Raw genomic sequence first — 101,101 nt, forward strand, 5'->3', positions numbered from 1 at the left:
GTCTCCTATTAATGAGCACTGAGTAACTCACTGTTTTGACACAACTCATAACCAAGTCTGTCCACTTTTTGCAAAAACCCAGTTTTATCATAACTTCCTCCAAGTAAATCCATTCAATTCTGTCATAAGCCTTCGACATGTCGAGCTTGATAGCCATACTCCCTTTTCTACATTTCTGCCTTGCCTTCATCGTATGCAACACCTCATAAGCCACCATTATATTATCAGTAATTAACCTCCCTGGGACAAAGGCACTCTGGTTTGGAGACACCAAGTGATCCAGAACTTTCTTTAATCTGTTTGCTAGGACTTTAGACATTATCTTATAAGCCACGTTACATAAGCTTATAGGTCTAAAATCACTAGCAAATTTAGGCTCTTTCACCTTGGGAATAAGAGCAATATAAGTGTAGTTCACCAGAGAGCTCAAGGAATTACCATTCAGCCATGTTAAAACAGATTTACTCACCTCATCTCCCACTATGTGCCAATGTTTTTGATAGAAGCAAGCACCAAATCCGTCTGGGCCAGGAGATTTAAGAGGAGCCATTTGTTTTATTACTTACTCAACCTCAACTCTTGTAAAAGGTCTTGTTAGATTTAGATTCATCACATCAGAAACTCTTGGAGTCAAGTTCTTTAAACAATCTGTGACCTCTGCCTTACTAGGTCCTGAAGAAGTAAACAGTTTTTGAAAATATCCATTGAAAACCCCTTCCATTTCAGTTGGGCTCGATAAACCTCTATCCTCCTCATCAAAGATAATTTTTATGGCATTCCTTCTTCTCCTTTGGTTAGCACAGCTATGAAAAAACTTTGTATTTCTGTCACCTAGCTGATACCAGTTCAGTTTTGCTCTTTGTTTCCATTTCAAATCATCTTTCTCAAACATCTCTCCAATCTCTCCTTGTAACATTTTAATCTCTTCTATAGAATGCATCCCTTCCATTTCTTGTAAACTTTTTAATCTCTCTGATTTTTCTCTTATGGACTTCCCCTCCTCCCTATCTACCTGTTTGCTCCACCTCATCAATGCTCCATTGCTTTCTTCCAACAAACAATTCAGCCTCTTGTCATTGCCCCTCTGCCATACCTTTTTAATTACTTCCTCACATTCCTCTTCCAGAGCCCATTTTGCTTCATATCTGAAAGTCCTCTGCCTCATCTTTCTTCTCTAACTGGTTCATTGTTAGCAGTAAAGGTCGATGGTCAGAGCTTCTATCTACAAGAACTTCAACCCAACCTTCCTTAAAAATTTCTTTCCAAGCTGAGTTAACTACTGCTCTATCCAACCTTTCTTTAGTGAATGTCTCATCCTCATGTTTATTACTCCACGTATATTTGTCCCCTCTCCACCCTAAATCAAATAAACCTCCTTCCTCTAACACTTCTCTAAACCTTGACATTTGTTTTTCAGGTCTTGATCTACCTCCCCATTTTTCATCATGAGTTAGTATTTCATTAAAATCTCCTATTACACACCACCCGCAGCTAGCTAAAGGCTTCAAAAAACCCAAAAGTTGCCAAGCTTCTTCTCTCATACTGGTCTCTGGATTCCCATAGAAACCAGTTAGTAACCATCTCTCATTTTTACCTTCCTCACTAGTAATCCAAGCACTTATATGTCTTTGGGAATAATTCAGGATTTCGACCTCCATTGAATAATCCCAAAGAAGCATTAAACCCCCCTTCCTTCCTACTGGTTCAACCACAAAGCAACCATCACAATTCAATCTTCTTTTTATCCTTTCACTCTTACCACTCCTCATTTTTGTTTCTATCAGAAAAATCACATTGGGTCTCTTATCCTTCACCAATAGGCAAAGGTCTTGAACTGTCCGAGGGTTCCCAAGCCCTCGGCAGTTCCAGCTTAAGGTTTTCATAAGGATTGGTGGGGCTGCTTGGCAGCCTCCACCTCAATAATAGAGTTCACACCCTCCTCATCTTTGCTATTACCTCTTGCTTTCTTAAAAAATTCCACCATCTCTTCCTCCCCATTCTCCTCTCTCTCATTTCTTTTTGCCAAACAACTCGACACTTTCAATCTGCCCCCAACTCCTTTCTCTCTAGCCCTTCTCTTCCAAGCCCCACTCAATTTCCTTTCACTCAGTGACACTACCTCACCACCCCTCTCACTATCCACCTTCTCTAATACTTTAACTTTCCCTATATTTTCCCCTTTTTTATTACCCTCAACCTCTTTTACCATCTCTTCTTTTTCCCTCTCATCTTCTCCTCCTCTCCCACTTTCCACCACCTTCTCACTATTTTCCCCCTCCTGCACTGTTATCTCAGGATCCCTTTGTTCCTCTCTAATCTCTTGTCTTGTGATAATTTTTAAAGAATTCTCCCTCCCTTCTCCATCTGTATTTTCCATCTCTTTCCCCTGAAAAACAAAAGAATGAAACCCTCCCTCTCTCTTTTTTCCTTTAAACCCTGCTCTCATCCAAACACCATATTGTGCCTCCCTCTCACCATTCCCTTTACACCCTTGATCCCCGTGTAGGATACACCCACATCTAAAGCAGATATGAGGCAACTTTTCATATTTAAACTGAGTCCAAAAATTCTTACCTCTAACTGTAATAGATCTCCCCCTCGCCAATGGCTTCTCTAAATCAACTTCAATCAAAACCCTTAGGTATTCCCCCCAACCACATCCATCCTCTTGAGCATCCACTTCCTTGACTCTACCAACCGTGCCTCCTATGATCTCCCCTCTCACCTTATTCATGCAAACCAATGGGAGCTCGTGCATCTGGATCCAGAAGCACTCACTCTTAAAATTTATTTTTGAAGGAGGAGTTAAGCCATCGTACTGCTTTATCACAAACAGTTGATTGTCAAAAAGCCAAGGTCTCCCCTCCATTATACGCTGCTTGTCTGCATGGTTTACAAAAACCATCACATAGACATTGTCTCCTACCCCCTTGAACTTGGCTCGTTTACTGATTCTCCACACCTTTGCCATGGTTGATTCAACCACAGCTTGGTTAATGCTCCTTCCTGTCCATATCTTCCCTACCAAACTTAGTTCTTCCTTCCAGTGCAACCTTTCCAAGCTTTCGTCACCATTATCATCCCCAAAATCAATGTTCAAGGCTTCTTCCTCCGTCAATCTGAGCTTTTCCCATTTGTTTTCCAAATCTTCCATTCTTTTTCACCACCGTAGTATCTCTCTCCTGCCGTGTTTTCCATCTGAAACCACCACGCTTCTGTACCAGCCACTACAACAAACGCTTTCCACACCGTACCACCACCTCCAAAATTCAGTTAGAATCTAGGTGGACCCCACATCACCTCATTTCTCTAGAGAGAAAATGAGAGACGACTCATAACTAGACGTTAATCCTTTTGTATTTCAATTTCCTGTGATGCTCATCCTTGATACTATCACGTACAGGGTAATTTAAATTACCTACGTAAATGCAGTATCATCATTCCATGATAAATACGGTAACCACCAGTACTCTGATTCATGCAAGTCTTGGATTTAACTTCGCCGATTCATTGAATTTTCTATTGAGATTAGGCACTAACTTAAAAGAAGTGCCTACGACTTTCTCCTGTCTAGGCCTCTCTTGTCAAATTCCGAATAAGATTAGGTGCTTTTAAGAGCGGAGAGCACTCTAAATAGTTTATGTATTCTATCCTTTAAAATACATTATTAAAACTCACTTTTTTTATTTTATATATTGACTTTTACAATATATCATACATCAATTTATCTATTTTTTCTTTACATCATTTAAATGTTATATTATTTAATAGTCTGTTGGAAAAAAAAGCATAAGGAGAGAAACTATTGTGGGAGAAAGTACATGAAAAGAGAGAATAAATAAAATATTTTTACATTTATGTACATTTCATGCTCCATGTAGCTAAACATTGTAGCAAAATGAAAAATAGATTTGAAAATACATAATCCATTGGAAGCAGTTTTGAGCTACTTTTCTTCAAATTTTACATAAAAATGCCACATCCAGTTGCCACTCCTATAAACCCCCCCCCCCCCCCAAAAAAAAAAAAGGATAAATAATGTGTACATGCCCATGAGACTACCTTACAAATTACTTGGAATTCTGTTGAGGCAGTTTCTAATTTATTTATTTTCCTAATGCCGTACAAACTCGAGAGAGGATTCACTATTAGGGGTGTACAAAAACCATTAAAACCAGTCAGGACCGATGCGGACCGGCCGTTAGAGTACGAAACCGACCAAAACTAACAGAGAACCAGTTAGCCGATAGTAGAAATAGGTTGCAACTGACATTGGTTGGTTCGGTTTCGATTTGAACCTAGTTCAAACCAATGAACCGGCCGATTATATAAATATACATTTTTATATTATACGTGTATAAAACAATGTTGTTTCACTTAGTGAAATGGCATCTTTTTAAACCCGAGATTTTGAAAAAAAAAATATATGGAACGATACCATTTGGTTTAATACACCAAACGACGCCATTTTAGATTAGGGCTTCAACCCCAATCCCAACTCCCTTCCCCTCTCATTTTCATGTCGTTTCCCTCTCATCTCTCTCTCCCTCTCAGCACTCTCACCTCTCTCTCTCTCTCATCTCCTTTTCAGCATAGGACAACACAGGCACAGAAAGAAAGCCAATGAAGCGCTACCTCACTCTCTGATTCATTTTTGAATTTTTCTATTTTTTGTTGTGAGATTTGCTAATATTTGTTGTGAGATCTCATATTTGTGAAATTCTTTTATGAGTGAAACTGACAAGGTCACCGATGAACCAAGAGTAACCGACTGAAACTACGCCGGTCGGTTTTATCCCCCTTCATCAGCCGGTTTTGGTCGGTATCACCCCTAAAAAACATGTCGGCGCGTGGTCAATTTTCACCCCTACTATCGGATATACAACCCCAACCGCCAAAATCGTTCAACAGAAAACTCCAAATATGTCCAAGTCTATTATAGCTCATCCTGAATCACCTTTAACTAGAGTATGCTCCTGATTTATTCATCCATTTGCACAATAGAAGCCTTCATTTTGGTAAATTCACTCCCAGCCTCGTAATAATTACAAGTAAACTGTAAACCTCCCACCGAGAGAGAGAACTGGCAAAGTTCCCCCCATCAACGACAAACAATCAAGCAAAAAGGACAAAAAAAAACAAAAAAACAAATTCTTGGCCTCAGGAGATCAATCGACAGCAGTTATAACTCCCTCAATGGCCCAATCATTATCTGATCTACTGTATGTACACAATAACCTAATAAATGAATTGGCGATTAATGTGAGAACATAGTTCTAGTAGTCCCTACAATCATTTTGGGTGACTAAACATGTTAGTCATTTGCTACAACAGATGAGGAAAAATAGAACCAATATACACAAAATCCCCTTTCTCAATCTATTCTTCCTAAAACCTGGAAAATCTAATTCGAGCTAATCATTAAAAAAAAAAAAAAACCCTCAAACAAAAGAAATTATAGTAATGTGTACAACCTGAGATATCCAATGCGCCGTAGAAACTGAGAAACAACCTATTTAGAAGTCTTGCACATAACTAATAATCATAATATACCATTCTAATGATACAAAAAAGTCCATTCTTAGCAACTTTTACCCTGCATCAAAGATGAAAATAAATATAAAATTGCGATACAATTGCCTAACAAGTAAGTCACAATGACAATAAAACGCATAATACACACACAATGACAACTTTCAGAGTAATTTTGCAAAACTTAAAGAGAGATGAATGTAAATTTCTCCCAAAAAATGAAATGAGAACCTCCCTCCATACACAGATACATATTTATAAAGTTATTAGCATATGAGGGGCTGCTGCAATGCCCAGACAATGCTTTTGAATCCAGGCTATATTCTAAATGACTAACAGATGGCCATAGACGGATTATAGCTGGGGCTAGAGCTAGTTACAATAGAGAAGGCTAGGGAGTAAGATCAATCCAAAGTAATTTGGTTGATTTCATGGCTTACTTTCATCAATGAAACATAAAGTTGGTGTAATATACTGTCAAGAAAATGAGGTATATGATTGTTGCAAGTATGCTTCTGAGCAAGGATTGGCTTGAATGAATATTTAAAGTTATGGCATGGTATTTACCTCAAGCAATTTGACGAGTAAAAGCCCCCTCCAAACTCTTACAACAACAACCATTTGAGAATAATAACCCAATCATTGTAGGCCACCTTTTCAGCCGGCAACCTTTATCGCACCCATGTCATCAATTTTTGAACTCTTATGCTGCAATAAATTGGGGTGATACAGAGAGTTATGTATAGATGAAGAAACAATGGAAAAACTTATGCAATCCATTTAAGAAACAGTGAGTTAGGATTAGAATAAAACAAAATCGAAATTTTTCAAATGCTTCTTGTTTATATATTACCTTACTTTTTTTGTGTCGGTGAATGTCATTAATATCTTCATCGCCATCATGCTTCCTTTTCTGAAAATAAATAAAGTACAAATACTCATGATTCGAATGCATTAGAAAATTTAATTACATGGCCAAATTGCACCTATGAATCCTAAATATGGAGTTAACTCCGTTTTTCCTCTTAATTAAACTGCAACTATGATACACCATAATTGAGGTAAATTTATAATGTCTACAGCACCATTCAGATTGGAGCAAAATCAATAGATTAGTTGTAGGAGGACTGCACTAATCTGTCAAAATTGAGAGCTTAAAGCACATTAATTTGCAATCCACTCCAACCTACTCTTTTATTGATAATTTTAACATTGATTGGACATGCGACAGCATCATGTTTTAGAGTGGATAGTTGCAGTCAACCTTAATTATATAAAACAAAAACAAAGCCAAACAATTTGTTACAAATTAAAGGATTATCTCAAAGGAATGGACAATAGAAGTCTACACCTCACCCTACCAATTGTTTAATTTCCATGGTTCAAGAAGAAATGGTGTAGGAATGTCAGAAACAAAATCATTGATTATATTTACCAAGCAAAAGGGCATCAAGAATAAATCTAGCATTTTCATAATATTGCCAATATCCTCAAAGCTACCCAAGTTCCCCAAAGAAGAAGCAGTTATACGAGAGTGTGCCAACCTTTTCATGGTGTTTCTTTGATTGATCAGCATTAGAATCATGATGTCCGCTTCTATCCTTCTTCTTCTCCTTGTCTTTATCTTTACTTCGGTCCTTATGGCGGTGCTTGTGCTTTTTGTGCTCTTTATCATTATCCTTATCTCTGTCTTTGTGCTTTTTATGCTTCCTCTCCTTGTCCTTGGACTCACCTTTTGACTTCCCTGCAACAGTAGGGATCCCCTTCTCCGCCTATAGAGTAAATGAATAAAATCAGCAGTTAATAGAGAGGGAGGGAGACAAGGAGAAATATAAGAAAATGGAAATGATAGGGATCCTGTTGGGGGAATCCCGTTCATTTATTCCGCTCCAATTTTTATTTTTATTTTTTAATTAAGAGAATGTTGTTTAATAATATTGTGAATTTTTTTTCTTTTTTAAAAAAATATTTAAATGTGTTAAAAAAATGATGTGAAAAAAATATTTAAAATTTTTTTTTTTCACATCATTTTTTAACACTTTTAAATATTTAAAAAAAAATTCACAATATTATTAAACAACATTTTCTTAATCACTACGTAAAAAAAAAAAAAAAAGGAAGTGGAATGCTTGAATGGGATCCCCCAGCGGGATCCCTAGCATTGCCCTAAGAAAATATTTTGAAGCAACAGAAACATTTCAAAAAAAGTAGATATCTTACGAGGGGCAAATCAACAGGAGCAGTTTCCCTTAACTGAAAGGCTTCTCTTAGAATATCTAGGTCAAACGGTTGAATTCGTGCATTTGGTTCTCTGGAATAGGATGTGTTCTGAATAAGCTGATCCAGTTGCATCCCTTCTCCTTTTCTAATTTCTGTGTCTCCAACAACATTGTGAAGATAATGTGTGTCTGAAATTGACAAAGGAAGTGATCTCTTGCAGAAAAACTCATGATGTGGCAACAACTTGTAGTGACTTATGAGATCTACAGCACCAGTCAGTTCCCTTGGTCCTAAAGTTCAAATAGCATTTTTTTCAGTAAAAATGAATTGTGATATAAATAGGCATAGCCCAAGTAGACATAAAAAGCACAGTATATCATTGACCAAAACAAAAGAGAAAAAAAAGGTACAATGAACAACCAAGTAGCAGAAAGGGCAAAGAAACTAAAAGAAAAGGACAAAAGCAACTGAAAACAGAATCAGATGATAATAAAATGTTGCCATAAGATAAGGAAAATAACGATGCATTGAGGCTGCGTTTGTTTTGACATAAAATGGGGAAAACAAAGAACACTTCAGTCAAATATATTTTCAGAGAATCTGACCTTTTACCTATTAAAAGCTATATTTTCAGAGAAACCAATTGTTTTCTATCATTTAGTAGGGATTCAAAAATGTTCCATAACCATTCCTGAGCGTTAAATTGCTATGTGAATTATTTACAGACCATCGTTGTAATGCCCCAATGGAAGGCCCAAACCACATGGCCTATACTCCAAAAGGACTAGTCAATGATACAATTGGAACCCCATTGAAACCTTATAAAGAGCAAGAACTTCTCATTCCCAAGCAATGTGGGGATCACATACACCACTTACTCTTACCCTTGTCATATGGGATATCACAATCTACCCCTCTTAAATTCTCGACGTCCTTGTCGGGCCTGTCTGTTGTAGGTAGCATAGCTCAAGTCCCACATTTCTGATTAGGATAGGCTCTGATACCATTTGTAACGCCCCAATGGAAGACCCAAACCACATGGCCTATACTCTAAAAGGACTAGTCAATGATACAATTGGAGCCACATTGGAACCTTATAAAGAGCAAAAACTTATCATTCTCAAGCAATGTGGGATCACATATACCACTTACCATTACCTTTATCATATGGGAAATTACAATCGTCAAAAACCATTGCACCGCCCATTTTCTAGTTTTGCAACCACCACAAAACTGTCCAAAACCGCTTCAATCTCAACCGCCACCATCAATTCTTGAACCCCCAATCCCAATATAAGCAAAGTAACTATCAAGGCAGGATCTAAGTTGACTCGAATTAGTGGGGGATTCTGTAATCAAGTTGGAGTCGACCAATTCAATGGAATGGGGTGGTAGATACAAAACAAATGGTTGGTAAGTGGGCCGGTGGTAGAGGACTTTGTAGGTGGGAGTTGTGGCAGGTGGTAAGGGGTTGCATAGTTGTAGGAATCAAGAAGCCTAGTTGTAGGATTTGTGTATGGGAAGAGAGGGTAAGACAACAGTCTGGAAAATGGCTTACACCTCTTAAGATGGGTAAGCCATTTTACTCCCTAAATGCCTACATTATGTTTCTCAACAAAAAATTTCATTTTCTTCAACTTTCAAAATGAACATGTTTTAAATCCTAAAATAATCTTTCACCCCCAACACAAATTTCATCTAATCATGAGTGGACCCACCACTTTCACAAAAATCCAAAAACTTCAAAACCACTTTTAGAAAAAACACGCATAAAACTTTGATAAGTCAAGTAGACCCCACCGCTTTCACAAATACAAAAAACTCTCAAAGATTTTTTTCTTTTCTTTTCAATGGGCCCACCACTTTACAAACACAAACATAAATCACCTTTCAAAAATTTTCTACGAGTCTGTTACGCAAACATGATCTTAATTTTATTAGAAATTGCAACTTCTATGAAAATCCATTTAATACAAATTATAAGTCCAACACTGGGTGCAATATCACATAAGAGACATTGGGTCAGAAAGTAATCACTGCAATTGCACCACCTACAGAATGTTTTGCTCTATACAACACATCATTAACAATCTAGCAAATCAGCCAGACACATGGTATGAGGAAAAACACAAGGAGAGACACGTAACAAAGGAAGCTCTCTACCTCTTCCAAACTTCTTTCCTTCAGGATCCATATGTCATTGTTTTACAAAACGGTGGACCATTATCAACTGCAATTTATACAACCATAAAATATCGATAAAATCTTGATCATATAAATTGAAGAAAAACATAAATTTGTTTCTACAATAATATAGCAGAAAAATAGCTTATACATAAATTGGTCTAAATTGAATAATAGGGCAACGCAAAAGTTACCTTGTGTTAGACATGAGATTTTCAGTGTACAGGTCCAAAGTCATTTATTATTCAAGTACTATTAGACATTCGCTTATCATATAAAAATAAATACATCAAATTTAGAAATTACTGCTAACAAACTACAGCACTGGCCTTATCAACAAAAACAAAACAAAAAAACAAATTATAAAAAAGCATGTTCTCCAAATGGATAAAAATATCCATTATTTCAGATCATCCCATTACATAATTGCCTAATCCTTAGGAGAGACGGAAACTTTAATAGTCCACACTTGCCTTCTCCACCGACTCCAGTGCTAGAATTCATACAATGGCTGCTGGAGCGAGCACCATATTAACTAATATTTCTATTGCTAAAGCTACTTATTCAAGGTGATGTAGGACAACTTATCCCAAATTCGTGTTATATCACGGCTATGGTTTAGTTACGTAGTCATTCATTACTTTCAAGGTTTTAGTAATTATATTTGTTTAAGGTTTTCAGACTATAAATTCGTAAGGTTAGAGATAGCCTCCATATCATTACATAGCATTTATTCCAATAAAATTTAGATTTTATTTATCGTTTATATTCCTTCCTTATGAGCTTAAGGAACTCAAAAGAGAAGATAACAAAAGAGAAAAAGTGTGTTCTCTCCTCCTCTTTTATCATCAAAAGAATTTGGATTTCATTGGACAACCAAAAAAATGGTCCATCTAGGAGCCCTTCGATGGCTCCGCTAAAATAGCCTTTAAAGAGGTATTATCTTCCTTAAACCACCACGAATTTAACTACACATACATCCAAATTCAAAATTTATAGCACGAGTACAAAATACCTCCCAAAATAAAAAAAACCCTAACTTTCAAAATGCGGGGCACCTTCGGACCTACCAACCTCTGCACATAAATCCGAAACTCCCGGCCCCTCTTCAAGCCACTTCCACAAAAAAATCAAGTATAGTAACAGCCGAAGTATTTAAAATCAAGAAACTAAGAAAAAAAAAGGTCAAAGAAACAATTTACCTCGATTACCAATGGGTGCCGAGACTTCAATTTCCCGGCGAGCGGACCGGAAAATATTGCCGGAAAGAAGCTGGTGGTAGCTGGAAGTGACGACCGGACAAGAGACCGAGAGATAGAATCGAAAGATCGGGATGCCTAAAAACCGAGAGCAGTGTGGGTGAGTAAGGGCCGGTCCAAGCTCGACTAGCCCGCGGAAAAGCAAAGAAGGAGACGAATATTATCGGTGGCCGGTGGCGGCGGTGGTTTAGAGGGAGAAGGGTAAAATTTCCGGTAGAGGGAGTAGAAAGGGAGAACAGTGAGATCGGGGGAGAAAGAGAAGCACGAGAGAGAAAGAGAAGAAAAGGTAAGGAAGTAATAGAAAATAAAGAAGTGGACGCCCCCTAACCGTTTAGATCTCTCTCCAATTTGTCAATGCCTCCGGTTGGCTGTTACCAATATAAACAAAGGCGGCCCCTTCCTTATACCCAAAACAAAATACATCTTTTTTTTCTCTTTAGACGGCAGTTTGTATTGGGGCTGAAGCTTGTATCTTATGATAACGTTCTTAGATTGAGATTTTCGTCATCTTTTCCTATCAACAATTAGGTGAATTTCTCTAAGTCTCTTGTGTTTGTGGTGCATTTGGGATTTATGTTACAATTAATGTTACAAATGTAATTTTTTTACAGCTCTTTTTATAATCATATTTTAAATTGAGAATATTTTTATAAAACGATGTCATTTATATAAGTTATATTATAAAAAATACTCATCATTTAAAATATAAATAGTTAAAGGATTGTGAAAATATTTGTACGTATATAGTTCTCCTCGTATCACTTTTAAAACTTCGAATAAGGGTAAGTTTGGAGGGTGAGATAAAATACAAAATTTTCATCTCATCTCATCTCATCTCATCATTACATTTTTTTCAAATCTTCGTACAAAATATAATAAACAATTCAACTTTTTCAAATCTCAATACATATTTTTCAAATTTTAAAACAATAATAATATTAAAATATAATATTTTAAACTTCAAAACAAAACATAAAATTTTCATCTCACCACCTAAACCTGCCTTAAGATTTCACTTATTATTATCTGTCAATCTCAATTGCTATTCTTCTAAGCTCACGACCACAGAGAATTTATTTTCTAAGATATCATGATGGTAGGATTGTAAATATATGGTCATCATATGCTGATGTTCTTTTCTCAACCTCCAAGTTTTCAAAACATGTTCAAACTAAGACAAATGAAATGAGAGTGACACTAGTAAATGCATAATTATTTTAAAATAAATAAATAAATATAAAATTTATATAAAAAAAAATTTTTCACTATTTTTCAAAACGACTACACGACATTTACATACTCCACGACTGCATATAACATTACTCTCAAACTAATTACTTCAATATTTACAACCACTTTCCTAAAAGTAACCTTACTCAATATAGCCAAACACGCCGCTATTTTCCTTTTTTGGTTCATCCGATGATCAACAAATGGTAATACAAAAATGGCATAATCCACAGAGTTCAACCGCCAGCTCGCTAAAAGCGAAATAATTTTCTGGAAATGCATCATCTGGTGACCTTTTTTGCATACACTAGGCTAAAATTTGCTACGAGGAACCCAACTTTCAGATTTCATTGCCAAAGATGCAACATCCAATTGCAAGGATTCTTTCCCTTTTTCCGTGAGCAATTTCTAAGGGCTTGTTCAAACAGTCACATACACTAACATATTCATCAGTACATGGAAGGTAACATAGTGCGGCGAAACATTAAATGGCAAAACAACAAAGAAATTAACTTCTAAAAATCACTCGTTTTGTACGAAAATATTTTCTTATTTTCCTTCTCTTACATCAAAACAAACGCAGCCAAATTTCTCTGACTTTTCCTTGTTCCAAGGCAGCAAGACATTAATAAGACAGGCAAGTCGAGATTTGTGGATCATCTAGAGTATCTTGAGATTTCTGTTAAAATAAATCCACAACTAATTATAAGAAACCCAACAATCGAGTCATCCTAGTAGATAATAAATCTTATTTAGTCGTCCTCTTTTCCTTGTCTGAAATATGGATCTTTGCTTGAAATAGAGCTAGCCTTCCGCCTGCCAAAAAGGGTAAATTGCAATCATTAGAACACTTCTACACATCAATGAATGATGAACAAAGTAGATAAAAAGAAAGAAGAGAGCAGAAGCACGTTCATTTTCCTCTCTAAGTGCCAGAGTAGTCAAGTAGCCCAAACAAATGTTTTATGTGCCAACTGATGGCCTTATTCATCAGATCAAATCCCAAAAAACCTTCATTGCTGTTGTCATTGCCACCCCCCATACCCAAATAAGCTGCTAGCTGGAGAATATGCACTATTTTGCCATGAACTCCCCATCCCGGGAGACAGCTTGTAGCACCATGTCAAAAATTTAAGAGAAAAAAATCTGTTTATTGAAGTAGGAAAGCAGCAGAGAAAGAACTTTAGGCCTGCTAGGATTTATTTGGCAGCAGAGGTTCGTGGGTTTTGGGATAGTTAGTGCTAGGTTTTGGTGGCAAAAGGCCTAGAAGGTAAGGAGTAATGCAATTCTGATTATGCAAGGAAAGTTTAAGATTTGGAAGTCAAACAAAGAGAAACTTATGGTTTGGATACCCAATTCCTTCAGTGAACAATAAACCGAAAATTATATTTAATATTTTGTCTGGTTTAGGGTTTCAAATATGATAAAATATACCAACAACACCTGTGGTTTGGGTTGATTCTGTTGGCACGCCTTGGTACTCAATTTTTCCAATCACACCGCATGGTGAACTCGTAATCATTGACTCCACTTCCTACCAACATTGATCAATTTCACATCTCCGAATCATGTAAAACCTAGTTTAACTACCAACTGTATAAGGATTCCCCCGGTACAGAGTCCCCAAGGATAGATTATAGAATGCCTTCGCCACCAGATCGGAGAACGTTGCCAAGGCATTATGAATCTCGATGAAAAGCCATTCAATTTCCACTTGTACACCCTGTCATTGCAAATCTTGGCCAGCCTCAAGTATATCATCTTGATCTCTAGTAATAATGCCATCCACTTGGCTTAGAGGAACTCATACAAACTTGTCGGCCCTACAACTCAGTCATTGGCTTGAACTTAGTGAAAATCCATGACAGCAGGAAACCCAATTGGAGTATTGTGGTTTTGCAGCCAATTGGTGACAGGTAAGCAGATTTAAATACCAATTGGATTCTTCTAGAGTTGTTGAAAGGACTTGCTTGGTGGCTTAGGGGTGGTCATGAATTGGCGGTTTTGGATGCTGGGTATGCTGATTCTTTGGATTATGTGCATGGACTGGTCGTAACCATGAGCAGCTGAGTTTCTGTTTCAGGTGTTCTTTCTGTGCAGTCAAGCACATGATGGCAGTGCCTAATCTAGCCAGATTTAAAGGACCGCGGCAAATTTTGTGGTGGCACCACTTTGGATGAAGAGGAATGCACATTTAAACTTTTGCACGTATTTTGTTTAGGTATATTTCGTTTAGGTATGGACCTAAATGGGGTAATTAAAAATGTTGGTGATTTAAAGAGAAATGGAAGTGGTTGATTACAACAAAATGGTACTTGGGTTTCAGGAAAATAAAATGTACAAATTCAAATCAGTCTTGAATAGCATTTGATATGAAAATTGCTGGAAAACTCTAAAGAACAGTGAGGAGAACGGATATATAAACATGCATCTAAGGTTTCTTGACACCATACCTTGGATAGAAATATCTTACACAGTTCTAAAGTGACATTATGATTAACTCTGGAATTGATTGCAAAAGTTGACAATGTCAAGGTCCCAAGATGTTCGACTAAGGAGAAGAACATGAATCTGAAACTCGAGCTCCAGGCCACTAAAAAATTCTAAAAAAATTGTTTCCTTCAATTCATAGAATTATATTCATATTCATAAGCAAACATTACTCCAACTAAAGTTGACTTGGAAAACTTGACCCAAATTAAAAGAAGGTAAAAAGAATCAAATAACAAGATACGATCAAAATAGACACCAGCCCGTAGCTATAGTGCTCCAACTCTACTCATCACCCCAAAAAAAAAAAAAAAGAACAGAAGGGAAAAAGACCAATTTCAAACTTCAAACAACCATTTGTAGATAATATCTGTGTTTAAGTTTGCTTGTCCCGAAGCTTCTCGCGAGTCACGCCGGGAAATATACTTTTTTTTTGTTTCCGAGCATCAGGAATCGTAATTCGGTCTAGAGAAAAACTAAAGATAGAGTTTACAATCATCTAAAAGTTTCAGCTCACGAAGATGGAGTTAGACCAGTCAAAGTGAGCAATTACCTGACCGGAATCCGATTTCGGATTAGAGATAGTTGCCTCGAGGTTCAACAGTCTGGCTTCCAAAGCATCAAATTTCTGCTTCGTCTGCAAGAGAAGAACGAAGCTATTTAAAGTCACAATATATACTCGAAGCTTTTGGAGCTGAGAAACTGGGAATATACAAATATGTTCGTTTCAAAGAGGTCACTAACATCGGAAAAGAGAGCGTGTCGATCGGTCCACGAATCTCTCCAGATTAATTGGGCAATCGCAGCTCCTACCACAGAAAACCCTACGCCGAACCATAGCACTCGAGTCCTTAACATCATCTCCTCACTCTTCCCCCCTCTCTCTCGTTTTTTTTTTTCTCTAGAGCTTCGAGTTCTAAAGTAATGCAATCAAATTAATAGCTTAATATATTTTGAGAGTTGAGGGACACCAACTTCATTTTTATCTTCCAAACTTCATTTAAATCTGTAAACTAACTTTAGAAAAATTAGATGTTATAATTTTTAAAATTTATTGCATACCTCTATATATGGTATAATTTAATTTAAAAAATAAATTTTAAAATTTAAATCTCACATATTTTATATACCAACTATAAGATGTTAACATATATTTTGTTGTAGTCATACCAAGGTATAGACATAATTATAATAAAATCAATTAGCAATTTCTAAGGGCTTGTTCAAACAGTCACGTACACTAACATATTCATCGGTACATGGAAAGTAAACATAGTGCGACGAAACATATAATGGCAAAACAACAAAGAAATTAACTTCTAAAAATCACTCGTTTTGTACGAAAATATTTTCTTATTTTCCTTCTCTTACATCAAAACAAACGCAGCCAAATTTCTCTGACTTTTCCTTGTTCCAAGGCAGCAAGACATTATTAATAAGACAGGCAAGTCGAGAGTTGTGCATCATCTAGAGTATCTTGAGATTTCTGTATAAAAAATTCCACAACTAATTATAAGAAACCCAACAATCGAGTCATCCAAGTTGATAATAAATCTTGTTTAGTCGTCCTCTTTTCCTTGTCTGAAATATGGATCTTTGCTTGAAATAGAGCTAGCCTTCCGCCTGCCAAAAAGGGTAAATTGCAATCATTAGAACACTTCTACACATCAATGAATGATGAACATAGTAGATAAAACGAAAGAAGAGAGCAGAAGCACGTTCATTTTCCTAAGTGCCAGAGTAGTCAAGTAGCCCAAACAAATGTTTTATGTGCCAACTGATGACCTTATTCATCAGGATCAAATCCCAAAAAACCTTCATTGCTGTTGTCATTGCCACCCCCCATACCCAAATAAGCTGCTAGCTGGAGAATACGCACTATTTTGCCATGAACTCCCCATCCTGGGAGACAGCTTGTAGCACCATGCCAAAAATTTAAGAAAAAAAAAAAACATCTGTTTATTGAAGTAGGAAAGCAGCAGAGAAAGAACTTCAGGCCTGCTAGGATTTATTTGGCAGCAGAGGTTTGCAGCGTTTTGGGATAGTTAGTGCTAGGTTTTGGTGGCAAAAGGCCTAGAAGATAAGGAGTAATGCAATTCTGATTATGCAAGGAAAGTTTAAGATTTGGAAGTCAAACAAAGAGAAAACTTATGGTTTGGATACCCAATTCCTTCAGCGAACAATAAACCGAAAATACTATTTTAGTATTTTGTCTGGTTTAGGGTTTCAAATATGATAAAATATACCAACAACACCTGTGGTTTGGGTCAATTCTGTTGGCACGCCTTGGTACTCAATTTTTCCAATCAAACCCTGTGGTGAACTCGTAATCATTAACCCCACTTTATCAGAATAGGAAGAAAAGAGAAGAATTGTAGGAAAAACAGAGAAAATATTGGAGAGAAAATGATGAACTTGTATCGTATATTTCTTGATCTCTTTTACATGAATCAGACCTCTATTTATACACATACATTGATAGCTAACTATCATAACAAACTAACTAACATATAACAGACTAGCTAACTAACATAACTGATTTGTACACATGTGACTTTACTGAATTTTGACTTATAATTTAATACTCCCCCTCAAGATGGAGTGTACATGTTAATAACACCCATCTTGGAAAGAATATTAGAGAAGAGATTGTAGCCAAGAGGCTTAGTCAAAATATATGCCAGCTGACCAATTGAGGAAACATGTAGTGTTTTCATAGTTCCTGCCAACAGTTTTTCCCTAACAATATGACAATCTATATCAATACGTTTTGTACGCTTATGAAAAACTGGATTGGCTGCTATGCGCATGGCAGCCTCATTGTCACAAAAAAGCACAGCTGGTTTGGACTGTGGTGCAAATAAGTCTCTCAACAAGTGTTGCAGCCAAGTAATTTCACATGTTGTTGTTGCCATTGCACGGTATTCAGCCTCTGCTATAGACCTAGATATTGTATTTTGCTTCTTGGATTTCCATGAAATGAGTGATTGTCCAAGAAATACACAAAAACCAGTAATAGATTTTCTAGTATCTCTGCATGCAGCCCAATCTGCATCACATAATGCCTTTAGTTGTAGATCCTTTGCTGATGGGAAGAATAAGCCTTGGTCAGGGTTGCTTTTGATGTATCTCAAGACACGATGAGCAATTGCCAAATGAACTTCAGTGGGATTTGCAACATACTGACTTAATATTTGAACAGAAAATGATAAAGCAGGCCTTGTAATGGTTAAGTAGAGAAGTCTATCCACTAATCTCCTGTAACAAAGTGGATCTAAGAGAGGCTTTCCTTCTGTTTTTGATAATCTCAAATTCTGGTCCATAGAGAATGAGGCTGGTTTACATGCCAAATAACCTAAATCAGACAATATTTCAAGAGCATACTTTCTCTGTGAAACTATAATGTCTTTGGTGGAACGAGCAATCTCAAGACCAAGGAAGTATTTCAAAGGCTGAAGATCTTTGAGCTTAAACTGGGAATGAAGATATTTCTTTAAATGATCTACAGCAGCATCCTCATTACTGGTAATGATTACATCATCTACATAAACTAGTAATGCAATGAATGAGTTATTTTCTGTCGAGTGAATAAAGTGTGATCAGCTGAAGATTGGATAAAACCATGGGCTATCAAAGCAGAGGAAAACTTTGAGAACCGCTGTCTTGATGCCTGCTTAAGGCCATATAAAGACTTATTCAGTCTGCATACAAACTGAGAGCTAGTGAAATTAGCTTGTGCAGAAGGTAGAGACTCCCCCTGAGCAAATGATCCCTTCGAATTGCAATGAAATCCAGGAGGTAAAGACATGTACACCTCCTCTTCTTAGTCTCCATGCAATAATGCATTGTTGACATCCAGTTGGTGCAAATACCAGTTTTTGGATGCAGCTGTGGCTAAGAGAACTCGTACAATGACTAACTTGGCAACTGGTGAAAATGTTTCCAAGAAGTCCAATCCTTCTTGTTGTATATAGCCCTTAGCAACTAATCGGGCTTTGTATCTTTCCGCAGAACCATTTGACTTATATTTGATCTTGTAAACCCACTTACATCCAACAGCTTGCTTGTTGGGAGGTAAGTGAGTTATAGTCCAAGTTTTATTATCTTCCAAGGCTTTAATTTCATCAGCCATGGCATCACACCACTGAGTATGTTGAATGGCTTGTCTAAAAGATGTTGGATCTTTTTAAGAAGAAATGGAAAGTGTGAATGCTTTATGAGAACAAGAAAAATTAGAATATGATAAAAAAAATAAGATATTGGATATTGAGTACCTGAGATAGAACCTTTACTCAAAGAATCAGGTGATGAAGTGGCCTTTGCAACATTAGCTAAGTTGCAAGGATAATCTGCAAGATATGATGGATTTTTGTGAACTCTAGTGGATTTTCTAATTTTAGGCTGTGGATTAACAGAATCAGAATTTTCTCGAGAAACAGTTGGAACTAGTATGTGAGTTGGAACTGTATTATTTATGGGTTCATTCATGGAGTTGGAAAGAGTATCTTGAGCAATCTGAGTTGTAGGAGATGTGAATGTATCAATAGGAATAAGATCATATGTTTGAGGAACTGGTATGATTATTGACTGAGTGGAAAGATCATGACCAGTTTTGAATGGGAATACAGATTCTCGAAAAATGACATCTCTAGATAAGAAGATGGCATTAGTCACTAAATCATAGAGTTTGTATCCCTTGGTGCCATATGGATATCCAAGAAAAACACAAGGATGAGCTCTAGGTGCAAATTTAGAACTATTATGAGATAAGGTTGATGCAAAGCAGAGACAACCAAATACTCTAAGATGAGAAAAATTTGGTGGTTTTGAGAATAATATCTCATATAGTGTTTTATTAGATAGCAGAGGAGAGGGTGTTCTATTGATTAAGTAAGCTGCTGTGAGAACACATTCACTCAAGAAAACAAGGGGTAAATTGGCATGGAATCTAAGAGATCTTGCCACATTTAAGAGATGTTGGTGTTTACGCTCAACTACACCATTTTGTTCAGGGAAATAAAATGTACAAATTCAAATCAGTCTTGAATAGCATTTGATATGAAAATTGCTGGAAAACTCTAAAGAACAGTGAGGAGAATGGATAGATAAACATGCATCTAAGATTTCTTGACAACATACCTTGGATAGAAATATCTTACAGAGCTCTCAAAGTGACATTATGATTAACTCTGAAATTGATTGCAAAAGTTGACAATGTCAAGGTCCCAAGATGTTGGACTAAGGAGAAGAACATGAATCAGAGCCCACATTATTTGCTGGAAATCTAAGAAAAAAAATAAGCCTACGCATCACAACAAAATCGATAAAAACTGCATCCCACTGTTCTGAAACTCGAGCTCCAGGCCACTAAAAAATTCTATAAAAATTGTTCACTTCAATTCATAGAATTATATTCATATTCATAAGCAAACATTACTCCAACTGAAGTTGACTTGGAAAACTTGACCCAAATTAAAGAAGCTAGAAAGAGTCTAATAACAAGATACGATCAAAATAGACACCAGCCCATAGCTATGGTGCTCCAACTCTACCCCTCCCCCCCCAACCAAAAAAAAAAACAAAAGGGAAAAAGACCAATTTCAAACTTCAAACAACCATTTGTAGATAATATCTGTGCTTAAGTTTGCTTGTCCAGCAGCTTCTCGCGAGTCACGCCGGGTAATATACTTTTTCTTTTTGTTTCCGAGCATCAGGAATCGTAATTCGGTCTGGAGAAAAACTAAAGATAGAGTTTACAACTGTCTAAAAGTTTCAGCTCATGAAGATGGAGTTAGACCAGTCAAAGTGAGCAATTACCTGACCGGAATCCGATTTCGGATTAGAGATAGATGCCTCGAGGTTCAACATTCCGGCTTCCAAAGCAGCAAATTTCTGCTTCGTCTGGAAGAGAAGAACTAAGCAATTTAGAGTCACAATATATACTCGAAGAATTTGGAGTTGAGAAAATGGGAATATGCTAATATGTTCGTTTCAAAGAGGTCACTGACATCGGAAAAGAGAACGTGTCGATCGGTCCACGAATCTCTCACAGCTCCTACCACATAAAACCCTGCGCCGAACCATAGCATCGCGTCCTTAACATCATCTCCTCACTCTTCCCCACTCTCTCTCGTTTTTTTTTTCCAGAGCTTCGAGTTCTAATTTCTAAAGTAATACGATCAAATTAATAGCTTAATGTATTTTAAGAGTTAGTGAGGTACACTAACTTCATTTTTATCTTCCAAACTTCATTTAAATCTGTAAACTAACTTTAGAACAATTAGATGTTATAATTTTTAAAATTTATAGCATGCGGTATAATTTAAATTAAAAAATAAATTTTAAAATTTAAACTTTATTATTTAAATGATATATTTTTATATACCGACATGATAATAGAATAATTCTTTAAGATATAATATCATATTAATATAAATTTTGTTGTAGTCATATGAAGGCATAGATATAATTATAATAAAATCAATTATCAAAGATCACTCTCTTGTTTTTTTTAATCTATATATCTACTTATATATAAAGTGCGAATAAAGTGTGAACAGTATTTTCGTCTAATAATTTTTCTTCCCATTTTGTCCTTGTTTTATTTCCAAATTTCCATTTTGCCTCTCGTTTCTCCCGCATGCAAGCCCCTACTTTCCTCTCTTTGTCCGTTTTCGTCTCCTAGAGTGCGCCGCCGCACGCCGGCATGACCGACACCTCGCCGAGCTCCGGCCATTCTCTTCCCCTATGGCCGGCATCCCTTCCCTTCCAATTTCAACGCTTCTCGTGCCGCTGTTAGTCACCACAAGGGAATCTAAGTTGCGGCCCGTCCTTTTCTTCGTCCCCTCCAGTGTGCCGCCGCACACCGGTGTAGCCAACATCACCTTATTAATTCTCTTCCTTTTCAACCGGCGTCATTTCCCTTCCAATCTTAATCTTTGTCGTGCCGCTGTTAACCGGGATTGCCTATAAATGTTTGGAATGTGTTCCCACGCGCTTCATATCAGCAAGGGTTACTTTTGTTTGAAGTGGTCGTTGAGATTACTAGAAGGTACCTATGGTGGCAACCAAATTACTCAAGTAAGTCCACGGCTTCAATGATTAGAGATATTTGGCACTTTATTGTCAGAATTAGAAGAACGGTTAGCCTTTTGTCTTCGACACAAGGTAAAGTGAGATGCAACCAATTCCACCGTTCGGTAGAAAATCAAACTTTTTTTTGTCTTTTCCGTATTAATACTATGGGATGTATTTAATTAGTTTTATTTATTTATTTAAATAACTAAAAGAATAAATTATTTAAATTATAATAAATTAATTAGAAGTGATTAAATATAATAAATTAAATAGATAATTAGCATTTCTCTCTTGTTCAACTCCAAGAATCTGGTGGACTAAAATGGAAAATGGACACACCTACCAAAAATAATTAGCAATTGACTTGAAATCTCACGTCCATTAATACCGTTTAATAGCACTCCCAAATTTTGTAAAACTCATTTTTATGTAAAATTTAAAGAAAATTAGTTTAAAATTACCTCTGATTATGTATTTTTAAATCTATTTTTTATTTTGCTATAATATTAAGATACATGTAGTGTGAATTGTATACAAATGTAAAAATATTTTATTTATTTTTTCTCTTTTCGTATACTTTTTTTCCTACAATAGTTTATCTATCTTTGTATGTGTTTTTCCAACAAACTATTAAATAATATAACATTTAAATGATGTAAAGAAAAAATAAATAAACTAATCGATGTATGGTATATTATAAAAGTTAGTATGTAAAAAATAAAAAATAGATTTTAGTGATGTTTTTTTTTTTTTTTAAATAAGAGTTAGGGCCACATGTCCATGAGCAACAATTCCCTAAGTTTATTAAAATACCCTCACTTATGGGGAAAGAATACCGTAATTACAACCAAACATCTAGGAATTTACAAAAAAAACCTCCCAGACACAAAACAAGCAACGTCATCCACAAAGCCAAAAGCAGCAAATACAAACCAGGACTAAAAAGGACCAAACTCTAAACATGCCTAAAGAATACCCATATAAACAAGCATAAAGACCACCTAATACAAATAATTTTAGTGATGTACTTTAAAGGATGTGATACGTAAACTATTAGGAGTGCTCTAAAATCGAAAATAAAAACTAAAAAATAAAAAAATAAAACAAGAATGACACGAATGATAGGAACCTTGAATTTTTTTAACTTCAAAGGAAAGAAATTGGGGTTTTGTGAGGAATCATATATATGCATGAGCGTATAGGTCATTATTTATATGCATTTATGAAAATAAAATTGATTTATACAAAAATTTTATAAAAAAAACTATAAATTGATGTACTTTGATATAATTGGTTAGATTATAAAATATTTTAATTTTATAAAAATTATGACTGACATATCAAATTATGCCGTGCACCTGGACATAAAGACCCTATGAAGCTTCACTGTTTTCTGGGGCTTTGGGCCTTTTTTGCGCAGCTTAGGTGGAGGGTGAAAAAGGCCTCCTTCCGGGGCGTCTAAGTCGTCAGTGAGATAACACTCTAGAAGAGCTAAAATTCTAATTTTGTGTTAGGACCTACGCCAAAGGACAGTCTCAGGTAGACAGTCTCTATGGGGCGTAGGCCTCCCAAAAGGTAACGGAGGCGTGCAAAAGTGATTTTTGTAAATTATTGCATTATAGTTATAAATATTATGCAGATTATATGTATAATGTGTTCTAAATAGGAAAAATGTTCTAAAAATATAGACAAAATTATATCTGTTTATACGTAACAAATTTGAAACATGACAAAATTGGTCAACTAGGCAAACATGCAGAGCACGTTGCCCTTGCTAGTATATATATATATATATCTATCATTTTATGACAAAACATGGATGGATGCACTAATAAAAATCACATAGATTCCTTACAATAGAAAATCCCACTAACAATAATTCCACCCACAAGGTATTGTTACATACCCCACTCCTACTATGGTCAAAATAATTCGGCAGAAAAATAAAATTGTTAAAAACAAAAGAAACATGATCAAATACATATAAGCATGAGTCAAAGGTATAAGTTCAAGAGTAATGCTATATAATAGGGGTGGGCGATAGGGTCGTCTGCTAGCCCTCCCCCCATCCGGCCCCACTTGGCAAGAGGGGGGGCCTAGGCCGCCAGATGCGGGTTGCAAGGCATCTACCCACGTGTTAAATACATGCTCAGACGGCACCCAGAGTAGGCCTTGGCCTTTGTTCGACCCACATCTTATATACATATAATAGATTTGTAATGAAAGAAATGACTTTATTTTGAATATCTCAAAATAATATCATATCTAAACATAACCCTATCTATAAATGGGAAATCCTTTCTCTCACCTCTTATTTCTCTAATTTATTCTTCTTGGCCGCCATCTCCTCTTCTCCCATTCTCCTTTTATCTCTTGCTCTACTCTCCCATCCCCCCCTCCCATCCTATGCTCCCAGCGATCGCCATCTTCTCTCTCATCTCTCTTATCCTCCTCCTACTTACAAAGAATTTTATCTCAGTTGTTGTGGGTTAGGCTAGCGTTAGAACTCCATGGGAGTTTTGACTTTTGTGATTGTCGGCTGTGATTGTGGGTGACAATGTGACGAGTCTGCGAGTTTAATGACCCACGATCGCGATCATGCCCACCATGGGCCGTATAGATCTGCCCACATATCTTTGAAGATTTGTGCACATATCTAAATGAGCCATGATTGCGGTCGCGGCCGATTGATCTATGCATTTATTTTATATTTTTGAAGGTTTGTTTGTTTCTTTGGTTTTTGTTAGATTTTTGTGATCCGTAAGTTTATTTGCTTTTAGTTTGGATTTGTAATGCTTTCTATGATTTTTCTAAAATTTGTTTGTAAGATATGTATTTTGAAATATGTAATGCAATATTGGACGGGAAAGCTGACAAACTAGGGAGTCAATCTGCCTCTTGACATTCGGACGGGTGCACTCGCCCATAGGGGGCATTGCCAAGGTTTGGAGGCACAAATTATCACCCTCCCCCTGGCCATAAGGGGGTGGAGGCCCAAAGGCGAGACATGGGTACTGTCCAAAGATGCAAGTAGCATTCCTACTGGATAAAGTCTTAGAATATATAAGTCTCACATATTTCTTTTAAACATAGAACAAGGTCTACCATTAAAAAAATAAAATTTTTATAGAGGTCACAAATTTAATTTTTCTTTTTAAAAAAAAAAAATTGCAGAATTTGCATACTCTAAATACCAATTTTCTAAGTTGAAACATGAAAAGACTCCAAGGACTCGTTGCCAAAATGAACAAGCTGGCAAGCAACTGGATTGAAAAGGACAGCCTGTTTTCAAGATCCTTCATTTTCTCTTTAAACTCAAACCATAAGATGGGGTTGTGAGAGTAAAGAACGTGGTATGGATAGGTCGTAATTATACTTTATTGTAAGATTTAATTTATGGTACGATATTATTTTATGATAGAAAGCCAGATTCTCGTTATTATAATTTACAAGTATTTAACAAATTTTCTAAATTAGTCTCGCAGTGGCATAATCGCATTCACCCCTCACCCAATAGATGGGCTGACTGGGTTGGCAATTCTTCCCCTCTCCAACTATTTTTTTAATTTTTAATTATTAACTATTTAAATAATTATAAATTTATAAATATTTTAAAATTATTTCATCTGTTTTTTTTATTTTTATTTTATAATTTTAAACAGCAATTATGATATCCGAGGTGTCTCTAAAATATCTGATACATCTGGCCAAAACAGAGAAGGAAAAAAGTAACAAATCTCACATATATCTCTGTCTCTGTCTCTCTCTCATTACTGTACAAATATATTAAAAACTAATATTTCTTTTACAAAGTGGACTCTATCGTCTCATCCGCTTCCTCGCTTCTCCACCACCTCTCCTTTACTTCGCTTGTGAAAGCTTCGCCGGAAACCATCTGTCACCCGGCGGAGCAATTCGATCGACCTCGGAAACCACCACCCATGTCCACTTCTTCAGTGTCCTCAATTCCGTTACTCTCGCTCTCGCTCTCGCTCCCTTCCAAGCCAAAACTGCCACTCCTTGTTTCGTTAAGACCAACCTCTGCCTCTTCTGCTTTTACTTCATTTTGTTGCTCTTCGATTCCCAAGAGTCCCAATGGGTTCAGAAACAGGACGGCGAAGCTTTCTATATTCGCGTGCTCGACGTCGCCGTTTATAGGAAGAGTGGGGCTGCAGAGACGAGAGGGGAACGTGTCGTTGCTGTCGTTTGGGATAAACCCGAATGCAATAGCGGAAGTTGGGAAGAAGAGCGATTCTTCGCAGGCTCTGTCTGCAATGCTTCCCTTTGTGGTCGCTGCCACTGCGATTGCCGCTCTTGCTCAGCCTTCCACTTTTACTTGGTGGGTCTTTTGGGTTTATGAAGTTTCCAAATTCTGCATGTGGCTTTGTGATTATGCTTCCTTAGTTTCTTTTCTGTATTTTCCCCAATAGAGATTCTCTAAAATAATAATACTATATAAAGTCATGGAGTATTTTAATTACTTGGAAAAATTCTCCTCCCCGAGATTTTTATTTTAATTGTTCATTTGTTTTTGTTTTTTTTTTCCCCTTCTCTTTAATGTATGAAAGTTTACTTTCAGCATGAACTACTTAAATTAATTGCGTCGAATATTTCTGACACGTATTTAATTATTAGTTATGTCTTTGTATTACCTCATAAGTCATTGAATAAAGAAAAAGGCATTACTTCATAATATTTTCTCCTGATCTTCTTATTATCAGCCTTTTTACTTTTTCTTATCTTTTTTTGGAAAAAGAAAGAGGCGGCGATTGCTTCTCAAAGCTGAAAATACCAATTAGTTGTAATCCTGTAGATAGAAGACCGTGGAAACTGCATACCAGAATTTGGGATTGCATATGTTTGATTTAAGGTTTATTAGGAGTATTCTTACTTCGCAAATCTTCTAGTTTCTTGCCGGCACATGTTATGGCCAAACAGGCCGTGCTTTGGTCAAGATTTCCATGAAGAACGTGTAATCCTGCCCAAATTATAATTGTATTTAGATGCTTTTTAACAACTAAAGGAACTTGGAACTCTGAACTTCTGCAGGGTATCTAAGGAACTCTATGCTCCTGCTCTTGGTGGGATCATGTTATCTATTGGAATCCGACTTTCCATCAATGATTTTGCTCTTGCATTTAAAAGGTACAATCTTGTTTTAACGTTCTTATTTACACACACACACACACACACACACACACGTATCTGAAATGAAGGTATTCCAATACTTTTTGAGATTTTGAATTTGCTTCCAATGTCCTTCAGTTTTATTCCGTTGCAGGCCTTTACCATTGTCTATTGGGTTCATTGCACAGTATGTGCTGAAGCCAGCACTTGGAGTGTTAATTGCAAGAGCGTTTGGCATGCCTCGGATGTTCTATGCAGGTTTTGTCCTCATGTCTTGTGTTGCAGGGGCTCAGCTGTCTAGCTATGCCAGTTTTTTGAGCAAAGGGGATGTGGCCTTGAGCATTCTCCTAACCAGCTCTACCACCATTGCATCAGTGCTTGTTACACCTTTGCTAACCGGCCTTCTACTTGGATCTGTTGTTCCGGTTGATGCTGTAGCCATGTCAAAGTCAATATTGCAGGTAAGAAGAACACTGCATTAAGTGAGCAAAAGTGGATTCAGAGACATAATAACCCATTTGATTCTGGTAATAATTTTTTTTGGCAATTTTCATCAGGTTGTTCTTGTTCCTGTCACTCTTGGCCTTCTGCTCAATACTTATGCAAAACCAGTTGTGAATGTCCTTGGACCATTGATGCCATTTGTTGCGATGATTTGCACTTCCATATGCATCGGCAGCCCCCTTGCTATAAACCGGAGCCAAATTCTGTCAACGGAGGGTCTCCGATTAGTTTTACCAGTATTGACATTTCATGCCGTGGCCTTTACTGTGGGATATTTGGTTTCCAGAATTCCTGCTTTGAGGTAAATTCATCCTACCTCAAAGATCTTCTTGCTTTGATGTTGATGCATCCCAAAGTTCATTCTCAAATTGGTTACTCTCATAGGAGCAAACATCACAAGAGTTAACGTTGAAAGGGCAATGTTGTGAATATTGGAGATTTAAAAAGCCAACCCCCTTCCTTGCTCTTGTATTTGTGCTTGTGCATCTCCATCATTGAATATTTTTTCATAAGCAATTAAAATGATCACATAGAGGATCGATTGGTTAGAATCAAATATCTGAGTAACTAAAGTATATATCTACACTAAAACCCATTGCAGGCACCTACTAAAGAACACGTATATTGGCTGTGCACAGTAACAGAAACAAGGCTTGCTTTAAGCATGTGGAGAATATTATAGGAACATATTTGAAGTTCCCCTCCTCCTGATCATGCTTTTTTTTTTTGCACTTCATAACATGAATTGTTGTCTGAATCATTGGAATATAATAGTGTATAAGTTCTGGGGTCTTGATTTTCTGAGTTTGAAAAGTGATAAAGTTATGTTTCCTTATTCTTTCTATCTTTGCTACTTGTGATGTCCATCAGTCACTTCTCATCATATTTTCTTTCAAATTACCTCCCTATCTCCCTTTCTCATTTTTTCCACCTGTTGTTTCTTTCTTTTTTTCTTTTTCTGTAAACTTCCAATACCGCTAAAAGTCATTATCTTTGAAAGATTTTTAGGTTTGTAATCATAGCCTCAGTCTTTTCGAACCTTGCATGCATTCGTAGTTCTTTAATGTGATATTTGTGGTTCTTGAGCCTCCACTCTGTTAGTGAACCTTGCGTGCTTTTGTAGTTATTTAAAGTCTTACATTTATGGCCCATCTAAGTTTTCAGTCATTTAAAAAGCAATCCAAAATTGCTTTATTATTGTTTTTGTAATGAAGTACGATGCCAAAGCCAGTTGTTAAAAGATAGCAAGTATTGATATTATACCATGAAATCTTCTTATATTTCGTAAGATATATTGTGGAACTCTTCCTCATTTCAAGGAGATGCAGACCTCAAAACATTTCTGGCAGTTGGGCTTGGAACCCTTCCTGAAAACTTCTATTCATGTTGATCTTGCATCGGTTTACAGCTTAGGTGTAGAAGTTAAGTTGGACAATAGCATTCATACTACCTTTTGAAAGCTAATTCAACGAGGAACCCTTATTGTCATTGGCTGTCACTGCCTCTCTCACCTTTCATGACTTTGAAACACCCTCTGAAAGGGTGGTAGGGTGGAAGTACTAGATATAATCCCATGTCAAACTCGATGGAGAGACCGACTTTGCTAACATCTCCTAAATGCCATTGCAGCCCCTGTTTTTTTTTTTATACTTTTTGCTTGTCCAATCAAAAGAATTATTGTTTTTTTTTAACTCTTGGCAAACTGTTCTATTCCTCGACATGAGATAAAACTCTCCCTCCCATATCACATCTGACTTTTGTAAATGCTTGAATGGAAAGTGACCTGGCACACAGGCTTGCATCTTGACTCTAGGACTATTTCACTTTCAGACAATAACATTACGTTTTTTGTCACAGGCAAGAAGAAGAAGTCAGCAGGACAATTTCATTATGCACCGGAATGCAAAGTTCCACCCTGGCAGGGCTCCTTGCAACCCAATTCCTTGGGAGCAGTCAAGCAGTTCCACCAGCATGTTCGGTAGTTGCCATGGCTATAATGGGCCTTTGTCTTGCCTCTTTCTGGGGCAGTGGATCTCGAATCAGAGACCTACCTTCCAAGCTAATGCCACAAGGTGGTTCTACTGTTGAGGCGTAATGACACAACTGGTCAGAGCAACTTTGAGGTATAGATGGAACTAACCTCAAAGCATGCAGGTGGTCAGGGGTACTGATGGATGGTTCTTCAACAATCCAAAGTGCAAAAGAAGGGCTTGTGATGTCATGTTTGAACATCAGAAGCAGGATTAGGAGCTATATGTTTTCATCTCAATAGCGGGAACCATGGTGGCGTATAGTTGTAAGGTTAGAAGAGCCCCTTCTACTAGCTCCAACTAATAGATGTTGCTGTACATAAACCCTATAAAATATAATTGAGAAAAGATATAGTTGATGCAAATGGTCAAATGAAGTATCCTACAGATTTTCTCTCTCTCTCTCTCACACACACACAAGCGCGCACGGTTGAGCTCGATGAGTCTCGCTGGAGCGTCACCGTGTGCGAGTGTGTATGCGTGTATGCTCGTTTAAGGTTAACTTGGACTTCATAGCAAGAACATAAAAGGAAGAGATGTTTTTAAACAAGAGCCTTTAGTTCAACTTAAGGTCACGTTTGTTTTTATAACTCGGCTTATCTCATCTAATTATTATAAATTTTTTAAATTTTTACATAAAATAAAATAAAAAATTTTATTTTTTAAATTTTTAAATAAAAAAAATATTTTAATAATATTTTATTCAATTGTTATCTTATCTTATTTGTAAAAATAAATAAGACCTAAATTAATTTATATATGGACCTTAGGAGTTATCAAATCTTATATTTTAATTGAGGCGGTGTTCACATCTAATAGATTTGAAAAGATTATGCAATCAAATTTATATATTAAAAAATCATAAATAAGTTCCTTCCATCAATTTATAGGTGGTCGGTCGGTGGAAATCTCAAATCGCCATGGAACACGAAGTCGCGAGTTTGACTGAACTGGATAGGTAATTAAAAATTATATAAAAAAGTGTAAAAACTCGATCAATATTAAAAAGAAGCATGGAAACATTCCTCTATTCATCTCACATTTATTTATTCTAGATGGCGTTGGAATATTTTTTTCACGCATTTCAGAAAGAAAAAATCTAAATCACACTCTACTGTTTGTAGAGTCCCCAGCACACTCAACGTGCTGGGGTGAAAAAAAAAAAAAAAAAAATTCTTCACAGTGTGTTGCAGCTTCCGACTGCTCCCAAACATTTCTCTTTCAGAAAATGCCTTTATTATAATTTTTTTCACCTATTAAGAACTCGTGACTTAAAATTATATATTTAGAGATACAAATTTTACCTAATTAGTATATAATTTATTTAAGTGGCACTTTAATAGTTATAAAGTACTAATTTTTTTTCTATAATTATTATATAAAATATGTTTCCATGTATTGAGGTTTGGAGTTTCATATATTAATAATACAAGTACTAAATGCACAAATTTCACGCATGATTTTTATAAAAAAAAAATAATAATTTACTTTTATAAAAAAACGAATTCATCATAAAAAAAAATTCTTAATAGAATTTACTTTTTTTACAAAAAAAAAAAAAAGAAAAGAAAAGAAAAGAGAATTGATACAAAAATTATGAATTTAAAACTTATACCTTTTCGTATATTAAGATAAGCTTTGAATAAAAAACATGTGTAGCAAGTTTCCGCTGCCTTGACAAAACGAAAGTTTCCCCTTAAAACACCAACAAAAGCGTAAGAATGTCGCTTTATCCTGCTGTCTCAGTCAAGACTTTTTTCTTCCCATCTGCCGTCCAACAATCCTAAATAAACAACAGCAACCTCCACTCAACAATATTTCTCTCTGTCTCCCATCACAGAAAAACATAAACCCTAACAAGCAACGTTAATAACAACAGCACTTCCAAGATTTACCCATGGACGAGTATTTCTTTATTCTTTCTTCCTCTTAAGTTTGATTCTGTTTAGACCCATATCTGCAATTTCGTTCTGATTTGAACCCATTATAAAATTTCTACTTCCCTCGTCTCTAAAATTAAAACCCACCAAACCCGTATTTTCAACTGTGTTTTGATTTTCCTGGATTCGTTTTGCAGATCTGAGTGGTCATACCCGAGAGACAGCAGCGTCCAGAGAGCGATATCAACCTCTACGGCGACGGCTACGACTACGACTACGAGCGTGCACGTGACCGCCCTGGACGGCCTTGTCAACGTGAACTCCCTCTTCACCATCGCTGTCTTCGTGGGGCTCTCCCTCACCACTCCTGACCAGCACAGCCTCGAGAACAAAGCGGCCTGCGACGCCGGTATCGACGTTGCCAGGAAGCTCCTCGTCTTCGAGGTCCTCTCCTTCAGCTTCTTCCTCTTCTCTTCCCTCGTCGCCCAGGGCCTCAAGCTTGCCATCAACCTGCTCAACAGCAAAGACGTCAACGAGGCTTTCCGCGCCCACATCAACTACAAGATCCTCAGGTTTGGAATGATGGGCTCCGCCGTGGGCTCCGTCATGGGCTGCTTGTTCCTCATGCTCTCCATGGTCAATGTTATCCAGATCCGACTGGGGATGTTGTCGTGCGGGAGTAAATCCACTGTCCATGCCGTCGCCGTGTTGCTCATCTTGGTTTCCTCTGCTCTTTTGGTTTATATTTCTACTGCCATATATGCCTTTATGCAGTAATTTTGGTTGTAAAAAAAAAAAAACTATACGTAAGAGTTGTACTTTTTCTTTTCATCAATCTGCACGTTGCAACCTTGCTCGATGTTAAAGAGTAATTCCTCATTGATTAATGAAAGGAATACGTTTTGTCTAATACAGAAGAATGTTTGCCTGAGTTGGGTTCTTAATTGGGTAATGAGTTGTGGTTTGGGATTTTCATCTAATTGAGCTTCTTTTGAAATTCCCATTATCTTGATTTGGTGCAATTAGCTAACTGATCAATGTTTGTTGTCACCCATGGCCAATTTGAGATTTGGTTGAATTCTGAATTAATATGAGAAGTTCAGAGGAAAATCAGCTGAAATCAATTCTTTAGTCTTTCCCTCATCGATTTGAGAGGGATTGGTTTTAGATGAAATTAATTTTTTTGTCTCTAGTGTAGGATTTAGGAATCTCTAGGTTGAATTCTGAATCAATGTGAAGTTCAGAGGAAAATCAGCTTGCAATCACGTTTGGTTACACAGATGAGACGAGAAATTTGTGAATAGCAATGAGATAATTTGTAAATAATAGTGAAATAGTCTGAGTTAAGATGTTTTATGAGGTTTTGGAAAATGAGAGAAAAAAACTTGAATAACAAAAATTATAAAATTAAAATAGGGTTATAATATAATTTTTTAATATTATTTTTATTTTGAGATTTGAAAAAATTGATTTTTTTTTTTTTAAAGTTTGAAAAAATTATAATGATTAGATAATGATTAAATAAAAAAATTGAAAAATGTGTGTTTAAATGATGTTTAGATGTTGAGATGAGGTGAGATGGTTTCAAAAATTTGTGAAACCAAACCAGAGCTAAAGAGTTTCCCTCATCATTCATCAATTTGAGAGGGATTGGTTTTAGATGAAACTTTTTTTGTCTCTAGTGTAGGATTTAGGAATCTCTTGGTTTATTTGGATATCAGCTAACTTCCTTATGTTTAGAGCTGCCTTGTGGTTTGGAGCATAACAATGTAGGCTCTGCTCAATCATCATGTGCTTAACCCAATGGATGAGGTTTAGTTCAAGTTTTGCTGTAACTTGGGGATAAATGTCGCAGCTTGAGCCAAAATATTAGGAATTTAGGCCATTGGATAGTTGGCTGACAAAATTTGGTTGAAACGTTTAGGCTGCGTTTGGATATTGAGCTGAGTTGAACTCTTTATGAATAGTAGTGAATTAAGATGGTAGAGTGAGTTTTGTGAGGTCTATTTAAGATGAATTTAGATATATTTATGGAAAATTAAAAAAGGTTGTAAATCTCACGTGTAAAAAAGTGTTAAATTGAAAAAGGTTATGGGTCTTACGTGTAAAGAGGTTTTGAGTTGAGATGAGTTTAGTAATTTGAGAATTGAGTATTTAGATGTTAGACTTAACTTAAAATTAGACTAAACTAAATTGAATTCAGATAAGTTTAACAACCAAATGGGACTTAATGTTTTTACAAATCTGATAGTTAGCACCTTGAAGTAGTGAAAGACTAGATGGTTGGTTTGCACTTTGAAGTAGTCATTGAACATTAACCATACAACACCACATCTTCATCTGGTGTCCCTTTCAACCTCAAGCTATTGGACATGTAGTTGAGCTGCTGAAGTTAACCAGATGGTACAGATGATTTTTTCTCTGCAAAACCGTTCCCATTGGCCTTTTCAATTGAAGCAAGGGGAGGTTTTCCTTAACCCTCAATTCGTTACAGCTTCACAAGATTACTGGAATTGGCGACACTGCATTCTTGCCAGGTAGAAGAGTTGTTTCGTTTGCTTTTATTGTCCACTATATAATAATTTTATGGAATTCACTTTACCAGGACATGGGTGATGTGGCAGTAGCTGTGGCTTGAAAGAAGCCATATCAATGGGAGGGCATAAAGCCTGGAAGCAAAGAATGGGGTGGTTTACACTTGAATCCAAAGTGAAAAACAAGCTGCAGAAGGGTCAAGGCAACTCCAGGAGACCAGGGATGGTGTTTTTGTGGATAGAATTCAATGGCTTTGGGTAATAAAAGGGTGTGCGTCCCTTAACCTTAGACAAACCAGTCGGTAGGGTCAAGGTGGAGGATGCCCACCAAGCCTTTAACCAAGGATCGATGAAGGGTTATATAAATCTGAAACTTAGAAAGGGACCAAAAATAATCTCCAAGTTGTAATTTCTATATCCGTAAATAGTATGCAAAAATATCTATATCCGTTAATCGACATGTCCATGTCTATTTAGTCAGGACATGGAAGAATATACACAAAGGCTGCTGATTCCACATCTGCTCCGAGAAGATGAACAGTTTTAATTCTTCCAACAGCTTAAAATGAAAATTAAAATTGGAGTTCTGGTCCTGAATTTCTTTTCTTTTTTGATCAGTGAACAATATTTTTATTAGAAAAATTCTAAACATAAGCTGAAATATGAAGGTAAAATGATAAAATCACATATTCTTAAGTAGTGTGCAGAAGTGTGGGGCTTCTATGTAGCACGCCTTATTAATGATATAGATAAGTATAGCCTAAGTAAATAAGTGTCCAGTGATACAAGAAAATCATGGATATTCAATCCATTAAAATCTATTAAGAACTCTCCAGGCTTTCATCTCCATGTTTGCTGAAGAATAAATCTCCTGGCTCTATCCTCTATGTTACAGGAATTGTGAAAATACAAATGGAAACTCAATAAAAGCTCACACTGGTTAGCACACTTAATTGGATTGCTTCGGTTCAAATCTTCCCTATTTAAATAATAAAAAACCAACAAAAGAAATAAAAACAACCCTACACAAACTCATCAGTTAAATATGTTCAAAACACCTAACTAATTTTAAACATCTAATCCATGCAAATACAAGATAATCCAGCTCAACCTCCATCGCCAGGCCAAAAAGAAAAACCTACAACTACAAGTTATATCTGAAAATAAACATTGACGTTCAAACAAATTGTACAAAGACAAATCAAACTGGACAATCTTCTGCAGCCACTAGCTACGTCAAAGTTCCTAACCTCTTTGATTCAATTTCCCTCACACTTTGAACTATGTCATCAATGTTTCTTGATAGGTGATGGGAATGGTCCTCCATATCTCTTAGAACCATATCAAGCTGTTCCTGAAAAGCAGCAGATCGCTTTCGCTCACGCTGTAACTCAGCAGTCAATTCTCGAATCTTTACATCTTTCTCATCCTGGAAAATTCGTAAAACCACTAATACATAAATTACCTTTGTAGAAGAAATTTAACCTTCCAATGACAGATCAATTCTCATTCTTTAATTTCTTTCATCTCTTTAAGATGCAAAGCAAATGCACACAATCTACTTGCTCCATCAAATGCATGCTTAGGATTTTTTTTTTATCAGTAAACAAGATTTAGGCCTCGTTTGTTTTTAGAAAACATCTCATTTCATCTTATCTAATCATTACAACTTTCCTAACTTACAATACAAAATAAAATAAACAATTCAACTTTTTCAAATCACAAAACAAAAATAATATTAAAAAATATATTATAACATTACTTTATTCAACTTTCTAATTTTAATCTCAACTCATCTCATCTGTGAAAACAAATGAGTCCTAATTGATCATAAGAATAGCCAAGAGCGCAAGTACATGGGACATATATAAGGGTATACTGGAAAATTGGAGAACTAGGATTACTAAGCCTAAGACATCAATAGATTTTCACCCTGATGACTATAAGGGCTTCCAGACACATCTGAAGATGCCAAATCAGTGAAACGATAAGAGGATGCACAACTAATTCAGCTGCAGTTCATGTTTCCTCTACACAAATTCCATTTAAGAACAAATCGAACATAACGCTTAAAGAAGATAAAGAAGTAACATAATAAGATCTAATTCGCTCCGCAACGGATGGCTTTTTATACCAGTAGAAACAGTTCAACAAACAGGTTTTCCAGATCTCCTCAGAGTCCTGCCTATATTTTTTGCTAATTCTGAGAACAATACCAACCTCCCACAACTCAAAAATAAAAACCAAGTATCGTAAGAAAAGGTTATGTAACGCTAGATTGGAAACTTAATCATAGTTTGAATTCAAGAAGGAAAAAAAACTAAATTCAGTTGCAAAGTTGGAACATAAGTTGAGCATTGGAAGTAAAGAAACATGGTCCTTTCCTTTTTCTTCTTCTTCTTCCCCTTAGATGGACATTTCCTCTTTTATATTTCCTGTGTACTTGGAAATTGGAATGTGCCCATTGCACTTCAAATAAGATTGCTTTACTTAAAAAAAGAAAAAAAAGAAAAACGAAGAGAAAAAGTAAAGAAACATGAGCAGGTAAGAAAGATGTTTTACCACAGGATATCAAGAGCTGTTTTTTCTTTCAATTTCAGGATGGGGAGATTAAGATTCTAAAGAATCATGGAGAAATGTGGATTTACCAATGACTAACAAAAAATAAGACTGCAGCAGTATAATCTTTCTAAACACAAACAATCTGGCAATCTGCAGCAGTATAATCTTTCTAAACACAAACAATCTGGCAATTTCATTAGTGATCTGGTTCTCCACCTATATAGTTTCATCTTGTAAGCTTTCCAACAATTAAAAGCTTCAAATAATCTAAAACTAGCTCAAGTTTTTATGCATAACTACAATTTATGACACATTTTACAGGGGAAATATCACAAATGCATCCAAAGAACTTATTTGACCAGATCCTAAATCCAGATGGTAATGAAGAATTCTATCCAGAAAATGGGCGAGTAACAGATTTGAATTTAATGGAAATAGAGACATACCCAAAAACAGCACTTTTATGGGAAGCTACTTATTTTTTTAATTCTTTAGGACCGATAAAAAAATCTTTTTATTTCTCTAGGATGTCCATAAATTACTACAGTTAGGAGCTAGATCACAACACTTTTTAACGTTTGGAAGTAGAAAAGATAAGGTAATTAGTAGGATTGTTTGTTAGAGGAACTGATAAAAAAAAGGATTGTTTGTCAGAGAAGAAATTCTAATGCAATAAACTAGAATGGAATGCAACCTTTCTACGCATAGAAGATTTGGTAACTCTTTTTCCTTAATGTGATTCACCTTTTACATTATAACAGAACTTAAGTAACATTCTTGCCAGAAAGTATAGAATTATACTTTATACCCTTTTTTTTTTTTTATCAGTAACTTTATACCAATTCTTAACGAGACTATACATCCAGATGACCCAAATTTGGTAACAGAAAAGGAAATTCTGACAACTAGTACTTTTGTGCAAGCTAATTGAGCACTCACTGGTGTTTGAGATAGAAGCACACTTCTTCTCCCATTAGCAGGTGTAGCTACCAGTGGATGATTATGCTCCTTTACAAATCTCGTTACAAGCCATTTTCCAGTTTTCTCTTTCTTCACCACTATCATTGCCTTACACCCTTCCCTTGTGATTGCCCGAGGCTTTCTATTTTCACTTCTTTTAGGCCTCAACTTACGGAAACCCTCTTTATTACACACAAGTCGACGCCAAACAACCTTTCCATCACGCATTGATCGGCGAAATGCGTCAACACGCATGATGAATCCCAATCGCGTGGCATATGCATCATAAAACACCTTAGCTGCTTCTTCAGATTCGAATTCCATACCCACATATGGTTCAATATCAGAACTTCCATCAGTCGTAAGCAACTCTTTTCCATTAGAACTCTCTATCATATCCCCATCCTCACTCATAGACGGGTGTTCATCCACTGCCAGGAAACATTGTGCACCTCTCATAACAGTCAATCTCCAAATAAAATGCAATAACAAAACTCAGGTCTAGGCCACCACCGACTAATCATTCTATAGAAAGCTCATTTCTTAAAAGACCACCACAATAATTAAAAAAAGAAAAAAAGTAAAAAAAAAAAAAAGCAGATTATCAAAGTTAATGGTTACATAATCTCGATTAAGCGGATTTTGAGGAATGGGTAGTTTATAGAATATCTATGAAGACGACCCCGAAAGAAGTAGTGAATATTTTATTGGAAGAAGAATGACCCAAATACTCTCACGACAAGTAGCAATTGGAGTTACCATTGAAATTTTTTTCCCACTTCCAATTTCTTGTCATTCCCAAAATTTTCCGGGAAACCAAACATAAAGCATGTAAGCTCGCCAAATCATCAATTATCCACAAATGCACGTACAAATTTAAATCCCAATTTAATGCAAAACGAGACAAGGAAAAAGTGACTCACTGGATTGAGAGATCCAAATCCGAAGAAGAGAGAGAGAATCTGGGTCCAAAAGATCGTCTCTGTTGTGGGCACGCAGACTTTTTTACCTTCGGAAACTCAAACGATGCTTGCTCGGTACCGTATTGCGGTTGTTGAAGTCATGCCACCTCTGTTTTTGAAGGGTTTGGACTTTGTACTTTGATCTTTGAAGTACCTCCTCACTTGAGAGAACGCCCACGTTCATTTTATCTTGGAAACCAAATTCCATCCGAAATTTATATAAATGGGTGAGGGTTTATTCTTGGATTGATTATTAATCCATCCTAAACAAATATTTCTGTTTCTCTTGTATTTTTTATCTTAATTTTTTTAATAATTCTTCTGTTTCTTTTGTATTTTTTATCTTAATTTTTTTAATAATTCTTACACCACACCTGCTAAAACAAAATAAGTATATAGTGTATAAATGATGAATAAAATTTTTTATATTTTAATATATTCATCATGAATAAAAAATGGTCACGTTGACAATTCCGTCCATAAATTAATGGAAACTAAAGTTGAAATCTTCAAAAAAAAAAAATTATTTAGAAGTTAGTGTGTATAATACTTCTAGTAAAGTGTCAATATGATACAATTTAATTTAGAAAATAATTTTAAAATTAAATTTTATAAATTATACTATTGAAATGATGTGAATATTATGTTCTTCACACCAATTTAAAAATAAAATAAGTCTCAAAGAAAATATTATTAAAACTCCTTTAAATGTAACATTTTTATTTTCAAAATTTTTAAAATTTAATAATTCTAGTAGGAATTATCTTTATTTATACAAGAAAAGAAAAGGAGAAATTTTGTTCATCATGCGTTATTGAAATCATAAAAATAAATAAATATCAAATCAACATATTAAAACCCGCCCGGACCGGATCGGGCCGGCCCCGCCCGTGAGCTAAGCCGCCAAAGCTTAGGATCCGAGTAGTTTGCTCAGAAACTGTCCCATCTAAATTCCTTAAGAAATTTTGATTCTCTTCCGAACCCCAAAGTCCAAACCCAGGCCGCGCCACAACACTCTGAATCTACTTTCCTTCAATTCGACCTTTGTAGTAGTTTTAGTTGCGCTTACTCAGTCCATGAAAGCCGAAGCTTGTCTCTCTCAGGCTCTGGACCCTCGCATACAGATCTCCGTTCTCATACAGTAAGTCCCTCTTTCTTTCTTCCCCCTCCCCCTTCTTTTCTAAATTTTCACGCTTTTACCGCTCTTTCATTACCAGATTATGTTGTCGTTCTTTTCGAATATCTGTAACTACAAGCCCTATTCTTAATTTTTCTGTTGATGAGAAAATGTGGGAAAGTAACTATATGGCTTTAGTGAGTTGGAATTGTTCAATCTTAACCATAAAAAGTAATTTACTGATTATCTCGGTTTTTTATGAACCAAACAAAGTATATGGGGCCGTTTGTCTTGTTCTACCTTTAGTTTTTCGTTTGAAGTTTCCTTTGGGAGCCTATATTCCGATGATATTCTGCTGAAAAGACAAGGAAGGAAAGCTTACAATGATCTATTCGGTTCAAGTTTTGCTATTTATATTTCTTCTTTACCTATTGAGTTAATTTGTTTCTCAAGAAAATGTTTATCGTTTTTTCTTTTGATAAGCATAGGATGTGCACACTACATCCGTCCAAGAAATTACAAACGAAAATTTAATTTAACAATGAAATCCAAAAATAATCTAAACGAACAGTGCCCAAAGCGGGCAACCAGTCAAACAAAGACTATGGGAGGATGGTTTTGAGCCCTTTGGATTCATCTAGGGTGTGCTTTGTTATTCACCCCCCGTACGGTGGGTTCTGGGTTTTGCTTGGGTTCTCTATCTTCCTTTGTGCTGCTGACCTGTCTACTGGAGTTTTTGTTGGCATTTTTTGCTATTGCGCAAGATTCATTTATTTTCTACCTTAAAAACAGGCCCTGCCTACAATGCAGTTTGATTAATACTTTTATTTATGTTCTGAAACTGTGTTATCAAGCTTGGAACGCTTCTTGAGTTTAATTAGTTGTGCAATAATACTTTGCAATTGAGCTTGAAAAGATGACCTTCTCAAATTCACACCATATTGCCTCTTTGCAGAGAATGTCATTATAACACTTTTCATAATAACTTTGAATGAAAAAAAAAAAAAAACGATTTGCTGGGTGAATATTGCCCCCCTTTCCCCAGTATGCTGGGTGGATAATGCCATTACTCATAGAATAAAGAAAGTAGATTTTCTTCACTTCGTATATCTCAACAACATATTTGAGGATATATTTATGGAAATTTGTGGCAGTGGATTTGGAGAAGGGAGTTGAAGCAGTAAACAACTCTCTTGTAGTGAACACAGGCTCGTTAGAAGGAGGTGCAGTTCCAGAACCATATGTGGGTATGGAATTCGATTCCGAAGATGATGCAAGGAAATTCTATATTGAATATGCTAGACGGGTGGGATTTATTGTGCGAATAATGCAACGTCGCCGCTCCGGCATTGATGGGAGAACTCTTGCCCGTCGACTTGGGTGTAACAAACAAGGTTTCTCTCCTAATCACAGAGGCATGATTGGACAGGAGAAAAAGCCACGACCAAGTGCACGGGAAGGATGCAAGGCGACTATTTTGGTGAAGATGGAAAAGTCTGGGAAATGGGTTGTTACAAGATTTGAAAAGGATCATAATCATCCTCTGGTTGTTACTGCCAATGGATTCAGCACAGCGGTGAGTTCCCACTTGAGTAATGAGTTTAATTAACTTCAAACTTGTTCAATATACCTTAGCTCAAATTTTCAGATAATTTTGCTGATTGAGGGTTTCCTGTTTTTGCAAGGTTGTTAAAAGTCAAAGAGAAGCTTGTTTCATTCTATATCATCAATTTTGTCACAGATCCTGACATATTTTGTGCTTGCTAAATTTAGGTCAACATTTGTTATTTACAAGGCACCAGTTTAGATCAATTATATCATAGTCATTTACTCTTGGTCCATTTTTAATCTTTACATGCCAATGCAATACCTATTAATTGCATGAGTAACATACCAATAAAATAGTATTTTAAGAGAAAAGACCTTCATTATGGTACTTATCAAAAGGAACAAAGGGTCAAAGAAAATGGGGGAAGAAAGATAAAACGAATGATAGCCAACCAACAATTGTCCTAGTGGATGCGAAGAATACTTTGAATCTAGGGACTGTAGTGTTATATGCTGAATGCATAACCATCAACTTATGTTGTATGAGCAACAATTGTTTTGTTTTTTCTTTTCAGTTACTTCCTAACTGGTGTGTGAATTAGTTCATAATACTCATTCATACTTGCAGGGTGATAAGGATAAGAAAATTGAAGAGCTTACGGTGGAGTTGGAGCGACAGGAGCTGTTGTGCGCTGCATACCGAGAAAAATTACTTTGTTTTATGAATAATGTTGAAGAGCAAACAGAAGAACTATCCTCCAAAATCCAAGTTATAGTTGACAATGTGAGGAAAGTTGAATCAGAAGTGCAAAGACTTTCCAGCCATAGATAGTCTTGGCTTCTAACCCGAGTATATATATCTGATGAGACCATGTATCATTATACATATCGAATGTCATGAATCATTTCAGCATTGTATAGGGCTTACTAAGATCATTTTTGTTTTTCAAAGACCCCATCTTAACATTCAAAATTATGCTACGGGCTTTTAGGAGAAACGCAGCGTTGGAAATGTTAACATCTTTATGACAACTTTAGGTATTGAACGAGAAATGTACACCTTGAACGATTACAATATAAATGATGTTTTTCATCAATGCCTAGTGTTACTAACTTAATTATATAATTTTATGTTACTATTTTTCATCATATATTTTGTAAAGTGGATTACATTCCGTAAGTCTGTTCATCATAAATGATCAAAACATGGGTCTGCCACTTGATAAAAAGTAATTCTACATATAATCGTGAAATACGTAAACGTCGTATAAAAATAATTCTACATACAATCGTAAAGTACGTAGACATCGTGTTAGATTCTACATATAACCGTAAAGTACATAAATGCCGCGTAATCGCTTTGAAAATATTGGTACTTTCTCGTTTTAATAAAACCTATTTACCATCTATCTCAACCATCTATGTATACAGGTACTGCTGTATCTTAAGTAACATTATTCCACAAGAACTACAAGATGAATCCTGCTGTACATAGACTTGATACGAGGCTTTTTTGAGTTTTAAAGACTGTTTATTGGGTAGATGAACAAAGCAAGACTATTCGATGAAGCACATCAGACATTTGAATTAAGCACACGTAGAGTTTATCCAGCCAAGCATACATTCATCAGAAACTATACAGCATAAATACTCACTCCTTCCAGGTTATTCACTTTGTGAAAGCTTTTGGACTTCGGTCTCGACTCTCAAGTTCTCTTACATCATTGACTACAACCTCTACTTTTCTTGACAAAAGTTCTGTTTGCTCCTCAACATTTTCCAAAAATGAAAGTAGCAGTTCCCTATATAGTTCACATAGTCGATCTTGACGCTGCAGCTCCATGGTGAGTTCTTGAATCCTCCTTTCTCTTGAATCCTGAGAATGTAAATTCATAAACGAATCAACTTTAAATACTTGCAAGGGATGCACACATGGCTAAAAATATCTATAGAAGTTCAGAATCATGTTTCCTAGACCAGCGAGACACGTTATATTCTCTCCTCCTTTCACCCCATAACCTCATTTTTCCTCTCTTTGAACCTATTTATCTTTCTGTATCTTGGTTTTCCCTAGTCATTTATCTTTCTACTGATGTAAGATAAGTAATGAAAACGTCATGTTAAACCAAAAAGAAACTATAGTCAGATACAGTGGCTAGCTAAAATTCTGTGATCGATTAAGATAAAACTCACCAAAGAACCCCGTGAAGGATGACCAGAAACAACCAAAGGATGACCATGATCCTTTACAATACTCGTAACAATCCATTTTCCAGATTTATGAACTTCCACTAACATCATTGCTTTGCAACCTTCTCCCATGCTAGGCTGTGGTTTCTGAATCCGCCTCGATTCATCTCTAGCTTTTACATAAAATCCCTGCTTATTACAAGAGAATCGACGGGAAATAATTCTTTTGTCAACCCCTGAACGACGACACTCATCTACCCGCATAACGAACCCTATGCATCTCGCATAGTCATCATAAAACTCCTTGGCAGCCTCTTCTGACTCGAACTCCATCCCAACATATGGTTCTACAGCTGGACCCTTTCCACACACAACCAAGTCCCCCTCATCAGAACTTCCAACTGAGTCCACTCCCATGCCCAAGTTCACTGTCAAAGGCCATCACGTTCTATCATTAAAGAGTTACTTGTGCTTTAACACACAAAATGTATCAGATATTGAGCAAGAAAATGAATTAAATGACCAGTTTGAAAAGCACAAAGAATACACTCTTTCTTCAGTGTATTTCATAGAGGTCGGAAGAAGTAACAACCATGTTCAGAATCACATCTTTTCACCAAGTTAGTCTTGAGTCCACAAGGGAAGGTTGAATTTAGTTGTCTATTTGTGATAATAAAAACTGCCACGCCACCTCATAAACAGATGCAAAAGAGAAATAAAACCACCTCAGAAACAGATTTACACTCCATGGGACCCAAATCACAAGGGTGTGATTTAGGAAAATTCAAAACAAAGTGTAGCTGAAATACTTTCAGCATGCATATCTGAGATTACTCATAACTGATGACTGTCATTCAAAAACTTAATCTGTAGATGCTGAAACCAACTATAGAATCAGAAGATATATATAATTGCTCCAAATTCTAATTCAAATCCAACTCCTTTTTCATCCAAAACCTGCACTTCATTTGGTTACCAGAGAAAAAAAATGAAGAAGTTCTGTGAACTTAAAACCTGGGGTTGACAAAATATTTGCATTACAGTTCTGACATCTGTATACCATATTCAGAAATGATGTTCAATAATTGGTAATATATGCAGAAATGATGTTAACCATTTTTTTTTTTTATCAGGATGTTAACCAAATTTAATATCTTTACAGACCAATTCTGTGATTGAGGTCAATGTATCCAAGATTGGCCCTCCCATCAGCCTCTCTACACATCAACTCAGGTGCTGCCTTAGGCTTGATTCCAGAAGTGTGTGTTAAATCAATTGTAAAATCTTGGACACCAGACATATTTCGATCCAATTGCCCCATATTTTCTGGAGGGCAAAGAATATGATTATGTTCAAGAACAAAATCATACACTTTGTACTTTCTGGTTTCTCGATCTAAATTAACAGACAACCGTACAGAACAATTGGTCCTTGTTTCCTCTCGATGGGTCTGATAGTTCCGTTTATCTGTTTGGCGAACACCCTCTTTAGAACATACAAATCCTCTTGACGTTATTTCTCCATCTATCTTACTTTTATTGGCAAAATGCTTCCTAACATTGAAACCCATGTGCTTTCCATATTTTTCCCAATGTTTCCATGCCTCTTCCAACGTATCAAACTCCATACCCATTTTCGGTATCCAATCAATTCTAGTATCCATGTTTTGGGAAGTATCACCCAACATAGACTCATGTGTTTCCTTAGGCAAGATTCTAGAAGCATATGCTAAATTTCTCGGAAAAGCTTGACCGCTTGACCCTTTTTGTTTTGATTGCATCTTATAAGTAGTTTCTGGAAGATGAAGAATATGGTTATGTTCATAGACAAAATCATACACTCCATACTTTCCGGTCTCACGATCTAAATTAATGCACAACCGTACAGGACAATTCGTCCTTGTTTCCTCCCGATGCGTCCGAACATTCCGTTTGTCTATTTGACGAACACCCTCTTTGGAGCATACAAATCCTCTGGACGTTATTTCTCCATCTAACTTACTTTTATTTGCAAAATGCTTCCTAACACCGAAACCCATTTGCTTTCCGTAGTTTACCCAATGCTTCCATGCCTCTTCTAACGTATTAAATTCCATACCAATCTCAGGTGTCCAATTAATTCCACTATCCATGTTATGGAAAGTCTTTTCCATCACACCCTTTGGACTTTATATTAAGAACCCAATTCAAAAAGCTCGGAATATCCAACCTACACTGAAGAATTTGAAAGAAATAAGCTACAAAAATTGCCACTATCATTAAAGGAAAAATTGACATATATAGGTATTTGATTGAATAACTCCACACAAGTAGACAAATGAAACAATATGTTGTTGGATGACCACTTCAACGGTCCCAGTTGCTCACATGTAAAGTGCAAATTTGATTATTTATTTTTTTAAGGAAAAAGCAGAAGGGAAAAAAACTAGACTTAAAAAGAGGATCAAATTGCATTTTTTAATACTTACGAACCAACACACATTGAATTACCAACTCTAAGTAAAATAGAGGTAGAAAGATCATAAAGTTCTCTTTTCACAAGACCACAAACCCTCTGTCACAAAGACAAAGATGTAAAAAGAAAAGCTTAATAACATAATAAGAAAAAAAATTAAAACTTTGGAACATCCATCAGGAAAATTCTTTAGAAAGATATATCGGCATTATATTGCCAATCAACACCTAGAAGGTGTGGTGGAAAATTGAGTTGTCCTTTTTTTTTTTTTTTCCAAAGCAAATTAGCAAACTACAGGTATCAGTTAGCAGTGAAACAAACATGTGAGAGCACAACTTATAAGGCACTTGAAATCTAAAAAAATCACATACCGAGAGGACATTTTGAAGCAACTCCCGAAGCCATCGGCATACTTCCCTCTCTGCGAATATCAAATTACACCACCATAAAAGCCACGCAAAAAAAGTGTTCGACCATTCTGGGAAGTTCTGTTTGTATGAGTATAAAGAGCAATAGGGGGGTTCAAGGTCGTAGAAACTTCAAATTCTCCATTGTTAAAGAGGAGAATGCTAACCAGAAATCCATGTGGGTGGGCTCGGTGTGGATGAATTGAAACATAATAATTGCGATTGATTGAATGAGAAGAGGAAGGGCGTCACTTTGTCGAAGCAGCAGAAACGAAAGAGAAACCGGCGACGGCAAGCAGGGGACAGCCGTCCGGTGACGGTCGTGAGCTAAATCTTTTTGCTTAGGGCTGAGTGATTGTGTTTCCGGTTTCTACGGATAACGCTGAGCGGCAAAATTTTTGTAGTCCGACAGCACGAAGGTATTACAATGAGGTTGCTTACGAGGCAATATCTCCACCGTCCATTTCGAGTTGAAGGGTCAGGGTTAAAACAAACTTGCCTCATAAAATTCCTCGATAGTTCCAGGAGATGTCGTCGTTGATTTTCTATGATCGTCCCTTATAAATTTCCCTTTTTAGAATTTGTCGTAAAAAATGCTTAATTTTTATTTCTGAATTTCCCTTTTTAGAATTTCCCTTATCATTCATAAATACTTATTTTTTTGTTAATTAAATTTATTAAAATTATAAAATTTATTTTATGTGTATCTTTTTTTCAATTTTCATTCCTGTTTGGATATAGAGCAGATGAAATTGATCTTATATCATCTCATTTAATTTTAACTAATAATTTTATTACTATTTACAAATCATTTTAACTTATTTTATCTCATCTTACTATCCAAACGAACATAAATGAAACTTTGATAACTTATAACTTTGTAAGAATATTTTTATAACATAATTATAATTATATTTTTCCTATCATTTTACTGAAATTTATCTTACCAAGAACTTGATATTATTGTAGAAAGGATATGGGCTTATTCTCTCATTTCATAATCTAATTCAACTTCTTTTAAAAAAAAGAAGAGAAGAAGATGACAATTAATTAAATTTATTAAAATTATAAAATTTATTTTATATATCTACATTTCTTTTCAATCTTAAATAATAATTTGAAAAAATATTAATAATAAACTTCAATTCCTGTAACAAGTCTTTTTTATATATACTATAGAAAGATTAATTAATAGATTAACGAAATTCCATGTACTGGACTTTAGCAAAGACAATACTAAAATATAAATGATAATTCCCAGATTCATCGGCAGCACACACTCTTTAAATTACTATAATTTTATCTAAACTGAATAAAATTTATTCTACATTTCTAAGATCGATTATATATTTTCTTTTAAAAATTAAAATAAAAAACAAGAAGTTAATTACTATTCCATAATATTGAGTTTAGACTTTAGATTACATGGCCGCTCAGTGCACGGGCAGAGCTAACGAAGCCAAACCCAGCTTCAGTTTGTATTTTTTTCAGCTTCTTGTCATCACCGTCAGAAGCAAATAGTTGTTTTAGAACACCGATCATACCCCAATTTTCGTTCTCTTTTTAAATATTTCGACCCTCCGTTTGGTTGCCTGGAAAACCTGGGAAAACATACAAGTTTCAATTTTTGTTTTGTTTCGTGGGTTAGAAATTTCCTGACTTTTTTTTGTAAAGAACAGGATTATAACAACGGCTTCTGATAGGCTCTGATTTCTTGTTGTTTACCTTCGCTTTACTCAGCTAGAATGACTCGAACGACATGGTCCGACAAAATCAGGTACGGACCCAATGCTCTTCATTGTACATTTTTGTTGGATTTTGGGAATTATGACGGAGATTTGAGATTTCTACTGTCCTCAGAATGTGGGCTCAATAAGTTGGTATTCCATAAGTTGTTCTTGAATCCCTCAGATTTTCAATTTTGGAATTCGAATGTAATTAGAAGCTTCTCAATGATCTGAGACCTGAGTCTGAAATTATGCCAAAATGTTGACAGCTAACAGTACGAGCCAGGCCTGTTTAAATAGGATCTTATGTCCATGTCATATCATCAATTTCCGTTCTCGAGGAAAAGTTTCTGTATCTCAAGTTCAAATTTTGGTGGTGAAATCGATTTAATTGAATTTTAAAGATCGCAAGGACCGTGAGTTTGTTACAAAATAAGAACATTATAGCCTTTGATAAGTTATATAATTGTTCATACGCATTATGCATCGATATGCTCATGTTTAAAACATTAGAAGACTCGCTGAACACTCGTTTTCTAGAGCTGATATGCAGTGCAGATAGGAAAGACATCAGGTTTTGGCTAGCAGACTGAGCCCAAGCATTCATGTCTCAGGATGTAAAGCGAACCCAAGATTGATCTCTGACTGAGTATTTTTTGTCTACTACTGATCACAAAGAGTATTTTTTTGTCCCTTACTCAAGTTTCTTATAAGCATTTTGGGAGGGGGTCGGCACTGAACGGAGTAAAATTTGAGCATGATCCTTTTGTTTTAAGCACTAGAATGGGACAATTTAGGTCAAATAGTGGTCCGCACTCCGCAGTCTTTAAAAAAAAATTAAAATGCATTCTTATCTGCCATAGGAGAGATGTTTTAACACTAGCTCGCAATAGTTTGTCTATTCTCAAATGCAGGGTGCTGCTTCTTTTATGTTTATGCTTTCATTCATTATGTGCTTGTACCATCTTTGCTTTTTAGTTTTAGGCTACTTTGTGCTTTCCAAAACCAAAAAAAAAAAACAATACACAAAAACAAAACAGAACAAAGTTTTAGCCTACTTTTCATTATCTTTGTGAAGAAACTTGAAAGAGAGTTGATTTAGTATCGCCTCCTGCTTGCAGCTTCATGATGGATTAGCACCCAGTATAAACCTGTTCTAGGAGGATAATGGAAAACCACTGTGGCCAAGCATTTGATTCAGATGAGAGTGAAAAGTGTCTGCAAATTGAAAGTTATGTCGAGCATGAATTTGGCGATGATGACCTTTCCAAAAATGCTGATCTATGTATGGGTAAAGTTGATAAGATTATAGAACAGCCGCATGAAAGTTCATCCTTAATAGACAATGTCTTAGAACCATATGTTGGCATGGAGTTCAATTCCAGAGATGATGCTCGAGAATTTTATATAGCTTATGGCAGGCGTACTGGGTTTACTGTACGCATTCATCATAATCGGCGGTCACGAATAAATAACGTGGTTATTGGTCAAGATTTTGTTTGTTCAAAAGAAGGTTTTCGTGAAAAGAAGTATGTGTACAGGAAAGATAGAGTTCTTCCTCCACCGCCTATCACCAGAGAAGGCTGTGCTGCGATGCTGAGGCTAGCTTTAAGGGATGGAGAAAAGTGGGTCGTCACAAAATTTGTAAAGGAACACAATCACACATTATTATCTCCAAGTAAAGTTCCATGGCGAGGATCTGGAAAAAATATGATAAGTGAGGTATGTCTTTTTTGAAATTCTTTATGATAATGACAGGATTGTAGGATTATTGCGAAGTCATGTATGGATTTAATTGATTTTGGAAAGCCTTATGTTGCTGGGTGGCGACCTGCTTGGCTCAAGTCAGCTTACTTTATCCTGTAAAGAGCAGTGCAATTCAGTGGCAAATTTGCCACAAAACCTTGTTCACTGGTTAGATCTTGGATTTGAAGTTAAAGCCGCTGCCCTGTGGAGCTCTTCCAAATATATCAATTGAAAAAAAAAAAAAAAGCCTCTGTAAAATTGATTGAATATAGAAGTTTTGATGGCATCTGTAAAACATATCTGAAGCCTTAGTAATATAGGTCCTACTTGCATTAGTATGTATATTAAGCAAAAGAAAAAATTACTTTTTCCAATGCCAAAGGTTAATTCATCTGACTGCAACCCTGCAAGTGGAAATATTCTTTCTGAGAAGGTACTCATTAAGGAGGAATAAAGGACTAAATTATGGCACTCAGAAATATTCGTTATGTTGTAGAAACTATAGCTGAAAGTTTCAAGTCCATTGGCAAAGTGATATTTTTCACCTTCCTGTTATGACAATGTGAATGTAGAATTGTATGAGCGAGATACCAAATTTCAGCTATTATCCATAGGAAGAGGTAGTGCAAATATTTGTTATTTATAATAGAGACATGAAAAAATCTAAATGCTTCCCTTTCTGGTGAAGTTGTCTCTATAATCTTTTCATTTCTTTTACGTTGTGGTTGTTACTTGCAGGATGAGAAGGACCAAAGAATTCGAGAGCTGACCCTTGAACTTAGCAATGAGAGGCAACGATGTAAACGTTTGTGTGCGGCTTATCAGGAACAGTTACATATGGTGTTGAAATATATTGAGGAGCACACCGACCACATGGAAAGAAGAGTGCAAGATATAGTTCAGAACGTGAGGGAAATTGAGAATGAGCAGCAGGGGGACTCAACTTTTTTATAGAATTTAGAATTTGTACATGTGTCCTTTTGAATTCGATTGACCCTGATATCACCAATTTCAAGTACATTTACTTTAGGCTATTCCATGTAGACTTTGATGAACACTCGAGGATGAATGATGTCCATCCGGTGATGGTTTTTATCTCCTGTTTATGATGATCACACTGCACACATGTCAAGGTATGGAGATTTCTTTCTTATGACATGCTGCTGCAGTTTTACTTACCCAAAAATGGGGGGGGAATAAACATGGTTCTGCAGTTAGCTACTGATTGTATTGTGGAAAATACGATTGTTGTCTCAAGTGCAGATTCCATGGCACTTTTGGTTTGGGGGGTGAGATTTGGACGTATCCATTCTTATGAACAGGAAGTCTTTTGGTTACCTAAAGGATTCTTTTGCCTACTTCCAACCCCTATATTGGTTCCCCTACAAAAAAAGGTGCAATCCTAACAGAGATAAGTCAATCGCTATATGCACTCCTTGCACTCTCATACCTCTGAGGCTGTGTTGAAACAAATCGTATGCTTTATTTGGTCATTGGATATAAATGAAAGTAGCATATCTCTTTTACCACAAGTGAACAACCCAACAGGCAAATTGTCTTTAGTCCTTCATTTTTCCAGCAAGAATGATTCAAGAGAAATCTTTGCTAGGAGCCTGTGGCTCTTCTAAATTGGAGGGAGCAAAACAAGTCTTGTCTCCATTCCAGGGTGTTTGGAAGGGAAGAAAATTTATCTCAAGCCGAAGAGATTAAATCTGCGGTATCCAAAAAATTGAATTTGTGGGGAATGGAAGGGTTCTTTCCTTCCCAAGAGACATCAGAACAACAGAAAATACAATTACCTCCTTTAAATACCATTTGTTTCTACATCATTAGCCCATTACATCTTGTACCCCTGCTTCTTCTTTCTCCACTTAGTCTATTTTCTTAGCCGCCTCCTCTTCAATTTGCCGTATTAACTGATCCACACCATCTATAAAAGTAGAAGGTATTGCAAGGAATGTTACTATTGCGAGGAGGATGAACCCTCAAGAAGCTGCCAAGAAAGTAGCTGTCCCAAAGACACAAGGACCTTCCTAAAAAGAAAAGACAAAGCTAAGCTACAGTTTTTTCGATGAATATGTTCTTTGATTTCTGAAAACCAATTACAAAGCCCAAACAAACCCAACAAGCGTGAGTGTGCACGAGCATCTTAGAAATCCCAAGTGCATTATCTGCCTTCATATAATTGGTTTTGAATGTTTAAGAAAGCACCAAAGAAAATTTTCCTTGCAACCATTACCTTTAAGGAGTAGATAAACATCTAATCAACCACATCAGTCTCAATCTGTACCTATTTTGTTAACGTCCTACCGTCTCTTTTTCTTCAAAAGTGAAGCAGCATGCATAAATATCCGATCAACCTCATCAAAATTTGTCGAGTCCGAGTCTTTTTTCACTGATTTGGCGCTTTTAGATTCCATAGATATTTGACGTAGGTGCATCCCAAAATCTTCAGGTTCTCTATCACTTTCAACTGGAAACTTTTCGAACGCATCCAAATAAAGAGGTCGGTCCACCTTATCTTCAGTCTCTGTTTCAGATTCAGTCTCGAAAATATCCGACAGATCTTCAGAATCTGATGCCATACCTGTATCCATTATAGGATCATCCCCAGAGCATTCCTTGTTTCCATCCAGAGTTTCTCTCAGCTTATCAGAAATCTTTGATTTGAAGTTTGAACTGCCTTTGGAGTCAATACTTCCAATTTCAGTTCCTTCAATCCCCTCAACAGCATCAGTTTTATTTTCAGTGACACTTTTACCCTGTGTTTGAAGCAACTTAAGGTCCTGTTCGAGTTTTGGAATATATTTTCTTACAGCTCGAAGGCCATCCCTATATATAGATTTGTCCAAAGCCTGCATGGGAGATTAGAGGTTGGAGAGCTTTAAAATACAGATATGTGAAATCCATAAACACAAGACAGTAGAATTAACAATGCAACTGTAACATAATGAGGTGCAAAAAGGGGGTTTGACCCTGCACATATGCAGGGTAAATAAACTTGCCAAAAATAAAAATAAAAAAGAAAGAGAGAAGAAATGTGGGTAAGGTTAATAACTTAATCTGTTATTTTGTTTTGGGGGGGGGGGGGGGGGGGGGAGAGGGGACAATATTTCATCATATAACGAAAACCACACTGCTCATATAACGAAAACCACACTGCCGATTTTGAGATATCCAAACTCTACATAACGAGGAGCACCCATTCATGCATGTAATAAATAACAGGATCTGATAATTTCATGAATTTTGGGAAGAAAGTAAAACGCACTTCATTATTATTCGATTAATGTTATTATTATTCATGATGTGGATCCTCACTAAGACAGGGCCCTTTGGACCCACCCTTGAGAGTAAACTCGACTACACAACCCCACCCACCAGAAGCCTGTATCAGGTAATGCAGGGGAAGACCTACCCCTTCACTAGTTTGAAATCCCTTTCAAGGTACAGAGTGCCCATATGAGATTGGACATGAAGGATGCTTTGACCTCAGAATTGTCTCCATTTACTAACTGAAATAAATGATTCCATCTTGTTCTCCATAAGAAGCTTTCTATACCAGTTCACTTCCAGTTGCAGTTAATGAAACTTATCCTTTAAAAAAAAAGGAGACTTGTGAAGAGCATAAAGAAAAACCGTTGCTTACAGAACCCCAAGATATACAGAGAAACAGAATGCTACAATAGTGGACACACTTAACTCCAATGCTCATATGTAATCTACTAGAAGGATAAAAGAAAGAGATAATAACCTTCTTCCTAGAGAGGGTGACCCTGGGTGACATTATCTCTGTTGGCGGCTGAGAATAGTTCTTCCCTCTGTACATAATAATTGTGTCATCTTCATGAATGTTGAGCACGATGCCTCCAGATAGTCTGGCCAGTTCAGCAGCAATCTCCTTGACCTCCTCTGGTGAAAATGTCTTGACCACCACCTTCAGAGTCTGATGTTTTTTCCAATGCAGGTGCATGTTCAGAATCACACCCTGGTAGATTCCCCGTCTTCCTACAGGCACATAATTCTTACACTTGAGACCCATCTTTAGAAAGAAGAAGTGTTCTTCTGGTGTCAATATTTCTGGATCATGGATTGTTTCTGATGTCTCTTTAGGCTCAATCTTCTTCAGAGCTTCAACAAGTTTTTCCTCTTTCTTTTGGGCCTGGAAAAAAAAAAAAGACAAAGCAAGCAGTACATAAACACACAAAAACTAGATAGGGAAGGACTTAAGAGTAATTAGTTCAAAACAAAAAGCAAAAGAGAGGTGAGACATTTTGCACAGAATTAATTTATATTTATTTTCATGAAATATTTTGCACAGAATGTCATAGGTTACTTAAATCACTAAAATTAAGTAAAAAAAATGGAAAATTCATAAAAGCTCGTAGACTCGACCAAATGAGCAACCAAAACACATACCCCCCCCCCTTTTCCTTTCTCAATCTTTTGTTGTTTTGTATCAATTAGAGAAAAAAAAAAGATTGGATAAAGGGATTACAGAGAGAATTACAAAAATGAAGTTTACAAATTAACGTGACTTGATGTGATGCATCAGATCTACATTACAATAAAACGAGCTTTACATTTGATGTACCACATCAAGCCACAAAAGTTTGTAAAGTAAATTGTTGTAATTCTCTTTGTATGCGTAGCATGTCTTGACTAATATATATATGAGCACAAGTGTACACACAGCATGACAACATCAAGAGTATATAACATATTAATAATTGCCTTATTACCCAAGCCAAAGGCATGGATCTCCCTCCCCTCCCCTCCTGCATTTTGTGATAGGCAAACCAAGCTTTGCTCTATCCTTCCTGAGTGCTATCATAACAGTTTGCATGATATTAACAGCCAACCACAAGCATGCAATCTTAGATGACTATCAACTACTAATTTCAAATAAAAGTAATCTAAGAAAATAATTATAGAGCTTCCATCACCTGGTTTAGGGATTTTGATAGGTTGCATCTATTGTCTACTCTTTACCTTTCTCAATTTGTAGAGAATTTTTTCATCTGCAGTCATTCTTCCATAATCTTTCTTCTTCTTCCACCTGAAGAATTTCAGCCACCTTACAACTGCTCTTTTTCCCTTGAGCTTTTTCCTCTTCACTTTAGCATCACTAGCACCGCCAACAGTTGCGTTCTTTACTGACTGCTTCAATGGTTCCAAATCTTCGTCAGCAGATTTTAAAGATGGTTCTGAATGAATCCATCGATGCCCCACAAGGGAAAATATTTTTACATCATAGAGATGAGCAGAAGCAGATTGTTCCTGGCCGAAGACCTTGCATATAACATCACCCATGCTACTGCACAGTAAGGTAATCTTCTAGCAATGTTTTGTAGTCTAAATAACTATGAACTAAAGAATACACTAAATACGAGAAGAAAAACTTACCGTTCACTAATTAATTTAATAGATATACAAGTGTGTATCAGTTCAAAAGTTCAAATTAACCGACCAGTGGGATGAACCTGGGTGGTATTCCACAAATCACAGTTGTGTGGAAGATGGTTCCTATTTGTATTCTTTAGTGCCTATGGCAGGAACGAAATGATCGGATGTTTGAAGACAAGGAGCGTTCATTGGAGGAGATTAGATTACTTTTTGTTAGAACTTTATTTCTATGGGCCAAGGCTGTAGATTTCAATGACCTCAATTTTCCAGATTTTCTTGTTTCCATTTCTTCTTCTGTACTTGGGCTATGCCTATTCTTATTAATACAAATGTTTACTTAAAAAAAAAAAAACCAACCAAGCCTTTATATGAGATGCTTGATCTGAATTGTTTTAAGTCAGGCCAGATAAGTATAATTTTGTGTAAGAATAACAATTCACACTTGAATTCTAACACATTTTGTCTTCCAAACCCAAACTCCAAATCGAGGAAAAAGTAAAAAGTACTGTACAACCTTCAATTTACAGATTGAGCAAGTGTTCCTAAAAATTTACAAATAGTGCAGTCTCCTCAAAACTCCATATCCTCGAAACACAATCATCCTCTTCGTCGACAGAGAGAAAGGACGAAGACCCATTACGAGATTTTTATATCTATTGGAAAAGAAAGGGGAAGAATTCTCTCAAGTGTAACTACTGGAAAGTCTTGTGAATTTTATATTTATTTCCTCAGAGCTAGCCCAATAACCATAACGACTCGGAAATTCATATCAAATCATATCTACCTGTGAAGCCTCTTAATTTCAACCTGCTGAATACCTTGCAACTACTCTTGTACATGAGCTAGTTTAGTTCTTAGTCTAGCTTCTTTCATGGAATTCACATGGAAATAAAATATTTTTTCATTATATGGGACCTAAGAAAACGTAAAATTCCACCCAACCAAACAAAAGACTCGTTATACCCTCAGAGTCGCAGACAGGGAAGAGAGAGATACCTGATTCTGTGAAGTGGGTATTTGGAGAAGAAGGGAGTTAAGACGAAAGCATTGGAAAACCGATTCTTAAAGGGATGAGATTTGGAGAGAGCCACTGAAGCTAAAACCCTCACCGCCATTTTTTTTTTCCTCTATTTTTCTTCAGTGCTCCTGGAGTTCTTGACCTGGCTCTGGCGGTGGAGCTGGACTGCCTGTCAAATCCGGGTCCGAAGTATGAACCCTACAAGGCTAAAATTTCCAAATCCTCGCATTCAGATTTCGAAACTCTTCGGGATTGTTTGGTTGGGGCTTTTCTTTTCCCCATCAGCCACAGCCCGCAAGTAGCCTCCCTCTTTTTTTTTTTTTCTAATCAAGTAGCCTCCCTCTTCATCTCTGAATGTCCATTTTTCAGATTTCACAAATAATGCCTATTATCGATACAGTATTGGCATTTAATTACGTTGAATTTACAAATATTTTTTAGATTATGAAAAATATTTAAATTAAGAAATTATAGAACATTCCAATCTCTAATTAACCCGATTTTCATGCCGAAATAAATATAAGATTCCACTTGTTTACTTTTAACCGAATTTATCCCTTTTTTTGTTTTTAACTTTACATTAATTTGCTTAGCATGATTTTCAAAAAACATCAAAATCACACGAAAGTTTGTATCTTTCTTTTCTATATAATCTGGTATGGCACCCACGAAGAAAGAAGAAGCATGTTGTATTCTTTCAGAAAAATAATACAAGAGGACTCCAAGAGAAGAATCATTAAGGTTCCTCCTCTTCGTACCTACTTCTTTCAATCTCTGTATATTTCTCAAATCAAAAGGAAAAAAGAAAAGCCTCTACATGATGATCTTTTTAAGTGAGGGCAGCAAAGCCCCCACCTTTCATCATCTGCTTAAACTCCTTGAAGTTGACCCTCCCATCTCCATCAATATCCACCTTCTCGATCATCCTCCTGCATTCTTCTATGGTTCTCCCTTGCTTCAGCCCCAATGAAGCCAGCACCGATCTCAGCTCCTCCTCCGTTATATACCCGTCTCCGTTCTGGTCAAACACGTTGAACGCTTCCTTCATGTCCTCATCCTCGTCCCTGTCGCCCATTATCGTCTCGTACAATGCTCCGAACTCGTCGATATCCACGTACCCGTCGCCATTCACGTCTATCTTCTCGATCATTTGGATCATATCTGTGTCTGCAATGAAGATGCCCAGGTTCTCTAACGAGTCGCTCAGCTCCTTCTTCGTGATCCGTCCGTCGCCATTGCGGTCAAACATTTGAAAAATACGTCGAAGTTCCGAGGGATCCATGACGATAAATAAATATCTAGGATTGGTAATATAAACTGATTGAAGAACAAAAAATAAGGGAGTAATGAAGCCGAAAGAGAAGAAAGAAAATGATATAAACTTGGGGTGGTGAAACAAACTCAGAGAGGAAGAGAAAATAATGGGTTCAAGAAGGTTGCAAAAATGGAAAATCCTCAGCAAGACGGTTGGCCTAGGTGGTTTCAGTGTCAACAGCTTGACAACCTGCGGTGGACGCTCATTTAGGTTGTTGAGTGAATAAATAGAAAAATGACAAAAAAATATATAATTCTTTTAATATTTTAATTTGCAAAAACGCCTTATTATTTTTCACCCTACAACTATTATTATTATTATTATTATTATTATTATTATTATAATTTATTCGTAAAGAATTTATATTATAATTTAAATATATATAATATCTAAATTTTGATAATTTGAGATAAAAAAAATAAAATTATAACACTTGAAAAACAAATGCTTTTTTCCTTGATCTAATAATTTTTTGTCAAAAAAGGACGTGTTTGTTTTATATAGTCAAATGTCAAACAGTCTAATAGGTTTAGAAACAACACTCCAAACCCCCCACCCCAAAGTAAAAATCGGTTACTTCTAGGAAGACTGTTAAACGGCAGAAGAGTAGAAAATTGACAACGGACTTTCTTCACATTCTAATTCTAAAGAATACAAGCTAATAAACATTAATTCCATACATTTCATATGATATTACATTGTAGATAATGCATTAAAAAGTCTTTGTTTTTTTTTTTTTGAATCCGGAACGTATAATGGAGCCAAAAAAATCATTTTAGCTCCTCCAGATACAGTTGCATCACTTCATTGCTGATCATTCTAATGCACTGCATCATTAGATTTAACCTGTGTCGAACGCCATAAATTTAAGTAATTCCATAACTTTCAACCCACAAAGAAAGCGATATCTAATGATATTCTCACTGATTCATTGTAAAAGTTAATGGTTTAATCCTACATATTGACACCGTTTCCGTAGTTTTGGCATTTTTACTCCATGAAATGGTCACAAAGGAGCCAACAGAAATATATTTTCACACGAACACCAGATATTGCAAAAATCTACTCATCATCATTCTCAGGATCGTAATCTTTAATCTTCACATCGGCATCTTCTCCATACTGAATGCAGTTGTCAATTTGAGCCAATACATATCGTATGCTGTAAAAGGAAGCCAATATTACCATACTTATACCAGAAACCAGTGAAAAAAGAAGTCACAGCTCATCTTTGCCATCTCTGTGACTAACTTTGTCAAAAAGGATGTTGTGGCTAAAAAATACAAACAAGCTAAAATGAATTTCAAAGCAGACAGCTCTACTGGTAGCAGCTCTACATTAGCATTAGCAATCAAATTCCAAAGGAGAGTACCTGCTCTCCTTCCTCAGGTCTAGTGGCACAAAGCTCACCATGCTAAACTCATCGACCTAACACAACAAAAATTATTTTTTAGTTATGCAAAACCCAACCAATCGTCATTGCAGCTCAAACATTGGGATAGAAGATAGAAAGTAATTCTGTTTCGTGAGAAATGTAATGTATTTATACAACCTGTGAAGGCAAATAATCACTACAAATTGTCTAATCATGCACAATCACAAGGCTAGGACAAACAGGCATCCTGAATCCTTCCCAGTTAAGTGTACAATCTAATATCCCAACTTATGTTGTGTCTATCTGGTTCCTCCAGTGAGGGCAAGATATTGATAGAGATCATACAATCATGATGAAATCAATCCATCTTCAATAACCATACAGGAGAACTCAAGGAAAATAGACCGCTCATGTACGAGCTACTCTTCCAGGAAACTCAACTGTGCATGTCTAAAATAATAAAGATGCTTTAAATGGAAAATTTTCATACAATTTAGGAAAAGTGGCCGAGGACAGAAATAATGAAGATAGATACTTGTTATTAAAAAAAATCACTTGAATGTATCCAAAAAATCTTTCAGGTAATTGATAACAAGAGCATGCCAAAAAGAAATGTGGATCCATATGAATAATGTAGACTCAAAATCCCGGCAAGTAGTTTTGTGCAGAAATATTATCCACAGGTTTAAAAGGAAATATATCTTAAAGAAACTCAATTATTCACCAGTTCAATCAAAGCTTTATTCAGCTTGGCAAACTGAGGAGCCATGCGTTGATTCAGCTCTGATAACAAAAATTGAGGCTCTGGATTCAGAAAGCTGAGACCATTAAAAGTACAAAACATGTCAGTTCAAATAAATTCAAATGGGGACTGATAATGGAAAGTAGCAAATGGTAAAATAGCCCACTCTTCAATGTCCTTTTTGTTGGAAACGAGGTCCATTTTGGAGAGGATGTTAATATGGGGCAGTTCAAGTTGGATCATTGCAGAAAGTGATGCCATGCACCCACTAATGAACTTGGTCACATCCGTCATAAACTAGAAAAACCATACACTAAAATGATTAGTTTTAATAAAATGTAAGTACTGATCAATATTGAAATTAAAAGAATTTTCCAAGGCAAGAAAAGAGAAATGTGAAAAAGGAAAAGAAGTAACGGATTTCGTGCAACCTGTGAATCAAGCAAGTATACAGCACAAACATTGAAATTTTTACGCTTCAAATGGTCCACAAAATTCCGCAGCACTGGCACATGAGAAAAAAGTTCTATTTGGCCTGCATAATATTTAAAGGTTAGGATTACTCAGCACGTAGTTTTCAATCAATGAAACAGGAATGTCAAAGTTAGAAGCTTCAACATATAGACTCTGATCAAATCATATGCAATGAGTGGTAATCATGAAATAGGGAGGATATACTTTCTGAACTCATGAAGAAGTTCTTTCAGAATACTTCCGATTAAAGGCTCATGTTGCTCTTCATTATCAACTTCCACAACAATCAAATTCAAAACATACAATACATACAAATAAAATATACAGACAAGCACACAACTCGACAAGCGGGGATACCTGGACAGTCAAAAACCAAGTAGTCATCATCTGAGTAATTGTCCAATTCTTCCGTCAACCAATCATCCAGATTATCTTCAAGGTGCCTAAACATGGACTTAAGGCATTCCTTTTGCAACAGGATAATCATTCAAGGTATCCGGTAGTAGAAACATTCAAGGTCTTTCAGCTCTTTAACACAGACGACTATCAAACATAAATGCAATCATAAAAAACATACAGGAAAGGCCATTAAAAAGTTTCAGGAATTGAAAAAGGACAGACCATCTACTCTTACATTGTGATTTTACTCGAGATATATGGAGTTATTTCTTCAGCAAAATGGGAAAAGCTTGGGTAATGCCGGGTAGGGTGGTGGAACTGTTAGCAAGCTGGAGAGGGATCACTGGAACACCACAAATCAAGGCTGTGTGGAAGATGACTCACATTTGTATGTTTTGGTGTATTTGGTGTGAAAGAAACGAGAGACTTTTTGAGGATAATGAGCGCTCCATGGAAGAGTTTAGGAATTTTTTCTGGAAGACTTTGTTTTGCGGGCCATTGCTCTAGATTTGAATGGCCTCAGCTTCCATGATTTCCTTGTAACTGTTTCTAGTTCTTAAATAGGTGTATTCACATGTATACTTCTAGTGTACCTGGGCTATGCCTTCTTTCTTTATCAATGAAATAATTTATTACTTATCAAAAAAAAAGAAATTGAAAAAGGATACTCCATGCAGTATATAAGGCCTCCATTGGGACCCAGTCCAAGTTCATCCATAACATCATCCAAGTTGATGAGTTCCCTTATATCTGAAAAAAAGCACACGGCTTTCCCAATCAATAGAATCAGATAAAACTAGCAAACGATCAAGCAAGCATTCAAGGGACCCCACTCACCCATTGCCACGGGATAGTCAAAGTTCTCTGCAGCAGGATCCAAGTTGACAATATGTATAGATCGCCCCACGGTCTCACAGTGTTGGTATAAACTAGAACAATAAGTCGACTGGCATAAAAAATAAACAAATGAGAATATAGTGATACCCAGCATGTTCACAGCAAGAACCGATAGCATATGCATAATGTTCAGTGAAAAATTTTACCTTGCCACTGCCAGCAGGGCCAATAACGAGTTGTGCAAACCCCATGATGATATATTTGGCGGGTGTTCTATCTGTTTGTGTGTATTCGGTTTTGGGTTTTGACTAATTAATAGTTAAGATTAGGGCAAAGGAAGTTGAAGAAGCGTAAAGAAGTGAGAACTGCAACAGTGAGATAAGCAGTGCACCAAACACCCGCCGCGAACAACAAATTCAGCACATCGCAATATGCCATACAACGAGTAAATAAACCTGAACCCAATCCGACAATGACAAATAATAATTTTCAAGGAAAAAAACAAAAATAAAATTGAAGAAGAAAGGATATATAATTGTATATATATATATATCGACTGAGCTAACCGAGTTCGCAGACTTTAGAAATCGGTGAGTTCTTTAAGCTCGAGGCGAACCAAGAAATCCTCCTTCGAGGGTTTTACAGAGAGAGAGAGTCTTTGGACGGTGATATGGGAGGACTTCAAAATCTGGATGCGGAAAGGGAGAAAGGGTTTAGCTTTATTCGTTTCGTTTCCCTTTCGTTTGGGTTCATTGCATAGGTTGGAAACTTGGCTCGTTACCCATTACCCATTAATTTATTGGTTTTTTTTTTTTTTACTAGGATTTGACCCAAATGTTCTGTTTATAAACTCTAAAAAAATATTACAAATATTAATAATTTTTCTTGTTACTAAATTGTACAGTACATTTCCTAATAATTTTTAATAAGTAATAATAATTTATAATAATATAAATACTTTTTTAGATTAGAATAATCTTTAATAATTATTACTATGATTTTAATAACTAATAATAAATTTAAATAACATGATATTTTGTAATTTCTATTAGGATAACAATTAACAATGTCATTTCCATTCGCAGGAGAGTAACAAATAACTTTTAATGGAACAAGTGTATGATTGAGATTGCGGTGAGAAATATAATTTATAGTTTTAGAGTTTATAACTTATAACTTAAATAATAAGTTCTACTGTTAAAAATTTATTTATTTTTTGGTAACTATATGTTTAAAGCACTTTTAAATACGTTATGTTTGTTTATAAACAAATTAAAAAATACTTTATGAGGTAGAAACAACGATTATTTGAATTTTTAAAAATTGTGATTATATCTTTAAAAGTTTATAAGTTATAATTATCTGAGAGTTGTATATGTATTTTCATCTATTAACAGTCTTTTTAAAATTCAAATTACGTTCCATATTATTCAGAAAATTATGTTTGAGATAAAAAACATTTTAATATGTAATACCCAAATAACTTAATTTTTTTATTAAATAACTTTTAAAATTATTTAAACACTTTTTAATACTCATACCGTAACTCCAAACAAATCCTAAGTTTTAAGTTAATTATTCTTCTTATCAATTAAAATAACAAAAATGATGCTGTTAGGGTGCCGGCCACACGGTCACGCCAAATCACCTTTTTTTATTTTCCTCTATTCTTTTTTTTTCACACTTTAAAACACTTTTAAAATTTGTTTAAAATAGAAAAAAATCAATACATTAATGATTACTTCATTAACTATTTAATAAATAAATAAATAAATACATTAACAATTAAAATAAAAGATCAAAATAAGGTAAAGGACACCTAGTTATCTCTCTAGGAAAACCCTCCCCCTTCTCTCCCCCTTCTCTCTAAAGTTTCCAACACCCAGATCGTTTGAAAGGGGCGAGGAGCCGGTCCGCCCTCTTCCTTTTATGCTCTATCTTTTATTTCTATGTAGTGTTTTTTAATTTTGTTTTTGTGTTTTTAGGTCAAATAAGGGAGAATTGCCGTTCAAGTCTTTCCAGTCATCGCATCTCTACACGCGCCCCTTCGGCATGACGCCCAGTTGCCGATCTTTAAGATCTCCAAATCCGGCGTCCATCAGAGTGGAGCATAGCTCGCACGCGCAGGACGAAGTTCCGGACAACGTTGGGCGCCACCGAGACACCTTCTTCCGAAGCCACGCTCGGTTTCTGTGGAGCCTCTGACTCCGGGACTTCCAAGTCTGACCGTCGGCCCTCCTCCCAACGTGAACAGTTTTTGCACTAGCCAATGTCGATCATTGTGTACTGTTCATCCATTTTTATTTTTTGTTTATTTCTTGTTGTCCATTTCAGTACTTTGTGTTTGTCTTGTTTCTATTTTTGGTGTTGTTTTTTTGTTGACCCGAGTGAGGTTTGGGCCTATGGATCGTACGTAATATGGGGCAAGTGTTTTTCGAGAGTGATGAGCGATGCTACGGCCGGTGATTGTATGGTTGGGCTGTTGTGGTTTGTACGAAAGCTGGGTGCTCGTTCCTCCAGGGTTCGAGATGACGATGCTTGCGGTGGGCGTGTCATCGGGGACCTCACCAATGCTTATGGTCTTGTAGTTGTTTTTGTGGTTATTTGTAGTTGTTTGTTGGCTTTAGTTTTTAATACATAGGATTAGGCTTTTGGATTTAATGTTCATAACAGTGTCCTGTATACAGAACGCTTTCTCTATTATGAAAAAGTTTATTAGAAATTAAGACAATATCCACTACAAAAGAATTTGTGAGTGGAGAAGCTCCAGAACTGTTACGTTAGTTGGTTTATAGACTAGATTTTCTATGTATTAGATTTTTTTATATTGATAAATTATATTTGTGACTTCGATTCTTTAATGAAATGAGTATGTTTTTTAAAAAAAAAAAAAAAAATCAAAATAAGGGGCATGCTATCATTTTCATAACTAAAATCACCGTATTTTAATTTTTGTCCCTATAAGCAGATTATTCCGAAGGACGAATAAGTACTTTTTTTGTTTTGAAAGATGGACGAATAATTACTTTTTTTTCGGCAAAGATGAATAACTACTTGATTACGTAAAATTAATGTTCAACTGATCTATTACTATATATAAAAGCATACTCATATAATGTTAACATGATATTCTATCTATAAAAATAGATATTTTATCTATTAAATTTAAAATATTATATTTATAAAACGTTAAACTTTTTAAAAAATAATATTTAATTAAAAATAATTATAACTTTTAAATTTTATTTATTTTGTTATATATAAAAATATAAATCGATTTAAGGCTTTATCCAAAGCATTAATTTAATATTTATATTATTTTGTATTTTAAGGAGAGGCATATGATTTCGATGTGATATTCTACCTATTAAACTTAAAATGTTAAGCTTATGAAAGGTAATATTTTTAAAAATAATATTTCATTATAAATTATTATAACTTTTAAATTTTATTTCATTTCTTATATATAAAGATATATATATCTCCCTCATATATAACAATCTATGCATTGCACGGACTCGTTTTAACAAAATATTAGGTTGTATAATGAGTTGAAATGAAAATTAAATAAAATATTATTTTTAATATCATTATTATTTTCTTTTGATAGGGACATAACAACCGTGATCACGCCAAGGATGTTTCAGTACATGTTCCATACTCTAATCTCAACCAAGCATTGAGCTCTCAAATGAAAGGTGGTGATCTTTTAATAAGGCTGTCCATTTCTCGTAACAGATGTGGTTGTCCAGATGTAATTAGGAGAAAATTGTCAAGAATACCGGGATTTTCATTCCATAGAGCCCTATGTCAATTGAAGCTTAGCCCTGTTTTCATGAATGAAGTCAATTCAATTTCAATGAATCACGATACATGATGTTCGGATCCAAATGAAATGGAGGCATTTAAAAAAAAAAGAAAAAAAACAGAAGTGGTTTTCAAGGCATACTCGAACAGACATCCCAGTTTTTCTGTTAATATTCATATATTTATCCCAACCATGTGATTGTGCCTATTCGAGCAACAGACTGAACATTGAATAGACAACCATCGAGCAAAGTTGGGAGATTCATTAATATTGCAAACGAAGAAATTGCCTCAAAACATTCGTCAAAAATCTTGACGGTTTCGGGACAGAGTGCGTTTGCTGATTGATTTTGTAAGATTTGAAACAAACTCATTCCTAAAAGACAACAAATGTGCCAGCATTAAAAAGGGCCTGAGAAATCAAAGGAGAGATTAAGGATGAAGTTCAGGCGAGTGATACTGGCGAATTCAATCTCGCAAGGTTGTATAAGAACAATTTGATTGGAACCGTAGATGGTGCCAATCAAGAAGCTGACCTTGCTTTTCCTTTCTGTCACTAACAAAAACATGCAGAAGAATAATAAAAAAAAATTGGAAGATGGATGTACCAAAATACAAAGTGAGAAACACAGAGAGGCGGATTGGGAATGGGAGCAAAGACAGAAGAAACTCTTTTATCTGAGAGGTATTTATAGGACGAGAAAATGAAGGATTAGGGTTTTTGCAGAGGAAGTGATGGAGGTTGTCGTTTCAGGGAGGGCTGGGCTAGAACATGCAGGTTCTTTAAAAGCCCATACGATTGAAAAATAAATAGTCAAAGCCCAATAGCATTTATCCGGTTTATTTTCTTTCTATCTTCTTACAAAAATTATTCTCATCCGTTACTATTCACTACTTCCCCACCCCACACCTTAGGAAAAAAAAAAATTTAAAAGAATAAGATGTGAAAGTGAATAGTGACTGATGCATATCATTCATCATCTTCTTATTTCTATTATTTTACCTTTTTTATCAACAATTTTTTGTATCAAATTCCCCACTTAGTAGATGACTGGTTGGCAATGGAGTATTCCACTATTCTATTGCAATTGCTGGTTACAATTCTTTTTTTCCCAGAGTTTTTGATACTGTCTCAAGTGCTGTGTTACTTTTTGGCTGTTTTTTTTTATTATTATTTTAATGCAACTTTTGTGCTGTATGATGAAAAAGAAAACTAGGTGTGATACCAAGAACTCTCTTCTTGCTCTTAATTTTCTTTTTTAAGTTTGCAATCTGATTATAATTCTAACAAACTCACACTTCAATTTTGTTCTTACCTAAATTTCTCTATAAAGCTTTTGTCCAACATCAAGCTTCAAACCCCCGTCCTCCTCTCCCACCAAGGAAAGGAACAAAAATAACCCCTCGTAGATGGCATGAACTATGATGAAGTGACATGCCCCAAACAAGGAAAGTCTACATCCCTGTCAATCCATCTTTACAAAATCCAAATCTCTATTGGTTTGAAAATAACTTCACTAAAGCAAATTAATCGTTCTTAGATCCTGTTTGCATGCATCATTTTGCTTGTTCGTCGTTTTCTTTTGGGTCTGTGTGGTGTTTTGTGGCAGAAAAATTCTTTTTCTTAACCACTATTTACTACCCCACGTGATATTTTTTTTAAAAAAGGGTCAAAATACCTGTTTCTTCCGAAAAGAATTTCGGGTTGGGTAAACAGCCAAACGTAATGGTTCTAAGTCGGGTCGGGCTGGAATAGCAACTTTCGGGCCAGGTCGGATGAACAGTCTTACCCACACCTTATGAAAAAAAAAAACTATAAATATAGGATGTGAAAGTGAATAGTAACTGATGCATATAATTCTTCTTTGTGACAATTGGGACTTCATACTTTTTGTGATAATAGCAGTAAACTTCCTTTGAAGGACTGACCTCAAATAGTTCAAACATGTTTAGCGATATCAATAACAAAAGCCAAACTATATTTTTCAATTTTTTTGTGACAAATAAAATGAAGTACTAAGGTAGGGTTAGGATAGTAAGATGAGATGAGATGAAATGATTTTAGATAAAAGTTGAAAGTTGAATAAAATATTATTAGAATATTTTTTTTAATATTCTTATTGTTTTTAGATTTGAAAATGTTGAATTATTCATTATATTTTATGTAAAAATTTATAAAAATTATAATGATGAGATGAGATGAGATATTGAGATGATTTTGGCATCCAAACTGAGCAAACTTTTCATGCTTTCTAGGGTCCAAGTCTTTACCATATGTAACAAGGATTCTAGATTAGGGTTTAAAATTATTTTTAAAATTATAAATAATTTTTTTACCGCAAGTAGTATTATTATTATTATTAGTATTGGTAATTTTAATAAAATCTATTTTTTTCTTGAGGTAGTAATTTTATTTGAGTAGGGATTCTCCCACCCTCTTCACGCCCATATGCCTATCGGTTTTGGTAGTTTGAAAAGCCTTCCTAATTGGTAACCAATTCACGCTTCAAAACCCTCCCAGAATTCCTCTATTTTTCCCTCACAATATTCCCTCAAGCAAACCCACAATACTCTTGCGGCCAAAACCCCCATTGAAATTGAATTTTCTTCTACACAACAAAGCCTCGTAGCCTTCCTCACAGCAAACCAAGACAAACACCTCACTGGAAGCCACAAAACAAGCCGCCAGGAAGTCGAAAATACCACTCGACAACTCAAAAACTGCCAACCAGTCACTTTCCGACGAACTTCCACTCTTCCGAAGGAATCTCCAGTTGCGCCGTTGTTGACCTCAACCAACCAGCCCACCATCACTTTCAATCTCCACTTGTACCTCATATAGGTAATGAGCCACGAAGTAGAATTCAGGAAGCAGCACAACAAAGTAAGTAGCATGATCATAACTTCTATGTGTGCTATAATTATTATATTCTGCATGTAAAAGTGTCGTTCACCTATGCTACGCTATCTACAATTCAAGGTTAGCCCCTCTTTACAAACCCTCAATGAATTATGATCATATGTTTATGATGCAATTATGTATGCAATGATGAATGGCATGTCTATTACGTTATGTTATGAATGCTTATGCTATGTCATGTAACACTGTCATGTCATGTTGCCTATGTTATGATTATGTAATGCTCATGATCAACGCTATGCCATGCATCTAAGTAAGACGCCATGAAGTCAATGTGTTTATCTGCATCATGATAAGATAAGTAAGAATTCATGTGAAAGATAAGTAAGTTAGCACTGACCTTATGTTATAGGTGGATGTGTAAGCTACGGACCTAAGTGTGGTCCACCATAAGTATGCCATGATGAATTTGGTGACATGGACCTAAGCGTACTTTACCATATACTATGCTATGATTTATGCGCTGCCACAGACCTAAGTGTGCTTCACCATATGTTATGCTACGATTTATGTAGTCAACGACAATTGGACCAATGCATGTATGTTATGATGGCCACTAAGTAAATGAAAGACAAGATGAATAAGTTATGTGCAAATGATATGAAATACCTGGAGTTAGTTATTCATGCATTCATGTTACATGTATTGCCATGATTATGTTTGATTTCGCTTATATTACTAATGAATGATCTATATGTTATGTGTATGTATGACGATGTACATAAACTTTCAAAATTGAGCTTAATGTTAAGCTAACTTTAGTTTACATTATGATGTGTTTTTTTTATAGGTAATCAAAAAGTTTTATTCATAGAAGTAAGCAAAGCCCAAGTACACAGGAGAGTATACATAAGAATAACCTAATTAGAGTTTACAATCGAAAGTAGAAGATCATGGACATTTAGCCCATTACAAATAATAGCCCTCACCCATAAGAACAAAGTTTCAAAAAAGAAAACTTTAAGCTCATCCATTGTTCTCTCATGATCTTTAAAGCTTCTATCATTTCTCACCAGCCAAATGCACCAACACATACATATATGAACCATTCTCCAGATCGTTGCCACTTGTGAGTTGCCTCGGAGGCCTCTCCAGCTTGCAAGGAAACTCTATTATGCTAAGCTAGTTTGATGATTCAATAAATGAGGTATTTTTTTATGGTGTCGAATCTCTTTACCGGGCATTATGCTACGAATGTACATAACATTCCGTACCTACGGGAAGGGGTGTTACACTATATCATCCCACATTTCCACTTGGACTACCCAATAAGATAAGCTACGAACTTAGTTGGAGTTCAACACCATTCTTTGAGAATGCAATCTGAACAAAATTTCTTTGGGCAAAATTCTCTAACTTTCATCTCTTGCACAGTTTTCTAAAGCAGGAAATGAAACAAAACGGGTTTACACATGAAAAAACAATTACACTTAAATACAACGAGAGGAGAATCAGCATCTAGTTCTGAGGGAACTTACCTTGTGGGTTTTTCTGTGGAAAGATGTCTGTAAAAGTAGTTAGTACAAGCTATTTTTTTTTATATCAGGGATCTGAACTGCCTAGTGTGTGTAAAGGGATCAAAGTTTATCAACTGCAAGATCTAGGGAGAAGGAAAAAACCACTCAGTTGATCACCCTATCATCATCAAGGTGTCATATACAACTAGATAAATTTGGCCTCAGCACTCACCAAGTTGTGTCAAATACATCGACTGCCTCCTTCTGCTTGGTGGGTTGATGAGGATTGTTATCAACATAGAGCAAAGCACCAACTCTTCATCTCAACATTTAGTTTTTAAGCAACAAACTATTCTCATTCTACTTTTTTTTTATTGAGCCTTCCAAATAAACCAGATACAAATATGACTAGTATTATTGCCTCCTCAGGAACTACCTCAACAAAACCCCGAACAGCAATTAGAATCACTACCAAAAGTGTATCAATATATCATTATCAGTATTACCATTAGTTAGTAACATCCACAATGATCACTGCTATCACTAACCTGAAGCCATTATAGGGCTCAGCAAACTTACACAAAATTCCATTCTATTCAACAATCACGGTTCCCAGCAACCACATGAAGCCATAATTAATAATCCGAATTCCAAAACGCATGACCAGTAGAAGCGAAAAGACAGTATAAAGGCATTACAAGAGAAGAAGAAATAAGAACTTCAACATACCTACTATAATAATTCTTGAAAGGGCAGATCTTTCCTTTCAGAAAAAACAAAGAGCCCATAAGGGAACAAAACAATACCAGTCTCTCACCACCAAAGATTGGTGCAGATTTATTGAATCGAAAGCCAAGAAGAAGTAGCAGCAACGTAATTTTATAACAATACGGTGAAAGGGGTGGGAATTAGGGTGTGTCCCAGGGTTTGGGCTCGGGGACGGCGACGACCATACCTTGGAGGTCGAGGGTGAGGACAACCTGGCAGCCGAGGCGAGAGTGCTTGTTGAGAACGCGAGCACGCGAGTTGCGCTTCAGCACGTACTCCTCGTCATAGGAGCGAGGAGGAAGCTTTTCGAGCCATTCCTGGGCGATGCTGACTTCGCACTCGGCCGAGCAGGCGTCGATCTCCTCCAGCCGATGGGAGGCCGGCTCAATCAGGCCGCAATTGGTCAGCGCTTTGAGGAGGGTCTGCCCCGATAGTCCCACGACCTCCCGCTTCTTCCCATCAAAATCCACCGCAAACAGCTTCACGATGCGGTCCGACACTTTCTTCGAGGTGGAGGTGGCGGTGTCGGTTGCGGTTGCGGTTGCGGTTGCGGTTGCGGAGGAGCGCGCGATCAGGGATTTGGAGTGAATTCGGGAGGAGAGTCTCTGTAGGCCGAGCCTTGACATCAACGCCATTGCCACCAATTTGTCAGGTGCACCGTATTTTGGGAAATCAGATGGAGGCTACGTGAAACTAGGCTGTCTATCCAGGGCTACGTCAGCGCGGGCATTGTTTGATTTACAAGGGTCTTTTTCGTCTTTTTTCTCTTTAAGTGTAGTACCGGGTCAGAGGAGCAGATGAACCATGTTGGTCATGAAACATGCCTCAGTAAATTAGAGATACTGAGAGCAGTTAGTTTACAGTTAAAGCATTGGCATTGACTTCTTCAAATAATTTTTTATCTTTAAATTTAAATAATTTTATCAATAATTGATCCACATTGAATTAGCTAAAGACTTTTCATCCTAAATATTATCTACAGTAAATTCATACTTTTCTTCAAAGATAAAAAGTACTGTTCCACATCCAAATGTATATTTTATTAATTTCGGCCCTCTCCCGCGTTCCCTTTCTCTTTCTTCTTCTCTTCTTCCCTCTCGCGCGTTTCTCCCTTTTCTTCTTCCTGGATTTCTCTCTCGCGTCTCTTCCTCCGTTGAAATTCTTCTATTTTTTTTTTTCTTTTCTTCCCTCTCCCGCTTCTCTTCCTTCTTTCTTTTCTTCTAGTTATTTTTTTTTCTCTTCTTCCCTCTTTCTCTTCTTCCCCATTTCTCTTCTCTCCCGCAACCATTCTCTCCCGCGACGGCACTCTCCAGCACGGCACCGCGACAGCGTTTCTCCACCACGACAAGCACACGGTAAGATTCTAAACCCTAACCTTGATTTTACTATTGATTTTTATTGTTTGGGTTTGATTTTGTTGATGTTGTTTGGGTTTGATTCGAAACCCTACCTGTGATTCTACTCTTGATTTTATTTTTTAGGTTTGATTTTGTTGATATTTGGGTTTGATTTTGTTGGTCTTGCTTGTCTTTCATGATGGTGCGATTTGGCCGTGCTGCACTTCCTCTGTTTTCATGCCTGGTTTTTGACTTTCAAATGCAACTTCGACGGCTCCTTGTCACTTTCATGTGTGTGTTTTATTCAAAAAGGCAAGAAAACTTTAACTATTACTACTTCTCTCAGAGTATTTTTTTTTTTACTCCTAAAGTCGTCTCACTGTAATGGAAGAAGCATATGTGCGAAAGAAAACCTGGGTCTTGCTTGAATTTAATTCAGTGTGTATCCAGTGCAACACAGTTTCTATGGACCTCTGATATGCATGTTCTACTTCCATATCCATCTTCACCTCTTCACCGTCCTGAAAGTAACAGCCCATGAACAAAATATGTGGACTTTTTAATCTTTTCTCTAGCTAAAAGGGAAAAAAAAAAAAGGAATTATGAGTTCAGTGAGTTCCAATGGTGCTCCAAACTACAACATAATTAAAGACATGTCTTGTCTCACTAGTAACATCCACTGACTCTGCCACACTACCTAACAATTAGCTTTCTCCTTCATACAATGTATTCAATCCCACATTCACAATTAATAAAGTGCAAAAATCACATCGGAGATCTATTGAGTGAACTCATACATAGGAAAATCTCATTCCAATTAAAATTAAGATGATAGGATTTTGGGTCCATTTTGCCATTGAATTATAACTAAGATTGAAACCTTCTTTTTTTAGCTTAAATTTTATAATGTTGGGGAGCTCTGGCAGGGGGCCTGCTCTGCAGTACAAGAAATGGAGACATGTAATACTCCACGGTGCAGTTGAAGTCCTTAAACTTGAACACTAGGAATCCCTTGTGCTTTGTAATCGGGCTGCCATTTACTTCATATATTGAATCCTTGTTAAGAACTGCAGATGAGAGCATGCAGAGGAGAGACTCCCTTTGGTTTCTCCCAATTGAGTCGCCAACAAGCACCAGCCTTTGTTTTGTAGTTTTTCCAACATCAATTTTGCATTAAACCTGTTTTAGAGACAATAAAATGACATCTGAATTAGAAATGAAAAGGTAATGGGTATCGTATAGTTAACCATGTAGCATCACAATTTGTAAAGCATTAATGAATGAACATAAAGAAATGCTCATTTGTAGAACCCATCAGATCTTTCTAAACTTCTTTCTGATATAGAAACGAAAGTGGGACCTGATGTAGTAAACATAAGTGGGACCTGATGTAGTAAGGAGAATTTGACCAAGCTGACTGTACACTGTGCATTAATCATGTTTAATAGACCTTCAGGATCAGTTCATGATAGCAGGCAAATAATAAAAAAATTCCCCTAGAAAAATGCTTTAAAGCAGCTGTGTGTGGACTTGTGTATGGACCAAGATTTAATGGCTTTGTTCTTGTGAAGCCACTCAATTATCTCCAAACTGTTAAATTTTAGAAGTTTAAAAGTTTGATTACTTAAAAATTGCATCATTTTTTTAGTATTTCTGGTTTGTAGAGTAATGGAATATGGAGGTGTCTTGTTCCCCTTCTATCTTCTGAATGCGCCAACCTCCATATGAATGAAACTTTTGTCGATTTTTTTCTTTTTCATGTAGTTATTTTGAAGCTCAATGGTGCGATTCTCCAAGATGTTTAGCTATCTATACACTTTATAGACGTGTATAGACATGAAAGTCAAGGCCTACATATAATACCCATAGACATGGAAATACCAGCACTTATCTAGAGATATTTTTTTATGGTGACACAAGAATATTCCAAGACTGTAAAATCTTTGCACCTAAATGATAGAAGTTTGCACCTAAATACCAGCACTGTGCATTGATGTTGCATATTTGTATGTGGCTACTGCTCAATGCTTCTATTGAGGATGATCTTAATTTCACTTGAAATTGTGGCTGCTATTTCAGTAGCACTGTTTTTTAGTGTAGTCCTAATTTTTGGATATTATACTTGAATCAAGGATGGATACCACATTTGATGAAGATCCCTTCTTTACCACTCTATTGCAAAGTGGTGAACAAGGTATATCCAGTACCCTAATGAGTAGCCATGAGAATATTGGACTTCAAGCAACACAATTGGAAGGTGAAAAAAGGCCACCTAGTAAGAAAAGATAACGAGGTGTGTCTTTCACCGTAGAGGAGGACAATCTCCTCGTGTCAGCTTGGCTCAATATTAGCATGGATGTTATACGGGGAACGGATCAAAAATACTCTTAAATATGGGAGAAAATTACCAATTATTACAATGAGCATAAAAAACCTAGCATGGCAAATCGTTCAGGGGGGTCATTGACCAATCGATGGTCGGTGATCCAAAAATGCACAAATAAATTTTGTGCTGCTGTGGCTCAAATAGAATCTTTGCATCCAAGTGGTGCGACAGAGCAGGATAAGGTATGAGTTTCTAACTAAATTTCATTCTAAATTTTGTTGCTGAAATTCTATTCTCACATTCTTGTTACATTTGCATATTTAGATTGAAAGAGCTAAAATCATGTATAGAGAGACTGAGAAGGCCACATACAACATGGAACATTGTTGGTGTCTATTGAGACACCAACCAAAATGGCAACAACACGTGTCCATATTGTCAACGAGGAGGAAACCACATGGGAAACGCCCTGCTATGGCCGAGTCGACTCCACTAGGAGACGACACGATAAATGACAATGTAGAGGTCATTTTTGAGAGGCCTCCAGGCAAGAAGGCTGAGAAAGAAAGGGAGAGAAAAAGGAAGATGGCAGAATCTTACGATGCAGAATTTGTTGAGGCCTTAACTTGCATGAAAAATGATAGAGCTGCTTTCATGTCTGAAAGAAGACAAGCAACTAGTAAATTGTCTGAAAGAAGACAAGCAACTAGTAAATTGTCTGCTGATAGGGCTCAATTATTAGTGGAGAAAAAAATGAGAAATGATACAGAGAATAGGAAGATTGATATAGAGATAATGAAGATGGATCTTGCTGGCATGAATGGAATGCAACGAGAGTATTTCTTGAATCTTCAAAAAGAGGTTTTTGAGAAATCAAGGAAGCGATTTTCATCTCCATCTCAATCTTCATCTTTTGAAGATGTGTAGCCTTTTGTTGGTGGGGAGTTTTGGGTTGTAGCCTATGCTATTTTATGGTTTTTTGTTATTTTGGATCACAAATATGGGTGTGATGTTCATTGTTTCATATGTTGGTTACCACCCTATTCATTACTCTTATTTTGCATTAGTTGGTGATGATGTTTGTAAGAATTGGCATGGTTGCATTGAAGATCGATGTAATTATTTTGATAATATTGATATCGTATGATTAAATTTTGTTTATTGGATTATGAAAATGAAAATGAATATAATTGTTAGAGATTATAGGAGGTTATGAAAATATAATTAATTAAAAAATAAAAATTAATTATAAAAATATAAAAATAAAAAATAATAATATTTTATTATTATAGAAAGTGTTATAGCCAATCCAACGTAGATTTAATGTTTTGAATGGTTAACTAAAAGTGAAAAAGTTACATATTCTTCAAAATTTGAAGAATAAAATAGCTAATCCAATGCCAATCTCTTATAGTACCGTTTTTACTGTTGTATTCAAAAGTTTAGGTTCGGTTCCAATCCACAAAATATTTTATTTTATCTTGTTATTATAATTTTTTTAAATTTTTATATAAAATATAATAAATAATTTAATTTTTTTAAATTTTAAAATAAAAATTATATTAAAAAATTATATTCTAACAATATTTTATTCAACTTTTAATAAAATATCTTATCTCATCTTATTTAAACTGCATAACCATACCAACCTTAAACATTTCAGTAATGAATAACAGAAACCCTTACACCATTTGGGTGCGACAATATCAGTGTTCTTATTTTTATTAAATTTCAGCAAACATAACACAATTTCACTTTTTATTTCAATTTCATTACTAATTAACTATTATCCCAAAATTTATCCCAAATAAGAAAAATGCTACTCTATATTTTGAGTTTGTCATTTAAGATCATACAAATTAACGTGACTTAATTGATTGATTTTTTATATCAATTACTTAAATAAAAAGTCACTTACAATTAACTATATAAAACTACTATGATTGAACAGAATAAATTCCAAATGAAAAATAACATTTTTCGTTCCGAAAAACTTTTATACAGCTACCAGAAACAAATTCTTATGGCAAATAAATGAGAGTACTCCCTTATATTTTCATGAAAAATTCTTCTCATCATTACACATGGGTCACATGAGATACACCTAAGAAAAGAAGTTAGTCTAATTTAGAGGGAAAGCACCAAGAGGAACTTTTCTTTAGAACTCTAAACCATTGCTGCATTGCCTCAATACAAATGGCTTCGTTCATTTTAGCTCATGCTTGTTTACCATACAGTTTGCTTGGAGTTGGAGTGATATCTCATCACATGATAATTAAAGTGAAATCACACTCAACAACCTCGGCCTTCAACCGCGAAAGGTGCACTATCAACTCTCCCTGGATTGCCCAGCACCATATCTGCAACCATTTCAGCAGTTCCCAAAGCCTGGAGATTGGAGCAGAATGATCAGCAAATCTTACAATTATGGCATGTTACATTGCCACAGGTAATGGAACCAGCTATGTTATAGCATTTGCAAGATACAGCTGAACTTTTTGCGCATTGATAGAGGATTAATAAATCTTCATGCGTACAGGGTTACTTCATCCCAATATTCTTTAGCATAATAAGAGAGTTTGAAAATTACCAAAGAAAGCCCCTCCCCTTCATGCCCAGTTGCAAGGAACACATTCGTCATGCCAGGCACAGGCCCGATCATTGGCTTCCCATCAGGCACTGGACAGTAAAATGAAGTCAAGAGTTTCAAATAATCAAAAGCCAGTTATTAAAAATCATTTATGAGATTTTAAATGACCGTGGGACTCACTATAGGGACGTAGTCCTATTCTCACTTTTCTGCTCCTACCGAAGTCCGAAAGGGGAAATTCTCTTAACTTGGGAAGGAATTCCGCAGCACGCTTCCATATTTGAGCAACAACAGGCTCATCCACTTCAGAGCTGAAACCTGCAAATTGGCGGCTACTTCCTGAGAAGACAGATATGAGACTGAGTGTGAGAAATTGATGGGTTTGTCCTGAAATAATTATCAAAGGCGAGAAAAATAGATTGAAGGTGAGACTGGCATTCATACCAACAACCGGCCTGATAGATTTCTAAAGGAAGACAAGTTAAAGGAAAAGAGGAAAGAAAGTTTGGCCAGGAAGACACACTCCCAGCTTATTTCTATTAAATTAATGTTTTATCAACTTTGGATTGGAACACCATCAAGTATGAATCTTTGGCTCACAGTTCACTTGTAGCACAAGTAGTGTCTAGCTGAATCAATATTGAAATAGGAAACCTGAGAAATGTTCTTTTTTTTTTCTCCTGAAGTAAAGAACAAAGCTAAAAGAAAAGGAATTGCACAGAAAGATACACATAATTGTTCTTTCAGTAAAATTATAGACATGATATACTTCCTGTAGCTTTAGCTTCCAGAATTTTCTTGATCTTTTTACTTTCTCTGGTTAGGTGTATCTATATTCCCTATGTACTTGAACGGTGCTCTTTTTTATCATCAATAAAACTTATCGTACTTACAAAAATCATAGGTATGAATTACATTTCCAGAACCATAAAGATCCTCTGGTAAAAATGTGGGTTCAGAAACTCCAGGTACAACTAAATCAGGAAGACGGCCCAACTTCTTAATAGGACACACACAGACATGCGTGTGTACATATATACACATACGCATTCACCTACATATACATATACAAACCTTGTATTTTTAAAAGATAAAAAACAATAGCATGGGAGAACGGAGACAAGATCTGGAAAAAATCTTACCCAAAATAAGGTTCCCCAAGGTGTCCATGGTGGCTCCCATTGAAACAGACAAGGCTTGCCCATGATCAAGTTGCTCTGAAGCTAAAATGGTTTGATGTTTAATATAACCCACCTCCATTAGACCATGATTTAGTTGAAGGGCATTGAAATTTTCAAGCACAAGGAGGTGACCCTACCATGCAGATCAAAAGAAAGGTGTTCCTCACACATTAAAAAAAAAAAAACGAAACTTAAGCATTCAGATTATTCGAGACTTACCTTTCGTGGCTTCACGGGGACATCCAACAAAATATCTGATTCTTTAAACAATTCATGCATCAAAGACCCACTCCAACAACCAGCTGCAACAATAATAGCCTTATTACTGTACAAGGTATTTTTGGAAGTCTGTAAACCTTTGACCTCCCCATGGCTACCAGACCTGAGTATATAAGACTCTGCAGTTAGCCTAACAGTCCATATCACCTCCATGCATTTTTCAATCTTATCACTTGGTTTCAGTTCAACTTATATTGTGACAGAAAAAGCTGGCAATAAACCTTAATAAAATTTCTTTTTATAAGTAACAAACCTCAACAAACTTGTTACCGGGTCATGATAGAACTCTGCATATCTGCCTTTTGATGCAAAAAGTCTATTGCCCTACATATTAACCATATTTTTATTGATATAAATTGCACTCTATACAAATGACAGATAATTTAGCTTTGGAAAGAAACAAGAACATTACCGTTAGAAAGTTACAAACAAAATAACTAACCTTTTCAAGAAATGCAACAGTACGTTGAGCATCCAATTGGGAGTCATCAGGTAGAAAGGCAGCGCCACCATCTTCTCCAACTGTAAGTGCAGGTTCCTCTTGAAGTAAATCATGACTATACATGTACTCTGCTCGCAATCCAGCCTCAGATAGCTGCTGCACCCTCCTTTTTAATAAATCCGATTCTTCAGGAGTTCTACCTACTAATAGGCTTCCTGTAACGGTTTTTCAATATCATAATCAGTCCTTCCTTGCATAGTAGTTTTAGACATTTCTTGGAAATGTGCATCAACTGCATCATGGAAATGCAAATTGAACTACTGCCATCTCTGTATTCTGTTATACCATGTGTTTTTATCCATCCCTATTGATTTTTGTCTTTGTAATATGCCAGAGTAATGCTTCCCACATAGGGGTATATATTTCACAAAACAATGTAGCTAACGAATTGGCTTCGTAAGGGTGTAAACTACATTTTACATTGGCATGAAAAATGAGATATAAATAGGTGCACTAAACTTTACTTTTAAGGCTTATAAAAGTAGAGGAGCTCCCTCAAAGTGAAAACGCATCTAAGACTCTAAGGTTCAAGTCCTTGGGACAATTTCTAGGGGCCACATCCCATAGGTGAGTAATCGATGATTTACCTGATTCGTGTGATGGGGATGCATTACATGTGTTCAGGATTTAACTGGGTTAAAGACATCGTATTTTACAGTCTCCAGAATCCCTCATCATTAAAAAAAAAAAAAAAGTTATCATGACAAATAAATAACATAACCACAAAGAAATGAGAAGAAGTTGAGGTAGCCCTATATATGTTTTTCTATAATTAGTTACCCTATAATATATATATTTTTTTTTATAAGTAAAAGATCAATATTATATATATGAATGAAATAAGCATAGCCCATGTACACAGGAAGTTATCCCATAATATATCTAAAACAACAAGAAGAAAAAACTGCAAAATAATAATAATAATAATAAAGTACTAGAACCAAAAATGAGAACAACAGCGAGGAGGTGAATATTTTCAGAAGGATTTGTCTCAGCTGCTTGTGTTCTGATATAACAAAAGTCTGCTGGCTGACAAATAATCTGACTAAAGAAGAAACTTCTTTTTTTTTATAGGTTCAGACTAAAGAAGAAACTAAATAAGTATCATAGCATTTATGATATTTTTAAGCACATAGATCACTATAGCTTATCAAAACATATTTTGAGAAAGGAAAAATCCAGACATTAAAAAATACAAAATCCTATGGGCATCAAAATTGCACACGAGAAAGAACAAAAAAAATTGAACAAAGGTTGAGCTAGAGTACCTCTCTTCTTCCAACCCATAACTTCAGCAGGATTCAAACCTTGATCATGTATGCTCTCTGCCAGCATCTCCCACAATTTGCGGCTTCTCATTGCCAGCTCCCATTTCTCACTTCCAGGTGTTTTGTGTACCATCCATATATAGCCTTGCCCTATAACCAGCTCAATGCCAAACCAAAGATCAGGAAGGGGGAAAAGAGACCCACTAATAGGATCGGCATACTAAACACTTAAAAGTTCTCACGTATAAAAAGAGGGTTGCGGATTCACCCTCATCCTATTTTGATCATACTAAGTAGTATGTAGCATATTCATCACCATTAGATAATAAAAAAGCATGTAATAAATGATCATTTAATGGTGATAAATGTGCCACATCTTATTTAGTAGGATAAAAATAGGATGATAGTATGGTATATAGAATTTTCCAACCACACAAACACCAACACCATAATTAACCTGTCATTTATTTTCCCTAGCAATATTGAAGAAATGTTTCTAAGTTGCCAAAGACGAACATTTCCAGAGAGGCAATTAATGTTCAATCATCTCAAATTTCCAATGCAAGTTTTAAACTTTAAGCCCTTAAATTTTAAAAATTCTTCTTACTCTTCTCTTTTATATCAATGGTGGATGGTATTGCCGGAAGGTAAAGAAATATTTTGTTTTGATTTCTGGACGAATGGAGGGAGTAAATGTCTTCATATTTGTTTTGTTTGTGTTTTTCTCATTTTTGATTAAGCGAGACCCATTAAATATAGTACATTTCTATATTTCGACTACTTTGGTAGTTATACTTGCCAACTTCTGACGAGTAGTAGGGAACAAGTCACACATACCGATACTAGAAAACCAAAGAGTTTCTACTCTATTAACAAAGTGGTTTTCTCGTTCTTTCCTTTTCATACATTTTCCAGAGAAACAAACAAAGCATATAAAGAAAAATCCGGATAAAAGAATCCCAAAAGAGTTTACCGGCACCAGTAGCACCGGAACAAGGGACGGCTTTGTCGACGACGGCGACGGACAAGTCCGAACCGATCAGGAACTGGCGGGCGATAGTCAACCCGATGATTCCAGCTCCGACGATGACCACATCAAAAGTATGAGAAGAAGCAGAAATCGGAACGGGCCCAGTTCGATTTACTCGGGTCGACAGCGAAAAGAAATTCCGGGAGGGTACGCCGGAGCCAAACAAGGTTCTGCCTGATTCGAAGGCGAAGCTAGTAAACCGTCTCCTTGAAGAGGAGACGATGCGATTGGTGCAAGGGCTTGGGTTCGGGCAAAACGTCGGAGCTGAAGCCATTTTTTCTCTTCTTAGTCTCTTGCTTTCCTTCTTTGCTCAAATCAATCGAATGTAGATGCAGTTGACCAACTCAAATTCAAAAAATTGTTTTGAAAGTATGATTGCTTTCCTGATTCATTTTCCTTACCCTCTCTAGCTTGTTCCTCCGTCCTCGGTGATCCCCCAATCACATGAGCATTACTCTATTTTTACACAGCTCGCACATCCGGTGATGTGGCATTATTTTATTTTAAAAAAATAGTATGACTGAAGCTAATGCTTTCTTCTTGCCTCCCTTCAGGGTTTCCTTCTCCCAAGCCTTCAAGTTCACGTTCTCCTCCCTCCAACTTCTTCTTCAATAGCAACTCCTTCTCCCAGCAAAACCCAAACCCAATCGCATGTTGTTCATCATTCTGAAGAAGAAAACCCACTAGCAAAACTCAAAACCCAATCGCAACGACCCTTAAAAAACAAGAACAAAAATCACGACAGAGAATTTCTCCAAGGCCGTAACGCACCAGATCTCACATTCGCATCAACCCACCATTAAATTCCATTAACAAGCCGTCTACTCCCACTGAAAAAATCACCAAGTAATAAAATTTGCACAGATTGCATCATGACAAAGAAAAGAGATGGATACTTTCTTTATCGATTAATTACAAGTTTCTGTAGAGTGTGGTGTTGTGTTCATCAATTTATGTGGTGAACAACGGTTGAAGGGAAACCGAAGGTGGAAGGAGAAAGGTACGAAATATGAACTGCTGGCCATCTGTTTGAAAGCGAAGGAGAAAGAAAGCATTTGTGCGAAATAGGGGTAAAATGGACAATTAAGAGCATTGGTAGTCGTTTCTCTATCTTTATCTTCGTCTTTAAATTCATCTATATTGATTTATGCATCTCTAAATTTTTGCATAGTTATAAACAGTATTTTTTTAAATTTGAAGAAGCACTATTTATTGTTCAAACATTATTTTACTATTTTTTTTCTCACTCATACCCATTAAAATTAATTTTGTAGAATTTATATTAAGATGATTTTGATACATAAAATTTGTATTAAGTTGATAATACAAAGTGAATGTTAATTGTAAAATATATAAAAAATAATAATTTTTGGAAATAAATAAAAAATAAAAAAATAATAATATTTTTTTATTATTTGGTTCAAAAATACATAAACCAATATGAGAGTTTTTTTTTATATACAAAATCATTCTTCAAAAAGGATAATTTTACATATGAAGATGCATAAACACCAATACTCTAACAGGTTGAGGAGGTGGAGGGTGTGTTAAGTGGGAAGGCTTCTAAATAGCATTTAGGAAACAGGGAAAAGAAATAGAAATTCTTTACATCAGCCTACTGTTGATGTAATCTTCAACACACTCAATATGTTGAATTTAAAAAAATAAAAAAATAAAAAATCACAGTGTGCAAAGAGTGCGACTAATGCGTAACCAGGCTCAAAAAGAAAAGGATTTATAAGCGGTGCTCCTCACCGCAACTCAGAGTTACCGCTAGGCAAATTGGCTATTTTATTTATTATTTTATTATTTTATTCATATTTTCTTATCATTTTATGTTTTTTTATTAATATATTAATAATTACTTCCTTAATTATTAAATAAAAATAAATAAAATAAAGAATGTGTCAAAATAAGGTGTCAAATTTAGGTATCAAATAGCATTTCCCTAACTATAATACAATTTTTCCTTGAAAAAACAAGATCCCATTCCCATACGAAAAAATTGATATTTTCTTTGTGAGTCTCATATGTCTCCTAGTTCTTTCAAATGAAGTTGAGACTTGCATTAATATAAATCAATCTCCTTCTAAAATACAATTAAATTATAGGCAGTCACGTAGAGAAGAAAAATAAATATTGATTTTTAATGGAAGGAAAAAGAATACATAAAATGGAAACAAAATTTTGAATTTTCTAGCTTCATCTGATATGAAGTAAATCTCACATGATATGAGACTGCCATTTGACAACCATATTCCTTTCTACCAAAACCAAAAACCATTACTTTCATTTGATCATGAACTTGCTTCCTAATAATTAAGTTCAAGAAACACAGCACCACGTTTCAGAGGTCATCCAAGTTAACGGTAGAGTCACTAAACCAGTGCACATCCAGTGAATTTGCTTCAGAATCAGTATTCTGAAAGCATTCAGACTCCTCCAAAGCTTTTTCTAGGGACTCTGCCAAATCTACCTCCCATATTCCCAAACTACAAACTTTCTTGTAGATTCCATAACATGCTGCTCTTAGGCCTTCCGAGACCAGCTCCCTTAAAGATCCAGAAATCTCTTCGCTATTCATTACGTTTAGAAAAGTTTCAGACAGACCAGGTTTCCAGAAAACAACAATGGCACAGCTCCTATCCACTAAACGAAGATCAAATTCTTCCGAGAAAATATCATGGGACCCTTGGATCAAGCTTTTCAGCATTCCAGCGGTCATCCCATGCTTAAATCCCCACAAGAAAACCAAATGCTTACAGCTCACTTTTCTTGTATTGTTTGTCCCAATTCTAACCTCACCATCAGTTGATTCTTGAGAACTCGCAGAGCATGGATTCAAAATGTTTGCATACTCCTCGAGGGCTGGAACCAACTTTTTGCTATCAGTTTGGATGGGAGCAATTCTCAGAACGGAGCATAGCTTTGCAAACAAAAGAGAAATCCTTAGAACATCATGTCCATGAATCTTGCGTTCATTTACAGCATCTGATAAACAGAAAAATGGTATTATGATAAGTGTGCAAGACTCTGATTTTGTTATAACATTCCACTGGATGAGATTGGTTCGTAAAAGTTAAAATTTGGTCTCAAGTAAAATCATCAAAGAGAGAACTGACGTATACGAATGCCTGTGTTTGTGTTTGAGTGTTTGCCATGTGTTCATTTAAAGTATATTAACGAGGATGAGTGACTGACCTTGCTGCAGAATTTCAACATCGATAGGTGCAAAGAAATGATCTTTTAAGTAGGAAATAGCTGTGGGTATATTGGTAACATTTCTCAAAGGAAGAATTTCCTTCATCAGTTGCTGGACATCAATTACATGTGGGAAAACTGAGCGCAAGGAGGACAAGAACTCATCTACATTAGGAGGTAAAGGAGCAAGGAACTTTGAATGAATAAATGTGAAATCTGCATAAAACAACAAAAAGTGTAAGATGAGAAATTATAAGCATGTCATGGGTACTGGAGTTTGAAGTTATCTGAAATTGTTCATAAAGAGATACACCATTAAGGGAATTGTGGGAGACAACAGGTCTCTGTGAAGCAGAAATCAAGTCGATCACCTCTCGAAAACCACGGACTTTCTTGTTCCACTCCTCTTCAAGATCTTGAAGCTCATTCTGCCAATTAAAACCACAATTAAATATCCTAGAACAGCCTTCATGACTATGAATTTTAATAACTGAAAGACTGATATTTACTGGCTACCTGAAATAAAACCATGTCCTCTTTTGAACTTGTCAAAACAACACGAACTTCCTGGGTTGCTCCACCCTTTGCTGGGATAATTAAAGGAACAAGGTCATCAGAGAACTCTCCCAACATCTGTAGCCACCCAGAAAACCATAGATATTCACATGCAGCATAAAATGAAAATTAGATATCAACCATAGTTATACAGCACCAAGGGAGAGAAAACCTCTGCATCACTTCAAGCAAAGGATATAAAATTTTATTAAATCGATCTTACCTCTAGCACAAGCTGAACTTGACGTTCGCTGCAAACATCTATGTTCATGCAGGGTCTTGAACCATACTCTTCACTCCCTAGGACAATTTTTCTTAGGGATCTCACTAGAACCTCTGCATTTCAAATAAAATGTGGAGATGAAATTTGAAAAGAGTTACTAGATTCAGATATAATCAAAGCAGCAGCATTATCCTTACAGACCTTACCATCTGATTTTGTGCTCAAGTCTTTACAAGATTTTCTCCAATGCTTAACCCGTAATTTAATCCTCTCAATGAAAACTGAATCCGCAACAGTTGGGTTAGGAGAAGATTTCACCACATGAGTGATACGCATTGGATTCCTTATCTGAACTCTAGCTGCTGACTCTTGTGCCCTAGATAAGTATGATATGCCTGTCACAAAAATAACCTTTCTTCTGCTAGGTATAGGAGATTTTACCATCAAAATCAAGCACCTCTTTCACATAAGAAAATGGAGGTGGGCATATTGAAATGATAATTAATACAACAAGAGATATAACTTTCAAAAAATAAAAAAACATCATGGGACATAAATTCTCAATTGTTAATGACGTACAATCCGAGGTTGATTATCATATCCCTAGCAAAGGCTACCCTAAAATGTTAGTTCCTACACTCCCAATGATGATACATACCATCGTTCTTGTGGGGCGCACAAGAACTCCACATGTACTTTATGGGATTCAATGGAACGCTTTATATGGATGTTGGCAGAGAGAAACAATAACAGAACAGAAGTCAGAGTCTACCACATGCTGTATTATATCCTTTACACTTCCTTTTTTGATAAGTAAATCCTCACACTTCCTTAATTGGAGAAAATAGTACTACATGCAGTTGTGATTTGAGTATAGGCATTTCAAAGATTTGGAATTAAGGTAACCAGCTCACTACTATATTCTCCAACACTGACATAACATTTGTTCAACTTCCTCATATTTGTAAGAATATTCACTTACATAAATTCCACAAAAGATAGCAATTTTATAACCAAACCAGCGATAGAATCAATTATTAGTAATCATAAGGCTCACCATCATATATGCAGGTATTAAAATCAAAACCTTCTCGAGCCATGGACGTCAAATATGACGTTTGACATGAAAAACTATAAGATGGCATCCCTATCTTCAGTTCATCCCTAGGAAACAAATGAAAGTTATATCTGCATCAAAAGAAAGAAAACGCCGTCATCGATCAAGTCTTGTGTAGGAGAAAGGCCTGAAGGCTATTTAATAAATTTATTATGTAATCTACAGAACTTTTACTAGCTAAATGGAAGGGCAGATTTGACAGATTGAAAGAGTTCCAAGGAAAATCTTAGAAAATATATAGCTATTTAACCAACCACTATGGTTTGGGACTTACAATAGAGAAGCAAATTTCCTAGACATCGGTTGAATGCATTCATGCAAACAAGGGGGAATAGAGGGCCAACCAATGGCGGTTTCATATTTCGAACATTCACAAGCGGTGGGGGGGGGGGGGGCGGGGGACAAGTACAAAAGGTAGACAAATAGACTTCTTTTTTTCTTTTATTGGTAAAGAGGAACTTTATTAATGAAAGAAATAGGCATATCCAAGTACACGGACAAAAGGTGGACAAATAGACTCGAAATTCAAGCGATAGTGGCGAAGCTCAGGTTGCTTGTTTTATTTTCTAACATTTTCTCGGAAAACAAACAGAGACTTAAAGAAGAGCGAGGAGGCGGAGGACAAGTACTCACGGGTGAGCGAGGAGCTTGGAGGACCTGATGGAGAAGGGGCAGACGGCGAACTGGAGGAGCTGAAAGCGCTCGGCTGCCCGCTTGGCCTTGGAATAAGCAGTGTCGGGCAAGTCGAATGGAAGGACACGGTGCCAGGGCGCGGAAACAGAGCCGGTCCTCTGCAACGACACGGCTATGAAGTCGGAATCGGCGATGTCGATCTTGATCTCCGAGAGAGTTTCCTGGAAGTTCGACTTCGTCACTTGTTTGACGCTCCATTTCTGGTGGGTTTTGGTGCAGAGGAAGCGTCTCTGCAGCAAATAAGGCAGAGCCGCCATGGCTCGTCGCGACTCTCTCTTGAACTCGATATCCAAATACATGCGATATTGCAGCTGCAGCGACCGCGCAACCCGACCCGATGGTCCATTTTAAATGTATTGTTTCTAAATTAATTATACAATTCCGCTGGGGGCAGTCGGCACCTGCAAGCGGTGTGCAGTCGGCCCGACGTGGCAATGCCACGTCAATTAAAAAAACAAAAAAAACCAGAACAAGAAATGAGGGAAAATACTACTGGCTTCTTCTTCAAGTTTCCTTTTCTTCCGTTCTTCCGAGAAGCTTTGGGTTATGTTGGAAAAAACTTCATTGTTGTTGCTATTGGATTGTTGAAAGAAAGTGGAAAAAAACTGGGAAAAAGGTTGAGCAGTCACGTGGGGGGTAAGCGTCATTTGCGTTCGATCTTCGGCATCGTCATCCCTCTCACATTGTTAGCTTATTGTAGCAGTGCACCCCAGAAAGTATGTTGGCTTGACAGAAAACCATTCCTATTGCAGCTAATTTTTTTCTTATAGCTATCAATATAAATTTTTAGAGAAAATTACACTTTTTATAACCTCAATTTTTCAAGTTGAAAATTACACTTTTTACAATCTCGATTTTAATGTTCAAAGGGTTACACTTGAAGATGAAAACTTTTGGCCTTGTAAGGAATAAGTGCACAGAGAGTTGAATTCCTTCAATTCTGCTACTGCAAGTTCGGCTAATTTAGATATAGATCTTGAAACAGAATTCAAGGATGAAAAGAATTCTAGGAGATGTTGTTTTTCTAGTTCTGGAACAGACCTTGATTTAGAATGCTTGGTGTTAACTAGGAAATTCTTTTGTAACTAATTCTTTCGGAAGCTAGAATGTGCAATTCACAAGTTGAAATTATTATTATTATTATTCTGTCATGTTCTTGTTCAGATGAAATTGAAAGGGTAAGGTCTCATAAATGTCGAAGACAAATAAAATTGCCAAAAAATTACCAGACCAATAAAAAAGATTCGCAGAAGCAAGTTGCGGCTATATGAGAATCCGAGATACTGAGAATGAACAAGTGCCGAGATGCCCAGCCCAGAAATTTCGAGATGCCGAAACGTGAACAGAGGCTGCCGAAATTTATCACACCAGGAACAGAAAGTGCCGATAGCACCAACCCAGGAAACAGAGACCGAAAATAAGGAGCTTGGATGTTGGGTTCACCGAGAACAACCCAGAGGATGCCGACAGAGGGGGAAGTGCAGTGTGGTTTTGGTTTTAAACAAAACGGTGCATTTTTTTTTACACATTGACAGCCGTTTGTGCGCCGTTTACGTGAGGCAACTGTATTCAGCATTTTACTTAATTATATATTACGTAAAAATATTTATATGTATATATAAACTAACGATTGATAGAATAAATACATATAGAGTTTTGTTATACAATTTTTACCACACTCTATACTCTATATTTTTTTAAATTTTTTAAATGTTTAATATTTTTTTAAAATTTTTTTTTGAGTTTATTCCTTTTAAATTATTTTAAATTTTCTATTCATTATTCATATAATAAATATTTGATAAAAGAAAAAAATAATAAAAATTAAAAATAATGTAGAGTGTGGAGTGTGGAGTGTTAGGAGGTTGTGAAAATTTTTTGATACATATATATGTAAGTGTGTATTATGTATATGTAGGGTTGTACAGAAATCGACGCAACTAGCCGCCGCCGATGTGAATCGACTAGCCGCGTTAGGAACCGACGGAACCAATAGAGAACCGGCTGGCATGCGGTGGAATATCACAAAAGCCAACATTCAGCGGTTCGGTTCCTGTTTGAAACTGGGCCGGACCGCTAAACTAACCAATATAATAAATTTTTTTTTTTTAATATACCTTAATCAAAACGATTTCGTTCCACTTAAGTTTAAATTGAACGACGTCGTTATATTCTTATTAGTATACGATAGATTATAGAAACGACGTTGTTTGATATTAAATCAAACGGTGTCGTTTTATTAAGGACGTAAGAAAAAAATATATATGTCTGAAACAACGCCATCGTTTCAGTATGGGGTCTTCTTATTCCCCAACATTTTTTCCATTTCCTGATCTCTTATGCAACTCTCTCTCTCTCTCTCTCTCTCTCTCTCTCTCTCTCTCCTCTACAACTCTCTCTTTCTTAGTAGAATCTCGCTGCTAGGGCAACAGACTCCGACCGAGAACTACCTCGATCAGTTTGCTCCTCCCTATTGACCGGATACGGTCGGTTGCTCCACCAGTTTTTCAGACATCGATCAACGTTGTTTTTGTCCAAAAATTGCACTGAAGACGTCAGTTTTCACTCCTATGTATATATGTATATATATGAAAGAATTAAATATTTTTAAAATGAATATATTTTGAAAAAATCATAAACTTGAGTTGAGACACAAAAACAAAAATAAAATAAAAGAATAGAAAACTTATTAAAAATAATGATATTTAAAATAAAAAGAGAATGAGGGGACATATTTAAAGTTATAAAAAAATTAAAATTATATAAATACATTTTATATTTTAAAATTAATTAAATACCATATGGATTTAAAATTTACAAAAATGTTATTTAAACATAAAAAAAATATTAAAATAGTCCGAAACGGAATAGGGACCGAAATGCCAATTCTGGCTGGAATGAACCGGAATGGCCAGAACGAACCGGAATGGCTGGAACTTGACCGAAATGGACTGGACCTTAGAGCAAAACGAAACGTGGAGGTATAGTATACCAAATACTACACTGGAACAAAAAATTATAGTCGTTCCGATCGAAACATAATGAAATTTAAAACTATGATCTTAATTATATAAATCATTTCAACTCATCTCATTTTTAATTTTTTTAAATTTTAAAATAAATAAATTATATTATATAATAATATTTTATTTTATTTTAAACTTTCATCTCAACCATATAACCTATGGAATCAAACAAAACCTAGCTTCTGTATCAAAGAGAATGGTCATTTTAATTGTTGTACTTTTGTATCAAAGAGACTTTTGATTTTCCATCTCATTTTTGTTTTTCATTTTCCAAACTAAGATAATTTTTTTTTTTTTAATTTTTACTTATAAAAAAAACTAAGATAAATTTGATTCTATTAGACAAAATAACAATTCATAAAATAATTTCAACTTTAAAGTTGATTTTGTTTACCTTTACTTTTCCATTTAAATTGACGTTTGTTTCTTTTTACATGCGAGACCAATTGCAGTCTTACAATGTAATATTAGATACAATCTTAGACATAGTTATAGAATTTATAAATCTCACGTACTCCCTTTACGCCTTGAAAGTATTTAATCTTATTTCATCTTATCATTATAATTTTTTTAAATTATCACACAAAATATAATAAACAATTCAATTTTTTTAAAATTTTAAAATTTTAAAATAATAATAATATTAAAAAATTATATTATAATAATATTTTATTCAACTTTAATCTAAAACCATCTCATCTCATCTCACTATCCAAACCATACCTTGAAGAAAAGTAGAACCCACCATTAAAAAGTGAGTTTTTTCATATAAACCTTATATTTATCCAATTTTTTTCAAAGAAAATACACAAGATTTACACACTATGATTATACAAATCATTTCCCAATTGTAATTAATCAAAAATTATGAAAATAAGTAAAAATAATAGAATAATGATGGACCTACAATTCTTTGATAACTATTTTACAATTTCAATTATTAACATATCAAATAGACCGCGGATGTGGAAGTCTACCACATCAGCTTATATATATATATAAAAAGGTATTGCTATTTTGACATTTTTATTAATAATGGGTTACACAGTAAGTGGTAAGTTACAAACCACACCTGTAAATACCATCTGGGTATTCCAAATCAAGGAATTTGTTCTATCCCCGCATTCGAATGATATTATCAAATTTCCTTTGTATTCTCCAGCCACATATATCCAAGTGGGAAAAAAGGAACCAGAACAGAAAGACTCTTCTCACTCACTATCGCACTCAAATATGTGCTGCATCTGGCATGGACTCCCATCATAAAGTTCATATTGGTTCTCCAGCCAAAAACCGGCTATAAAAATCTAATGCCTCTTTTGGTTTGTATTCTGGAACGGTATGTCCAGCTCCCTGCATCAACCGAGTCAAATGAACATAAGATAACAATGAATGCCACAAATCATTCAAATGCAAGTCATATTCAGAAGATCTCCATGCACTGACCTTTATGGTTAAAAAGGTGAGGTTATTCTCGTACCCTTGTGTATACCTGCACCAAAAACACAGAATGATCTATTAACAAGTCCTATGCAGAAAGAAAATCATTCATTCTATGAAAATGGAGTGAAACACATTTATTTTTGTTGAACATCAGTCTTTCATGTTAACATGGTAATGTTCCAGAGTTTTTGATGGTCCATGGACAAAGAAAAAATGGAAATACAAGGGGAAATGAGAGTACCCAGCAATTTGTCCATTGGAAATCCAAGCCCTCCATTCATCCACAATCTTATATCCAACCGATCTGGTCCATGCCTGACTCCCAGTGTATGGAACACACATATCATGATCACCACTGAATGAATGCGAATAAAAATTCATATCAGTTATCAGAGAGCACAGTTTAGAAAGAGATTAACAATGTCAGAAGCAAGTAAATTATCTCCCAAGGTATCAGTGGGAAAGAGTTTTTAGCCACATAACAATCTAGAAGCAATCATGTCTACTTATAGAACTTCTAGGTTGCTGTAAATTGTAATAAGGACAGTGGTTTGGGTTACTTGAGCAATGTGGGACTCAATAGAGACTCTTGTATTGCCTTGGCCTTCTATATAAAAGTTGGCCTAGGAGGCCAATCCAATACAATATTGTGAACAAGTCTAACACACTTGTGAACAAATCTAACAAATTTAAAAATTGATAACTAGTTTTTATGTTATCAGTTTTTAAATTATTGTTATATATTTTAATTTAATATTTAAATTATATAATAATTTGGATTTGGGTCTAAAAAAAATAATTTTTAGGTTGAATGGGACTGAAGTGGGCAGGGGGCGAGGGGCGGGGTGGATGGGATGTCCGCTCCTGCCCCCCGGCAGTGGGGCAGGGTGAAAACATCACCCCCCGCATATGCGAGTGCGGGGAAGGGGTGATCCCACCCCTGCATATGTGGGTATCACCCCTAAATATAAGGGTAATTAGTGCACTGATTGCAGTCTATATTTTTCTATCCTCTATGCCAATGTAGTGGCACGTGGCACATTATCATCCAAAGATTATGACCTCATTTGGTTACGCAGTTCAGATGAGATATTTTGTTGAAAGTTAAATAAAATATTGTTAGAATATAATTTTTTAATATTCTTTTTATTTTAGGATTTGAAAAAGTTGAATTGTTTATTATATTTTGTGTGGGAATTTGAGAAAATTGTAATGATGAGATGAGATGGTTTTGTGTATCCAAACCGAGCCTATTTTTCCCGCTAAGACTTCTTAACAGGCAGATTAGCTTGAAGAAAATGCAGCCTCAAAAGTCTTCAGAAAATTTGACGTTAGCAATGAAATGGTATGTTTCTTATGAAAACTATGGGGTTTAGGCTGGTAGAATCAAATTGAAAGTAACAGGACATCATGTTCCAAACATAAAGTGAAATACGTAAGAAGTCCCATTCCCACAATAACCATTCTATTTGTTTAGTTTTTAGTTACTGCAAGACCACTGAAATGAAACAGCATTTAGTATCTTATGATAATTGTCTGACTCAAACAAGCATAGATCCCAACTATTTTTGTCTCATATCATTTCATTTGCGATTAAATAGAATGTCACATGCAAACAATACAAAGGAAAGTTTATTGTCAGGCATTTAGGTTATTGAGAATCATCAAAGTTGGAAATCTACCTGTATATAAGTGCCCGATATCCTCTAGAGGTAAGGTTCTTGTGGTATGGGATCATGCTTCCAGCATCATGATAATATAAGATCTTGTCTGTACATAAGTCCCAACTACCCACCACGCTTTCCTATTATATAACAAGGACCAACATATTACAGCTTTCAAAGCCTAGTCTGAAAGGGATATATTTGGAGAACCATACCTCTTCAGCATGAATAGCTTTCCTGACTGCTTGATCATTCAACCATGAAGTTGCAACTTCATCATCCTAAAAGATTTTTAAAAAAAAATATATAAGCATGTTACTTACAGATAATTGGAACTTAGTAAGCGGTAGAGTCCGGGGAAAAGAGAAGAAGCCAAACACCATATCAAAAATAAAATTTAAAGTAAGCCATGGCATTGCTTGGAAGACCAATTTGATATGTTGTTGCCATAAAACAGTGAAAAAAAGAACCTTTTTTTTCATAAAAGACCAATTAGTAGGTGAAGGCAGATTTGTCATTAATGAGTGCACAAAAGAAGCCTAACAAAGAAATAGAAGTCTAAATTACAGGATTCTTAAAGCAAAAAAATAAATAAAAAGAACCCTAACGTTTGCAAAAACTAGCTTTTAGCCCCTTCATGCCATATAATAGGTCCACAAAGCAGAGGTTGAAATTTTCATTTGCTTGAGAATATGCTCCTTTGTTCCATTGAAGCATGATCAAAGAATGGGAATTCTAAAATTCTAATGTGGCTTCCATTCATAACCCTAAATTGAGTCAAGTCTTGCTTCTATACAGATCAAGCACAACTCTCTCAGAAACATATATGGTGTAACTATTTGTTGAGAACAGAGTTTTCTCCCACTGTCTAAATCTATCTCTTCTTTGGTCAACCCTGACTTTTATGAAGCCCAAAAGTCCAAACTAGTCCGTATTGGTGTGTTCATGATGTTCAGACACATCAGAAAATATGTATTGATATGCTACTGTAAACCTAACATTTATCAGCATAAAACAGTGCAGCTCAGACTTTTGCTTAAAATCAATTTTACAATTATGGAATTGCCAAGGTGGATATAGGATTCAAGAAACATCTTCCCATAGAGTGTCTCACAGGAAAAAAATAATAATTTTGCTATAACCAGGCTCTCCCCCTTTGGTACATATAAATGAAGCATTCAATAGTATAACAACTATCTAGAAAGTCATATATGACAAGACGGCCAGTATTATTAGAAACTTATGGCAAACAATGGAAAAAGAAAACTGATTATGTCAAAGTAAAAAGATGGCTTATTTCGGAATTCTAAGAATTAGAATATACTAGACTCATGCTTGGGAGAATTAAGCTGGGAGAAATTGCCAGCAGAGAAGGGGTACAGAAGAAAAAACCAGGGTAAAGAAATTTATATTACTTACCGTGCATGGAACACTGTTGCTATTGGCAAGCTGTGGCCAAGTTGGAACAATTCCATCTCTCACAGGAGCTCTAAGAGGCCAGGCACGACCAAACATCCTCTTCCTCACAGCAAGAGGCCTCTCAGTCTCGCCTAGTTGGCGGAAGCTGGATGGCAACTCAATGCTAGCGGTTGTAACCTCCCTTATTTCTGGGCTGTGATAGCATGGTTCTAAAATGTCATATATGTTTAAGCCTTCCAAGTCCTGGGATTAACAAGAATGCTGAAGTAAATGAATGGGACATAATCGATATTTCAATATCTTCCATAAACTATCAGAGAAGTTTAAGTTAATACCTCGTCAACTTTTTCAAGCTTGCTTTGACAAGTGTCAGTAAGTGGTGGATTATAGTAGTTTCCTTTACACTCACTGTTAACTTCCTGCAATATGTGGCATGGATGATTGGAACTATGTTTGGCGGTATGGCAAGACTATAAACTAAGCCTCATTATCAGAGTTAAAAGCGCAGTAACATTTGATAGGAAGTTTGCAAATTCCACAAAAAGAAGAAAAAGAAAAAAAGACTCATGCTTCCTCTTCAAACAGATCAAAAGAGCCGGAAGTGACTTCAACCAATTTAAATGAAATACTCTCACCTAGCTTAATACAGAAAACAACATGTCTTGGAAAAGAGATTCCTAACTAAAAAGAATACTCTTGTGCGAATATGGAGAGCATGAAAACTAGGTATGTTAATAACTATAGTTTCAAGGACTATATGAAGTCAAAGACTGAAACAGGTTAAAATCTCAACATTGAAATTTTAAATATAGCTTGAGAAATTTCAATATTCTCAGAACTTGACCCTAGTCAATGCAATTCACTGCATTTTTTTTTTTTTTTTGTGCATAATTGAGGTTGGTGAAATTGGCATAAAAATTCATATAAAATCTTAGAGGTTCCTTCTACCTCAAATAGGTCATCAGAGATCAGGCCCATCCCATGTGCAAATGGAACAAGAGCGTTCCCATCAAACTTATCATCCGAAACTCCGTTTCCCACCATGTAACCCTGTTTATAATGACTTCGGATTGTAGCCATAAGTTTGAAAAAACAGAAAAGAAAAGAAAACAAGCTAACTAGAGATGCACACCTTGAAATTCAGAATGGGCTTTATACCAGCATCGATCCCTGTAAAAATTTTAAAATCCCCCCTCAGTTTTGATTTTAACTGATGTCAGTTCATATATAAGAAAGAATACCTTTCACTACTTCATTAGCTAGAGTCGGCACATATATTCCTGCATATGACTCTCCAGCAATAAAAAATGGGTTGGAGAGGAACTCCTGGTACAACTCAAACCACTGGTTGCACAACAATAAAAGGCAGATAAATCAGTACTCTGCAAATTAAGAAAACAACTATACATTCAATTAACATGGAAGGACTTCAAATTGTTTTACTTTTCACCTTGAGGAGAAACGTGTGTGTATCAGAGGCTGTCTTTAGGTCACCAGTTCTATAATCTGTTAGATTACTAGAGTATGAAAACCCAACACCAGCCGGAGAATCCAAATATATGATGTTGGAAACCTAAAAAGTAAAGCAGAAATTGAAAATCATTACATCCATTTTGTAACTTTTATATAAAAGACTTGTTCTTTTTACTCAGAATCAGTTCAAGAAATTCAACCTTCGACCAACTGTATGGATTGAGGTGCAGTTGGGGAAGGCTTCCATTTGTGTTTGCTGCTTCGAAATTGAATGGGCCTGCAAAACAGGATGGAAACGATTCCTTACAAATAGTGCCTAACTTGTATCATAATAATTGAGCGGTACCTAGAAGTTGAAAGGCATAAAAGTAATTCAGACCATACTATTTGTTTCACATTCTTGTCTTTTATTATAGTACTGGCCAGTAACAAGAAAATAAGATGATGTGATAGACTTATGACTACAGTTTGATCTAAGGAAGTAACAATAAAAACAACACTATTGTTACTGTCATTGTTACCATTATGTTCATGAAATGAAACACCACCCATTAGAAATATTGGAGTTGGAATATAGGAGATTACACTCTGCACCATCTAACTACGAGGCACTTTACGCTTTGCATCTTAAATTATCAAAAAGATACATTGCAGACCAATACCTCCTATCAACTGTGAAAACTAGATTACGTCACCATGATAGTCACATTTCAAGAAAGGATGTAAATTGGAACTTTTTGATCATTTTGCAAGTTTGGTGGGTAAAATTTGGAAGTCACAAGGATTGACGAAATTTATATCGGGTAAGGTCTATAATCAAAGTATCAATCAAAACATAAGTCACCTCAAAAACTAATTTCTTTGTCATGGGGTCCCACATCCCCTTGAAAAATAGTAACACTATTTATCGAAAAATGGTAACACTAATCAAAGATGGAAACACCACTTTTGACAACCTTCTTATCTTTTGAGTCTCCACGATAGCCAGAAACAATGAATCCATTAAAAGGAAAAAAGAAAGAACGAAAATTTCAACGATGAAATTGAAATGATACCGTGCTCGTATACAAAGCCGTCGAAGCTGGAACAACCTGGTCCGCCGTTAAGCCATAGAACCACCGGATCCCCTGTCGCGTTCCTTTCTGATTCCACGAAATAGTAAAACAGATTCTTACCATGACTTTGATCGATCGTCACATATCTTCAAACACCCACATAAACAAAAGAACAAAAAAAAACCCAACAAAGATTTCAAATCATTGATTTGAATGAAGCCAAAAAGAAACAAAAACAGCAGATCATTTGGTGCTGGAAACAAATTCCCAGAATATGGGAAAGACATGGTTTGAGAATTTGATGAGAGAGAAAAATAGAAAATACCCAGAGTAGTGTTTGGAAGGGAGAGTGTCAGTTATGCCAGGAATCTTGGTAATAAGAGCAGTCTGTGGTGCGGATTGGGTGAGAACTACAAAGCCAAAGAAGAAGCACAGAAAAACCTTGTAGATGATAAGACTAGTTTCTGCCATGGCTAGCCTTGTCAATCTTAGCTATATATATAGAGAGAGATAGAGGACGAGATCTACTGTCGGAGTTGACGAGACTTGAGAGAGACTTCGATCACACAAACAAGCGGCTGCTCTACTGGTATGTTGCTGAAGAACATGAGAATTCTTTGCTGTATTTATTGATGTCCGGGTATAATATTACAAGCGTGCAAGTTGCTGTTCGTGGTTTTCTACTTTTGCTAACAAACTTGGGGTATACATAGTAGTTGCTTGCAAGGAAAGACCCATGAGAGAGACGGAGAGAGAGAGACGGAAAGATTGGCATAGTTGTTTTCGTAATTTTTTTCCATTCATTTTATTTCATTTCAATTCATTTGGAGCGGTTCAAAATACGTTAAGAGGAATTGAGATAATTTATAAATAATAAAATTAAATTAAATTAAATTATTTATTATATTTTATATAAAAATTTAAAAAAATTATTTTAAAATTTAAAAAAATTTAATTATTTATTATATTTTATATAAAAATTTAAAAAAATTATAATAATAGAATAAGATGAGTTGAGATGAATTTTAAATACAAACAAGATTTTAAATATTACAATTTTTCTAAATTTTTATATAAAATAAAATAAATAATTTAATTTTTTTAAATTTTAAAATAAAAATAATATAAAAAAATATATTTTAATAATATTTTATTTAATTTTTAATTTTAATTTCAACTTATATCATTTCTATAAAAACAAACGAATTCTAAAAATTATATTTAGATGTCGAAATGAAATGAAAATTAAAAAATTAAATAAAATATTATTTTTTAATATTAATATTATTTTAATATTTCAAAAAATAAATTATTTATTATATTTTATATTAAAATTTAAAAAAATTGTATTGATCGGATAAAATAAATTATGAGTTCCAAACGTACTTATTTGATCATAATCGAGTAGACGACGGGAGGAAATGATGGTAGCCAGTAGGAGCGAAGAAGAGACAGTACCGTTTCTTGTAGTCCAATTACAACAGCGCACGTTATTCACTCAGTTGTTTTCTCTTTTTCTGTGCCACTCCAATTGTTTCTTTCTTTGAAGCTACGTTTGGGTAAATTTTATCGAACAGTAATAGTTGAGTTATGTTACACGTAAGTCTCACATTCTGTACTTCATTTAAAAAATATATGATTTTATTTTTTTATTCTTATATTTCATATTTATTAAACATGAGGATAAAAGAATAAATTCACATACTTTTAAATAGTGTGTAGAAATGTGAAGTCTATGTATATAATTTTTCGTAATATTTTGTGGAGACTAATGATATATATTTAATATATTACATAATAATATTATAAAATAAAAATATTTTTATAAAATATTTTATAAAAATAATTCTCATTTAAAATATAATTATATAAAATATTGTAAAAAATATTATGTATAAGTCATTTTCTTTTATTGTGTATTTTATTATGTTAATTTTAATTTTTTTAAGTTAAAATATATGAAATAAGTTGAAATTAATTTAATTTTTTTTATAAAATTAAAAAAATATATATCAATAATTAATTTAGACTTTTGCTACACAACCTCCACCATACTCCACATTTTTTTAAATTTTTTAATATTTTTTTTAAAATTGTTTTTGAGTTTATTTTTTAAAAATTATTTCAAATTTTCTATTCATTATTTATATAATAAATATTTAATAAAAAATAATAAAAATTAAAAAAAAATGAAGTGTAAAGTATTAAAAAGTTGTAAAGATTTATTCTAACCAAAAACAAGAAAACGACAAACTTATCCCGCGTTCTCATAATGAAAAATTTTATTATCATTCTCACATATTGTATATCATATTTTCTTTCTCCTATTAAATATGTGTTATATAGATAATAAGTATAAGAATTCAATAAGTTTAAAAATAATAAAATTAAAAAAATATATTAAAAATAATAAAAAAATATAATATGGTGTGTGAAGATGATGAATAATTTATCTTTAGATAAATCTTATATAAAAGCCTTATACTACATATATTTATTTAATATTTAATATTTTTGTATTTTTATCTTAATATTTAAATACATATATATTTAAATAAAATAATAAAAATGATAAATTATATATTAATTAGATAAAAATGTGTGGTGTAAGGGTCTGATTTCTTCATCATTACTCGGTTTTTGTTAGGTGGATAGAGTTTTACAATCGGGTCGATTATTTCGATCTATTGATTGGACCAGACTATTAGGACTTTAAGGCTAGTTTGTTTATATAAAATTAAATTATTTCTTCTAATTTTATATCATATAATCATTACAATTTTTCAAACTACTACAAAATGTATAATAAATAATTAAATTTTTTTAAATCTTAAAATAAAAATTATACTATAAAATTATATTATAAAAATATTTTATTTAACTTTAAACAAAATATTTTATCTTATCTCATTGAACTACGTAACCAAGCGAGTCCTTAAATTGAACTAGACTGGTTTTTTTGGGTCCGATTGGTCTAATCGAGATGTTTCTAAGCACTATTTTTCTTGCTTTTTCTCCAAATTTTGCCAAAAGAAATTGTCTAATATAATTTTTTAATATATATATATAATTTAAAATATATATTCTTAACTACTTCAAATAATTGATATTAATATCTAAGCATAGATATTAAAATATATATAAATTAATTTTGTTAATATTTTGTGTATTATCAATTTTCAATAATAGACATTCATATATGACATATTAGTTAATGGTTAATAGCATATCTTAACATTTTACATATTAATATCTAAGCATAGATAATTAGATTATAAAAAGAAATACATGATTATTTGGTATTGGTGAAATATACAGTAATAAAATTCAAATGAAATCAATCTAGACTAAAATGCAGAAATCTCGTTCTCTTTAATAAGATTTAAGCCCTCTGCGGTATATAAAGTTTTAATTTGACCTGTGTAGCATACATTCTCTTGACTTGTCTCCTCTAAGATACGACAAGTCAATTAATTGTTGAATAGCTCGAACCAACCTTGCATAAGTGATTGAGTCCAAAACTTCACTAGAAAAAACATATTTCTCTTATTCGGAAAATTCTTGAGAATATATACCCATTTTTTTTCTTTTTTAAAACTTTTGCTATTAATATAGGCTTCGGCTATTTTTCAGCAATTTTTTTCATGGTCATTCTACAAGAACCAAATGAATACATAGAAGATAAATGATATTTACAGTTATGACGTATACAAATGTCACACACTTATTTTAAAAAAAATAAATAAATATAAGACTCATATAAAAAAATTAAATTTTTAATAATGAATCTCATTCATTTACAAAAGGAATGCATGCCGTTTACAAAACACATGACATATCTAACAATACTCTATATAGAAGAAATGCACCAATGTGCATACGTATTGTGTTTTTTTTTTTTTTTTTTTAAATGTGCGTGTAAAAGTATCGATCCCCATAGTATTTTCCATACTAAAATACATGGATCTTTTTCTCAATGCACTTCTCATACAGTCTTTCCTAATTGATGAAAAGTGAATTGAGATAAGATGAGTTAAGATAAAAATATTGACATTTAAGATAAGATGAGTTGAGAATTAATACTTTTAGGTTAGGTTTGGAAAGTGAGTTGAGATAAGAGGAATTAAGATAAAAGTTAAAAATTGAATAAAATATTATTAGAATATTATTTTTTTAAAATTATTATTGTTTTGAAATTTGAAAAAGTTAAATTATTTATTATATTTTGTGCAAAAATTTATAAAAATTATAATAAAGAGATGAAATGAGATAAGATGAGTTGATATTAACTCTCAATCCAATGGACATAAGAGCATTGGCATTGCCAAGTCTAAATTTTGGCTAAAATTTCAAGTTTTGGCTAGATGAATCTAAATTAGACTAGCCATATTTAAGTCAAAATAATAATATAATTTTTTATATTTTATTAATTTTTTACAAAAAAGAATTGTAATATTTTGC

General features: G+C 35.3%; 17 protein-coding genes and 1 pseudogene across 29 annotated transcripts; 5 read left to right on the forward strand and 13 right to left on the reverse strand.

The window, feature by feature from the left end:
- Nucleotides 1–5,263: 5,263 nt before the first annotated feature.
- On the reverse strand, nt 5,264–11,557 carry LOC109022193 (mediator of RNA polymerase II transcription subunit 19a). 2 transcript variants are annotated; one of them, XM_019005020.2, is made up of 7 exons: nt 11,139–11,557; nt 9,916–9,982; nt 7,753–8,042; nt 7,077–7,304; nt 6,391–6,445; nt 6,100–6,240; nt 5,264–5,596 (listed from the first exon to the last, which is right to left on the reverse strand). In XM_019005020.2, exons 2-6 carry the CDS (start codon nt 9,944–9,946, stop codon nt 6,236–6,238), a joined length of 609 nt encoding a protein of 202 aa, XP_018860565.1. In that variant the 5' UTR covers nt 9,947–9,982; nt 11,139–11,557; the 3' UTR covers nt 5,264–5,596; nt 6,100–6,235. The 2 variants fall into 2 exon arrangements, with proteins under 2 accessions (XP_018860565.1, XP_018860564.1); XM_019005019.2 differs by having other exon boundaries at nt 6,386–6,445; nt 11,139–11,556.
- A 1,237-nt stretch (nt 11,558–12,794) lies between these two features.
- On the reverse strand, nt 12,795–15,844 carry LOC109022194. The gene is made up of 3 exons (XM_035685021.1): nt 15,660–15,844; nt 15,469–15,552; nt 12,795–13,241 (listed from the first exon to the last, which is right to left on the reverse strand). Exons 1-3 carry the CDS (start codon nt 15,774–15,776, stop codon nt 13,230–13,232), a joined length of 213 nt encoding a protein of 70 aa, XP_035540914.1. The 5' UTR covers nt 15,777–15,844; the 3' UTR covers nt 12,795–13,229.
- A 383-nt stretch (nt 15,845–16,227) lies between these two features.
- LOC109022195 lies at nt 16,228–21,070 on the reverse strand. Of its 5 annotated transcripts, none has more exons than XR_004798259.1 (5): nt 20,924–21,070; nt 20,733–20,816; nt 20,532–20,644; nt 20,055–20,104; nt 16,228–16,538 (listed from the first exon to the last, which is right to left on the reverse strand). XR_004798259.1 is itself a non-coding variant. In XM_035685028.1 (4 exons), the coding sequence occupies exons 1-4, from the start codon at nt 21,002–21,004 to the stop codon at nt 16,475–16,477; spliced, it is 342 nt and encodes a 113-aa protein (XP_035540921.1). In that variant the 5' UTR covers nt 21,005–21,070; the 3' UTR covers nt 16,228–16,474. The 5 variants fall into 5 exon arrangements, 2 of the variants coding, with proteins under 2 accessions (XP_035540921.1, XP_035540920.1); XR_004798260.1 differs by lacking the exon at nt 16,228–16,538 and adding an exon at nt 19,193–19,264; XM_035685028.1 differs by lacking the exon at nt 20,055–20,104.
- A 4,699-nt stretch (nt 21,071–25,769) lies between these two features.
- On the forward strand, nt 25,770–30,026 carry LOC109021502 (probable sodium/metabolite cotransporter BASS3, chloroplastic). The gene is made up of 5 exons (XM_019004140.2): nt 25,770–26,331; nt 27,042–27,137; nt 27,274–27,580; nt 27,677–27,924; nt 29,481–30,026. The coding sequence occupies exons 1-5, from the start codon at nt 25,934–25,936 to the stop codon at nt 29,716–29,718; spliced, it is 1,287 nt and encodes a 428-aa protein (XP_018859685.1). The 5' UTR covers nt 25,770–25,933; the 3' UTR covers nt 29,719–30,026.
- Nucleotides 30,027–31,383: 1,357 nt separating this feature from the next.
- LOC108989173 lies at nt 31,384–32,438 on the forward strand. Its single transcript, XM_018962697.2, has 2 exons — nt 31,384–31,558; nt 31,731–32,438. Exons 1-2 carry the CDS (start codon nt 31,551–31,553, stop codon nt 32,308–32,310), a joined length of 588 nt encoding a protein of 195 aa, XP_018818242.2. The 5' UTR covers nt 31,384–31,550; the 3' UTR covers nt 32,311–32,438.
- Nucleotides 32,439–35,078: 2,640 nt separating this feature from the next.
- LOC108989159 (protein FAR1-RELATED SEQUENCE 7) lies at nt 35,079–38,735 on the reverse strand. The gene is made up of 3 exons (XM_018962678.2): nt 38,513–38,735; nt 37,569–38,020; nt 35,079–35,496 (listed from the first exon to the last, which is right to left on the reverse strand). Coding segments are annotated over exons 1-3 (651 nt in total). The 5' UTR covers nt 38,514–38,735; the 3' UTR covers nt 35,079–35,298.
- A 739-nt stretch (nt 38,736–39,474) lies between these two features.
- On the forward strand, nt 39,475–42,313 carry LOC108989158 (protein FAR1-RELATED SEQUENCE 7-like). The gene is made up of 3 exons (XM_018962677.2): nt 39,475–39,692; nt 40,823–41,244; nt 41,845–42,313. Coding segments are annotated over exons 1-3 (627 nt in total). The 5' UTR covers nt 39,475–39,691; the 3' UTR covers nt 42,049–42,313.
- Nucleotides 42,314–42,781: 468 nt separating this feature from the next.
- On the reverse strand, nt 42,782–46,720 carry LOC108989176. Of its 3 annotated transcripts, none has more exons than XM_018962702.2 (5): nt 46,435–46,656; nt 46,232–46,281; nt 44,571–45,614; nt 43,410–43,834; nt 42,782–43,092 (listed from the first exon to the last, which is right to left on the reverse strand). In XM_018962702.2, exons 3-5 carry the CDS (start codon nt 45,556–45,558, stop codon nt 42,886–42,888), a joined length of 1,620 nt encoding a protein of 539 aa, XP_018818247.1. In that variant the 5' UTR covers nt 45,559–45,614; nt 46,232–46,281; nt 46,435–46,656; the 3' UTR covers nt 42,782–42,885. The 3 variants fall into 3 exon arrangements, with proteins under 3 accessions (XP_018818247.1, XP_018818246.1, XP_035541377.1); XM_018962701.2 differs by having other exon boundaries at nt 44,571–45,619; XM_035685484.1 differs by having other exon boundaries at nt 44,571–45,619; nt 46,232–46,720.
- Nucleotides 46,721–47,666: 946 nt separating this feature from the next.
- LOC108989157 (protein FAR1-RELATED SEQUENCE 5-like) lies at nt 47,667–50,844 on the forward strand. Of its 3 annotated transcripts, none has more exons than XM_018962676.2 (4): nt 47,694–48,044; nt 48,535–48,673; nt 49,116–49,716; nt 50,479–50,844. In XM_018962676.2, exons 3-4 carry the CDS (start codon nt 49,162–49,164, stop codon nt 50,692–50,694), a joined length of 771 nt encoding a protein of 256 aa, XP_018818221.1. In that variant the 5' UTR covers nt 47,694–48,044; nt 48,535–48,673; nt 49,116–49,161; the 3' UTR covers nt 50,695–50,844. The 3 variants fall into 3 exon arrangements, with proteins under 3 accessions (XP_018818220.1, XP_018818221.1, XP_035540878.1); XM_035684985.1 differs by having other exon boundaries at nt 48,548–48,673; XM_018962675.2 differs by lacking the exon at nt 48,535–48,673 and having other exon boundaries at nt 47,667–48,044.
- Nucleotides 50,845–51,521: 677 nt separating this feature from the next.
- LOC108989182 (uncharacterized CRM domain-containing protein At3g25440, chloroplastic) lies at nt 51,522–56,525 on the reverse strand. 2 transcript variants are annotated; one of them, XM_018962710.2, is made up of 4 exons: nt 56,143–56,525; nt 54,733–55,054; nt 53,495–53,902; nt 51,522–52,595 (listed from the first exon to the last, which is right to left on the reverse strand). In XM_018962710.2, exons 1-4 carry the CDS (start codon nt 56,259–56,261, stop codon nt 52,047–52,049), a joined length of 1,398 nt encoding a protein of 465 aa, XP_018818255.1. In that variant the 5' UTR covers nt 56,262–56,525; the 3' UTR covers nt 51,522–52,046. The 2 variants fall into 2 exon arrangements, with proteins under 2 accessions (XP_018818255.1, XP_018818254.1); XM_018962709.2 differs by having other exon boundaries at nt 54,733–55,057.
- A 273-nt stretch (nt 56,526–56,798) lies between these two features.
- On the reverse strand, nt 56,799–57,669 carry LOC108989163 (calmodulin-like protein 3). The gene has a single exon (XM_018962681.2). It carries the CDS (start codon nt 57,444–57,446, stop codon nt 56,994–56,996), a length of 453 nt encoding a protein of 150 aa, XP_018818226.1. The 5' UTR covers nt 57,447–57,669; the 3' UTR covers nt 56,799–56,993.
- Nucleotides 57,670–58,362: 693 nt separating this feature from the next.
- On the reverse strand, nt 58,363–62,123 carry LOC108989180 (GPN-loop GTPase 3). 3 transcript variants are annotated; one of them, XM_018962705.2, is made up of 10 exons: nt 61,873–62,123; nt 61,513–61,761; nt 61,307–61,415; nt 61,138–61,219; nt 60,428–60,513; nt 60,028–60,131; nt 59,763–59,893; nt 59,579–59,672; nt 58,852–58,907; nt 58,363–58,641 (listed from the first exon to the last, which is right to left on the reverse strand). In XM_018962705.2, exons 2-10 carry the CDS (start codon nt 61,555–61,557, stop codon nt 58,542–58,544), a joined length of 807 nt encoding a protein of 268 aa, XP_018818250.2. In that variant the 5' UTR covers nt 61,558–61,761; nt 61,873–62,123; the 3' UTR covers nt 58,363–58,541. The 3 variants fall into 3 exon arrangements, with proteins under 3 accessions (XP_018818250.2, XP_018818252.2, XP_035541059.1); XM_018962707.2 differs by having other exon boundaries at nt 61,886–62,072; XM_035685166.1 differs by having other exon boundaries at nt 61,513–62,061.
- A 7,879-nt stretch (nt 62,124–70,002) lies between these two features.
- LOC108989175 (adrenodoxin-like protein 2, mitochondrial) lies at nt 70,003–70,957 on the reverse strand. The gene has a single exon (XM_018962699.2). It carries the CDS (start codon nt 70,891–70,893, stop codon nt 70,399–70,401), a length of 495 nt encoding a protein of 164 aa, XP_018818244.1. The 5' UTR covers nt 70,894–70,957; the 3' UTR covers nt 70,003–70,398.
- A 1,003-nt stretch (nt 70,958–71,960) lies between these two features.
- Nucleotides 71,961–73,586, reverse strand: LOC108989161 (annotated as a pseudogene).
- A 448-nt stretch (nt 73,587–74,034) lies between these two features.
- LOC108989162 (glutathione S-transferase T2-like) lies at nt 74,035–74,848 on the forward strand. Its single transcript, XM_018962680.2, has 2 exons — nt 74,035–74,163; nt 74,246–74,848. The coding sequence occupies exons 1-2, from the start codon at nt 74,035–74,037 to the stop codon at nt 74,846–74,848; spliced, it is 732 nt and encodes a 243-aa protein (XP_018818225.2).
- A 1,225-nt stretch (nt 74,849–76,073) lies between these two features.
- LOC108989184 (glycine oxidase) lies at nt 76,074–81,795 on the reverse strand. The gene is made up of 9 exons (XM_018962713.2): nt 80,715–81,795; nt 79,742–79,891; nt 78,414–78,628; nt 78,225–78,295; nt 77,912–78,074; nt 77,654–77,825; nt 76,692–76,850; nt 76,512–76,600; nt 76,074–76,309 (listed from the first exon to the last, which is right to left on the reverse strand). The coding sequence occupies exons 1-9, from the start codon at nt 81,043–81,045 to the stop codon at nt 76,214–76,216; spliced, it is 1,446 nt and encodes a 481-aa protein (XP_018818258.2). The 5' UTR covers nt 81,046–81,795; the 3' UTR covers nt 76,074–76,213.
- A 1,073-nt stretch (nt 81,796–82,868) lies between these two features.
- Nucleotides 82,869–86,898, reverse strand: LOC108989183 (poly(A)-specific ribonuclease PARN-like). The gene is made up of 8 exons (XM_018962711.2): nt 86,501–86,898; nt 85,808–85,938; nt 84,957–85,145; nt 84,751–84,863; nt 84,489–84,605; nt 84,286–84,400; nt 83,973–84,188; nt 82,869–83,762 (listed from the first exon to the last, which is right to left on the reverse strand). Exons 1-8 carry the CDS (start codon nt 86,857–86,859, stop codon nt 83,119–83,121), a joined length of 1,884 nt encoding a protein of 627 aa, XP_018818256.2. The 5' UTR covers nt 86,860–86,898; the 3' UTR covers nt 82,869–83,118.
- A 3,683-nt stretch (nt 86,899–90,581) lies between these two features.
- Nucleotides 90,582–97,414, reverse strand: LOC108989165 (serine carboxypeptidase-like 20). Its single transcript, XM_018962682.2, has 14 exons — nt 96,966–97,414; nt 96,641–96,786; nt 95,786–95,862; nt 95,563–95,685; nt 95,354–95,456; nt 95,245–95,282; nt 95,061–95,162; nt 94,448–94,531; nt 94,113–94,355; nt 92,909–92,974; nt 92,712–92,833; nt 91,271–91,384; nt 91,033–91,078; nt 90,582–90,939 (listed from the first exon to the last, which is right to left on the reverse strand). The coding sequence occupies exons 1-14, from the start codon at nt 97,109–97,111 to the stop codon at nt 90,856–90,858; spliced, it is 1,494 nt and encodes a 497-aa protein (XP_018818227.1). The 5' UTR covers nt 97,112–97,414; the 3' UTR covers nt 90,582–90,855.
- Between the last annotated feature and the right edge of the window lie 3,687 nt (nt 97,415–101,101).

The sequence above is a fragment of the Juglans regia genome, chromosome 14 (assembly GCF_001411555.2).
Source record: "Juglans regia cultivar Chandler chromosome 14, Walnut 2.0, whole genome shotgun sequence".
Lineage (NCBI taxonomy): Eukaryota > Viridiplantae > Streptophyta > Magnoliopsida > Fagales > Juglandaceae > Juglans > Juglans regia.

Excerpts from the sequence above, each read along its gene's own strand:
- LOC109022193 (XM_019005019.2), bottom strand. The coding sequence starts at position 9,946 with ATGGATCCTGAAGGAAAGAAGTTTGGAAGAG. Across the intron at positions 6,446-7,076 it reads CAAAGAAACACCATGAAAAG|AAAAGGAAGCATGATGGCGA; the intron begins GTTGGCACACTC and ends ATTTATTTTCAG. Across the intron at positions 6,241-6,385 it reads ACCGACACAAAAAAAGTAAG|CATAAGAGTTCAAAAATTGA; the intron begins GTAATATATAAA and ends AATTTATTGCAG.
- LOC109022194 (XM_035685021.1), bottom strand. The coding sequence starts at position 15,776 with ATGATGTTAAGGACTCGAGTGCTATGGTTCGGCGTAGGGTTTTCTGTG. Across the intron at positions 15,553-15,659 it reads GACACGCTCTCTTTTCCGAT|ACGAAGCAGAAATTTGATGC; the intron begins GTTAGTGACCTC and ends CTTCTCTTGCAG.
- LOC109022195 (XM_035685027.1), bottom strand. The coding sequence starts at position 20,999 with ATGGTTCGGCGCAGGGTTTTATGTGGTAGGAGCTGTGAGAGATTCGTG. Across the intron at positions 20,645-20,732 it reads CGAAATCGGATTCCGGTCAG|ACCGAATTACGATTCCTGAT; the intron begins GTAATTGCTCAC and ends GTTTTTCTCCAG. Across the intron at positions 16,539-20,531 it reads ACAGATATTATCTACAAATG|GCGGAAGGCTAGCTCTATTT; the intron begins GTTGTTTGAAGT and ends CCTTTTTGGCAG.
- LOC109021502 (XM_019004140.2), top strand. The coding sequence starts at position 25,934 with ATGTCCACTTCTTCAGTGTCCTCAATTCCGTTACTCTCGCTCTCGCTC. Across the intron at positions 27,138-27,273 it reads TTTGCTCTTGCATTTAAAAG|GCCTTTACCATTGTCTATTG; the intron begins GTACAATCTTGT and ends ATTCCGTTGCAG. Across the intron at positions 27,581-27,676 it reads TGTCAAAGTCAATATTGCAG|GTTGTTCTTGTTCCTGTCAC; the intron begins GTAAGAAGAACA and ends AATTTTCATCAG.
- LOC108989159 (XM_018962678.2), bottom strand. Across the intron at positions 35,497-37,568 it reads TGCTTCTATCTCAAACACCA|GATGAGAAAGATGTAAAGAT; the intron begins GTGAGTGCTCAA and ends CGAATTTTCCAG.
- LOC108989158 (XM_018962677.2), top strand. Across the intron at positions 41,245-41,844 it reads CCAATGGATTCAGCACAGCG|GGTGATAAGGATAAGAAAAT; the intron begins GTGAGTTCCCAC and ends TCATACTTGCAG.
- LOC108989176 (XM_035685484.1), bottom strand. The coding sequence starts at position 45,558 with ATGGAAAAGACTTTCCATAACATGGATAGTGGAATTAATTGGACACCT. Across the intron at positions 43,835-44,570 it reads TGACCTCAATCACAGAATTG|TGAACTTGGGCATGGGAGTG; the intron begins GTCTGTAAAGAT and ends GGCCTTTGACAG. Across the intron at positions 43,093-43,409 it reads ATCCTTCACGGGGTTCTTTG|GATTCAAGAGAAAGGAGGAT; the intron begins GTGAGTTTTATC and ends TTACATTCTCAG.
- LOC108989157 (XM_018962675.2), top strand. The coding sequence starts at position 49,162 with ATGGAAAACCACTGTGGCCAAGCATTTGATTCAGATGAGAGTGAAAAG. Across the intron at positions 49,717-50,478 it reads GAAAAAATATGATAAGTGAG|GATGAGAAGGACCAAAGAAT; the intron begins GTATGTCTTTTT and ends TGTTACTTGCAG.
- LOC108989182 (XM_018962709.2), bottom strand. The coding sequence starts at position 56,261 with ATGGCGGTGAGGGTTTTAGCTTCAGTGGCTCTCTCCAAATCTCATCCC. Across the intron at positions 55,058-56,142 it reads TACCCACTTCACAGAATCAG|TAGCATGGGTGATGTTATAT; the intron begins GTATCTCTCTCT and ends CTTACTGTGCAG. Across the intron at positions 52,596-53,494 it reads TCACCCTCTCTAGGAAGAAG|GCTTTGGACAAATCTATATA; the intron begins GTTATTATCTCT and ends TCTCCCATGCAG.
- LOC108989163 (XM_018962681.2), bottom strand. The coding sequence starts at position 57,446 with ATGGATCCCTCGGAACTTCGACGTATTTTTCAAATGTTTGACCGCAAT.
- LOC108989180 (XM_018962705.2), bottom strand. The coding sequence starts at position 61,557 with ATGGGGTTTGCACAACTCGTTATTGGCCCTGCTGGCAGTGGCAAG. Across the intron at positions 61,416-61,512 it reads GCCCTGCTGGCAGTGGCAAG|TCGACTTATTGTTCTAGTTT; the intron begins GTAAAATTTTTC and ends TTTTTATGCCAG. Across the intron at positions 60,514-61,137 it reads GGCCTTATATACTGCATGGA|GCACCTTGAAGATAATCTGG; the intron begins GTATCCTTTTTC and ends GTCCATGTTTAG.
- LOC108989175 (XM_018962699.2), bottom strand. The coding sequence starts at position 70,893 with ATGGCGTTGATGTCAAGGCTCGGCCTACAGAGACTCTCCTCCCGAATT.
- LOC108989162 (XM_018962680.2), top strand. The coding sequence starts at position 74,035 with ATGGCAAATCGTTCAGGGGGGTCATTGACCAATCGATGGTCGGTGATC. Across the intron at positions 74,164-74,245 it reads GTGCGACAGAGCAGGATAAG|ATTGAAAGAGCTAAAATCAT; the intron begins GTATGAGTTTCT and ends TTGCATATTTAG.
- LOC108989184 (XM_018962713.2), bottom strand. The coding sequence starts at position 81,045 with ATGGCTTCAGCTCCGACGTTTTGCCCGAACCCAAGCCCTTGCACCAAT. Across the intron at positions 79,892-80,714 it reads TTCCGGTGCTACTGGTGCCG|GGCAAGGCTATATATGGATG; the intron begins GTAAACTCTTTT and ends AGCTGGTTATAG. Across the intron at positions 77,826-77,911 it reads TCCCCGTGAAGCCACGAAAG|GGTCACCTCCTTGTGCTTGA; the intron begins GTAAGTCTCGAA and ends TCTGCATGGTAG.
- LOC108989183 (XM_018962711.2), bottom strand. The coding sequence starts at position 86,859 with ATGTATTTGGATATCGAGTTCAAGAGAGAGTCGCGACGAGCCATGGCG. Across the intron at positions 85,939-86,500 it reads TCCAAGCTCCTCGCTCACCC|ATATAACTTTCATTTGTTTC; the intron begins GTGAGTACTTGT and ends CTTTTGATGCAG. Across the intron at positions 83,763-83,972 it reads TGTTGAAATTCTGCAGCAAG|ATGCTGTAAATGAACGCAAG; the intron begins GTCAGTCACTCA and ends TCTGTTTATCAG.
- LOC108989165 (XM_018962682.2), bottom strand. The coding sequence starts at position 97,111 with ATGGCAGAAACTAGTCTTATCATCTACAAGGTTTTTCTGTGCTTCTTC. Across the intron at positions 95,686-95,785 it reads ATCCATACAGTTGGTCGAAG|GTTTCCAACATCATATATTT; the intron begins GTTGAATTTCTT and ends TTTACTTTTTAG. Across the intron at positions 91,079-91,270 it reads TCCAATGGACAAATTGCTGG|GTATACACAAGGGTACGAGA; the intron begins GTACTCTCATTT and ends TTTTTGGTGCAG.